Below are 144,179 nucleotides of genomic sequence, written 5' to 3'. Positions count from 1 at the left end.
ATAATCTGCTCAATCTGTTCTCTTCTCTGTGGTTAACAGATCTTGGGAGCTGAGGGAGTTCCAGATGTCCAACACCTGCAGAAGCTACTTGCAGAGCAGGAGAGAACTTTCCTCATTATCCCTCTCAGTCATGACTGAGGAATTCAGGTTTATTTAACTTGTGGTCACTTAGCAGCACTCCCTAGTAGCAGATGAGTCAGATGCTATGCCACCTATCCCAAGAGAATACCCTGCAACTGGGTTCAGAAAAATAATGTCATCCACCCTGGCATACTAGGCTTTGAATGGTTTTTCCCATGTCAGTCAGGGAGAACTTAAGGTGCAGCATAATCCAAAGTGACTTTTCACTGTTAGCAGACAAGGAACTAGCAGGCCAAAACTGGTGCTGCTGTCCAGAACTTAAACCACAGTCCTCTGAATATCACCTTCCCCTTCAAATGGGCAGTTACAGAAGAGGCCTTCCATTGAAAACTGCAATTACCTGTGTGAACAGTTTGCCAGGACTCAGGTAGTCTGCTGCATTTCCCAGGAATCCTGTGACCAGGTCACAGTCAGGAAGTCTTTCCCCTGTTCTCCCTGCCTCTCCAATGTGCATCCAGCTCCTAGCAGCTGCATAACTTCCATGAAGTGTTGGGGTCAGAGAGGAGGAGGATGGGACTTGCATCTGCCTTTCCATGGCTTTCGGAGGAACAGAGCTAAAATAGTGTCACCTTTATCTATGCTTCTTCAAGAAGCTCCTCTCTGTTCTACTCATGGTTCTTGGACCAATAAGCACTTGGTTTATTTTTCCTGGCTTCCCCCACCCCCACTTTATTACGATCAGGTTTTAATTACCAGCTGGCTCTGGGCAAATGTGCTGCACTTGGCCATGGCAGTGGGGCTTGCTGGCAGGGAGTTTGTGCACATGAAGGGACCTCTTCATGCTGCTGGGATACCACTTTGATGTACTCACTCAGGAGGAGGCTGGGTGAGTGTCAGGTGATGGTCAAGACTAACTCACATCATCATTGGGGTGGACTTGAGTGCACTTTACATTAAGTAACGAATTGCATCATTGAGGTGTTTCTCAGTGTTACTTGATACAGTAGAGTTAGAAGGCAAATTGCCCTTTCCCTAGAATTCATTCTACAGGAACACAGAAAATATGATTTCAATCTGATAAATGGCTATCCTGGTCTGACTCAGAACAGAACTAATTCTGTCCAGTGATTTTTAGTCTCTTTTCTAAGTCTCTCCTCACTGACTGCACTTTCTGAATTTAACAGCGTATTTTCACAGACAGTATCTGCTTCCAGCAGTGATAACACTCCGTGTTTATAGTTAGTACCAAGGACTGGAATGCAGAAAGCCTCTTGTTATACTTGCTCCTACAGAGGCCAAGGTCACTGCTAGATCTTGTGTACCCTGTTGGGGGTACAGTAAGTAAAAGGCTGCACTAGCAGGAAGGAGCGGACAAGACAGGTGACCCTGAACTGACCAAAAAGGGATTACATCTCATGGATGCATGGATGTCATACTCATCATAAAGCTGAGGGATCACAAGGGTCAAGTTTCTTCTTCAATGGTCAGTGTGCAAGGGGGACTCTGCCCATTCTGTCTTCAGTCTCAGTTTGCACATTTCTGAATCCAGTTCCAGAATCCAGCTCCTAAATTTGGGTTGTATCTGCTTCTGAGTCTTCCCCAGTGCCTGCCCACAGCATTAGTGGTGATGGTGATTTTGTGTATATTTGTATATACTTCATATTACTATTACAATTATTATTATTATTATTATTAGTAGTAGTAGTATCATCATCCTCATCCTCATCCTCATCATTAAGGTACTTTTTAGTTTTTCCCCCTAATCTGTAAATCTCTCTCTCTTCCTCCTCATTCTCTTTCTCTTCCCTTTCTGGGAAGTGAGAGCATCTTTCACTTTTCTAGTGGCTGGCCCAGCCCCAACGCTTGACAATGGCCCACACACCCTTGCACCAGAAGAGGTTTACCACGTACCTTCTTACTTCTCTGCCCTTCCAACTTTGGTAAGGACTCCTCTGCTGAGAGACTTATTCCTGATATGGAGAAGTGTAAAAAAATGCTGCCTGCAGACAGACAGAGGGAGAAGTGTGGGTTTGGTACAGAGCCTGGGCTCTGCAGTGAAGTGTTTGTAAGGGGAGTCAGCAGCATTTTCAAGCCAGTCGCTTCCAATGACTCACCTTCAGGGGACAGAGGAGTGTAGCGGAGATTGCAAGAATAAAGACTGGCTATAGGTTACTCATAAAAAGAATTTAGTAAAAGAATTGAAATGCTAGCTGACAAATTGTTTGCCAAGTTTTAGTCCAGTAGAGTTGCAATGGCCAAGTTTTAATGCCAACAATTGAGGTTTGTAAAGGAAATACCAAACCAACCTTGGCGGCGGCGGTGGCGGAGGACATCAAATTACAGAGCAAAGACTGCCTTTGCTTTGTAGCTGGAGCAACAGACAAATTAAGAAAAGAAAGAAAAAGAAAGAAAGAAAGAAAGAAAGAAAGAAAGAAAGAAAGAAAGAAAGAAAGAAAGAAAGAAAGAAAGAAAGAAAGAAAGAAAGAAAGAAAGAAAGAAAGAAAGAAAGAAAGAAAGAAAGAAAGACAGAAAGAAAGACAGAGAAAGAAAGAAAGAAAGAAAGAAAGAAAGAAAGAAAGAAAGAAAGAAGAAGAAAGAAAGAAAGAAAGAAAGAAAGAAAAGAAAGAAAGAAAGAAAGAAAGAAAGAAAGAGAAAGACAGAAAGACAGAAAGAAAGAAAGAAAGAAAAGAAAGAAAGAAAGAAAGAAAGAAAGAAAGAAAGAAAGAAAGAAAGAAAGAAAGAAAGAAAGAAAGAAAGGAAAGAAAGAAAGAAAGAAAGAAAGAAGAAGAAAGAAAGAAAGAAAGAAAGAAAGAAAGAAAGAAAGAAAGAAAGAAAGAAAGAAAGAAAGAAGGAAAGAAAGAAAATCTGGTTTGAGTTTTTCAGTTTGATTCCTCTGCCTAAGCAGAACAGTGTAAGATTTACCAGTAATGACTGAGCTCAAGCCCAGCAAGCTGTAGAGGATTGTTGGCGAAGGGAGCAGGGAAGGAGACTGACTGGTCCAGGGAAATGCTGCAAAAATGCTCAGAAACTGTGGCTCACTCTCATCACATAAAGACTTAAAAAGAGCTCAGACCACAAATTCTTAACTGTTCTTATTTCAGCAAGTGCCAAAAAGACACATTCTTTAATGTATAGGATGGTTTTTCTTGGATTCACGTCGACAATATCCACTTGTCACTGGACATGTGCGTGGTTTTTCCTGTGTAGCGTGCAAAAGCGTGCCCCTGAATTCCTGCAGCAGCAGCAGGCCAGCTAAATTCACCATGAGCCCTATCTTCCATCCAAGAGGCATTCCGATGAAGTTGGAGAAACTATTCACCGCCTGGAGACTGCCAAGGCACACTGGAGCACGGATAGCAAAATCTTCTCCTGAAATATTATTTCAGTCATTTCAGTTTTATAAAGGGCAAAAGAAAACATTACACACTGCATGGGTAGACTTATTTGTCTACTCCAGAAGGCAGAACATGTTTCACCCAGAAGTGCCAGTGGTGCCTGAAAAACCCCTTCCCAGAATTAGAAAGTTTGTTTTGTAATGCAGCTTGCCAAGCCCAGGTTTCCAGACCCAGTAATGGACATCAGAGAGGTCACAGTATAGAAACTCCAAAGTGGAGGCACTGGTTCTTGCACAGCAAATTCTACAGCATGGACATCCCCAACAGATGTGCTGCATGTGTAGTTAGTGGCAGAGACTGGCAGTCACTGGCCATAGTGTCCAGACTGGGTAATCTTCAGCAACGAGGTTGGTGAGAGGCCTCGAGCATAATTATGCCCTACAAGGAGAGACTGAGGGAGCTGGGATTGTTTAGCCTGGAGAAGAGGAGGCTCAGGGGAGACATCATTGCTCTCTACAACTACCTGAAGGGAGGTTGTAGCCAGGAGGGGGTTGGTCTCTTCTCCCAGGCAACCAGCACCAGAATAAGAGGACACAGTCTCAAGCTGTGCCAGGGGAAGTTTAGGCTTGAGGTGAGGAGAAAGTTCTTCACAGAGAGAGTTGTTAGCTGTTGGAATGTGCTGCCCAGGGAGGTGGTGGAGTTGCCATCCCTGGAGGTGTTCAAGAGGGGATTGGACGTGGCACTTGGTGCCATAGTTTAGTAGTCATGAGGTCTTGGGTGACAGGTTGGACTTGATGATCTTTGATGTCATGCTACAGCAAAGTATTTCTGGGGTTTCTGCTGTAAATGATTAATGTCTGGGGGGGATGCAGCTAACATTTGGGTACTCAGTCACATACAGCAGTCACCTATAGGTTCCTTTTATAACAGCTGTAGTCATTGGCAATAAGCTGCTGTGGTTTTGCTTACTCCGTGCTATGGTTTTCTGGTCTTTCTCAGTTGTCGGTTCCTGCAAAATAGTGTTTAATAAATTTTGAGTAAATATGGCAGTGCTTCATCATTGCAAATATGTAAATCTTGTGATGCACAGTAATATACAGACCAGTGCTACTCTTTCTGGATCAATGCACCAACTTTGTCGTTCAAACCTCCCAAATCAAATAAAAAATTACTGATTAAATGATGTGCAGCAGCAGGGATACATTATTGAGTTTTCCTTACATGCTCCTTGCTAAAGGTAAATAAGATATCATTGCAATACCATTCACTGCTACAGCTCTGCCGGTGTCAGCACTTAGGTTACAAACCTCTTCTTCCAGAGGTTTATAACTCAGCCATAAAATGCACTCCAGTCTGAAACCTGGCACACAGTCTCGGTCTGGCAATGAATTTGCTTTACAAAAAGGGAGAACAATGCAATATCTGTTTGGCCGTATCCAAGTTCTAATTGTTTAGGTTCCTAGCGACAGACTGAGCCTACACAGAGAAGCTCACAAAGTATCCACCTGCCAGGCACATTCCTCCAGACTCTCCCTTTCCAGGTCACCATAAAATCCAAGTGTGTCAAAGCCTAAAATGTTTCATGAAGATTTGCACGCTGCAGTGAGTTTAATCTGGATGGTGAAGTTTGAGAATGTTGTGCATTGCACTTTTCCAGGTAGCACTCCCACCGCTCCTCCTGGGAGCAGAGTCCAGATTGAGATCCTGGGCAGCTTATCATGGTTATGTGGCTCAGTTGGTAGCACATAAGACCCTTAATGGAAAGGTCGTGAGTTCAAGCCTGCAGTGGGCTGTAGTGTCCTCCCTACTCTAGTCATGAGGTCTGTGGTGACAGGTTGGACTCGATGATCTTTGAGGTCTCTTCCAACCTTAGTGATACTGAATACTGAATACTGAATGTTCATAATCAAGCCCCAGATCTGCTCTGAAGGTGGGGAATGATGTCAGTTTCACTTACACTTTGGACCTTTATTTCACAGAGTTGTGAGCATTGTCTCTTATAGCCCCTGCTCTTCTTTCCCCTTTGCTCCTAACTCTTCAGCAGGAGCTGGGGCATTCCTTTTGACTCCATCCCTTGCAGCTCAGGGGTGTGCAGAGCTGGGCTGCTTCCACTTGGGGGGCCTTATAGCCACGGCCAGCCTTTGATTTCCTATCAGTCACCTAGGAAAAGGTCCCATAAACAGTGGAGCTGCTAAAGTCATCAGGTTTCGTGTTTGGAGATTGAATTTACCCTTGGGCCTGTTGGCAGTGTATAATGTTACAGTCCCGAGGCCAGGTGTCCTTCCTCAGCTGCAGGCAATGGGGAAGCAGTGCCTCTACCACACACCCACAAAACTCCTCCTCTGCAGCATTTACCTACACAAAGTCCCCACTCAAAGTTTCCAAGAGATCTCCTGGCACTGTCATGGGACTTTCTCCTCTTACTAGTACTGGAGCACAACTTGGACAAGTCTACATCCTTGGATTTATCACGAAATTGCCATTTCCAAAGGCATTAGTGTGTCAGAAGGTGGATACTATCAGAAGAGCAGGCAAACCACTGCTTTGTGAAGCACATCTACTCCCTTCTCTTGCTTCAGGCCACACCTCAAGTTTTCTCCTCCAGTTTCAAGAACATGTTTTGACTCTGTTTTCATTCCCAGCCAAACTGAAGAGCTGAGTGAGCATTGTCTGAGTGAGCTAGGTTTGCTCTGTACTCGTCAACTGGTAATGACAAAAAAAAACATTTAGAGTATAGAACATATAATAATATATAGATTCTGAGTGATATTGTTATTAAGCACTGAAGTACATGCTTTATTTAAATAAAACCAGAAAAGGTGATGAGATTGTATCTAGAATCCATCTTTAAGACAAAGATAGGAGCTATAGTTTCCAGTGTAGCTCCAAACTTTCATCTCATGATATTTCCTTTTGGAAAGCCTCAGCCCTCAAGGTTGTCTCTGTTTCTGCACTGCAGATGGTGGAGAACCATGATATTGATTGCATGTGTTCAGAACTGAGCTGTTTGCTTCTGTATCTTTCATCCAAGTAATACAAGATAATGCTGGGGGGGGGAGGAGAGGGAGGGAATAAAAATCATGAAAGTGGTTTTGAGCACATGCATGCAGAAGCATTATATTAATAATGCCATAATCTTGAAGTATAACTCAAACAGACACTTAGTATTCTATAAAAATCAATTTAAAGAAAAACAGACACAGTGTTCTGACTCGTTTAAGCCAAAGTTTGCATTGGATGTACATTCAGCTCATATTTTGCCTGTATTGTTCAACTATTTATGTCATTTGGAAGGAGATTATTTCCAGCCTCCCGCCATGTAACCGATCTTCCAAGCTCACTGGCAATTTGTATCACAGAAATAGAATCCCAGAAATTAGGTGATTAAGTCACTGACATGAGACCAATTCAATTAAATAGTTGGACTCCATTTTAGAATTTGTGTTAACTGTAGTCAAGCTGTTTTGCTGTCTCTGGGGAACATTAGGAAATAGGAAGGAAATAAGTCTTAAAGTATGCAAGCTGTCGTAACAAGGATTTGAGGAGAAAAATAGGCAAATAAAATGAAGTGAATCACATGCTTAAAAACTAAGCCCACACTGTGCACTGCACACTCACAGAACTCCATAGAATTACAGCAATGTGTGCAATCATGAAGGTGAGGGCTTCACTTCAGGCTTTTTCTTTTCCTGGCCAGAGAAGGCACTGGCATTTTGTAAGCATTCTAAAGGCACGCATTAAACAAGTATATTCTCCCTCACACTGGGAAAGCAGGACACATTCAAAAGGCAAAGATAGATAAAGTGCTTACTGCCATCAGCTTCCATTCCTGGAGGAAAAAGATAGCAGAAACATCCACCTAGCAGAGTGTCTGGAGAGCAACATTAGCAACAGGCTGAAGGAGTTGGGGCTGTTCAGTCTGCAGAAGAGAAGGCTCCGAGGGGACCTAATTGTGGCCTTCCAGTATCTGAAGGGGGCTACAGGAAGGCTGGGGAAGGACTTCTCAGGATCTCAGGTAGTGATAGGACTAGGGGGAATGGAATGAAGCTGGAGGTGGGGAGATTCAGGCTAGATGTGAGGAGGAGGTTCTTCACCATGAGAGTGATGAAACCCTGGAATGGGTTGTCCAGGGAGGTGGTCGAGGCCCCGTCCCTGGGGGTGTTTAAGCCCAGGCTGGATGAGGCTCTGGCCAGCCTGATCTAGTGTGGGGTGTCCCTGCCCATGGCAGGGGGGTTGGAACTAGATGATCCTTGTGGTCCCTTCCAACCCTGAATGAAACTATGAAACTATGAAATATTGAACCTATGAATCGGAGTAAGAAAAGACTTCTGAGGCACCAAACTCAAATAATTCAGACATCTTATAGAAGATTTGCTCTGATAAATCATTAGACTGAATCTGAAATCGGAAGAGGGATCTGCTTTGTTGTGATGTTGTTTGTTTGTGGTTATGGAGACAAGGTATTTGTCTGGGTGCTGAAACCCTCGACATGACTGGCAAAACTCAAAGAATGAAAAGATAGGTCTCAAGTGACAAACTGCATGAAAAAATCTCATCACCTTTCTTGGAAGTTTTTCTTGGAATATACATCATACAAGAATATACAATATACAAGAAATACCGAGGCATTTTGAAGAAAACAAAAAGGACAATATTTCTTTATCTCCCTAAGGCTTTCCCTCATTGGACTTAGTGGCCATGTAAAGCTGAGCTGGAAAGAGCATGCTAAGGGGAAGATTTTTTTTTGCCTGCCCACTGAGCAGCTGCAGTGGGGGACCAGCCTTTTCTTCCCCATCCCACAAGCAGTGCATCAGCACCATTCCAAAGAATCAGTATCATCAGCCTCGTGTCTTTTGTGGCCTAATAAACCCTGGGGTTTATCCTGACACCCAAAGGAAAGCCATCTGGGCTACGCCGGTTGCAATTTCCGTGTACCTTCAAATGAGTTTGGCCATCAGCTGAGGAACAGCCTTTGAGTGCCACCAGTCCTCAATACATGAAAGGTTTCCTCTTTCCTTAATGGTTCCCAGAGTCATTCAATTCTTCTACTTTGTCTTTGGCCTTATTTAGGGGCAGGTGTATGTAAACTAGATAAATTTCTCTTGCAGAGGCTGGCTTTCCCCTTGTCATCTGCAGACCCAGATTTACACCTTGGAAATCACGTTGGCTAACCATTGAGTGCCTCTACTGGGATCGAAAGCTTTCACCATTTGGTTACACACTTTCATTCATCACTTATGAATGATCTCTCATTTGCTTTCTGGTCCATGATTTCTGAGAGGTTTATTTGTCACAGAGCTGCAGTCTGAACTGTGGTTTGACCTGACAGAAAGGCAGCACTGGTTTACGGATTATTTTATGCAGCAAAACCAAACAGGAGGCAGAGAAGGGAAAAGAGCTTCCAATTACTCTTTTGAAAGTTGACAAACAGCTTTGAAGTGTAAGTGGGCATTCTTTTGTGTTTTTGAAGGCACTCTCAGCTAAAGACTGCCCTGTGACAATCCTCAGTGAAACAAACTTAACAGATGCTTTGGGATATGAATCATGCAAATCATTGGCATGTTCTTTGAAACAGCTGGGGTCATCAGCTGGGTGAAGGTAGTAAGTATCTACTGAAAATATACCATCATCACAGTTCAGACAAGTGTAAACTAGGTTGTCTTCTCATCCCCAGCAACTGGGTCTGGTGCTGTAGTCTTCTTCTACACCCTCTGCTTCCAACTCCAAGCTCATGATGACTGTAGTCTGTGTACTCACATATCTGCCATGATGATGTTCTGGTGATTGCATACTGAGCACCCACCTGCCCATGACCATCTTAAGAATATCAAAACCCTGCTACTGTCCCTAGTGTGTTTAAGCCATGATAGAGCCCCATGGAGAAAGGGGGAACCACAAAATGAGCCATAGACTCCCATCTGATAACAACCAGCATTCTAAGGAATTTTACAGTAGGAAGTCCAGCCTGGAGCATGGGGCTCATCACCTGCTGGTGGTCATATCCTCTATGATTGTGTTTAACTACAAAGCACAACTCATTTTTGTTTTTTTGCACTCAGCTATGCCTTCAGCTATATCCTGTGACAACAGATTTCAGACTAATTATGAACTGCAAGAAAAAGAATTTATATTTGACTGCTTTAAACCTGCTGTTGGATAAGCACATTGGCAGCCTCTGGTTCTGTTGTGACAGTATCTAATTGCTCCTTTTCCCTTTTCTTTCCCCCCCTATTTTTCCCCCCACAAACCACTCATCATTTCATAGCTTCCCACAACAGGCCTATAAAAGAGGAATCACCTCATTTCTGAAATTGAGACCACTCACAACTGCAGGTCCCCTGTGCAAATGCTGTTCCAGATCTCTGATCCTCGTCACACATCTTTCATTCTTTGCAGTTCTACTGTGTACTGTCTGAAATGAGACAGCTGGACCCATACGCAGCATCTAAGAAACAGGAGCACTGAGGACCCTGCTTACTGTTTGTCTCCAAATAACTCTTACAGGCTGCTTGTCTTTGCAGCATCACATTGGTGTGCTCAGATTCAGAGCTCTCAGAAACATCTCTGGTTTTGAGTGGCGCAGGCTGTTTTTAAATGATTAGTCTTGACAGTGGAGAGCTTTCTGCTTTTAGAGCTGCCCTTAAACTTGCTATGATTTCAACCTAAAAACCACAAGGGCCAATGCATGGCTGCAGATACAGCTTTTCACTGTCATATTGAGAGTAGAGCAGGCTTCTTGCTAATGCAGTCATAGGTGAAACCTACAGCTGTCACAGTTAATCCCTTTGCACTAGTGGGTAGCTCTGACCTCCTGGCTGGGACAGAAAGAACAGTGCCAAAGATTTGAAGGAACAGTCCTATGTAAATGTTTTATTTCAGTTTGCACTGTAAAGCAAGTGCATTCCTCCTTGCATTAATGAGTCAATATGTGTTTTCTGGGAGAAATGGCTTCAGATTACAATGAGAATTTGATCTAATGAAAATATTTAATTGACTTTATATAGAATAGAATAGAATAGAATAGAATAGAATAGAATAGAATAGAATAGAATAGAATAGAATAGAATAGAATAGAATAGAAACCCACTAGTTAAAATTCTTGCTCTCTAGTGTTCTGTACATTGTATATGCAGTTTAAAAGGGTTTGTGCTGCAAGAGTGAAAAATTCCTTTAAGGTGCACAGCTTTCAATCTGACTTCTCAGAGATGCAGGAATTAATGAATGTCCAAATCTGCAAAATCTTAGCAAAGCCCGGAATAGAATGGAAAGGAATAGAATAGAATAGAATAGAATAGAATAGAATAGAATAGAATAGAATAGAATAGAATAGAATAGAATAGAATTAATCAGGTTGGAAGAGACCTTTGAGATCATCGAGTCCAACCTATCATCCAACACTATCTAATCAACTAAACCATGGCACCAAGCACCCCATCCAGTCTCTTCCTAAACACCTCCAGTGATGGTGACTCCACCACCTCCCTGGGCAGCACATTCCAATGGCCAGTCACTCTCCCTATGAAGAATTTCTTCCTAACATTCAGCCTAAACCTCCCCTGGCACAGCTTGAGACTGTGTCCTCTTGTTCTGGTGCTGGTTGGCTGGGAGAAGAGACCAACCAGCCCCCACCTGGCTACAACTTCCCTTCAGGTAGTTGTAGACAGCAATAAGGTCTGCCCTCCTCTTCTCCAGGCTAAGCAACCCCAGCTCCCTCAGCCTCTCCTCCTAGGGCTTGTGCTCCAAACCCCTCACCAGCTTTGCTGCCCTCCTTCTTTGTTCAGAGAGCTTTCAAAAGGTGATGGAACCCATATTCTTGACCAAATCAGCCTATTGCTAATGACATTTAACCTTTCACCCCAGTGAAAAAAAGAAAGGGTAACATAAATATTGCTTAGTCTCATTTTCCATATTCCCAGTGTTATTATTTCAGTGTCACATGGGCCCTCCACATACATTTAAAGCACATATGCTGAGAGGAGCCCTTTGACTCTGCCCTTTTTGTTATTTCAATGTCCAGGAATGAAATACACTGTTTATGTGACTCTGGGCTTTGCACTTGTTCATATGCTGTGTGTGCTGCTCATAAGCTGGGTTTATTAAATGGAATTACCTCAGCCACATCGTTTTCAAGCCCCAGGTCCAGATGTTGACACAAATCCTACAGTCTCAAGCTCATTTCTTTATGTTATTGACAGTTTCAATTCTGTATGGTTTTGCTTGCTAATTAGAAAAATGCATAATTAAAATTGTTAAATTAAGTCACAGTATTAAGCCTTCTCCTTCACTGAAACTCTAAAACTCCCTTAGAGGCCACAGTTCCTTCCACCTTTATTTGCTTTACCAAAATACGCTTTTGAGAAGCTGTGGCCTCATCTCTTTGCATAAGACAGAGAGGACAAGGTCCTAGCCAGGTTCTGTCCTAACAGGAGACTTGCAGTACTTTTACAGTGGGACCTGCAAGCACCTGTGTTGCTTAGACAGGGCGAACAGGAAAGCACAGTGAAGGTAACTTTTACTCTATAAAATGCTTTATATTTACACAGTCCACTCTTCATGATTTCCTAGAATTCCTCTCCTACCCCACTTTAAAGAAGGAAATGCTGTTATCCTTCTTTGTAGTAAAACAATTATACTATGATACTTGCTCTCTGCTTGGAATGAACTGGAAACATCTGATTTCCTAATCTATCATGCACCAGGCCATGTCAAACTTTCTCTTCTCTGTTCTTACATCTTTATAGGAGTAAAATTATTAATTTTTCCCTCCCTCTTTCTTACCATTTTTATTAAAATATATTTTTTTTCCCTCTCCTAAGGCAAGAGTTGCACTTCTGGACTGTGGTTCCCTATTTGTGAAATAGAGCCAGACTACCTTGGAGGAATGTTTTAATAAGATGAGTGATTTCAAGGTAGGAGGTCATGCTGGTAGGAGGTCTCAAGCTTAGACTGGATATATGAACCTGCTTGGAAGCTGGGGGAAGAAAACAGCCTGCACAGTAGACTAGTTTGGAGTAAGCAGCAAAAGGTCAATCTGTGTGCAGATGGCTCAGTGGGTGCTAAAGGTGCAACACCTTTGTGTGTCATCCCCTTTGCTTTCCCAGCTTTGGTCCCCAACACTTCAGATGTGCACTCAGCAGGTTGTGGGATTAACAAATGAACTCTAAAGCAGGTAGAGAGCTGGGATATACCAGTGCTGAATTCCCAGGCAAAAGATAATTTGAGCAGGGGACCAGTGGGAGGAAAACCTGAATGCCATGGCCATAGTCCTGAAAAGAAGAAGTTGATGGTAAAGCATTTTTGTTTACTTACTTTCTATTACTCTCAACACTCAGTGGGCATGTCTGGGAATCTAACAAAGCATTGAGGAATTCTGGGTTCTACAGCAAGGCAGCTCATGGCCACTTTTAAAGGGATAATGCCAAAGAAACTACTCCTGCTGCTTGGTAAGAGACCATCTGTAGTCACAGCAATAGTGAGAGCAGGAGTCCCAGCAGATTGTCATCAGGAGATAGTCATGCAGGCAAGCCAGGGAGTATCTCTGCCAACCAGATTGGGATGCTCAGCTGAGGTATATCAAATAGAAAGATCATTGAGTGATCAGGCCAGGAAAATACCAGCACTAAAATAGAGTCAGAGCTGACTTTTTCAATTTTAAAGACAGGAACTACATGGCCATTCTAAACTGCTACTTCTCTTTCTAAAAAGTGGGCTATGTGGAGGGTGCTCAGGCAAGAACTAAGATCATGAAGCACTAGGTACATTTTCTCAGACAGCAGGTTGTAATGTACTGCAGCAAAATTCAAAGTATTCAGCACCATGGGAATCTGAGCACAAGACCTCTTCCCTTGGGTACCTTACAAAACAAGTGAAAAGAAGGAGTGACAGTAAAGGGCCAGGAGCAAAACCTGCACAGACAAGAAGAGAAGTCTACCTGGAAATGCTGTGCTCTTGCAGCAACTCTCCCAGGGACTGAACACCAGCAAAGCAAGAGACTGGAGATAGGAAAAGCAAGACCCCAGGGTAAGCTGACAGACAGGCTGTCAGCAGCCACAGGCACAGTGACACTGGGATCAGCCAGAGCTCACAACAACAAAGGGAGCCCAGGATAAAGACACTACAGGACAGCGACCAAGTGGAAGAACAACTATCAGGCAACAGGCATCAGTGTGATCTGCAGTGACACAGGGGCACAGATGGTACTCAGGGCAGCAGTAGAGATAGAACTGAAGATCAGGATAAGGAGGCTGGCAAGCACAGAGGAGAACAAGGAAGACATAGCAAGATCTAAGGAATGGACTGTTTTGACACAGAAGTGCTGGGAACATGAATGTCCCAGGAAGCCAGAGGAGCAGCATGGCACCATCCAGAAGGACTCAGGCAACCAGAGAGTCTTGTTAAGCCCCATCAGTAGCAATAACACAAACAAGATGTGGAAGGCTGAAGCGGAGCAGACTTGAAAGTCAAGAAAGTTGAAGGTAATGCTGGGCAGTAGCAGTAAAAGTCAGAGCCCGGTTCAGGCTATGCAGTGGTAACTAAGTGCTCAGCAATAGCTGCCAACATAGTGACAATAAACAGCTAAGAGGACAGATTAATGACCTTCATGGACCCTGGAAAGAGCATGCGTGGCCATGGCGAGTGGCTTGGAGGGGGCTCCAGGAATTGCATCTGCGTTTGCTTGGCTGGAATGGCTGCGGCAGCTCAGGTTTTACTGGTGTGGAGTCCTTTCATGTTGTTGTCCAGTACCCAGAACATGAAACACTTGAGGTGAAAACCTGCCCCCGCTGAAGTTAATGGGAATTTTGCCTCGAGTCTGGTTTCTCTCTGCTCACACTATCTGCTATTAGGAAAGACAGATCCCACCTCAAGAGAGAGGGTGGGGAGAAAAAAGGAGGCTAAGAAAAGCATTAGTGCAACTTTGCTGGTGAGTGTGTGCCAAGGGCAGTGGGACAGGGCTGGTGACCCTTACTGCCAGGAACTGAAGCAGACCCAGGGCTTGCTAAGCTGAGCAGAGAGGCAGAGAGAAGGGTTGAAAGAGCAGGAAACCCCCTCAACACAGAGGGAAGGTAATGAAGAGGGGAGCTGGCAGGGTAACAAAAGAGCAAACAATTAAAAGCTGCAGCAAGAAGCTCCTAAATGGCAAGAGTGGACCCTTCCCACAGGACATGAGGGAAGTCAGGACCAGGCCACCAGAAAGGGACCCCAGCAGCACTAGCAAAGACATAGAAGAGTTGGGAACATCATGGGGACAAGTTTCTCTCAGTGCCTTCATGGTGTCTTAGTTTCTCTACTGTTGCCAGCAAGGCAGAACACACTCCTGCTGTACTGGGTGGGTTGTGTAGGGGCTTGGAAAAATGAGAAATGGGTGAGTTCATTTACAGTCATCATGGGGACAAGGGAACAACACTGCTGTCAGTTCTCTGTGTATCTCAGCACGAGACCTGAATCCTGTGGGTTAGTAAAAAGCAAGTGAAGAAGCAAGGAGATAGAAAGATCACATGCAAAAGGTAGTTCAGTATCAGGAAGTTATGTAAGGTGCTGCTAGAGGGAAAGTAGCAGCTGCATGCATCTGAGCTGAGCCAATTCCTTTGTCTGAAGCAAGTAGCTTTCATTGTATCTTTGGAAAAGATACTATAGAAGACACAATGAAAGACTTTGCAGAAGAGGTCCTTTCCTTTAGCTGAAAGCTGCAATTGTGATACATACAATTCCTGATTGTCACAGTGCTGAAAGTGCAACAGAAAAATCAGAGAGAAAGGAAATTCCCACAGCAGAGCTGCCAGTGACAGATGACAGCAGTGCTGAGGAAGGTAGAAAAAGAGCCAGAGCGAGAGGAGCTGCGAGCAAACCTGCATAGGACTGGTTTTTGCCCATTGGCTACAAGGTTGTATGATGGGAAATGCTCACTTGGCTATACTGACATTTCCTGTTTTCATTTTGTTCAAGAATGTACCTCTGAAGCTGGTTGCTTGCCTAGAAGCCTCTTGTTCCTCTCTGGTCAAAATGGACATGAATTCCTCAGGAGGCTGTGATGACTGAGTCCCATGTCTTTGCCCCATGGGACCTGGCAGTGGTGCCAAGGTCCCCATCCCACCACCAGTGCTGCAGCAAGGGGCTGCACTGGGCCACCATGAACTCTTGGCAGAGGGAGTGGGAAGGCACTGAGGAAGCAGGAATTTCACTCATTCATGTGGAAAGGAACTTCTGTGAAAAAGACTGTGATTTCTATGCTCTTTCCTGCTGTACATAAAGGAAACCATCCTTGGTGCAGACCCAGCTCTTAGCACCTTGTGGCTGCTGGGCTGTTGCATGCCTCGCTGGTAGCCTGAACCTCGCCTGTCTCCATGCAGCCCCAGCTCATCCCTCTGCACCACAGCAAAGAGTTGTTCCCAGGCCTAATTACTGAGTGTTTATGAAGAACCTCATTCATTAGAGGAGCTTGAGCTATATAAGTGCATATTATCATTTAGGATACTTCAAGATGAAAGGCACTTAAGTGCTTGACAAACTGAGAAAGCAAATGTATACAGGAACCACGCCGCTCCCTCTGAAACGAAGCATCTGGGCTGAGACGTAACAACTGCCTCGGGCAGCGGCACAAGGCGAGGACGGCAATCCCCCGAGGTTCAGCTAAACGTCCTGAAGCAGCAGCAGTGACACTGCCTGGGCAGGTAGGGGGCTGCGGGAGGGAACCCTGGCACTTCGAGTGATGTCTGAGCACAGAGTCTGAACCAAGTCTGAGCCGGAGGTTTGGACATCTCGAAGTACACGGGCAGCAAGCTGGCTGCTCAGAACTTCCTCTCATGGTTCTTTACCCAGGAGAAGAGGAGAAGGGAAAGCAGGGATGGGACAGGTTGTGTGCAACGGCTCTGCACCACAGCAGGTCATCTAGAAGGAGCAGTGCAAGTTCAGGGCAGGAAAGATTCACTGAGCCATCCTTTTTATGGCTGTTTTGCATGCATAACTTCAAGCTGAAATAAATACCAGGGGATGATTTAAGCCCCCTCCAACAAGCCCTGTAGCCTTGCAGAGGTATTAGCAGTGTGGCTCCAATAAGGAGTGCTCTGTTTTTCCGTGATAAATCCGTGCTACACCATGCCTCCCACGTACTCAAGTACTTGATTTCTGCAGCAAGTAGAGACAGAAATGAAGAGGCCTGGAAGGAAACCAGAAAGTAGATTACTGAGTACTACAGACCATTTAAAACACACGCTGTAGCGAGAATGAAGCTTTGTGGAGTGTCTTCGTGAGCTACATCCTTGGTCTTGCTTTGCCCAAGCTAAGAGTCTTGAAAATCATATATTCAACAGTATTTTTGCCAAGCTTAAACCACAGAGGGTTAGTATGTATTGCTACAGCTCCCTTGTTCTGTTTCTTAAACTGTGCATAATATCATGATGTCAAAGTACTGCATGAAAAATAAACATGGACTACATTTTGAAGACTCATTAGGGACCAAAAAAACCCGACCAAAACCTTTAGGTAGACTTAGGTACTTTCTAAGTCACTTAGCCCTGAAGTTTTGTGTGGCAGTACACAAAGGGTGAACCAAAGAACACCACTCATCTGAATTGTACATTATTTCTTTGGGTATGGGACAAACTGTTTCATATTTACCACCTAATAATCATGGAGGGGCTCTATTTCCCAAGTGTCAGTGCTCCAATGCATGTTTTAATTCTGAGCTCATCCATTTTTCTCTGACTAATTGTGCTCTCAGAGGAGATCTGACCATTAGCAACTGCCCACCTGTGCACCATTGCTCATTTCTTGCATCCTTTGCTCTGCTCTCCTCTCCCCTCCTATCGACCTCTTGGCCTGAGTTGTTTTGTTACCATAACTTCTGAGGATGTGTATGGTCAAATTCCCAAACCTTCCCTGACCGTTTTACCTGGGCTGTCATGTATTTTGTGTCTCTACTTCACATTTTTCACTAAATCTTTTCTCTCACAACAAGAGCAGCTATGAGTTATTTTAAAACTCTGGCAGGGTTTAGACAATTCTTTTTGGTTTGGGAATCATAAGGAATCAAATCCTGATGACAACACCTTGTAAGTCAGTGGAGCTTCATGATCTTGAAAAGCATCAGAAGAACTTTCCTCTTTTAACAATCCCAAGCTGTGTGAGCTGAATGCCACAGGGCACAACCCTTGCTGAGCTGAGTGTGGGGCTAAGGAGGGGGAGAGTGCAGGGATCATACCCCAGTGTGGAGGGCAGCTGGGGGTCTGCTCCCAGCTCCTGGCATGCACTGAAGGGCTTTGGCTTTTGGCTGTAGTGTGCCAAATGTTATCATTCCTGTGGCATCCTTTCCTGCCCCTGACATGCTCTCCCCAGCCGTGCCTGCTATCTTCCCCTGTAGATGCAGCACAGAGGGGCTCTGTTTCTGCTTTGTGCACACAGGGGCTGGGGCCGTTGGTTATCTGCAGGACCATACGTGAGCAAGACAGCAACTATCAGCCTTGCAGCTCACCAGCCAAACAGAACTTAAGCCTAGAGCAATAGTTAACATTCACTGGCATCTATAGTCTACTTACAGTCTACTTACATCCATCTGTCTTGACAGAGACCCTCAACTGGGAGTCGGGAATCTCCCAAAGCTCTCTGAGTCGTTGCATTGCTGGATATCTTCACTCTGGGTGACTCCCAGGAGAGGCATTTTGCTCTCTGCACCTCTGAAAGCAAAACTGTTTCTACACATATTGCTGCATTTGGAACCAAAAGTGTTCACTCATGCTGATAAAGACACACTGAGCTGTTCTGATACTGACACAACAATATATATAACAGTAAGGAGTCATTATTACTGAATGCCACTTTTGCCTGAATTTAAGGCTGCAGAAAGAGTAAATCAATTTCATGCTGTGTTGTGTAAACCCAGACAGTTATTTTGCTGTGAAAGAGTATAGCACAACACAAGGAGGCAGAGTATCATTTAACTCACGTGAGCTTATGGATGTATCTTTCATATTTCCGTATGAAAAGTCAGTGATTTAGAGGCTATATAATAGAAAGGGTCCTGTGATGCAATCAGTACTTTCAGCTCACTGGGGAGGAACTGCAGCACCTCTTCCAGCCCTACATGGGCAGGGACTTGCTCTGAAGAAGGCTGAGCTCCCTTCAACATCATTGACATGGAGCTTAACACATCAGGGTTCTCAAAGTTAAATCTCACAGGTTCATAGATTCATAGAATGGTTTATGATGGAAGGGACCTTAAAGATCACCTAGATCCAGCCAACCTGCCATGGGTAGGGACACCTTCCACATCAGAAAACCTGTGAAAACATTCAGTGAAAACAGAATCTAGAATCTAGCCTCCCTTTAACCTTCCACTAGTCCAGGTTGTTCAAGACCTCATCCAACCTGGCCTTGAACACCTCAGAGAGGGCATTCACAACCTCCCTGGCAAACTGTCCCAGTGTCTCACCACCCTCACTGCAAAGAATTTCTTCCTAATCTCCAGTCCAAATCTCCCCTCCTCAAAATTAAAGCCATTGTGTCTCACCCTATCGTTATAAGCCCTTGTAAAAATATCACTACAGGGTCTCCTCAGAGCCACCTTTTCACTAGGCTGAACAGCCCCAACTGTCCCAGCCTGTCCCCATAGGGGAGGTTTTCTAGTCCTCTGATCATCTTCGTGGCCCTCCTCTTTGTGGCTCCAGCAACATCATGTTATGCTGGGGGACCAGAACTGGACACAGAGTTCCAGGTGGGGTCTCACTAGAGCAGAGTACAGGGGCAGAATCACCTCCCCTGTCCTGCTAGTCAAAATGGTTAGCAAGGCAGGATTTCTTGCAGCCCAGGGACAAGGCTTTTGAGAACTTCAGCATCATGTGGAACAGCTCCTTAATATGTACCAGGTAGACATAGAGGAAATATGATGTCCCACTCAAATATGTAGATATTAACAAGCAGGTGTCTCTGAACAAAGAAGGAAAGTGTAGGAAGAGAGGATGGGGGTGGGGGGCAGGGGGGTGGAAACAAACCCACAACAAAACCAGACAAAGGGCAAAGCTCAGGCAATATAATATGGCCAAGGCAAACTCAGAGTTGGTGCATGATGCAGTACTGAACCCCTAAAGCTCTATAAAGCTCTGAAAGTCTGAAAACATACAGCTGAAGGCACAGACCGACTCTTGCTAGCACTGCTGAAGCTGGAAGATATCTAACTCAGCCTTTAAATGTTGACTAATCTGGATGGAGCTATGAGAAACACAATTTATCTAACACAGAGCTTGATCTGGTGTGCCAGCTTCAAAAGAACAGCTGCTGCAAGTGTGTTTCCCAAGGGTTGATTAAACATTGCAGGGAAATTTCCAGAGTCAGAATTTACATTGTAGAGCAGTAACTTTAAATATAAAACACAGCCTAAGTTTAACAGAATGTTTCTGTCCCAGCTGCTTCTGGAAACAGTTGCTCCAATGCAGAAAATACTTCTTAATAATGTATTGTGCTGTTGTATAAGAACAGGAGAGGGATGTTAGTAGGGAGAAAGTTGAAGTGTTTAGAATAAACCTTTATTAGAATAAACCAAACCAGGTTGGAAGAGACCTTCAAGATCATCGTGTCCAACCCATCAACCAATCCAACCCACCCAAACAGCTAACCCATGGCACCAAAGTACCCCATCAAGTCTCCTCCTGAACACCTCCAATGACGGCGACTCCACCACCTCCCTGGGCTTCATCTCTCTGGCTTCACCCAGCTGCACAGATACAGAGGAGGCAAACAAGCACCAAAAAGTCTTTGAAAGTTGTTCTTCAGCTATAATAAAAGGAATGTTATTTTTGTGCTTTCCATAGGGGTAGGAGAAAGGAAGGATGAAGGAGGAAGTCAAGTGGCAATAGGGTTACATCCGCTAGAGAGAGATAGGGTGGTGTCATGGTGAGGGAAGGGATAGAGAAGGGCCTTTACTCTGCTCTGAAGCCAAGTCTGAGACTAGTAGGGCAAATTCATGTATCCTTTTTGTGTTTCCTTCAATCCACCTTCATTTACTTTATTTTACATGGATTTAAATTGTGTATATGTCCTATATGTCAAGAGGCTGAGAGATGGTACGAGCCAAAGCAGCATGTAAATCACAGCAATTCATTTTCTTTATGTCAGGTGTGCCTAAGAAGTAAAGAGGAGTCTAATTTAATTTAATGGAGAGTCTAATTTAATTTAATGGGATCTAAGCTATGCTGCTATTATACAGACACAGTCTAATCCACTGTTCTTCCAATCAGTGCTAGTAAAAGCACTCCTTGGGCACCTCTCTTCAGCATGACCAAGGCTGATAGGTCTTAAAAGTAACAGAAAGAGACACTTTTCACAAAAGGATGTTCAAGCTTTACTGCAAAGTCTTTTCTAGTGAAAACATTCACTGAAAACAGAAGCTAGAATCTAGCCTCCCTTTAACCTGAATGAAACCTTGTGATAGATTGACAGAGGAGTTTACCTTTCCATCTCAGGATCAGAGTTTGTCAACTCATTTATAGAGTGACTCCAGCAAAGCAGACCTTCCTGCCAAACACACACAGAGATTTGGAGAGGGAAGGTGGGGATCAAAAAGGGGGAAAGTTAGAAAAGAAGAAATCTTTGTCAGGCTGTGCTTAAGGGCTGGCCATTCTGTGAGTCACAGGTTCCTTCTGTGCTGAGAGCATGTGGATGGTTCAGTCACAGCAGAGAAGAGTCAGAGGCTCTTGATGGCAGGAGAGGGGCTGGCAGGGCTTGCTCTTCCTTCCAGAGATAAGCCATCCCTGCTTGCTGGAAAGTCAACACTGCATTTCCACTTGAGGCTGCAGGCAGCCAGTGTGGGCTGTACATGGGAGGTGGAAGTGTTTTAGCAGCTGCTCCTGAGGCAGGCAGCAAGTTTTAATTGTCTGGAGTCTACCAGCAGAGCCCCCTTCCACAGCGTGTGAGGAACAGTGTGAGGAAAGGGTTTCCAAAGCCCAGTTTGCAGGTAAGGGTGTTCATCCTTGCTTTGTGCAGCTGGGAGAAGCTCACTCATAGCAGGTGGCAAACCATGCTGGGATGTTTCCCAACTTTTCTTAAAACATACACAGCAAATAAAGCCATTGTGGTGATGGAAAGGGGTTTAGTCACACAGAAAGCACTCCTTCAGCAAAGCACTGGGAGTTTTCCTATATGTTTGTAGGAAGAACTTCAGGGCCTGTCTTGAGGCCCTCACATATCAAGTCCATCCCTTTGGTTTTATGATGCAAAGTCTCTCACAGTCAAAGGGTACTCAGAATCTTTACCACACAGAAGACACCCTTAGCATCACAAGTGATAAGGTTCAAACGCTGCAAACCTTTCAAAGATTAAGAAAAAGTTTTTGCACTCTTACTCTTTTCAGACTTATTTTGAGTGTGAATAAAAATAACTTCATTGAAGTCGGTGAATGGCAACAGTTACCAGCATGGGAGAGGAACAGGCTCCCCGGATAGACTCCAAGGTTTCATTGCACTGGTTTGCAGGCTGTTTTCTCACCATGATCCCTTCTTTTCTTTCTTTCTTTCTCTTTCTTTCTTTCTCTTTCTTTCTTTCTCTTTCTTCCTCTTTCTTTCTCTCTCTTTTTCTTTCTTTCTTTCTTTCTTTCTTTCTTTCTTTCTTTCTTTCTTTCTTTCTTTCTTCCTTTCTTCCTTTCTTCCTTTCTTCCTTCCTTTCTTCCTTTCTTCCTTTCTTCCTTCCTTCCTTCCTTCCTTCCTTCCTTCCTTCCTTCCTTCCTTCCTTCCTTCCTTCCTTCCTTCCTTCCTTCCTTCCTTCCTTCCTTCCTTCCTTCCTTCCTTCCTTCCTTCCTTCCTTCCTTCCTTCCTTCCTTCCTTCCTTCCTTCCTTCCTTCCTTCCTTCCTTCCTTCCTTCCTTCTTTCTTTCTTTCTTTCTTTCTTTCTTTCTTTCTTTCTTTCTTTCTTTCTTTCTTTTCTTTCTTTCTTTCTTTCTTTCTTTCTTTCTTTCTTTCTTTCTTTCTTTCTTTCTTTCTTTCTTTCTTTCTTTCTTTCTTTCTTTCTTTCTTTCTTTCTTTCTTTCTTTTCTTTATTTGTTATTTTGTCAAGTCATGCCGAAAGATATTAAATCTCAGCTCCAATAACTGTTCAATAGTTTAAGGTCTATAAAATATTTATGCACTCAGCAGTTTGCTTCTGCATAATAACTTTCAAAGATTGATAATGCTCCATCTCTGAGGTTTTCGGCTGATGGCATTAACTTTTAACATGAACTTATTTACTGCCCCTAATGCTTTCCCTTCTCCTTGGCTGCCTCCAGCCTGGCAGAGCCTGTGCCACTGGCACATTGCAAGGACAGGCACAAAGCGTGATGAAGAAAGGGCTACGTGCAGCTGAAGGTAGCCTTCCCTGCTGCTGTCATTTGGCTCACTAATAATCCAGAATCCCGGGACTGACCTCACCCAAAACACCCTGGATGTGAGGTCTTCTCCCAGGAGGTGGTGATGCACCTGCTGCCAGAGGCAGCTGTCAGCCTCAATGAGGCTGGGAAAGCAGGCGTAAGATTTTCCTTTCACTTGACAAGCCTCCGGCCCCCAACTCTTTCAGAGGCCATCCCCCCACCCCACCCCCTGGGTCTCCTTTCACATTTGGGAACAAATCAGGATCACATTCTGGTACAAAACATGGTCAGGAATAGAAGAGAACCCCTATTTTCAGGGAAACAAACCAACAATGGGCTCAGCAAGTCATTTGTGGTCTGCTTGGCAGGACCCAGATCGCTTTTCTTCCTCAGCTCTGTGCAGCAACAGAAGCAAGGCTGCAGCACTTAAGGCCTTGGCACTGTCATCTAAGTTGAGATTTGGAGTTGCTCCAGGAGGCTCAAGAAACCTTCACCTCAAGCCAAAAACTGGAGGCTGAGAGTACACGAGGCTGTTCTGGAGGCTGGATGATTTAAGGTAGATAGGAGCAATTAGAAAGTGCCTATTGCCTGGCTGCTCCTTCAGCCTATGAAAATGTTTGTGGATGGTTGCAGGGTTTCAGCTGCTGCAACAACGTGGTTACTTCTCTTTAGGAGCCTGTTTTCCCCAGGAAACATTTCCACCTGCAGAAAGCTCAAAGGAAAGAATTGGTAAAGTCAAAGCAACATCTGCAGAGGCATTTGACCCTCTCAGTTAAGAAGGAGCATGAAAGCTCCTCATTCAGATAATTTCTTCTGAGAAATTAATTGTGTTGGTTATTTCCCAGTTTCATGTTGGGATAATGACAAGATCAATAAAAGACAGGAATGTCTTTGACCCATCTCCAGGAACAATATGTGTAAAACTCAGCTATGTCCTTGGGCTCACACGGTATCATCTATCATTTGCAATGGTGGTTTCACGGGCATGACTGGGTTCTCTGGATGAGGTTGGAGCAAAGTATTTAACCTCAGGTAGCTACAAGCAAAACTGCTGTGCTTAAGGTATTTGCCATTCTGATTATGCAGTCTTGGGTTGCTTATTCCCAGAAAACCATGAATTATTATGGGTCACTGCATTCTACACATTGACTTTTAGAAGAGACTACTCGTTTTTGAAGGGTAGGGGTGTAGAGCAGCATCCTCTTAGCAGGTTCTGCGGAAGGACAACTGCACTAACAGATGTGTTCCTCGAGCAGTAAGCAAACTCACCTGCCTAAATGACATTTCTCCCCACAAAATTCCCACTGCTGCTGTAATATTCAAATAATCATCAGCAGTTGTAAGACTACAGGAAAATCTTTGGGATTAAGGGAGTCATTACTCTGCATGTGAAGCTGAAACTCTGAAAAGTGCAGAGTTCTGCTTGCAAGTCACAGTGTCTTGGATCTACACCGTTCCCATAGCTATGGGAAATGCAGTGCATGTGACTCAAGAGATTCCCTGCCTCATTCTGACACATTCTGCTAGTGCTGATCCTGAAAAGCTCAAATCTGATGCCTACCATATACATAAATTTGTCCTACACAAAATTCTTAATCAAAATCATTATGGAGAAATGTATTGGTATTCCCCTGATGGAAAAGGGAGGACTTACAAGGACAATTTAAACACTCCCCTACACCCCCACACCTCCCCATACTGTGTTGATGTTTGTAGATGGAAATGGAGAGGTAATGAAAGCAAGACATGGTGCAAAGGAAAAATGTGGGACAAAGTGGGAGCTATGACATGGAGGGGGCTGTTCTGTCATGCTTAGAGAGAAGATCTTGGCATTTGGATCTGCCTGCCTAGTCCCCAGCATTTACTGTTGGCTCTTCTGCTTGCAGTCCTTCATTCCAGGTAAATGTCAGATTTCCGGTCCTCTGAAAATATGACACTGAGAGGTTAACTTTGAGATAAAAGTGATCTTCTTCAGACAGAAAACTGTCATTATACTAATGGGGTTGCCTAGAGGGGAAAGAGTTAAGTGTGATAGCTGGTAGCACTGACACTGTCAATGTGCAGAAGCCCAGCTCTGGTACTAGGAGGAGGAGATCTGTGTCTCAGCACAAATGGCTATGGGGATATGTGTTATCTGGGATATTTTCAGTTACAGTCACTAAAGAGACTCAGAGTCAGTGCTCAGCAAATAAGAAGCTCTTCTTGCCTGTTTTCAGCCCAGCATTTTTAGAATTTTGGGCAACAGCTAAACTCTTAGTTACAGTGCTGTAATTTCCTTGACATTCACTACAAATGAGTGTGCATGAGAGAGAACTGAAAAGAGAACAGGCAATAGTTCTCTTCTGGCAACCTGCTACGCCACTCCCTTTACAAAAAAGGGGAAAGATGTGATGTGTGTAAGTCATGGCTGTTGTAAATGTCCTATTTTATGCACTGTGTAAAAAAAATATATATTAATTTATATGATTTCAGTAATAACATTCCTACTAAATTCAAAGGTACAGGCTCCTGCCCTAAACTGGCAAATCTCTTGCAGGATTTGTGGATAAATGAAAAGAAAAGCAGCATTCAGGATAACACTAACAGGTATTGGGGGGAGGAAATAATAGTCTTTAGAGAATTGCTTCAATAACTTCAGGATTAGCATTTGGCCAAGCTGTTGGTGTTGAGAAAATCCCTCTTTAGAACAATGACACTGCGTTGGTGGGGAACGTGCTCCATCCACTCCTACAGGGGCAAGGCAAGCATATGTTCATCCAGAGCAATGACTCTGCCCACTTCAGAAAGGTTTGCTTCAAGTGACTCTCATGACTGTCAGTAAATTGTGCTTTTCAAATCCTCCCAGACTCTTCTGCTGGTTTTAATTTCAGCCACAGCTTCTGTAAGGATATCATCAAATACTTGAGGAGAAAGCAGACTTCGGCAAATGGCTGTTTTCAGGAGATCTGCACAGTAACAACACCACTGGGCTCCAGAAAGTCTCCTGGAAGGATGGCTACAGTAAAGAGTATCAGCATCTCTGTATGTGACCCTCACAGTCAAGAGAGCATTAACTGAATCCCAAGGAAGAGATACATGCTTGTCCACAAAAGTTGATTATCTTGAACACAAACCAGACACTGCAGTAAGAGATGCCTGTAGCTGCAGCTAAAGAGCATAGCTCTGGTTCAAATACTCCATGAGAGCAGGTAGAGGAGCTGAGTTCAGCTCTTACAAGGCAGATGAAACAGTGAGAGACATGAAAGCATCAGTGATGCATTACGGTGCTCTCCAGAAAGCCATCTTAGGTGCCTCCAATTCAGGCAATACTTTAAAGGTAGTTGGGATTAGGAATAGGGTGCAGAAGTAAAGGTAGGTCTAGCCTGCTTACAGGCCAGGGAGTGTGGGGGTGTGTTAGGTCCTCCCTAAACCCCAGTTGCTTCTGAGGGAGGTGCCTAGAACAAGGCTATAGAAAACAGCAGAGGTGCTACTGCACTCTGGGAGTTAGAGCTGGCTCAGAATTTCACTGCCCAGGCACAGCGCAGAGGTGGGAGCCTTCTCCTGAGGCTCAGTACCCAGCTGGGCAGGGCTTAGAGAACCAGGTGGTTGTGTTGCCCAGTGACACCTGGTGCTTTAGTGGTGGAAGAACCTTCCAGAAAGGAGCAATCTTTGTTTTCAGATGTTATCATTGCCTGAGAGGGCTCTGGGCATCACCTCCTGCTTTGAAGTGTACCTAGCTGACTAACTTAGGGTGATAAGTGACAAGAAGTATCAAGGGAGGCTGCAGGGTAGAAGTCAGGTGCTAGAGCATTGTAAGGACTATCTGCAGTGTAGATTTACCCCTCAGCCTTGGTTTGGGGAAGGTTATTGAAAAATGTTTGTCTCCCAAACCTACCAGAAGTTAGCAGAATTATTCCTTTAGCTGTAGGTTTGAACAACATGGGAATCTGGCCTTGTAGCAGTGAGAGATTGTTCCCTGCAGGATATGTTCTGGAACTAATGCAATTTTCTTGCAAGTTTGAATGAGATGCTATAAATATGTATCGACTGCTCACTTAGCAATAATTGTATCTACTTCATTACTAGTGACAGTAATGTTGCTGCTCAGAAGTCTTATACAAAATTTGCACCTGAAAGGGCATCCTGGTTACAACACTGGATTCCTGCTTCACAGAGCTTAGATCAGAGGCAGCCTCTTTAGTGGTCCTTGAATGCAACGGAGAAGGTTGTACACTCGCAAATCATTAACATCCAAAAGTCCCATCTGAGCTGCTCCAATGATTGATCCACCCAGCAATTAAAAGAGCTAGAGTGAAGGTGAAACTCCTTCTACCCGTGTGCATCGGTTTTGCTGCTCCAATGAGGTCTACCTAAGCTACAGGATCAAGGGCGCTTCCCACTTCTCACATCTAGCTGCACAGACCTGTTGAAATCCTAAAACCACACAGGGGTGAGATGCACTTTTTGCCTGCAGTGGTTTCCAAAGGAAGTCTGGAGAAGAGAAGACTGAGAGGGGGTTTAATAAATGTTTATAAATATCTGAGGGCGGGGTGTCAAGAAGGAGGGGACAGGCTCTTCTCTGTTGCACCCTGGGATATGACCTACAGCACGGGAGGTTCCACCTCAACACAAGCAGGAACTTCTTCACTGCAAGGGTCACAGAGCACTGGAACAGGCTGCCCAGAGAGGTTGTGGAGTCTCCTTCTCTGAGGACTTTCAAGACCCATCTGGATGTGTTCCTGTGCTACCTGTGCTAGATCTATCGTCCTGCTCTGACAGGGGGGTTGGAGTTGATGATCTTCGGTGGTTCCTTCCAACCCTTAACATCCTGTGTGATCCTGTGTGGAAAGAAAACTGGATGTCAGTGCTCTGAATGGTGGATCCTCAGTGCCTGCTTAAGTCTAGATGTAGTTAGCCAATGCTCCAGCTGATGAACTCTTGAGATGTGTGTCCAACCTCATGAGATCAAACTGCTGGCCTGCTCCTCCTCAGATTTGTCCAGAAAATATGTGTCTTGCACATGTGAAGCAGGACACACACCTCTTGCACAGGACGTAAAACACCTCCAACCTTGCTAGAATTAGATATGGAGATACCATCTCTTACCTGGTTTTGCTACAGGGTTCATTGACCAAAGCAGCAGGAAGGCCCTGCCCACTGTCTGCATGACCCTTCTCACAAAAGGTAGCCAGTCTCACCTCAAGTTCTGTAGCCTCCACCCTTCAAACAGCATCTGTGCTCCTGCTAATAATAGCCTTCCTCTAGCTGACAGAGCCTTACAATGTGCTCTGAAATTTTAACCAACATCTCACATGCCTATTAATCTCTTGACAAATCAAATAAATTAATGGTGAAATGAAATCTTGTGCCATAAGTGGATGGCCTTGTAAGGCTTAACTCAGCAAAAATACATTGAGATGTCACTCAGGCAGGCCTTGCCAGGATAATAGGGGACTTTCTAATAGGATTTCTCTCCCTCTTCAGAGTTTTCTCCAGCAGTGGAGTAAGCATTTTATTGGTCTTGCTGACTCACACCTTTAATTAGGAAAGAGCAATGTTTTCTGTTCTCTGAATAAGATGCTTAAATAAAACTGTTGCAGGTACTCAAATGTATTAAAATATTTAACAAAATATTCCTTAATTTAATGCCATATATATATATATATATTTATATATTTCTTGGCAGCAGGGAACTCCGAGAGCCTGAAGCTGTAATTGAACAATAAATTCAAGCCGTGATTTCAGCCCATGTATTATAGATGTGTTTGGGGTCTTTACTAAGCTCCTTGCTGATACCCTGTCATCAGGATTCCTGTTCCTCAGACAAACTCTTTGTGTGCATTTTTTATAGACAGGACCTGGGGTTGCAGCAGTAATACCTGTAAAGTCACATTGGACTGTAATTTTGAGGTCTTGACGTGTGGAAAGTGGATCAAGCTATAACCTTCTTTCCTTCAAAGCTGAAAAATGGCCACTAGAGTTATTTGACTGACCTGAGAGATTTTGGGGTAGGGGTTTTCTTTTGGGTTTTTACAAATGCCTGGACAGCTTAACCACATACAGAACCAGTCCTCTTCAACTTGCTAGAACTTGCTATTTAGAATATTTACCTTTTAAATCCTTCAGAGATACTTATCAAGTGCTTATAGAATCAGATTTAATAGTTACAAATTATTACATCTTTAGAGGTTATTGAAAATTATTGAGAATGCTGTCCAGTAGCTATCAAGCAGGCTAAGTGCAGGGTCTTTATGCCCTTGTCTACTGTGTGTGAAGACCCAAATTCTGGCTCTGTGCTGAATCTATAGGCAAGTTAACCCAAACTGGCTCCATTCAGTTTATGCAAAGTATCTGCAGCTTTGGGAAATGCGCTTATTTTGCGAACACATATGCTGAGGTCTAGATTCAATTGCTTGTCTCTGTGGTGGCAGAGCAATATTGCAATGGAACAAATTCAGTGTGTGCTTCTGCTTGTGTTTTGGCTAGTGCTTCTCCATGAGGCTTTGCAGGGCCTCCAGAGAAACTGCTCTGCAAAAAGTCATCTGTGCCCATGGCACCTGAAAACTGACGAAGAAGTGCCAAGCAGCGAAGGCTGCCATGTCCACATTAGGGGAAAACAATAGCTACTGCTATTTCTTACTGAGGGATTTGGGAGTGCTCTGCTCCAAAACCTGTCCCTTGAGGTTGACCATCTGCTGTTACTGAACCTTTTCCAAACCTCCTGTTCCCGGGCATGACTGTCAAGAAACTTGCGGTAAGACAATCTTTGCGGTCTGGACACCCTCACATCTTCTGTGACCCCACGCTGCCTGGTGCCCTGGTCTGGTTTGGGTAGTCAGTAGATAGTAAGAGGGTACTCACCAGCACAGGGAGCTCCAGTGGCCATCCTGGTGCTGTGTTTGAGGCTCTGCCTCACAGCAGGTTTTTATGAGGGTGTTGCTGAGGAGGCATCCATTCACCCCAGAGCAGAGTGCCAAATGTTAACTCTTCCTGATTTGCCCAAGCAATGTAAATTTTGCCCAAGGAAAGGACTGGTATTTGATGCCTATCTACTTTATGTTCCACAACTTAAGGGTGTTTTGGAGACTCCTTCCCACCCCAATCAATAAGAATTAGATAACTCTTGTGTAAGGCTGGCATGACTGAGCAAATTCCTTAGTTTGAAGCTAGCTCTGGGTCTGCATGAAGACCTTTTGTTCCCAAGTGCATGAGCTCATTGTTGGTACTACAGGATTTTGTCCCTTTCCTTTACTCTAGCCCCAAGGGCCTTTTACTATTTTTTTCCCCCTTTTTTTTAATGGTATTCAGCTATTCCTTGGTATTCATAATGTTCCTTAACATTAGGTCACCAGCTAATTTATCAGCACAGTTCTAATGGTTTTGACAAGGTCATTATCAAAATATTAAGACTCTGGAGTCTCGCCTGGTAACTTCCCTCCAGCCACGAACTTCTTGCAGGATTACTCATTGCCTCCTTTTCCTTTCACGCTCCTATCTCTAAGCCAGCTTCTTACTCACCTTTCTCTGTCCCAACTAAACCCATCTTTTCCAGCTTAAAGAAAGGCTTTCCACATGACCTATAGCAAAATATCCCACTAAAATCCAGGGAGTGTGGCTGGAACATTTTCCTTGTTAGATTAATTCAATGTCTTATCAAAGGCAATCTGGCAGAAGCTACCTTAAACATCACTCCTGTTGTGTTTTATCACATTTTCTCTTCACATTCATGTCTTTAATTATGATTTTCTTCAGAATCTGTTTTAAACCCTGAATACCTCAAGAGACAGACTAATGAGTCTAGACTTGATCTGAGTACTTTGTTTTCCTTTTGAAGCACCCGTCTTGCCATTTTTTTGTGTGCCAGTTCTTTTTCAGAGCGCAGGGATGAGATCATCCGGTTTCTCTGAACCCAGTGCATTGAACTCCTTGAGTTTTGTTTCCACCATGATTTCCAGCTCTTGTTCCCATCATCTGTCTTTTTCTCTCACGACTGAGCTCATCACCCTTGTGGGAAACTGAGGCAAAGTCTGGATCCATAGTACCTCACTTCTATTTTCCTCATGTTTTATTCTGCTGAAGAACTTCTGCAGCGAGCTTTGTGAGATCAATCTCAATTTTCCTTTGGCAGTACTTTTTGCATATCAGTCCTCCTCCCAATCTTTGTACAGATTTATTCTTTTTTCTTAAGGCTCTCCCTCAAGTCTAGTCTGGAGTGGAAATCTATCTTTCTGCCTTTTGCCCTGTCTAGGATGTAGATTTCTGATCCAATTTTGATGCGCTTGTCCTGAAACTATTTCCTTCATCTGCGTGTTCAGGACTCAGACTTGAAGCCCAGCCCACTGGACTGCTGGAGGATGTGGGATGCAGCTGCAGCAGCCAATAGTGTGTCTCAGCTCTGCTAAGCACATAGATTTCTCTGTTGGGGTTGCAAGCTGCAGGCTGGAGGATTGTGGACCATTGCCGGAGAACAAGGCAACTGCTTCAGGTGCCTCCTGGAGGAATTAGCCCTATCTGTGATCCTGCTGTTCTCTCAGGTGCATCCACACTATCCCAGTCAGTCCTTTGCTTTGAAATGAAGCCAGAAGCCCTGGCAGAATTTTCTCAGCCATTGGTGCTCTGTGCTTGGATGTGACAGAAAGTGAGAACTGGGCACAGAACACAAAGTTCACACAGCTGTGGGATGGGCATGAGACATAAAATAGTCATGCACCAGGCTTTTAACCCACACTGTCTGCAAGGATTATTGAGGATAATCATCTCAAACTTCCTGACAGGGAAAACAGCAGGAGTTCTTGCTGAACCAGCACTTCATAGGCTGCAGGCCAAATGTTAACAATGGCCAAGGTGCATCCAGTGTAGCTCAGGATAAGGAGGAAAATAATGGACATACATTCTTGATGTATGTAAAAGTAATCCCAAGATTGTCTTGCTGTTCCTTTGAATGTCTAAAGACCTGTGGCAGGGGCAGGACACTGGAGAGATTATAAATGCATTCTTAAGATCTTTTTTCCTTAACCACCTTCCCTGCTTTGGGAGTGGGAGCAGAGGTGGTAAAGATGCAGCTTTTCCTAATAAATAACTCCCCTGCTGAAAGGAGTCCTGGGAAAACTGAAGGGTTCCCCCACTAAAGCAGCATAGAGTGTCCCATCAGTGTGATGGAGCTGATCCTTTCCTTGATTTTTGTTCCAGCATTTGAGTCATTTATGACACAGCTGAGTGTTGGGATGACTTCAGACCTAGGGTTTTGTCCTGTCTGGATGTCTAGCAGTGCATGGTGAATGAACAGAGGCAGGAGGCACGCTGTGCTGCAGCAGTGGCAGGCAGCCGGCGCGGCGCTGGGATGAGGCTGCAGCCAGCACCTGCCGGTCCCTCAATGCAGCCCTTGTTGGCTTAGAAATGAAAAATAGCTTCCCACTGAAGGAGTGACACTGGAGCACTCTGGAGCTTCTGCAGAATTGCTGGTTGTGTCACTTGGTATAAGCATAGCTTTACTCAGTCTGTGTTGTCAGGTCATCCTTGTGCTACAGACAGAGCTGCTGTAGGTGCCGGTTCATGTGCCCCGGTCCCAGCTGGTGTGCTCTGGTCCTGCCTAGACACAGAATAAATACACCTGGGTGGGCATGGGGGGAAATGCATACATAGGCAACACCTATTGCCCTGAGAATGAAGCTTTGATACTCTCAGTCAAGTGAGTCTTGAGTGAGCAAAACTGCTATGCCCATGCAGCCCTGCAGTGGTCTTTCTGTCAGGGCTCACCACAAGCGGTAGAAGGGAAACATCTGTTCTGTAGAGGACATATTTGTGTTTCAACAACAGGCACTGGAAACATTCACATACTCAACAAAACTGGAAGTATTTCTACTCTGTAACCGACTGTACAGTACAGAGACTTCATTAAAGTCATGGAAGCTGAAGTCTCAACTGATATGAACTGGCACAGAAATCAGTGGAGCCACGTTGACCTATACCAAGTGAGGGGCTGACCCTAAAGCCTTTAAAAAATGCAGTAGGATCCATGCAGCACTGAGGACTTCTGTCTTTGTATCTATTTTTTTTTCTGGGGGGGGAAAGGCACCAGGAAAATCTTCCTCTGAGTCCTTAAAATATTTCCACATCTTCTATGATCTTTCAATTCCTATTTACTGATAGAGTAATTCCTAGACCATGGCTCTTCTGATGGAAAGTGGGGTTTTGGTTTGGGTTTTGTTTGTTTGTTTGTGTTTTTGTTGGTTTGCTTTTGTGTTTGGGTTTTGGGTTTGTTTGTTTGTTTGTGTGGGTTTCCCCCCCCCTTTTTTAGGGGAAGTTTAGGCTCGAGGTGAGGAGAAAGTTCTTCACAGAGAGAGTTGTTAGCCATTGGAATGTGCTGCCCAGGGAGGTGGTGGAGTCACCATCCCTGGAGGTGTTCAAGAGGGGATTGGACATGGTGCTTGGTGCCATGGTTTAGCCATGAGGTCTGTGGTGACAGGTTGGACTCGATGATCTTCGAGGTCTCTTGCACCCTTGGTGATTCTGTGATTCAAGCATCTGTGTTGTTATTTCAGTGAATCAAACTTCACATGTGTTATTGCTATGTTTTGGCCACAGGATCAGTTTTGTAATGCAGTGGAAAGTCTGAGATTTTCTAATGTGGAAAAAAAAAACCTAAACAATCCCAAGGAAGAAGGAATGATAAAAATGCTTTCTTAAAAAGTACCTTATTTAAGTGAGAAAACATAAACACCACAGCAGTGTCTTATTGTGACAGTTCATCGCCTTTCATCCTCTTTTCCATTTTGCTTCTCCGACTGAGTTAGCTGTGGTTTGTGTGTGTGTGTGTGAGAACTGAACTTCTCTCACTGCCACACATATAAAGTAGCATCAGGAATTTGCAGGATAGCTTCCCTGGGAGGGAGCAGTGAAAAAAAAAAATAGCCAGTTGCACAAAACTGTTTTGCTGTTTGTTTGATACTGAGAACAGAAGAATGAGAGGAAATAGGGATTGAGCACAGGCGGTTGGCTAAAAAGCCCCAAAGAAGAGAAAAGGTCATATTCAGAGAGGAGATGTTTCTGTAACTGCTGGTTCAGGTATAGTCTGAACCAGTGCAGGGAGATACTGAAATGAAAAGTTTACAGTTTACTTTACAAATTACTGTACAATGACAATCCACTTTGATCTCTGCCCTTTTCTTCCCAGCATTTTCTCCCTCCTAAAACCTGGCTTGTCATATTTGCAGTGCTAGTTTGGCTCATAAGACCTCCCTCCTTCTCTGCTAGCTCACCTGCCACCCCAGTCAGCTTTCATAGTAGCCACGAATAGTCCACTGCTCTTGCCTCTTGCTGACAGCACGTTCTGATATTATGATACCATTTGTTTATTATTTCTTTGTCTAGTGCAACACCAGGGTGGGCTTGATAACTCACCCGGACCGAGCTGTGGAGATGACGGTTTACATTGCTCTGAACTAAAATCCAAATAAAATTATTTTGCTATTCAGAGCCATTGGACTAGAACATCACAGTGCAGAATATTACATTCTATCACTGTGTACCTACCTTTTAAGCAAATTTATTGTTCTGCTTATAAAAAAAAACCTCCCAGGTTCTCTCCTTGTCATATTCGATCACGCACCGAATTCTTTAACGCCAGGCGCATTGCTGTGAGTGCCTGTAATTTGCCATCATCCCCGAAGATGTTCTTGAAAATGAGATGTTTCAGCTCAGTGGTCATACCCTGCTGACATTTTTAAAATAAATAAATGATCAGTTCTGTAGTGCTGTTGTCAGGGCTTAAGAGGAATTTACATAGAATGCTGCGCTTCTGTGGGAATTGTCAAATCTTAATCTCCCAGTAAGCTACAAAACTATTATTACCATATCTCTAGATAACATTGTTTAGTGTTAATACTCGGTGGAATATACTTTTCATTAAAATATGAGAGCAGTCCAAGTATGTTTTACCCTCAGGCATAATATTAGCTATGCTGTTTCTTGGAGTGACTGCAATAGAGGAATTAATTTGGTCTAACTTCAGATGGCTTTCGTGTCACTGTACGAATTCTGGAGTCTTTTCTGAGTGGCGAGAGTAGCTGAGACAAGAGAAGAAAACCCTGGCAAGCAAAGCCAGTAAAGATGTGTTTCAAAGCCAGAAGTTTCATATCAATGAGGTCTTCCCAGTGATGTGCATCGTGGCTCCTCTGCTGTCTATAGCACATTCTATCTGATCTAGAATTACTTTCTAGCACATCCTGTTTGGTGAAGGTTTATCTCATCTTTATCACACGAATGAGCTGTGAGAGTATAAATATGAAGCTGAAGTTGGCTCTGGGATGTGGCAGGGTGCTTCCAGCTGTAAGAAGAGCAGGCACCGTATCTGGCAGAGCATGAGCATGCAGTCCAGGGCTGGGTCCCTACAGCTACCTCTGCCAGATGGCTAAGCAGAAAGATTGAACAGGTAACCTGTTGGAGCCATACAGGTATCCTTTACAAATAGAAATCCTTCTTTTATGTATCCATAAGAAGAAATATAAACAATCTCATAGTAAAAATGCAGAAGTATGTAATGATTGTAGAGTGAGTTTGCAGCAAAAGGAGCCCTAGAAAGAAGAATAATTTAATAGACATAGAAAAAAAATCAAAGATTGGGGTTTTTTCCTCCAGTACGTTGGCAAGGGAGCTAGAGAAAAAGCTGCCCAATGTGTGATTACTCTGAAGAAAGTGCAGCCAGGAGTGGCTGGACCTGGCCTGGGAGGAGTACCAGAGGCTCAGGTCAGGATATTCCTGGGCCTTCTCTACAAATTTTCTGTGCCCAGAGTCAGATGGGGCACTGCAGTACTGTTGGTCATCCTTCTAAGGTGGGGTCAGGATTGCACAGCATTGCCTTGGCACTGCCTGACTGAGGCATTCCTGAAGTTTGATTAAAAAATAGCTTTGTGTTGTATGGGATACAAGTGAGGGAGTGGGATATAAGTGAGGGAGTGGGATGAGGGTCCATTTCTGCAGGGAAGTAAAAATCAGGAGTTTTGTGTCTGAGGCCAAATTTATATTGTAGAGGAGCCATTTCTCAGGTGGACTGCTTTTCATCCTAGTCCTTGGGAAGAAGATGACTGTCTTCAGATGTTGATCAATACCTGTCCAAAACTAACCTGAACAACAAATCAAACATTTGCCAAAAGAAAATGCCAGATTTCCTTTTTCCTCTTTTTTTTTTTCCTCCACTGCTCTGAGTGAACACTTTCAGTTTTCTTTTCAAATCTGACAGCCTACAGCATGCAGTAATAGCTCATTCATTATTCAAGTAACTGTTTCTGTAACTGGGTTAATAGTCCTCCTAGCTAAGTACAGTAGTCTAGCTGGTATGGTTAAAGTTCCCACAGAGCTTTTGTTTTCCTCAGTTTGCAATAACATTCCAAATGCAGACAATCACAGAAACCACTGTGCCACAGTGGTTTGTGCACAGCTCCCAGTGAATTATTACAACAAGATTTGTTAAAACTGTGGAGGACATTTGTAGTGAGATAGTTATCTGTAAATGATCTCCTTAAAAAAAACCCAAACCAATCCTTGAAAGCTCTCATTTCAAGCTATGCTGCTTGCTCTGCCACAGTCGGTTCCAAGAGCTGACCAGGTTACTGCAATATCTGAAAGCAGTTTGTGGTGAAAAAGCTCAGAGAATGTTCCCTCTCATGAAGCAGCAGCTGAGGCACAAATACAGTATCACAGTATCACAGTACAACTTAGGTTGGAAAGGACCATCCAGGATCATTGAGTCCAACCTATCAACACAGACCCCACGACTAGACCATGGCACCAAGTGCCACGTCCAATCTCCCCTTGAACGCCTCCAGGGTCGATGACTCAACCACCTCCCTGGGCAACCCGTTCCAATGCCGAATGACTCGCTCGGTGAAAAACTTCCTCCTCACCTCGAGTCTAAACCTCCCCTGGCGCAGCTTGAGACTGTGTCCTCTTGTTCTGGTGCTGGTTGCCTGGGAGAAGAGACCAACCCCTTCCCAGCCACAACCACCCCTCAGGTAGTTGTAGAGGGCAATGAGGTCACCCCTGAGCCTCCTCTTCTCCAGGCTAAACAATCCCAGCTCCCTCAGCCTCTCCTCATAGGGCTTGTGTTCAAGGCCTCTCCCCAGCCTTGTTGCCCTTCTCTGGGCACGTTCAAGTGTTTCGATGTCCTTCTTAAACTGAGGGGCCCAGAACTGGACACAGTACTCAAGGTGCGGCCTAACCAAAGTAGAAGCACTCGGTGTGGAGCCCACATTTAAAAGAGGAGCTAAGGATAATTTTTGAGTCAAATACTTCAGTACAAAGAAAACTGAGAAAAATCATTAGAGCAATAAGGAGCAAGGATCTTTACAATTTTATGAGGACATATTGGCATGACATGCCAATAGAAGTAAATTGTGCTCCTCCTAAACTCCTAGAATTCTCTGAGTTAAAAAAAAGAGAAAAAAGAAAGGTAGTACATTAAGGCAAGATGATGAATATAATTTATTTAGAGTGTTGAAAAGCTTTCAATAGGATTCCGCCCATGAGACTACGAAAGAAGTCCCGAAACAAGAAGGTGAGGTTAAGTCTTGTCCTGGATTAACAACTGCTGAAGAGACAAGCTGGCAGTGAGAATAAATGTCTGAAGCCTGAGGCTGGAAAATATCAAGAGTGAAGTGCCCTAAGGATGTCTATAAGGACTATTTTTTATCTGCCTATGTGCAGGTGACTGTGTGGTATGTATATTAGGCTGATTTCCTTCCATTCCTATAAGGATCTGTTTACAGCAGGTAGAAGACAAATATGGACTTGCAGATAAGGAATGTACCCACTAAGGTTTTTTAGAGATGTTTAGAATTATTTCCTATGTCTTAAGGCTGTGATCACGGTTTCAGTGGATTTGCTAAGTACTGCATTTCCTAATAACACTAAGAATTGGGTGAACAATGAAATGTCAAAATATGCTGCTGATAAAAGCTTGATCAGCAAGGAAAAGCTGCAAGGGATTGTTTGAGGCACCAGACAACTCTAATGCCACCAGTGGTTGTGCTAACATGAAGGCAGATGAACTTGAACTAAAAGGTAATGCATTTGAAAGAAATAATTTAAACTACTCTGACACACTGATGGCTTCTGAATTAACTGTAATCTCTGAGGAAAAGAGCTGAGCATTATTGTGAGCAGCTCAGTGAAGATTCTAAGACACAGAAGCCTGAGATGCTGAAGTAGGGGGATGCATTAAGAATAGAATAAGAACATACCTACCCTGGTGTGCAGATGTGGCTGCACATGTAGCCACATGTGCACACAGAGGGGTGGCTCATCAGCCTCATTACTGCATGTGACTTCAGAAGCCACATGTATAATGTGAGCTCAGTACAGGAATATCTGAATAATTCACATTTCCCAAGTGAGTAGATGGGATGAGGATGATGCAGTTGGTCACTTGTGTCTCGGAGCAAGCCAGTCTCTCTGGCAGTGCACCAAAAGTTGGGAGCCTGGAAAGATTTGGGTTGACATTAAGGGTGTCTGAGCATTCAGACTCCTCATTAGCATTGGTCATGCTACTCCTTTTCAAGATATTTCCAATTACTTCTGCCAATGTTTACCCCCTTCTGTCATTTTCCAACCAGGATCATGGTCTATCTTGCCTCTCTTGTTTATTGTTTTCGTATTTATGGTCTGGGTTCATAAATTCATATGGAAAACTGAAATGGTATCAGTCAGATGTCATGAAGGAACCATGCAAGGAAGGGTTGAGGGATGATGCTGGAGGAAAGCAACACCAGTAAGCAACAAGGAATGGAAAGGAGGCAGGAGATGGTAGAACTGCACAGGAACCCCCACCTCCAGGCTGAATTAGTCTCTCAGATGCTCTCTCTTCAGGAAAGTTTTCTTCTGCTTCCAGGTCTGTGCTGCACCAGCACCCCTTGTGCATGGTTTTACAGTTATCTCCTCCATGATGAATAAAGGAAGCTCCTAACTCAGTGGTTTAGTTGCAGTTTCTTTGGCTTTGACGCAATGAGATAACCTCTGCAAAATGCAAACTGAAGCATGGTTATCTTTGCAACCAGAAGGGCTGAACACTTCATTAGCTTTTTAAATGAAAGCTTAGGTTCTGAACAACGCAGTCAAATCTGCAGGAAGGACCTAATTCCTCCCACATCTTCCTGAGCGCAGAGGATCAACATCTTTGCCAGTCAGATGCTCTTGTTCTGCCTGTCCCAGAAAACAAGGAAAAGGGGACGCTTGCATTTACAAGGCAACACATTTTAAGCAGATAAAGAGAACTATGGATAAGTAGGGTAGAGCAAACCTGTAGAATTCACCAATGAAAGTTCTGACTGGATTCAGCAGGATTAGAGATGCTCCAGCCTTTCACACAAGTAGCTCACTAGTTACAGTGGCTCAGATGATAATGTTCAGAGCAAAACATTTTCCCTTGCAGCCAGAAGTCTGGCCTGGCATACTGGGTTGGGTTCAGCTCAATCAGGGAGAGCACTGGATGGTCTTACTCTTTTATGTGACTGCCCCTAATTATAGTGAAGCTCATCCCAATGTTGCTTGTTGTGGCTCTTACCAGAGGTGGTAATACAGTGTGCAAAGCAAAGTTTCCACTGAAAGAAGGAAGTGAACTGTTTGCTCCATACCTGTAGAAACAAACTGGAAAATCCTATTCCTGAAGTTTAAAAGAAGCAAAAAGGGAAAAAATCAAAAACTAATGAAATCTGCAAGTGCTGGGTTTGATAGGTCATGATATGCGAGTGGTTGGTGTCAGCAATACTGAGGTTAGCTCCTGGATATGATGAGTTATGAGGAGTGTTTCAACAGGCAGGAGAAGGTATGAACAGCCACTCACACCAAGGAGAGAATGAAAAAAGAGAAACTAGGTTTGCATCTCCTTATTCTAAAATTCTTGAAGAAGGCAGGGAAAAGGCTCTGCAAGAAGCTCAATTAACCCAGCAAACAAGGGGCCTGGATTTCAAAAGATTGCTAAGAAAGAAGGAGGGCAGAAGAGCAGGTGAAGGCTCCACCATGCTGCATTATTCAATGTTTTGAATGTCTGTTCACTTGGAGGGCATGGAGTTTCTGTTTTAGTGGGACAAACTGGTTATTGACCAAGTTACCATGATAAGAACATTCTTGTGTAAAGGTTATGAGCTCCTGTCTTCCAGAAATGCTACACAGGAACCGGAAATATGCCGTTTCAGTGCTGGTCTAGGTGACAGAAGAACTCTGGAGATTTCAATCAGGGGGGATCCTCATCCCAGTAGTTTGTCAATGAAGATATCTGAGACCTCTGAAATCTGAAACCTCACCTCCCAACTTGAGAGGTGGATGTGTCCTTTCCTATTAAAAGGCCAAAGGGAAAATGTTTGCTTTCTCTTTTAAGTTCTTCAGCAAAAAGCTAACGAGGAATTGACATAGGACTTCATTTTGAAGGGGTCTGTAACTGAAGCTGAGTCAATGGGAAATGCCATGCTGGCTTTCATAAAACAAGCTATGCACCTGTCTCTGTAATGCCATACCCCCTTGGAAGATGCACTAGTGGAGTCTGATAATAAGCCAACATCACACAGCCACATTGCTGCTGGATGCCCTGCACAAGGTGCCAGCATCCTGCCAGAGCTATTCCCTGAATAGGCACGGCTGATGTTTCCAGGAGCTGTAAGACAGCTAGGAGAATCGCCAGTGGGGCACAACTCCAGTGCTGCCAGTAGCAGGATGGGATAGTGCCAAATCAGTACAGAGGTGGCTGTATGTGCCAAATAGCTTTCTAATTACATTGCGATCAGCAAGACAAAACTGTGTCTCTTTAAAAACATATGTCTGTGTTCACAGCGGGTCTGTGATGCAGAGGGGCAGTTTAGGAGCAAAATGGCAGATAAGAAAGGCTTGTTTGTTTTCAGATGAGTCTGTCTGGCTTCCAGGATCCCAGTCTGTAGGACTGACCCCCTCTATTCCAGAGAGAGGAAATGAGAGGACAAAGAGGAGATGGGATCTAGTAGATTAGAGGGTAGCAGGACTGATTCAGTGTATGGGCACACACTGAAACATACCCGACTCTGGCAAGTACTTAACAGCAAACAAAACCATTTAGGGGTCTGTTGGGCTGCTTTTAGATTGAGCAGCATCTCATTCCAAGCACAGCACTGGACCACTGGGGCCAGTTCTTTTTGTGGGTTTGAGTTCTGTGTCCTTTTCTTCCCAAACGAACGTAGAATGTATTTCTAAGAGTTGGGTCGCAGCAGCCCAAACTTGAATAAGCTGGTCCAAATTAAAAGGATGCATCTGACACTCATTATAAAGAGGATACAACAGCTTTTGGAACAGATAGTGGACTCCTAGGAGTACATTATGGAGGAATTTACACAGAATGAAAAGTGAATCATGTCGCTCTAGAAATAATTATTCAAATGTGTGCAAGCAAAACTTCATCTGGATCCTTTGCACTCTCTCAGACCTTCCTTGAGCTCCTCTGACTGGTTACTGTAGCCACCATGCAAGAGAGTGATGAGGGGGTTGATATCCACATGAATTTAAGCATCTGCCTCTTTTCCAGGCCATTACCCTTGGAGGCCAAGTACACTTTGAATGTAGCACACAAAACCCCAAAACCCAATCAACAAACAAAACCAAAATACCCCAAACCAACCAGGAGCACATGTGAAAATACTGACTGCATTGTTGATTTGATGGGTGGTTATACTGCTTTTGGCTCAAGGAGGCTAAGGCATAGTGAGCTTTGTTGTGCTGAAGTAGCTACACTAGCTCCCTTCCCAGGCTCTTGGAAGTCACACTAAGGGAGAACATTCTCCACAAAATTACATTGGACAGGCCTAACCAGAGTGGTGACATGGTCAGGGATGCATGGCTGGAACGCTGCTCCTGCCCCACATACCTTCATGGGTTTTAGGGCAGTGCTTCCCAGCTGGGTTACAGCGTATGGACACCCCTCTGAGATGCTCCTGTAGGCTCACTCTGTAAATATGAACCTGAGAATCAGCAGGGCCTAACTGCTGGAGCTTTAGACTTTTCCACTTCTCCCCACACCCTTGGTTGAAGTGGCCTGTTGCCCTTTACCATGTGAAATGACTACACTATTGCTCCTCCAAAATCTCATTCAGAGCAGAGCTGTTTGCCCTGAAGTATAGAGACAGATGTTGTGGTCAGAGGTATCAAACACCCAAGCCTGGAATGCACAACAGTGGGTTTTGTTAAAACAGCAATTGTGCATTTAGAAATCACAATAATCTATGTATTCACTATGGCCATTGCTGCCTGTGGGCACATCCTGCAAGAGCTCCATGCCAGCAAAGCAGCAGACAGTTTACATGACTCACTTTTGGGGAGTTTTGCTGAATTTATCCCTAACAGTATGAACCTGCAGTACAAAGTTCTGGGTCCTGCATGATTAAGGTGGGCTGATTCAGCAAGCTGCCATTGCATGTTGGCATGCAGTGCTCTGACAACCTGTTTTCTTTGAGATTTCAGACATTCCAATATTTCAGGCCATCTATTGTAGAAGTCTCCTGGCTTCTGTTCTAGAATAAAACACCCAGCAATTTACTTCTACAGGAGGTAGTCCCTTATGAGACACATCCAGCTGGCCACAGCAGGGCCCAGCCATGTCTTCTTTACAAGCAGGATTTGTCCACATGCCAAAGTCACCAGAAACAAAAGAGATGACACATCCAGTCTGAAGGTTTGTATTCCCCACAAACCCAAGCAGAAATAAGACAGGATGGGGAGCCAGGTCTAAATCAAGCATGAAGTTCAAACCTTTACATGCCTGAGATCAAACTCTTGGATTATGGATGAAATCCACAAAACGTGCAGGAAGGATGGAGCTGCCTGTGAATTGTCTCTTAGACATGTCTGGGGACGTTTTGTGGCATCTGTTGTGCAAGCACAGGTTTGTAAAACCCACATGCAAAACAGTGGGCTTAGACCAAGCTGCTGATGTCTGAAATTTTCACTCTGCTTGATACAAGACGCTGCCAAATCTCCAGCAGTATCCGTGTCTGAGGCTCTTTTTCCTCTCATCCTACACACCTTGAGCTGATTGTTACTTGTGCAATCTCTTACTCTTGGTACTTTGGGAGTCATATATCAAAGACAGTCCTGTTTGGGAGGAGACAGCAGGGATTCTGACTGTTCTGTGATCCTTAATGCAGTTTGCAGCTTGAGGTGATTTAAGTCTTTCTGTTCAAAAAGATGTGCCATCAATCGTGCACTCTCAGCCAGGTGAGGTGATTCAAGATTTACAGCTTGCTGTTTGTCTGACTATTCAGTCTGAAACAGTTTTGATAGGACGGTGGTTGCTGTCGTGATGTGGGGACATTTTTGTTCTTAGGACTTGGTGTCCCCACATCACCCCACTCAGAAAACAGAGGGGCAGTGTGGCTCAATAACATTGTGCAGAACATGTTCCCAGGACGTGCTGGTGAAATTGCTGCGCAGCACCATACCGTAGTCTCTATCTTCTCCTTGCATTTTTGACCAGGAATGTGCTCTTCACAGGTTATTCCAGAACTTCTGAAGTTCCTTTCAACGTTGTGGAGTGAAGCCTGGAGCACTTATCAGAGAAAGCCTTCATGAGGATCACAACTACTGATGGGTGCTTGACCATAGGGCATGTCCCATCCCTTCCTCTGCCCCTCACACAGCTCTAGAGTGGTAGTACTGAGGGTACAAAACTGCAGAGTGCTGAAAGGAGAGAGCTGCTTTTAGTGGCACCCAGGAATAGGTGGAGGAGTGGTTCAATGTCTGTCTAGGGCCATGAGAGCAGGCAGCATCCTCCCTCAGGCAGGATGAAGCTGGCTGGTGCCCACAGGGAGGTACAGATCTGCAATACCTCCCTTGTGCCTTGGGGCTCACAAGCACCACAAAGAATTTGCATCTAAGAGATCTTTCCATTCCAGTTTAAAACCTGCAGCCAACAGTGGAGTGAGGGGTGAATTCTCAATGTACACATTTCACATCTAACAGGTTTTCAAAGACTTCTAACTGTTCCCAGCCCTGTTCTTACTTCCTGTCACCCTCCTTTCCCCCTTTCCAGTCCTCTGAAAGTTTCTCCCCACTTCTGAGCATATGGAAGCAGCCAGATCCAGATTTGGCTCCATGGCCACGCAGAGGTGTGTGGGGTTGGGGCTGGTCTGAGGGCCCTGGCTCAGCTGAGCTGCAAGGAGCCAAGTCAGCTGGCTCAGGCAGAAGTGCAGCTTATCTACTAAGGGAGAAGCCACCCATGGATAATGGAAAGTGACTGTAGCAATGGAACATGTTACAAAACATCATTGGAGCTGGATGGCAGAAATCGCTGTGTACTTACACTAGAGAAGTAATCTGGGACAGTAAATTAATCTCAGCAGTCCTAGCTTCAGGGGTTCTTGAAGCTATTTTATGCAAGTTTGGTTTGCACAGATTTGTTCTCTATTAAATTCGTAAGGGTAGAGCCAAACTTCTCTCAAACTGCTGAGCTGTGCTTTGCTTTGGGATTTTCAGAAAAACAGACAAAAGCCAGAGTTTTGTCTAACTCCCACCTGGAAGGAAAAATTGGTCTGTGTCTGCTTCTAGGCTTGTGACTCTTTGCAAACCTGAGTCAACCTTGGCCTGGAATCTAAATCTGTGTCCACCTGGCTTCGTGTCTCATTACAGAAGATTCACCCAGCTGTAGCTCAGGGGTAGAAAAAGCTGAGTCTTGTGTATAAGCTGGACCACCCGCGATACTGGCTGAGTCAAATTGCAATAATAATAGCCACAATCACAGCAAGCAGGGGAAATTCTGTTTTCCCCTTTAGAAATAGATGTGTGAAAGCCTGGGACATAAAAAGTACGTGTCTACGTGGTGCAGAGAACACCAACTTACTTCTTTTCCTTTTTGCAGTTAAAAATGGGCCCAGCCCAAGCATCTCCAGGGAAGATCAGACATCTGTCCAGACTCAAGTTGGTATTCCATTTCTGAGTATCAGTGGAAGAGAAAGTGTTTTCCTTTTAAAGCTGAATTTCCAGCTGTGGTGCTGTGAGGAGCAACTCTGTGGTTAGTGAGAGAAGAGAGAGGAAATCTCTTGAGTTGCTGTGGATTATCATGCAGTGCAGGGAGGAAGTGGATGAATGCTGTCTTTATAGAGGTGCCTGGGCACAGGGGAAAGAGCTTCCACTCCATGGGTGCAGGGGCTGTCTCAACTGCAGCAGTAGCTAGGCTGCTTCTTAAAAGCTGCCCTCACCTCCTTACTGCCTACTCATACAGCACTCTCACCTGGGGTGACCTCTAGCCCAACAGGGAATGTGGGCTGCTCTCCCTCTACCCTGCCTGCTTCACAGCCCCTCATAGCACAGGGACCAGTAGGAGATACTCCTAGAAACTGGTGGCACAGGTGAGCAGCCCAACCACAGCAGGGACATCATCACTGAGGTGTGACACTGCTGGAGCAGCCTCAAGTCACCAGAGATATTCCTGCTCTGGAGCAGCAGCTTGGTGGACACAAACCTATCTGCAAGTCCCACCAAAGGCAGCAGCACCACCATGAAGAGCTGCATCATCGTTGCCACTTGTGCAAGAAATCGAGAATCAAGCCTATGCAGTCTTTCTTCCTCTTGTTCCAGTTCACCTCACTCTGTGCTTCCAGGCTGGAGACCACCCAGCTCCCTCGGGGTTGCCAAGATCCCTCCAGCTTTCAGGAGTGCAGCTGTTGAGAGACCTGACACAGAAACAACAAATTTGTTACACCTGTTTTGTATTTTTATTGGCACTAGAACTTCTGTAGCAGGAGAACGAGGAGGTCATAGTTTCTAAGAGACTGAGAAGTGAAGGACCTACTCATGTATCGTCACCAGTAATGATGGAAGATGGTTAGAAGAGAGGTTCTCACTCACTATACAGCAGCCCATAACTTGCAGAGGAAACAAAATGCACTCTGCTGAAAACTCCTCTTTGTTTTCACCTGAGAACTAGCAGCAAGGCAAACATCCCAGTCTGGCAGGCCTGCTTTTGCCTCAGCAAAAGCTTTATTGCTTCTAGAATTAAATATAGATTTCAGATTGCTTTTCTGAGAGTAGTTTTTTCCCCTTCATACTTTCTCAGCTGCTCTTAGAATGGAGCTGTTGGTCAGATGTGCACATTGCAACAAGCATTAAGCTTTGCAACCTCCTGTGAACTGAGAGACTTTCTTTTCCCTTCAGAGGTTCCCACAGTTGATGCTCAGTGGCTTCCTCTCTGTATTCCTGCACCGGTGAGTCATTTCCCTGTCTACCTTCTGCCTACACAGTCCAGGTGCTAACGGCTTCCAGGGGATGTCTAGCATGAAACCAAAATGATTTGCTGAATCCAGACTACATTAAAGTATTTTCTTCTTGATGATTTTTTCAAAGATTTCCCATCTCATCTTATTTTTTTTAACTTTAAATTGTTTTTCTTCCCTTCTCTTTTATTGTAATGCTTCATCACATCTACAGCTTATCTTGGGGTACAGACTACATTCAGTTTTGCATTGATAGTCAGGCCAAAGAGAGGTGGTTTTGAGTAGATTCCCCTTCCCTCCCCCTTCCCTCCCCCCCTTTCTGCAGTGGGAAAACCTGATGTTAGCTGGGGATCAGGAGGAGTGTATATAAATTGCTGTGGGGAAGACAGGGGAGAAACTCATTTAATCAGGGCTATGAAGAGGCTACAAAAAGGTGAAATTTTGAAACACTTGTGTGAACTCTTTGCACTTAAATAGGGGATCTAAAGGAACCATGACAGCAGGGGCCAAATTTGAACACTTGGTGCATCTACCCCAGCATCTTAGTTGGAACCAGGAGCTAAATCTGCCAGCTGTACCTACTGATGGGCTTCCTTTTGACTTGTGGAGCAGATCTGAAAGAGATGAACCCACACTTGAAAACATGCTCTAGGAGCTCACCTGCTGCATATTCTGTCCATGCCACAGTTCAGGTAGCACATCATTCCCATGGGATGGTTGCTGAGGGGCCTGAATTTTAAGCTTAGAATAATGAACAAAATCAAACCTTCAGCATGAACAAAGGAACAGTGGTGAAGGCTCCACTGTACATCATACACAGAAAACCTGTTTGGGACTGGGCTGATCTATGTTCAATAGCTGAACTGTGTTTAAAAACTGTTTGTGAAGGGAGATACCACTCATGAGAGAGTATAGTCTAAAAGACCCTAAGTAGATTCCATAGGAAGCTCTTCTACACCTTTTGGAACCCTTTCTGTCTCCCTCAAAAACAGACATATTAATATTTATGTAATATGGAGAGAATAAGTATTTAGGTATTTATATATATTGTATATACACATCACAGTATCACAGTATCACTAAGGTTGGAAGAGACCTCGAGGATCATCGAGTCCAACCTGTCACCACAGACCTCATGACTAGACCATGGCACCAAGTGCCACATCCAATCCCCTCTTGAACACCTCCAGGGATGGTGACCCCACCACCTCCCTGGGCAGCACATTCCAATGACGAATGACTCTCTTTGTGAAGAACTTTCTCCTCACCTCGAGCCTAAACTTCCCCTGGTGCAGCTTGAGACTGTGTCCTCTTGTTCTGGTGCTGGTTGCCAGAGAGAAGAGACCAACCCCTTCCTGGCTACAACCACCTTTCAGGTAGTTGTAGAGAGCAATGAGGTCTCCCCTGAGCCTCCTCTTCTCCAGGCTAAACAATCCCAGCTCCCTCAGCCTCTCCTCATAGGGCTTGTGTTCAAGGCCTCTCCCCAGCCTTGTTGCCCTTCTCTGGACACTTTCAAGTGTCTCGATGTCCTTCTTAAATTGAGGGGCCCAGAACATAAACCAGTCTCTCTGCATATGCTGTGGTTTTCTTCACTCATGCTAATCACTGTTGGGCAGTACACAAGACTTTTAGCAACTTTTTTTGTCCCATTGCTTCCTTTGTATACAGAAACTCTGTAGGTCACTGATGTATAACCAGAAAGTAACAAAATCTTAATATATGAAACATAAACTTTGCTGCTGCTGCTGTTTCTTGCTCTACAGGATACAAGGATCATGAAAAGCAGTTATAGTAGTGAAAGCTAAATTATTCTTTACTAATTACTGGGGGGGGGGGGGGGGGAACAAATTAAAAGCCAGGGGCACCTCTAGTAAAAATGACATCATGTATGATATAATTAAATACACAAAACGTTGTTTAAATAGCTGTAAGTGTCTGGCTAAACCAAATCAACCAAAAATTCTGAAGACAATATTGACCAAGACCCTTACTTCACGCTGCTGTGAATAAAAGTTTATCACAGACATCATGTTAGCCTTAATTATGAAGTTAGTGGTAGGCTGAGGTTTATTTGGTATTTTTGTGATCATTCATTTTTATTTCTGTAGTAATAAAAGCCAGCTAGAATATTAATATTGAACTGTTGGCATACTTGGGGGTGTGTGGGGTATAAAAACATGTTCAGCACTGTATAACATAATCTTGTTATATAAATGTTGCCTACAGGCTCTGGGAAGAGATATCTAAATCTGTAATGTGACTGCTACCAAATTTTGTGCCTTCAGCAATTCTGACCTCATGTGATCACAGCACAATGTCTTAAACTGGTTGTATTTTATGGCAGTGTGACTTGAAACATTCATACAGTCTGACCAAAACAGACGCAAGCTCACAGCAAAGCAGGAATTTGAGGTGGCTCCAGGGGTGAGTTTGATGATCAGCTGGAACTTCTCCCTTCCTGCAGCTCGTGAGAATCTCAGTGTTGCTCTTGCTGACAAATTTTATCCTAGATTTCAGGATGAAGCAGATATTCCCAACCTTAAAAGAGGAACTTGGAAGGTGCAAATGCTGACAGAGACCAAAGAAGAGTAGCACAAGCAGTTACTGCAACGAAAATCCTTAAAAGAAGTGTCATAACTCCACTTTATTTAATACCACAAACTTAATTAACTTACACTACCCACTGACATATTCAATTTTTACTGTCAGGTGATTTCTGCTGATTTGAGAGGAGGAAGCTCAGTCATCCCAGCTCTTTGGCTGAGGTTGCCGTGGCAGAAAGGCAGCAGTGCCGGAGCGTCTGGCAGCGCTCGAGTAGCAGGCTGGCTGATGGTGATCTTTGTTCCTTTGTTCCCCCCCAGCACTGCTTCCCTGTGCAGACCAACCTCCATGCAGCCTGGTCGTGGCTTTGGGTTGTTTTCCCCTCCTTGCTCACCTGCAGTCTCTGTTCATATTGTTTTATGGTACTTTAGACAGCAAGTTTTAACAGCTAAACATAAAAGCCACTGAGAGCATAAACAGGAAACTTGTGTTTAGGTGGGAGTGCCTAGGAATTTTATACTGCTGACCACAGAGGCCATGGGAGAAAGGAAATAGGAAAAACACTGTAAATACCTGGGTGACTAATGACTTGTGCTGCTCATCTGGCTTTCCAGAACACGAACAGTTCAGCCTCTTCCAGGCAAAGCAAGCGCCGGGCAGGCACAATTGCTGGGGTCGATACTCTCCGTACCCCTCCACTGTCTGTGTCCCCACTCCACTCCCCCCACTGGCACCACCTCGCTCCCATAAAACCAAAGGCACCCGCAATAAGCTGCCCCCTGGGCCTGGAGGCTGCGCGCACCGGTGGCGGAGGGAGGGAGCGTGAGGTGCGAGGGCACGCGCCCGCTCTCCACGTTCACACCCCCTGAGAGGATTTAGACCAAAGAACCCACGTTTGCACCTCCCCGTTTTGTGCTGAGGCAGCAGCTGGAGTTTGGAGGCAGCGAGCGCCTTTGTCCGGCCCTCCATCGCCGGCTGCCGAAAGGCTGCCATTGTTCCGGGGGGCCTCCGCGGGGCCTCTCCCGAGCCCACTGCCTTTTGTCGCCAGCCGCATGGCTCTGCGAGAGGTTTTGTCTGTCGCTGATGGCAGCAGATTTGGCCGATCAGCAGCTCCCACGCCACGGCGCTGGGGTGGGATTTTCCAGGCTGGCCATCTGCGCGGGGGGCACCGGCAGAGCAGGCTGCGGCGCTGGCCTGACGAGCCCCTGCTCAGGGCTGGCGCTGCTGTGAAACCCTGACATCTGGTCACCTTCCTGCCAGCCCGGGGTCTGGTTTCACTTGAAAGCTGGGGCAGTTCCTCACACTGAGACGGTGACCCAGCAGAGATGGGATGACCCTCCCTGGCACGACCCTCCGCCTGGATGTGCTCCTGTGTGATCTGGCACAGGTGATCCTGCTCTGCAGGGCTGTGGGACTGGGTGATCTTTTGAGGTCCCTTCTGGCCCCTACCATTCTGTGATTCTGTGATTTTATGATTCTGTGAAAGCAGACCAGGACATTTCCTGAGTGCCACGTTTCTGTGGGGAAGCAGCAGCCCTGCAGAAAGGCATGGAGGCCAGCCCCTTCAGCTGGGGGGTGGGATATGAATACAGCCCAGGCCCTTCAGCTGGGGGGTGGGATATGAATACAGCCCAGGCCCTTCAGCTGGGGGGTGGGATATGAATACAGCCCAGGCCCTTCAGCTGGGGGGTGGGATATGAATACAGCCCTCCTGGGGACTGCAGAGCCCGCCTGTAGCTCTGGCTGACGCACACCATGGCTATCAAGGGAGTGCAGCCCCAAGGGTCAGCGCTGCAGGCAGGGGCTGCAGGCTCCAGCGGAAGATGGACTGAGCCCCTTTGGGGCCCATTATTCAGTCTTTGCTGCTTCTGTCTCCCAGGGCACAAAATCTGCCTCAGAATAACTAGTCCTCTGTTCATCAAACTCCCATAGAAGAAAAATAACCTGCAATACTGATGTGCCCAGCCTGCTTCAGGGAAGAACCAGCACGTCCAGGGATGGGAATCGTGGCTCAAGAGCTGGGTCTGGCCAAAAAACAAGTGTGTTACTACACAGAGGTGGAATTTCACTCATGGAAAGTTAAGCACATCTGTAGGCTTTTCTTGGAATCCAGGCTAGGGTTTTATCCATGATGAACTCATTTGATTGCTGAAGAGATACAATAAGCTACAGCAATGCATGGCAGGAAGCTGGGGAGGACAACTTTGTTCATATCCAGGCAAGATCACTTCCAGACTGTGCAAACACCAAAGTTCTATTGATGCAGATGTCTCTATACACTTGTATAGACATACAAATGATGTTACTTGTATGTATACCTGTATCTACAGGTTATCTAGATGCAGGTGTAGAAACAGATTGACCTAGTCTATAATAATGTAGTCACCTTTTCCTATACAGTGATAAAAATATATAGGGAAGGTTGTGATTACAGAAAAGGAAGCCAGACTTCTACGGTTATAATCCTTCATCTTTCCATGAATATTGTGGTTATGAAAGATGATGGGCTCTCTGACATCTCCTCTTTTCTAAGCACAAGCACAGAACAAGAATACAGCAATATGAGCTGTCCATATCCATGTTAAGGACCCACTCAGACACTATCTTCTCAGCAGGCAGCAGGCACACAACCTCACTGATGCTAAAGGGAACAGCAGAATGTTTGTCAGGCAGATGAAAAGAGACATTGCAAAGTGATGGCCCTAGGGTAAAAGTCACAGAGGGGCTTAGTGGCAGCATCAGTGCAGCAGTGAAGTTTTAGCTCCCCTCCACAGCCTGTGCAGTGTGGGTGCCTGGCTTTCCTTGCATGTTGCCTGGGGCTGGTTGCAGTGCTCAGGGGCCAGCGCAGAAAGCACATGGCACTGCCCACCCTGGCAGGGGGAGATGTGCTGTATGGTAATAGTGGGTGGAAAGGGCAGTGCTTCTTCCACTGAGCTGAGTGCCTGAGCCAGCTCTCACACACCGACCCTGAAGCTACCTTCAGTAGACTGTAGTGGTCAAAGCACTTCTCAGGGTTTTACTTCTAAATCCCTTCTGCACAATACTGAAAAGGGACTCTGACCCAGGGACTCTCCTCCATTAAATACTCGAGCTGCCAAGCTACAGATTTCAGGGATTCCTTTTGAAACTCTTCCACTTCGTACAAAGCAATTAAATATTCATTGGCACAGGGACTAGGAGTCGGCCTCCTGGATGAACACCCCCACCCCAAGCCACAGAGCGCTTTTCACTCCCATCCTCTGAATATTTAATCAGATGATACAAAGCAGAGCGGCTTCAGCAGGGGAGCCTGGGAGAGACCCAGGCAGTGGGACTCCCTGATCATGGTACACAGCAGAGCGACCCAACCCCAAGCAGGCAGACGAAGGATTTAAACGTTCAGCTCAGCATGGCTGTGAGCATGTTAGCTATTCACAACGGAGGATGTGACACTTCCTTTCTCTTCTCTCCCCCGTCTGTCTTTTATGCCAGTTAGATGTGGTTTAAGCACCTCAGAGTCCAGCAGGAAGACAGGATGAGGAATGCTTGGTTTGTGTTCTGAAAACTGTACTAAATGAACGGATGAAAATTTGATGAGAAGTTTTTCAGTCATTCAAACACCTCTCTTAATAATTCAGGTGTTTGATTTGCTCCTTCGGTATGCAGGAAGGATTAATGCACTTTGGAGATGATATAGAAACTTTAGTTTTCACAGAAGGGAAAAAAAGCCTCAGATTTAGAAAGAAAATCCCACAATAGTATGACACTATTATGCAGGCTTCTGTCCTCATTCTCGTAACTGGTGACTGGCATGGGCTTTGCAAGAGATATTTCAGCACAGAGAGATACTTTGCATCCAGCCTCTAGTAAATGAAGTTCACAGTGGAAATGCTGACAGGCTGTGATCAAAGCAGCACCCTCAGGTGTTGCTGTGATATGCTGCTTGCTTACTAAAACACAGCAGTTCAAACAGCCTGCCTGTATTTAATTAGAATATACAGTATTTCCAGATCCAAGAGCTCAACACCAAAGAGGGTTTCTCTCAGGTCCTTCACTCTGCATTGTTCTACTGCTTCCTCAGAAGAAAGACACTTAGGATACCAAGTTTTGGGGGTTCATCTGGAAAAAGGACTCTAGGACTATCCAAGGCATTGCCTTGAACTTTATAGGGCACTACCCTGTGAGCTCTCAAGCACTTACCTGCTGCTTCCACAGAGAAGACAATGCTCTCCTCTTCACAGCTGTGTGGAGCATCTCTTCCCCAGCGGTGACTGAACACTTTTACTTCAACTGCAACTGAACACTTTTACTTCAACTGCAACTGAACACTTTTACTTCAGTTGCACCAACTGTGTATGTGAAAAAGTGACACTAACAGTAGACCATCATGTACTTTTGGTGTCTTTAAAGTGTCACAACTATTCCAAAAATTCAGCCATAGGGATACACCTGGAATAGAAAATATCAACCTAAATGGTTAAAGCAGTTTGACAAAGCCCCCCAAACGTGGTTTTATAGCAGGAAATATTGGGCAAACTTCATCTCATGCACTATTAGCCCCGCCTATTAGAAATATTTCCTTATGTGTAGCAAAGAACTTCACACAAACCAGCACTTGCAGATGTAGTCACTATTTCCCAGTGTGCAGCAGCCCAGTGATTTTGACTTTTTCAAAATTACCCAGTGCAACAAGGCAACATTAATGGAATAATCCCTTGATAAATTTCTCCTTTTAAAGAAGAATAATAACGTTAAAAAGCTTGCTTTGGATTCCACCGAAGAAAAATGTGTCTTTAAATGGACTAATTTCCATTTAATTACATGGATATTAGTTAAAAACAGCTGAACAGGCTTTTTATTTTCTAATTGTGAAAAATTCTCTCCCGGGCTGAACTCTTCCATGCCAAGTTTCTGCGCTGAGCACATTTTTACGGTCTAGTTATAAACCCTAGAAAAACAACGTTTATAGGAAATGTTGACACAACCTTAACTAAAGTGGTGCTAGCTGACACCTCTATATTTTCAATTTGGAGATCTCTACTGGGAAAATATAAACGCTAATGCAGTAAAGGAAGCCAACTATAATAAAACCCTCATAGTCTTCCTGTTCACCCCATGAAGACCTACTTCAAAAAGCACCAACTCAAGCTGGAGATGAGTTGAAGTTAACTGCGTTCCTCTGAGGGTACTAAAAATTACCTGAAGGGAGTTCGGCCCTCTGGTTACTTGCAAGACTTCAGGCTGGTCAGAGCCACATGAATATCCCTTAAAAATATATATATATCTGAAAAGAAAATGAGAATGTGCACAAGCTTAAAAAAAAAGAGAAAAGGGTGCTAGGCCATTTATATCCTTCCTAGCAAAAGATAAAACAAGGAAAATAGATGTTATGGATTGTAGTGAAACAAGTACACCCAGGGGAAGGACAAAAAGATGGCAAGGGAAAAGTGACATTAGCTTTCCTACCTCTATCTTTTAAGTTTACCTCACCTAAAATCAGTTAATAAAGGAAGGGTAGAGGCCACTGCTTGCCTTCTTTTTAAAGGTGTTCTCACAGATTCATGAGCCAAGTAAGATTAGGATGATTGTTGGGCTCTGGGCAGCCTGATCTAGTTGAGGGTGCCCCTGCTTGCTGCAGAGGGGGTTGGACTAGATGGTCTTCAGAGGTCCCTTCCAACCCAGACCATTCTGTGATTCTGTGATTCTGTGACAGCTTCAAAGCCTTGGTGAGAGATCTAAAAGTAGCAGATCCTGCCACAAGAATGAAAACTGATCACGCTGGTGATATACAAGAAGTGATACATAGCGAGATAATTTTGGAAGGGGGGTGTAGGGAAGAGTGGTAATCTCAGAACTTAAATTTGAAATTCAGAATGAAACAGAAATGTCATTGCTTAAGGGCAAATTGTGCTGCCCCATCCTGACTGCCTTTGGTGATGAGATGACTGCCTCTGTATGTGAGGGGAGTACAATGGTTGTCATTTATCTTGGTTTTACCAAGACTCTGAAGACTATTTCCCCATAGCATCCTTGTAGCCAAGCTGAGGAGATATGTGCTGGATGAACTGGGGAGATAGGGACTGGGTGGATGGACTCAAAGGTATGTGGTAAATTGGATGAATCATCAGTCTCAGAGGGTAGCAGCCAATGGTTCACAGTCTAATTGGTAACCAGTTTGGCTATTTTGTGGATTTGCCAGTGATGCTGATACTGTTCAATATCTTCCTCAGTTACTTGGACAATAATCTATAATGCACACTTGGGAAAATTTGCAGATGATGTCAAACTGGGGAGAGTAGTCAATAGGCTGGTGGGCATTCAGCAGGGTCTTCACAAGTTGGAGAAATGGGCCATGAGGAAAACTCTAGAAGTTCAACAAAGGGAATCAACAGGTTGGATGTTAGGAAGAAGTTCTATACAGAAAGAGTGATTGCCCATTGGAATGGGCTGCCCAGGGAGGTGGTGGAGTCACCGTCATTGGAGGTGTTCAGGAGGAGACTTGATGGGGTCCTTGGTGCCATGGGTTAGCTGTTTGGGTGGGTTGGATTGGTTGATGGGTTGGACGCGATGATCTTGAAGGTCTCTTCCAACCTGGTTTGGTTTATTCTAAATAAAGGTTTATTCTAAATAAAGGAAACACAAGTCCTGCATCTGGGCTCAATTAACCTCATGCAATTAAACACACTGGAGGCAACTGGCTTCCTGGTGTCTCACCAGGAATGGAGTGAGCAGTTCTGGTGAATAACATGTTGAGCATGTCAGCAGTGTGCCCTGTGGCAACAGAGGTCCATCTGCATACTAGGCTGTGTTAGGAAAGTCAAAGGAAGTGACTTCTCCTCCCCTTGACACTCATGAGACTTTGCATAAAATAATGTGTTCATTTTGGGGTCCCCTAGTACAAGACAGACACTGATGAAATGGTAGAGTCCAGGTGGTCAGCAGGAGCTGAAGCACAAGGCACAGAAGGTGAGATTGAGACAACTGGCTTTGCTGAGCCTGAGGAAGAGAAGGAAAAGGAGAAACCTTGCTGTTGGCATCAATTGCCTAAGGAGCGGCTGTGAAGAAGATGGGGACAAACTCTTGTGAAGCTGCACAGCAGAAAGATAAGAGGTAAGACAAACATCAGAATGGGAAATTCCAATTGGACATAAGGGAGAAAAATTCCCAGTGAGAATAGCTCAACAATGGCCAGGTTGTCCAGATAGGTTGTGACAATTTTGGTCCTAGAGATACTCAAAGCTCAGCTGGACAAGTTCACCCTACTTTGAGAAGCAGTCGGCAAGGTGATGTCCAGAAAACCTTTTCAATCTGAATTGGTTCTGTTTCTTTCTGTTATTTAGAAGCCACCCTGACTCATCAGCTCAAGAGAGGGGTGGGGAAACCAAGAGTTTCCAGTGTCGCTTCTGGTATTTACTTGCTCAGCAGTAAAGGAGCAAGTGGGATGGTAGCACTCTGAGCAGCAGCCTGCTGGATTTCAGATGCCGTTCAGATTCCTCCTTCAGACAAAGTGGCTGCTGATGAAGCTGGCTACTTGCCTGCTCCTAAGAGCCCAGCCCTCTCTGTTTTTAAAGAAAGGCATGCTGAACTCTCTAGCAATGTCAGAAAGCACGGGCTTGACTTTTCTTTAGTTGATATCGTACCTAACCTTCACCTCTTCAGAGGCAAACGCTAGAAAAGTTAAGTGAAAAGCCAAACTGAATCACCCTGGATTAAAAAATGCAAAACATATTGTCTTAGACCTGTAATGACCTACCCTTCTACAGCTGTGACCCCCTCTATTTCATGCATGTAACAAACTGTAGTCCTTGGATTCCGTGAGACACTTATGCTTTTACCATTACTTTTGTGTTAAGTCTAATTGTCTATTAAGAAGATAATTTGGGCTACACCCCAATTAAACTCAGACATACCTAACCTTCTGCAGCTCCCAGGAGACCTCTCACTAAGGTATCTGTAAGCAGAAGAGCTTTGGATGGTATTTTTTGTTTTAACCTTGCTAATATTTCAGCACTTTATATAGTTTCTGCCCACTGCCTCCTCCTGTTTTGGTTGTGTTGTGTTTTGTTTTGTTTTCCCCAAAAGGTTTCACAAGATCTCACAGTAACCTTGACAAAAAGGGGAAAAAAGTCAACTTTAAGGTTAAAGCTGAACTTCTGTAGTACATTATATTAAGGTTTAAAAGAAAGATAGTAAGTTCCAGTATGTACCTGTCAGTGCTAAATGATCATTCATTTCCTGTGAATTGGGAATAAAGTAATAACATACATCTGGTGAGCTAAGACATGTTGCTTATTTCTTTTTCTTCTCTGAGCCATATCCTTTACCAGCTGTGAGACATCACCAGTGCAGAACCTCCAAATACCTTTGAGGAAAATTGAAACAAAGGAACAGAGGATTGTAAGGGACCCCCCTGTGTCTCCAAGCCTGGTCCCCCACTAGCCCCAGGCCACATCACACGATGCCTTTCATCAGCTGTTCACACTCCATTTTATAACCTCTCTTGTACCCTTACACTTGCGCTGGGACTCTGCTGTCTCCAGCCCTGATTGCTCAACTGGCTAGAAAATGTTTTCCAGTTTCCAGCTAAAATGTATTCATGGGCAGTTTATGCCCATTTATTCTTGTGCCAATGTTGTACTTTTATCTTCAAAAGATCTTTTCCTTCCTTAATGTTTGACCTCCTGGTGTATTTATAGAGAGCAATAGCATTCCATATCAGCTTTTGGTTTGCTGCACTAAATAAGCCAAGCTCTTCTGGCCTTCCCATGCAAAGTGGGTTTCCCTTCCCTATCATCACACTACCTCCTTGATGCCCTTGTTCCCAGGTCATCTTTGGCTCACTGTGCTGTTGCTGGACATGGTGTCCCAGATAAGGTCTCACCCACTCATTTTATTAGTTGCTAACCACATTCTTGTGTAAATCATTCCAGAAGATGATGTGCTAAAAGGGTATGCACCGCCAAATGTACTACATACATTGAGGACAATCCAATTATGAACACACTTCTCTTCTTTAATGGAGTATTTGTAAATGTTAGGTGGTTGTGGGCTTTGCAAGACAATGGGGTGCTGATGATAGATCCTGTAACACACATTAAAGCCTAGAAAAGCAGGTGGAGGTATGAAAACAACAGCCATGGAAACAGTCACCATATAGAAAACAGTCCAAGGGAGAGGTGAAGTAGGATTTATTACTGCACTGCAATGGATGATAAAGGAGGTGATTAGAAATTAACTGTCAAATTCAATTCTTAGACTCTCCTGGCATGAAAAACCCTTGAAACATAACGATACATATTTACATGAATAAAAATCCCAGCCTGTGGCATTTCCACAACATCTCCCATTTGAAAGCGTGAGGGATGGGAAGTGAAATTTACTTTATGCTATAAATACTGTTTGCTTCCTGCATGTCTCCAAGTCAGAACAAAAGAAAAATGTAAGCAGAATGATTAAGTGGAGAAAAGAAGACCCTTTGCATCTTCCTCCACCCTCAGTCTGCTCAGCTTTTGAGTAACGTAATGTAAAAGTTTAAATTTTATGTTCTCATTGTTCATTTCCAAGGCATGACCTGAATAAAATCCTTGGCAAGGGCGGGGGGGGGGGAAAACCAACCACCCAAAAGGTCTCATTGATTGAATGTTAGTATATAGCTGTTTATAGAATAGAATTTAAATAGATGTATCATTTATTATTGTACTAAACCAACAAATTTCTTCAGTCCTTCACAGCAGCTCCAGAAATTGAGAGCCTTTCATGATTCCTGCCAGCACTGAGCTGTGCCCCAGTAGAGTCATTTTCTTTAGTATCATACACCACATAAATATCATCGTTTTATCTGATGGTAATGAATCTTAGAGGCAAATAGGTTTTGTTGTTTGGTTCCCCCTCCACCAGTGCTTTCATATTATATTCATAAAGGTATGAGGGCAGCTTGAATCATGAGACATTAAGCTGAAGGCAGCATTTGAGAGAGACCTGAATGAGGACCTTCCTGCTAGATTAAATGTAATGCTCTCCTTGCAGAAAATGGCTAACTTGGCTGCACGCAGGAGGTTAGCTCAAGTGCTCTGTTAGCTCCCAGAGAGAAGAAATTGTGGTTTGTGCAATTTTGCTTTATGTAAGAAGCAGCTTCCCAGGCATTGTTCAGATGCAGTTGCATTAGGCAAAGTCTTTGTACCTCCTCTGCCCTTTGTGGTTCTCCAGACGCACAAGCGTTGCCTTTCTGCATGTAAATCTCTGTGTTCTGAAGATATTTTCCCTCTGTGACCTGTCTATTGGGCTGGCTAAGGCTCAGATTACAGTGGGTTTCAATGGACATTAAGCACACGCTGGTACTTTTTCAAGGAGGAATGACCTCTTGAATTCGGAGCTGTAAAATGCAGCTACTGTGTTTACTCAGTTGAGGGACAAATCGTGCTCCACAGGTCTCATATTCTCAGGTTCGTTGTAAAGCTTTTTGTTTTGCTTATACTATGTTCTGGGATTCAAATTTCTCACCCTCCTGGGGTCACTGCCTGCGTGAGACTCTCTTGAAAAATACACCAGATTCAGTCCTAGTCCTGCGCTGGTCACACATCCAAGTCCCTGGTAACGGACAAAACTCAGCTGCACTGAGACAAAGCTGCTGCACGAGATCATCTTTTTAACTCCAATACCTTCAAATGAGGCTATTTCAGGAATTGAGAATAATTCTCTTGGAGCACCAAAGTTTATATAGCCAACATAAACAGACCTATGCCTGCTTCATGCCAGGGGAGGAGAGGGGGTGTGTGTGTGGATATTTCTTTTGCTACCAACATAGGCTTTTACTTGAATAGTATTTTTGGCAGCCGCTGCCATATTTAACTTCCCACAATGGCACTGTTTACTTAAGGCCAATATAAAACATCCCTGGCCCTTCTCTAGGATTTTTCAGTCCCTTGGTTGACTTTCACGTATCCTTTTAAGCACATTTTTTGCGGTGCCTTTGGAATCACTACTCAGTGCCTTTAGATGAAATGCTTCCAAACAACGAGAACTCCACCTTAGCAAGGCAAGGAAATAAGCTGTGCCAGCTACACCTCTGCACATGGATTTCGCTACTTTCTGCACACTCTGTTCTCACAAGTAGCTCAGGGGAACAAAATACCTGCCAGACCAGAGGTCTACCTAGCCAAGCACCTTCTCGCTGACAGAGATCAGCTGTGATTCCTTAGAGTGTACAACAGTGTGGTGGTGCCCTGCCTAATACATACTTGAGCTTCCACTGATCATTTTGACCATTGTTTTCTTTTAAAAGACTGCCCAGGTCTGATTTTTGCTCTCTGCATTTTTGTGGTATAGAAAATGTATTTGCAGCAATAAATCTTTCCCAGCTTTGCATGTGATTTTACATCAGATCTCTGTAGCTGTAAAAATGAGTTTCAAGTCCTTATAGGAAGTTTACTAGGTCCTTAGAGATAACAGCTTATGGCCAGAAAATATGGTCTCAGCTTTCTGCAAAATACGGTTATTTTTCACCCATGACTTCAGGCTGAAGCCTCCTTCTCTCTGTGAGTGCAGTGAAACCATTTCTACTTGTACCCGAAATGTGTCAGTTGCTGGTCTTTGCATATGCTGGAGTAGAATTGTGTTACAACCACGCCAGTGCCTAATAAAATCCAGCTGCTCTGCAGCCGCCATGGCTTCTGATAAGCCAGCACAGGCTGCCCTTCATAGATCTCTGTGGCCATAGCCATAGAATATCTCATTCACAGAATATCAGATACATTCAGGTTAGAAAAGACCCTCAGGATCACCATGTCCAACCAATAACCCTACTCTACAAAGTTCATCCCCCTAAACCCTACCCCCAAGCACCACATCCCAACAACCTTTAAACACATCCAGGGTTGGTGACTCAGCCTCCTCCCTGGGCAGCACATTCCAATGCCTGACCACACTTTCTGTGAAAATTTTTTTCCTAATGCCCAGTCTAAACCTACCCAGTCATAGTGTGAGGCCATTCCCATTCAGAGCACCCTGGGCACTTGGGGTTGGATGGCTCAAGCAGGCAATGCTTCTCCTGCCTCCCAGGGACAGCTGGGGAATTCAGTCCTTATTTTTCTTGCCTGTTGAAGCAAATATGATGGAGATGGCCTTATAGAGGCCTGTCTGCATCCTGCCTAATGTTTCTCCCAGATGTGCTGTTTCTGCCTAACAGTATTTGATGTTGGTGCTTAGGTAAAGCTCTGGCTCTGAATGCTCAGAGCTCCTGGTCATGTTCTTCTACCATTTTCCCCAGGTGAAAATATCACCTATTACCCTAGTACCCTCACCATCACCATTGCTTCTTTCCTGTATTTTCCTATGAAACACCATGGGTGCCAAACACAACCCAAAGAGCCATCTGCAGAAACAGTGTCTCCCAGAGGAGGTGCAGAATGTGCACAAACATGCACTCTGTTTTCCTAAGGACACCTGCCAGAATCCTGCTGATGCATCCAGCATAGGAAAATATTTGGCACAAGCCACATCTCCAAAGATTTATCTCTCTGTAAGTAGTGGAAAAATATTCATTTTAAAACATACTTATTTCGTCTTTTTGGGTTCTCCCTAAAGAGGTGAAGGCTTCCGTCATTCCCTGCTGCAGCGTCCAAAAGGCACAGCCACTCATGGCTCCTCAGCACTTACTGAGTCCCATTTTACTCCTGCCTCAAGGTGAGTGATGTGAACTGTTGTCATGCTGCACTCTCTCTGCTCTGATCTGCGCTTCACAGAGTTTCATTTTCCCCAGAAGACTTCTCCTAATTCTTTTTCAGATTGTTTAAGTCCTTGGACTTCTCAACAAACACATCTTCTTAATGGCACTAAGAATTTTTTTAACCCACTACCTGGTGCTGCTTTCACCAGTGCACTCACAAATTGTGCTGAAGTGGTGACATGGCTAGGATATTAATAAACAAAGCATTAGTTTGCTCAGGAAGGACAGGCAAGATTGGACAGAATGAGATATGCTGCTCTGCAAAGGTACAGATGTGTGTTGGGAGATCTAGAATCTTGAGGAAGTTGCAATCACTAAGAAATAAGTAGGGGAAGAGAATATAAGGGCTTTGATTGTAAGGATGCAAAATATCCAAAAAGCAGACTCAAGCAAAGGACATGATTTAATATTAATGGGGAATTCAGAAAAGAAGTTATTCATTAGTGAAAGAATGCTGTCCAGTGAGTTCCTGACAATTGATGTCCAATGAGTTCCTGACAGCGTTTGAAACAAGTGGAGGAAGGAGTCAGAAAATGGACTTTTCCAGACTTGATGCTAAGCAGTAAAGAATTATGTGACAGTATGAAGGTGAAGGATAGCATGTGTAAGATTAACCTTGGATTCACGGGGTATATGATCCTTGAAAAGGAAATGAAGATGAGCAAAAAAGGTGATGGGCTAGAAGTGCAGAGGCTTCAATAAACTACAAGGTAGCTGATAGCTAAGTGAACATAAGCATTAAAGACAGCTGTAAATTCCTCAAAGGGATGTTTCTAAGGACAATAGTATACGTTATTCCACATCAGAGAAACTACAGACAGTGTAAAAAGGAGACCAACTGGTTAAGCTATGATAATTCATAATACGTGCCCAAAGGAAGTAAAATGAAACCAGGTTACTGAGGGCATTGAAATAAAGAAGCCTGATCATGTAGGACCAAAATCTGTTCTTTGTCTTTTCTGATTATTCTGGGGTTTTTTTCTGATCCAAAATCAGATGCAAAGAGCAAGACCAACAAGTTCAGCAGTAATGAGGGTGAATCCAAGGAAAGTGATGGTTTCTACTTACAAAAAGATGCAAAACTATAAAGTCAAGAAGACTGAAGCAGATAATTTTGCATCAGCTTTCACTCAAACGATCAGCTCTACCCAGTTGCACCAGCACAATGATTGCAGGGCTTAGAACAAAGTGTAGGTTAAGGATAGGTGCTCTGCGATCAGTTGCACCTGCTCAGAAAACTCCACATGTGGGTGGAACAAAAGCTTGGTTAGAGAACTGCATCCAGAGCACAGCCTAAACAGAGAGAAGACAGGGGGGAAAGGAGGCAAAAAAAACCCAGTTTGGTTTAGCTTAGAGCAAAATTGTTAATTTCAGCATCACATAAAACTTCCTAGTGGTAAATTAGTAGAGAGCTGAATTAGATTGTTTGTGAGTAGGAAACTAAGAGAATTTCCATCCCTGGAGGCTTTTAGGGACAGCTGAGACAGACAACTGTCAAAATTCACCTAGAAATATATTTGACTATTAGTGGGTAAAGTGGTGGGCTGCCTGATCTCTTGATTATCCTCCTAGCCATATATTCAATTTTCTGGAAGTGTGCTCCATTTATCATTCAATTTTGCAATTTGTTCACATGCTCCCTTTGGGGAAGTTCATTACTTAGGAGCCTAAACTGTAGTTGTTTATCACTTCCTTTCTGTGGATTTTTAGTGTTAAAATTCACGATGGTCCTGCTTTGGCTGGTATACCTCTGTCCTCCTCAACATCTGTTCCACTTGCTTTCAACTTTATTCTCCGTGCATTTTCGATCAAAACAATTTCCACTGATCCTACACAAAAATAAATAAATAATAATTAAAAAAATCCTCTGAACTGGCAGTTCTGTTCTTGCCCTTTTCATTCCTGCTGGGCACACTTCCTGCCACTTGGAAACCCTTACACACTCTTATTCAGCATTATTGTTTTTCTCCTATGTTGCCTGCACAGAATGCAGCTCCACAAGCTGTTTGGAGAGACAGTAATTCTTAGCATCTGTCTAGATTAACTCCTTTTACATGGTCAAACCTCTCCTAAGTGTGGTAAATAAAATTAGGAAGGAAGAACTGGATGGCTGTTTCTATCCTTAACTCTGCTGTTGTTCCTAGGTAGGTGATACTGAACAGGTACTTGCAAAAAACAAACAAACAAACAATAGTATTTTGAGACCATGCTGATGGTAAGCACATTTAAAATCTGAAGCTGATGGGTGTCTGCCCTTCCAAATACAAAGAGGAGGATGTTTAGAGGAATGAAGGGTGGCAGCAGAAGCACAGAATGTAAATTCGTGGCATAGGGGCAGATTTTGATCAAGGTAACAAGGTAAGAAAGAGAACCAGGAGGACTTGGTGACTGAGGCCAGTTCCTCTTCTCCTTAACCCTTCTTAGTGATTCATTCTTAGGGATTATGACTTGTGTTCAATCTCCCCAGCAGCAGAGTTCATATGTACTTGATTACTCACACAGGAGACAATTTAACCATGAAACCTTCACATGTGAGGGATTAGCTGAGGGCAAAGTAGGGCTCTTGAACCCTTAATGTACATATAGTCATGACAGCAGAGTTTGATTCAATTGAAACATTTCACTTAGCAAAGTACAGACCTAATGCTAACAATTTTAAAGGTGTCATAAAGGAAGGGGTGCTCCTTACACTCAGCACATAGTGTCCCTGAGGGGCACAGTGAACAAACCCTGCACGGACCAAACCTAAGCCATTGCCTTTCCTACACACCAGTCACCTTCTGGTACTTGCAATTGCTATGGACACATCTTCAAATTCTATTACACCTCACACAGAGAAATGAGGTTAGTGATGCAAAGCTGTATTTCAGAGGCAGAACACGCTGTTTGTCTGCATTAAGGTCAAATCTAAGCAACACAAGTTCTCCCTTTTGCAACCTGCAGAGATGAAAAATAACCTCTTTGTAATGTCATGCAAATGCTCTTTGAGATACTAGAGGCACTTTTTGCACGCTGTAACAGTTTCTCCACTGACCATGGTTTTCAGGCTTAATTTTTATGTTTACTATCGGCCACACAATTCCAGCTGACAGATGATTTCACTTTTTTTTTGCTACACAAACCAATTTTACATCAGTGTAGTTCCAGTAACTGGGGCTACTTGTGCCACAAGCAAAGCACCAAGACCTTTTTCTATTTCCTTTAGCTTTATTTTCCTAATCTTCCTGGGCCAGCTTCTTTGCTCATTTAATTTTTCTCTGTCATCTTCAGTGGTGACTTAGTGCATTGGCAAAATTTGCCCTTTCTCATTACAAGTTAACTTCGAAATGAGTCAGTGACAACTTCTGCTCTTGTTTTATGGAATCTTTCCTCTGGGTTGAACATTTTGAGCTCTTTTCCCCATGGGTAGCCATGTGATTTGCTAAAATAATTTGTGTGAAATTGCAGGCCCAACTTGCCAGACAACTGCCTACAAATAACTGCCTTGAAATCAATGGCTGGTGTTAAGAAACCCGGTTGATACATTTTATGTGATGTGATAAATTACTGCTGCGCTGCTTTCAGGGTTTATACTGAGAGTGACTCAGGTGGATGGTATGAGCTGCTTTATCCACCAGCTAAAAATTTGTTCCCTTCTGCCTTACTTCAGCCTTGTAGAGAGGAGGAAGCAGCAAAGCAGATTCCTGACTGGCTCTGTCTTCAGTATCACAGAAAGCAGCGCCGCAGGTGTGTGCAGAGCCTGAGAAAGTGTGCTGCCATCACCCTTTTACAATGGCTCACAATCTAAAAGCCAGCCAGCAGCAGGAACAGGAAGCGAAAAGGTCACAAGAGGACAGCGTCCATGGCCAGCATCAGGTTTCAGACTAGGGACCATAAAGGAGAAAATGAAAAACATTTGGACTTAATTAAGGCACTAATCTGGAAAAATGAAGAACAGTTGAAAACTGCAGAGTTGGGGCATTGTACAAACTTCTTTTCTTGACTGCAAAGTCACCTTGCAGTAGCTTCTGCTACTGAGAATAAGGAAGGAAGAGGTCAGTACAAACTGGCTCCAAGGTCTACCCTACAGCACTGGGTTTGGGTTTTGGTTTGTTTTTTATTTTACAGTAGCATCAATAAAGGCAGAGGAGGAAGCACAATAGGAAAGGGGTCTGGGGAAATGACACAGACTGCTTAGAGCTTTGCTCCTCAACAGATTGTGCTTTCACATCTTTCAAAAGATGTCTCTCTCGTGGAAGGAGCTTTTCAGTTGTCATCTTAAATTTTCTGCTAGAAAATTCTTCTTGTGCTTAGATGCAGTATATAAATAGCAGGTAAATCTTGAGTTACATAAAACAAAATTGTGGATAATATGCACATATATTTGCTTGCATTTATCTCAAAAGGAAAAAAAGAAAATAGATGATGAGGACAGCTGCACAAAATTATGAAAGAAGACAAAATGCTGGGGAAGGATTTGGGCTCTTCAGCTTGGAGAAGAGAAGGCTCTGGGGGAGACCTTAGAGCTGCTTTTCAGTATCTGAAAGGGTTCTATGGAAAGGCTGGGGAGGGACTGTTATAAGGGCTTGTAGCAATAGGGTGAGGGGAAATGGTTTGAACCTGGAGCAGGGTAAATTTAGGTTGGACATAAGGAGGAAGTTCCTTACAATGAGAGCAGTGAAATACTGGAACAGGGTGCCCAGGGATGTGATTGAGTCCCCATCTCTGTAGACATTTGAGATCAGAATTGATGTGGCCCTGGGCAGTCTGCTCTAGTTAGAGGTGTACCTGCTGACTGAAGCAGGGTTGGACAAGATGACTTATAAGGGCTCCTTCCAACCAGATGCAACCTATGAATCTGTCACTTCTACCCCTTTGCAAGGCTTACTTACACTAGAGTTTTAATTAGAATAAGGCAGGGGTATCCAGCTTAATTCCAGTCCTCCATGTTCTGTCACTAGTGTGGATACAATAGTGCTGAAGAACAAAAGGAAGGGACTTTCCTACACTTAGTGTCCTGTCCATACTTCAACATGAAAAGCACATGAGAAAAACTATAGCTGTGGGCATCCCAGACAGGCAGACACTGCAAATGCTTGACCTCAAAGGCTGTCCTTTAAACTGCTGTACACTGGCACAGCTATTCATCCGAGTAATGCAGTGCTGCTTACCACGGCAGCAGTATAAATTTACCCATTAGGACCTGTATGCACATGCATGAGGTTATTGAATATGCAGGGGTTCCAGTTAGATGAGGGTCAAAAGGGATGGTGTGTGTCTAAATGAATAATTCCTCCTTTTTCTTTATGGCCAAAACAAAGACTAAGAAGTATATCCTGTCTATGTGCAGAAATTATGGCAGATTTGCAACAAGACTGGGCAGGCATCTTTGATGTCAAACTTTCTAGGGAAAGCCAGACTTCTAGCCTAGGATTAAGGACAGAGGGATGCTCACGAGTAGGAAACAAAAGGGACAAAGCAATTATTGTTTTACAGCAGTTTTCTCCTACTTTTTAGAACCACATCTAGTGGAAACCATTAATTTTCAGTATAATCAAAGGAGAAGTTGGACATTAAACTCTTTTTCCTATTCTAATTTCCATCTGCAATTCCTCAGCATTGCCAGTTTGAGTACCCTCATTGTCAGATCCTTATATACAGAAAACTGGCTCCATTAAGAACAGAATGATGTTGTGTCTCCATCAGATCTGGGGCCAGAGTTGCGCACACAGCCCTGTCTGGAGCAGGAAGGTTGTGTCCCAGCCTCCCTCTGCCCCACTAGATGGGTTTGCTGCTGTCCTCAGAGCTCCTCAGGTCTCTTGGAGAAGCTGCCACTTCCTTCTGTCCATGAAGACCCTGCCCTTGGTGGGGTGAGAGCCTCCAAGGAGCTCAGCAAACAGCTAGGGACTAGATTAAGTGCTGTTGATGTGGGAGATAGTTAGGAGGAAGGTCACAAGCTGTCAACCCTATAGTAAAGAGTGAAAAGCACCATTTATCCTTTTCTTCTTAATTTAACTAAATCAGTGCTAAACTTTAAGCTATGCATGAGGTCTTCAAAAGTACCTGCAAGTCTTAAGAACTGCTGTGGCTTCACTGCTGGAGAAGACAAAGAATTGATGTGATTTAGTGGTCATGGAGGTGTTGGGTGAAAGGTTGGACTTGATGACCTTGGAGGTCTTTTCCAGCCTTAATGATTCTGTGATACAGGAATATGACCCTCAGTCCAGATCTGCTTTCAGCTGAGTGGGAGGCCCTGATACTCCTATGCACTGCTTTGCATGCAGCTGTCTGGGCAAACCAGTTGCAAACTGTACACAGAGAGCTGCTCAAGTACCTGATCATAGCCTGCATCTATTTTGCATGGTAACTATAATACATAAAGACAAGGTAGTGTAGAATCAAAGCGACCTCTGGTTCCCTCCCACAACAGCCAGCGAAAGGACACAGCATTGCTGTCTACTGTGGTAAAGAATCATGTAATAACTTGAGATTATTACTGGAGAAAAATTATTTGATTTCCTTAGATTTCAGCACATTTTTTTGACAGAAATATATACTATTTGGTAAGGAGACCTTGAAGTTTGTGGGTCTCACGTTCAAGTTCCTTCTAAAATTGGCTGTGGCGTGCAGTAAGTAGCATAGTTGTTCCTTTGCAAAAGTCAGTGCCTGCAGTGGTATGAAAATAAAATCCCACTTCAAAGAGTACAGTACAAGTTAGCCCTGACCCACAGACAAAGGAGATTTGTGCCAGGATGTGTGGGGCTTTTTTTCTAAGCACTGCTTTTCCATTTTGTTCTCTCTTAATTGCAAATATTTCTCTCTTCTCTTGCTTCCCCATCACCGGTGAAATGTGTTCCCTTTCAGCCATGGCAGAGATGTAATGAAAACCCCCAAAACTGCAATTGAAGAGATGCTTGCATGGTTCACTGGAAGCTGGTAGAGGTTGTTCTGGTATCATTTAAGCCAGATTTATGCTGATGGAACACCTCTGGGTGAAATCCAGGTCTTTTTGAACTCACAGCAAAGACTGGCTCCAAGGACAGCCAAATGAAATCACCTTACAGAGAAAGCATTGGAAATACCTTTGTTATTTACACATTTAAGTTAAGCCAAGTGATCTAACTGTTTATGAATTTCAGTAACATTAAGTCCCAACAGATGCCATGAAAGTCAACTGAGTTAACCTTGTTTTACATATGCAGGGCTGGAATTGGGACTTTTGCACTTATTTAAGTGGAAGAAGTGAAACCAAAGGTTCTTATTTACAGCTAAATAAGGATGTAAAACCCAGAGCAGACAGTGGGGGAAAGGAGGATTACAGTGAAGTTCTCTGAGGTGTCCAGCCTACTAGGGAGCAGCTTCTGTTGCCACTGCCTCTGCCGGCCTGTGTAGTTACATGCCATCCTTTTATTTCTTTTCCAAAATCCTCATCAGGGAAGTTTCTGGCTTTTCTTATCTTACCTTGCTCACCCAGAATATCACCAAGAAGGTTTTCTATACCTTTTTAGCCCGACAAAGGGCTGACAGCACTTTAATGTTTGTAAGTGGCACCTGAATAAGAGAGCTAGTTGAGAACTCAGGGGTTTTTCTTAACCTATACTGCTGTCTGAGGCATAGGCAGTATGGCATTGGCCATAGGTCCCAGGCAGTAATCATGAATGCTCTGCCATGAGTGCGTGGACTGCTGCAGAGATCCTGGGCTCAGCCCTGTCCTTCAGGAGTGGTATGTTTAGTTCCATCTAGGAGGCACTAAACCCGAACATCCAGAAGGCACCATCAGAGCAAATGAAGCAGAAAAGGTGCTCCCAAAAATCAGTGGACACAAATATCTCCCCTCTGCTTTCTGAAGAGATGCCAGTTCCTCCTGTGCATACACCTGGTAGAGCAGCACTGCACAAAGAAACATCTCAATCTTCCATGGCAACAAGCCCAGAAGCTGGTCTGCTAGCCCCAGCCTGGTTAACTCCTAGCAGGCAGTAAGTGGGGGTAAGTTACTCCTCCCAGAGAGTAAGAACAAGGTATTTCTTCTGCCTTGTGGACAACTCTGACATTGCTGCTCTGCTGCTGCCTTTTAGGACAGAGAATTCTAGGAAATGTCTGTGTCTTTCTGACAATCTTCTATGACCTCCAGTCATCCGAATTTTGCTTCACCACCTATCCCAGGAGCCTTGATAGCTGTCTGAGTCCACAAGTATGTCTCATATCATCTGCAGTGATTCCAGATTCCAGTGATTCTTGAGTCTTCACCTTCTTGCTCTTTCTCCATTAAGCTTATTCTCATGTCCTCAGAAGGCCTTTGAAACCACAGTGCCAAATGTGTCTGTCTGCATGCCAGCCAATGCATGTGTACTCTGACAGGCATGCTCACTGCACTCAGCAGCCTCCTCCTACACTGCCTCTTAGCAGGTCAAAAGCAGCAAAATCATTAGATGCTAGAGGAAAAATCATGGAAGTTGTATGGAAGTCCAGTTAGTAAAATGGAAGTCCAATCAGTAAATTCCTGTATTTTCCAGTAGGCATCCTAGAAGTCACCATTAAAAAAACCCTAATGAAATAGCTTAATGGAATACTGAAGGTTTTGTTCATATGGATGCAGAGCTCTAAAGACTGTATGAATGACAAGGAAAGCATCTTGACAGTGGGGAAAAAAAAAGTGGTATGGGTGCACTTCTGTTTAATAGAGTTAATTACTGCACTTCTAATAAGTGGATAAACTTAATCCAATGGAACAAGCTCAAGTAGACATATCCAGGAACTTCCCACTGATGTCCCCCATGGCATGCTGGCTCTTTGCATCTTTCCTGTCCATTGTTTAGTAAAAAGAACTTCTGGTTTTGTATACTTCAGCTTGTTCCAGTTAGGAGTACCCCTACAATAGCTTTGTTTCATTTTCTCATCTGTAGAGAGAAAGGCTTGTATGCCAAAAATAAAAGCAACTCTTCTCCCATATTCTGGTTTTGTACTGTGTGCTCTCTGACAGGCTGGAGAGTTGGGTGGGGAGAAATTGAATGAAATCCAGTAAGGATAAGTGTAAAGTCTTGCATTTGGGGAAAAAAAAACAGCCCCATGGACCAGTATAGGCTGGGGACTGACCTGTTGGAGAGCAGCATAGTGAAAAGGGACCTGGAGGTCCTGGTGGACAACAGATGACCATGAGTCAGCAATGTGCTTTGTGGCCAAGAAGGCAAATCCTGGGGTGAATTAGAAGGTTGGTCAATAGGTCAGAGAGGTTCTCCTCTCCTTCTACTCTGCCCTGGTGAGACCCCATCTGGAATATTGTGTCCAGTTCTGGGCCCCTCAGTTCAAGAATGACCTCAGGGAACTTCCTGAAAGAGTCTAGTACAGAGTGACAAAGATGCTGAAGGCAGTGGAACATCTTGCTTCTGAGGAAAGGCTGAGGGAGCTGGGGCTCTTTAGCTTGTAGACGAGGACCCTGAAGGGTGACCTCATTCATGTTGATAAAGATGTGCAAGGCAGTGTTGGGAGGACAGAGCCAGGCTCTGCTCAGTGATGTCCAATGATAGGACAAGGGGCAAGCTGGAGCAGAGGAGGCTGCATGTGAATGCAAGGAAAAACTTTTTCACTGTGAAGGGGACAGAGCCCTGGAACAGGCTGCCCAGCGAGGTTGTGGAGTCTCCTTCTCTGGAGACATTCAAAGCCCAGCTGGATGTGTTCCTGTGTCACCTGCCCTAGCTGATCCTGCTCTGGCAGGGGGACTGGACTCCATAATCTCTCAAGGTCCCTTCCAACTCCTAACATTCTGTAATTCTGTGATCTTGAATTTCACCAATGCAAACTCTGAGACACGATCTCTCTGCATGGGGGAAAGAAGCAGTTATTTATACATAACACAGAACACGATTTTGTATGTGTTCCTAGCTAAATATATGTACCCAAAAAAAAAAAGACAACTACCAACTCAGCATCTCCTGAAAAATTAACACTCAATGCAGTGACATTTTTCCTTGTGCACCTTCATTTGGATTAGTATGCCATGCATGACAGCATCAGATCTGGAGTCATTAGTGACAGTTATTAAAGTTTCTGCTTTTATGCTTGGTTTTGGCTTTTTTCTTTAATTATTATTGATTTGCACATAATTCTGACTACATTTTCAAGCCTAAAGCATAGAATTCATAAAAATAGTAAGGCATCCACACACACTGAACCTTTGTTTTCTTCTCAGATTCAACCATTTAATCTGCCCAGGGCTACACTTATGTCTTAAAAGCCTGAAAATTTTGTGCTGAGTGTCAATATCAGTTAAACAGTAATGCTTTAAATAACCTTTTTGTGTGACATTTGGGAAAAACCTGGCAATAAAACTTCCTCCTTCCAGGTGTAAATCAAACTCTGACTGCCTCATTCTCAGCCTCCCTTTCAGATGTGTAACACATCCATCACGTTTTACCAACAGATGTGATGCTCTGATTCTCAGTTTGATGTAACATAAAAGATGGAATATGCATGCTTATGAATTAAAAGACAGTTGTTGCCTTTTTACAGGGAAGAAGCTGCAGGGTATATGTTATCATTGTTAGCAAAGACAGCTTTATTGGATTATTCCCTTGACTGCAGTAGGAAACATTCAACTTTAAATATCAGTAACTTCAGTGTGAACAAATGAACTACTAAAATACTTTTCTGACCACAGTTTCATCTATTCCAGTGTCTTATCTCCTAGCAGATACACAGGGAAGAGTATTATAAGAAAAGAGTATTTCAGGACTGATTTGGAATACTCTCTCACCTCCTGTAATTTGCAGCCTTGGGGCTACCTAATCCAGAGTTCATTTCCTTGCATGTACTGCACTTCTTCCTCACACACTAACTAAAATTAAATTACTAAATTAACACCTTTCTTTGGCTTTGCTCCATGAGGTAGAAATTCCAGCTAGATTGCTTGTGCCTAACAAAAGTGGCCTCTTCACTTCTTTTCCAACTGGCTCTGCTGCTCTGGAACCTGGCATGGGGGGAAGCAGCCATGGGAGACTTCATGTTCCAACAAGACCTTGACAAGGAACAATCCCAGTATTTTTCAGAGAGGATCCTTCTCACACCTTGGGTGCATCTTCCACATCTTGTTATCCTTTGTGCCAGAGATATCACAAGTGTTCTGACACCAGTGTTCCACATCTTGCTATTCTTTGTGCCAGAGACATCACAAGTGTTCTGAGACCAGCATCTCCTTCCTTCTCACTTACATCTCCTAAGAAATTCAGTGTGTACATTAAATCTCCTTTCATTTATGATCTCATTACTATGTGGACTATAATTGGTAGGAATTCCCTAGGATATCCTGCATCCTTCTTGTGACATATTTTTGCTCTTAACCCAGGAGACAAATTGAAAATGGTTCTATTTCTTTCTATTCAGGACACAGATGTCTTGGCACAGGATTTGCACTGGAGAAGCACAGCTCAGTATTTCCAGCCTTTTCCTTCCTCTCGCTGCTAGTCTGCTCATGGCCAAGAGCTGGACTGCCACAGGCCTTATAAGCTTCTTTTCTTAACCTGGCTGCTTAAGGAAATGAGATATTTGCAATACTGCTTTTCAGCTGGGTTTTCATTCTGCCTGTCAATGCCCTGACAGAAACACAAGAATCCACCAAGAAGCTCCATCTACATCTGAAAGATGCAGAGTTTGAAAGAAAATAACCTTTTTTACTGGGTAGGGGAGAACAGTGAGCTAAAACAAGGCCAGTGCAGGGGATTATTGGACATGAATTGTGACATATTTTAGGTGGCAGCTGCTGTCTGATGAGCCCACTTGGAGCATGCTACCTGTGGTACTGATGCCCCACAAAGCCATGAGCATCAGGATGGTCCTGAATGAGACAGAGGTGGACAAATGTTTAGGGAATCAAGGCTCAGGAGTTTTAAGACTATTGGAATAACTTCTGTTACTGCCTTATGCTATCCTTTTATGAACATACTGTTTTATGATGCTAAAGCTAAAGTCAGGTTTTGTGTTTGTGTAACTTTTCTATCTGAGGAGCTGATTGGAGGGCTGGAAACCTCTGCTACAAGGACAGGCTGAGGGAGCTGGGGTTGTTCAGCTTGGAGAAGAGAAGGCTCCAGGGAGACCTTCCAGTGTGTGAAGGGGGCTAAAAGAAGGCTGCAGGGGGACTGTTTACAAAGGTCTGTAGTGACAGGATGAGGGACAATGGTTGAAAACTGGAGAAGAGGAGATTTAGATTGGATGTTATGACCAAGTTCTTCAGCATGAGGGTGGTGGAACACAGGAAAAATGCCGTGGGTTTGAGAGGAAGGCCCGGCCTTCTCCCCCCCACAAAAGGAGGACACTGCTGCCCATTGCAGGATTAGGAAAGGAGCAGTTGTTAATTAAAAGTTCTTGCCCAGGGAGGTAGTTGAGGCCCCATCCCTGGAGATACTCAAGGCCAGGCTCACCAAGGTTCTGAGAAACCTGATCTAGTGGAGGATGTCCCTGCTCACTGCAAGAGGGTTGGACTAGATGACCTTTGGAGGTCCCTTCCAACCCAAACCATTCTATGATTCTATGTGAGCATTGGATTATGTTCATACATATCTTCTGAAATTAGTTATTTAATAAGTAAAACAAGTAAACCAGCTTTGCTCACTTGAAGTACAGCTCAAGTTTTATCTTGGTGGATGTGGTTCACTGGCACCTTTTTACTATAACTACGTACAAATAACACATGTAAAAAAACCCAACAGTAAATATGTCAGTTATGCAAAATAGTCAAATAAACTAAGAAAATTATTAGGCTTCTGCAACACTGATTATAAATGATACCAGCTGATTTCATGATATTAATCCTCAAAAGAGCAAGTACAAAGGATAATAATACATTTGGAATGCTCTCAAACATACTGATTTTCTTAGGGTTTCAGAGGACAGCCTTTGGTTTAATCATATTTTTGGGCTGTTGCCAGGCTGTCACTACTCCCTAGGGCTGAATCTCTGGATGTCAGAGGTTCTCCCCTGGAGCTGCATCTCTAGACATTAAAGATTCAGAGTTGTTACATACCTTAAGCTAGGAGAGACAGGGGACCTGGGTATAATTACAGCTTATGCCCATTAAAGGTTCTTTAAGCTGAATGTGGAAGCCTTAATGAAAATCAGGTCTTCAGTCACTTCAAATGTACTCACAAAAAAAAACAAAAAAAGAAGGTTAAAATTCTGTTTAACTTCTTATCCAGGTCTTGGAAAAAGAGAGGCTTTTCACAACCACTGTGGCACTGCACGTTTCATCTGAAGTCTGCCGTTCGAAAACGGTGATTGATTTTTCCACATTAAGGGCACAATAGCAGAAGATCTGTGCCTCACTAAGCCTTACAGACACACCTGCTAGCAACAAGAAGCTGACTATTCAAATCAAATGGGATTGCTGGGTTTTTAACTGTAGGACTTGCAGGCCTCAATTCCTTTGGCCTTGTCTTTATTTAAGAGCCAGAAATTATTTCCCCATGAGACTCCAAGGTAGATCTTTGCCAAGGCCATGGGTCACTTGATTGCATACAGAAGTTTACTCTAAACTTAGCTGGTGATGTGTCAATGTGATGAGGTTTCAGCATGAGATACTTGATAGTGACTGAAGTTGTTTCCCATGACTTTTTAATTCAGCTGGGGGCAGGAGTATATAAAATCCAAATATAATTTTCAGGTTTTTATTCCACGCAGCATTTTCCCAGAAATGCAAGCATGTTGATTTCTCACTTCTATCTGCAGGCCACAGGGTTCCTCATGGAAACAAACAAAAACAAAAAAAACCCAACCCTGCCATGTGGATGCACTGCTGTGAAAAAAATAAATGAATTGCTAATTAAATGTGGAATAAGTGACTATGATAAAACCTCCTGGTAATGTGCCTGGCCACTGTGGGACAAGAGGTCACACTTCACCTGCCAAGAATGACAGCGTGGTTCTACAGGGGTTTGAGAACCAGTCAGAGAGTCAGATCTCTAGTTCAGTGACCTTACTGTAGTGGGAACTGTATAAACACAGAAGTCAACCAAATAGCTTTAGATGTATTTATAACTCGCTTGTGTAGTGAAGTACACTGAAGACGAGGGATGTAGAAATTACAGATTGCCAGTAATGGTAAAAGAAAATGACAACAAACACAACTTTAAATACATATTATATAGAGTAGACAAGAAAAAGCCCTCAAACTTTCCAGGGAAGACTGCCAAGAGCTTGGTGACACTAGCTTTTTTCCATACCAGGATCCATTTCCAATCTGGTTTGCCTCTATGAGGAGCCTCCATCTTATTTAAGTCTGGGCAGAACAGGTTGGGGTGGGGTCCTCTGAGAAACCTTGCAAGAACTTTAAAGCTTCCTCACCTCAGTGCTTAACCAGAAAAGGAGAATATAGTTTTGTTTTTCACTGGGTGCCATATGGAGAAAGTATTTGAATTCTTTCATTACGATGAAAGAAATAAAATACTAAGAGCTGCCTTACGAAGAAAGTTCTTCATAGTGCAGTCTCCCACACATTCCACTCCCATATATTTTGCAGAGACCTATAGGATGATGTAAAACAAGTCCAGAAGCAACACTGCAGGCTGCAATCTTCACTAGAATGAATGGTCTCTCTTGGGATTCCAGAGTAGTTCTCTCACCCTCAACTCCACAGCTCTGCCAGATGTTGCTGCACGTATGCCACCTTTGCACTGCCATCACAGCCTGCACAAACCATACCCTGGGACAACCATCTGCAAGAAGTGAAGACCCAAAAAGCAAGTCCTCTGCTTTATTACACTGAAACACAGAGTTAGTTCCTTGTGTTACAGAACAGACATCTTTCAAAAAGACACACAAATGAAGATTTTAATGAGAACATGTAATAAACCACCCAGAAAGCTGGTACTGTGTCCTTGCCATACATCATGGTCTGTACTGATAGGATGAGGGGCAACAGTTTGAAGTTAGAGGAGATTTACACTGGATGTTGGGAACAAGTTCTTTACCATGAAGGTGGTGGAACACTGAACAAGTTGCAAAGGGAGGTATTTGAGGACCCATCCCTGGAGATATTCAAGTTGAGGTTGGACAAAGCTCTGAGCAACCTGATCTGGTGGAGGATGTCCCTGCTGACTGCAGGGGGCTTGGACTAGATGACCTTTGGAGATCCCTTCCAGCCCAAACCATTCTATGATTCTATGATCACCTGGTGTTAAAAGGAGCGCTGTGTATGCAGGGTCCCTGCTCCAGTCACCCCCTTGAAAGATCTCTCTGTGAGCTGCAAATTTCATTCAAAGATTTATTTTTATGAAGAATCTCTTCATAGTTAGTCTAATGACTTCATGAGCTGTGGCAAAACTCTAAGCAAAACCAATGTCATCCTTCAGTCTCAGAAGCACAGCATCCTCTCTGGCTAGACAGCATTTCTACAGTAAGATATATAGTGATAAAGTATTGTCTCCTGGATTGCAGTTAAAAGGGGCATTCTATGCTTTCTGTAGAAAAAAGGTCATAGTTGATTTGTTTCAGTCATCCAGGTTTTGTCCCTGTTTCCAGGCTCCATTGACAGTGCTACAGGAAGTTTCGTAGCAGATTCCTTTTCTCCCCTAGGATGCGGAGCAGCTGGGCTGGCTGACGGACTCACAACTCTGCACATTTTTTGAATGCTTCCTTAACTGCTTTTTAGGAACAGCTATTTTTATAAACCTTTTGTTACTTCTACGTTGCCCAACCTTTTTGGAAATTTCTTTCCCAATGAACACTAAGCAGACTCCCCACTACTTCTGTATCATTCATCTCTGTCCTTCCCATGCACTCTTGTGCTTATTTTGTTTCCTCTTCCTCTTTGTTTGCAAAGGGCTGTTTCCCCCCATATTTTTAAGCATTACTTCATTACTTTCTCTCCTCCCACTTGGAAAATACCTTTATTTATGTACCCATCTCTCTCATCTTTCCATTTCCAAAACATACTGCCTTTCCTTAATTATTATTATTGTGCTTCCCATTGCCATGGTTCCTTGTACAGATTTCTTAATCTACAGCAGTAGTAAAAAACAAATCTTTGTGATGCTGAGAGCAGTGAGTTTGCTTCTTCCTGCCTGCAAGCCTGCAGGTTTCCTCTCGGTTGTGTGGGTTTCCTTGGCTTCTCATTAAGAAAAACACACACACACACACAAAAGAGACAAGAACTATGTGTTCTCAGCTTGTCAGAGTATTTTATTACCTCAAAGGACAGAGATCAACTTGTTGGGCATAAAATAAAAACTTTAGACCAAACAGATTGTGGGTTTTTCAGGGAATAATTTTTATTTGGCATCAGCAGTCAAGCGTCTCACGTTGCTGAAATCTATTGCTGTCTTTGAAAAATCAGTCATCCTAAGCTGGTACAAGATCAGTTCAAAAGAGAGATTTTTCTTACTTTATGATTTCTTAGAAGCTTTTGAAAGTGTCACCTCAAAAGAAGGGTAATAAATACTTAAAATATGTTTCTACCCTCTTCCATGAAGCAATAATAATGGATATAAATTCTGGCCTTCCACATACCACAACACAAAAGCTAGGATGAAAGAGTATTAGGAGGTTGAGAAATCACATCCTGAGAAGTCAGGAAACGCCAACCAGCACTATTTTGTCTTTTGTGCACTTATGCTATGGTGACGCAGTCCTTAGTTACGTGTGTCTACCTTTAAACAAAACAAAAGGTTCACAAGTGAGTGGTTACTCTGTATTTGCTTTCTCCTTAGGGTTCAGGTGGTGATCTGCCATACAGACCTCTACTGTTCTGGCTGACCACTAGCAGCAATGGATTCTCATCTTCTGTGCAAATGAAGTTGTACATTTTAGACTTTTAGTCTGCAAATATTTGTTATTGTTAGGTGAAATATAAAAGTTAAGCATCTCAGATCCACTCCAGGATTTGGATTGGGATGCATTCTTGTGTGCAAGACTGCAAGTCCATCTTCTCTCAGTTTGGCAGATCAAAGCCTATCACCTACTTCACTTATGGCCCTCTGCCCAGTCTCGGTCTTCTTGTGCAGTCAGTTTCAAGACTAAGATCAAAAATGTTACCTGAAAACCTCCATTCGGCCATCCCCTGACACTGGAGGTGCCTGAATCCCAAAGAGCTGGGATTCATCTATTTGAGCTACTTGCTGTAAGCTTCACTTACAGTCAGAGAAGAAACAAGAACTCACAAGGCACCACTGATCCATCTGAGGCTTCAGTAGATAAATTGCTGCCCAGACTTCTCTAACACATTGTCTTAACACCCATTTGCTCTGAATGTTATGCTAAGGTGTTTCCTAGTAACACACTGACTGTCCTTTCAATTGCTGGCAGCATTTGTTTCAGAATGTATTTTAATATTTTTCTGAGCTCTATCTTTTTTTTTTTTTAGATCTGCTCTGTTCCTTAATTTTTTCCTCCCCTCATATTTATTTTACTTTCCTGTCCTGCTTAGTTGATCTGCATCTTGGCTTCTTTATTATCTTAACTGGCATTTTTGCTCTTCTTTTCCAAGAGCAGTGTTTCAGCAGTTAAAGGTTTGACAGGTTAATGATGACAAAAAGGAATATACTTAAACCTCATTATAGTTTTTAACTTCAAAGAGTTTTCCTCATATTTATTAATGTATCCTCACAATATTTAAGTCAGAATTATCACTGCTGTTTCAAAGCTTGGGGAACTGAGGTGCAGACATTAAAGCCTAGCTGTCTTCTATATTTAACAGGTACGAATAGCCAGCAGGAGGCCTAATCTGTGGGAAGCAAAGGAAGTCTGGTACTTAGAGGTTTTTCACAGCTTGTGTTTGGTATTGTCCAAGTTCCTCAAACTCTTTGAGTCGGTGCTCTGGTGCAGTGAATTTAAATACTTTGATCATCTTTCAAACACCATTGCATTCTCAAGAGCTGCTGTAGTACTCCAAACGTAATTATAAACCAGAACTTACCAAAACCATTCTTCTGCCTGGCCAAAACCAAACTTTACCACACAGTGACACCTTATCATGTGGGGGTGGATTTTCTCTAAATGTGATATAAAACTCTTCCACACACACCAAAGTGCAAGAGAGCAGCTGACTAACAAGCAATGCTCTAAAACCTCAGGGATTATGTGAAGGAGGGAAGTATTACAGCTGTGTGTCCAAGATGCTCTTCTCACAAAGGCTTCAGCTCGAAGCACCACAGAGGACAGTGGTTCACTACTTTATTACCATGTATTGGCATTTCCACTTGTGCTGATACATGGCTAAAGCATTACTGTGCAAACATCTCTATTGATTTAACTCTGAAAATATACTACGTTGCTAAACATGAAAAAAATACTGTGGGCTTTAATACTATCAAATATTTTTAGCCAGTTTGTGCCTCTCAACTACTAATACTGAAGTAGTGCACATTAACACATTGTGAAATTGTTAATCATGAAGGCAAACTCTTCAGTTTATTCCATGTGATAGTCCAATACCACTCTCAGAATTTACAGATGCTCAAGAATGATCTCCACATATTTAATCTATAAATACCTGAGGGGCAGGTGTCAAGCAGAGGGGGCCAATCCCTTTTGGGTAGTGCACAGTAATAAGACAAGGAACAATGGATACAAACTTGAACACAGAAGGTTTCACCTCAACATGAGGAGAAACTTCTTGACAGTGAGAGTGAGAGAGTGCTGGAACAGGCTGCCCAGAGAGGTTGTGGAGTTTCCTTCTCTAGAGACTTTCAATACCTATCTGGAAGCATTCCTGTGCGAACTACCCTGAGTGATCCTGCTTTTGACAGGGGGATGGGACTCAGTATCTCTGGAGGTCCCTTCCAACCTCTAACATTCTGTGATTCTGTAATCCTTACCAATGCAATCTTGAAAACAAGATCTCTTTGGCTACTGAAGGTTGTAAAAAGAGAAAGTAGTATCTTTGTCAGGTACCACAGCCTTTATTTTATTCTTTTGTATTGATTGCTCTCTTGTTACTAAGTTGAGTTTGCTTTCAGTCCCAGGTACAAGCTCACACAATCACTTTGGTTTTAAGAAAACAATCATTCCCCAAAGCCTGTAAAACAGAATTCAGATCACTGACACACTGTCCCACAAAATATTCAACAAACAGTACTTCAGGATGCTGAGGTGCTACTCCACACAAAATACCATCTCCAACAAGTTACAGTGAATCGCTTTTCCCCCCCACAGTGTTTTAAAACCTGATATTCCAGCCTGACATTAATGACCGCAGCTACAAAGCTTTTATTGTTTACTGTGAATGATGTTTGAGGAAAAGTCATATACTCTGTTACAAATAACTGATCTTTCCTGAGAATACTGAAAACAAGATTATATTATCATCAAATTTCTTTTCTTTTCTACCAGCAACTGATAAACCCAGTGCAGCATTTTACTTTAAATGAAAACTAATAGCTGGTGAGGCACAAACACATTTGCACATCAGAATTAATATTTTGTGTCTCTCCAAGTGGCATGTAATGTATCAAGAACCACTGCATGCTAACTGTGCCTCATCTGTGGCTCCAAAACACAGTACACATACTGAATATAGCAATGGTTTTGCCTAAGCAACAGTTAAGGAATTATAATTATTCAAGGCCACTTGAAGGATTCACCTTTGAATTAATTGTGTTTTACTGGTTCTGCAACTGCAAAACACTTCAGCTTTAGTGGGCACAAAAGGGTGAATGATAAGTATGTTTATTTTCAAACTTCAGTTCCTGCTGAAATTTGAAATGACTTTTAAATGAGGTATTGAGCACAGGAACACTGGAACTGGAGGGCCAGACTACAGAAGAAGTGAGGCTGATCTTGGCCTCTTCTCCCAGGCAACCAGCAATAGGACAAGAGGAAATGGGTGTAAGTTGTGCCAGGCGAGGCTTAGATTGGACATTAGGAAAAACTTCTTTACTGAGAGAGTGGTGAAGTGTTGGAACAGGCTGTCCAGGGAAGTGATGGAGTCGCCATTCCTGGAGGTGTTCAAGAAGCAAGTAGATGTGGTGCTTCAGGATATAGCTTAGTGGTCATGGTAGCCCAGTCACTGTTGGACTCGATCGTAAAGGTCTTTTCAACATGAATGAATCTCTGACTGTATTCTACTTTGGTTCTGAAATGACTTTGGCCCATCTTGCCTTTTTATCACATTTCTTTTGCCAAGAGGAAGTGCCTGTATTCATACATGGTGGCTCCATCACTTCCCTAGGGGGAAGGGATGGACTCCCACCTTGCTACAATCTCCTTTCAGGTAATAGTAAAGAGCAAGAAGGTCTCCCTCCAGTCTCCTTATCCCCAGGGTAAACAACCTCCATTCCCTTAGCTGCTCTTCCTATGACTTTTCTCCAGACCCTTCACCGGCATTGTTGACCTCTGGACCTACTCCAGCACATCACTGTCCTTCTTGCAGTGAGAGGCCCAAAACTCAACTCAATATTCTAGATGCAGCTTCACAAGTGCCAAGAACGTGGGGATAATCACTTCCCTACTCGTGCTGGCCACACTACTCCTGATCCAGGCCAGGGTGCAGCTGACTGAGCACACTGCTGGCTCATGTTCATCCGGCTGTGCCTGCCTTCGATGCTTGCAGGTCCCTCTCAGCAACTGCCCAGAACAAGTCCTGCATTTTCCAGAGCCTCCTTTCGCTAAGCTGCCTCCCTGACCCCGCAGAATGGCTGCGGTCTGTGTCAAGGCCGGCTGAGAGTCCATCCGCCCCCACATCGACGGCTGGCTGGGCAGGGGAGGTCTCATTGAAGCATAGCGGCTTGTGGGGAGTCAACAACCTAACCCTGCGTACCAGGGACAGAGGGTCAGAGGCCCAAGGCCAGCAGCAGCTCTTCTCGCACCACCCCCCGGCAATCCCGCAGCATCGACCGCAGCCCCGACCACGGCCTCGCCGCCGGCAGCCCCGGCCGGCACCTCTGCGCCTGCGCCGCGGGCGGTGCGGACCAGGCTGCCCCACGCACACGACCACCGCGGGCGTGACGCTACGCGGCGCCGGCGCCGTGACGTGGCAGAGGCGTGACGCGAGCACGCAGAGGGGCGCGTTTGTAAGTTCCCTTCCCCCCGCGGCGTGGGGGCTGCGGCCCCGGGCGGGCGCGGCTGGTCTCGCTCCTTCCCTGCCTCCGGGCGGCGGAGCGGGGTTGGGGAGGCTGCCCCGCTAGCGGCCGCGAAAGAGGGGACAGTAGGGCGGCGGCTCCTGGCGGCAGCGCCGGGAGGAAGTGGGCTCCGACCCCGGCGAGCCCGAGGGAACCCTTACCAGGCCGTGCGTCTAGGGCTCTGAGGCCCTTGATTCGCCCAGTCACAAGACGGCTCTTGAGCCCCGCGGTTCAGCCGTGCTTATGGTCGGCGGAGGGAGGACTCGGCCCCTGCAGCGGGGCTGGCTGGCAGCGCGCCCGCTGGCCGCCGAGTTGCATGCAGGGCCCGATCCCTTCCCACCGCCGGAGCCCGGGAGCGGCGGGGCGCGGCCTGCTGGGCGTCTGCAGCGCCGGGCCTGGGGGGGACCGCTGGGGCTGCGGCCCGGACCTGTGTGTGCACAGTGCTGACACAGCCACCCGGGACCCCCGCTTCGCCTGGTGACAGCCCCCTGCAAACGCAGAAGAGGCGAGCGGGTGTGACGGGGGCTATCGAATGTTGTGCTAATAATAAAGATATGCAGAAGGGCTGCGTGTTGCTGCAGGTCATGAAAGTTAGTTACACAGTGCACTTTTCCAGTACACGTGGCCATAAGACGTTGCGTGTTGGGGGGGGTGGCAGCCGTCAGGTTTTGTGGAGACGCTGAAGCACTTGGCTGATGTGAAATGCCCCTGCCAGCATGAGTCAGAGCTGTGTGTGGAGCCCTTTGACTCTTGAGACCGGAGCGTTGTTTCATAAACCTTGATTCTGCTTCCATAAAAGTACAAATAGTAGGCACAGTCCTCTCAGGCTCCTTAGGTTTTGGAAGGAACCTGAGAGCTGAAGGTTTTAATTTGTTCTATCTGCAGAAATAAATGCAGTACACAGGTTTGATGTTTGTGCTGAAGTGGCACGGAGGCCTGCAGGCTTCTGAATCCATTAGAACTTTGAGTTGGTAATAAAGAACATACTTCAAGTTCTCAGGGATCTGATGTGGCTGGCATTGGCAGAATTAGGGGTGAAGTGTTTGAAAGCAGTGCAAGAGTTTGGAGAAGACTTCAGTAATGTCTGCAGCACGGCAGATTACAACGTCAGAGATGGGCTTTAAGTTTCTTTTGCCCAGAAGTCATGCTTTATTAAATTACCTAGGTCTGTGCCTGGCTTAAAATAGCTGTGGTGCCTCTTACCTTTTATTGGCTGTCTTTTGCTCTTCATACTGCCTTGTGCTGACTCCCTTTTTCTCCATGTTAACTGTACAGCACTTAACTGCACAACACGTACTTTTTTAGTGCACATGTCGAAGCCTCGGTCAACAGCCTGGTCTTTAAATGCTGCAGAGTTTAGCTAGCTTGGTTTAGAAATCATTGTCTTGAATTTACTTGTAGTGATTGATTGATTGGAACTTGCAATATACCATTAAGATGGTCTTTCATATTATTATTCCATAATAAAAAGGAAAGAAGAGAATAAGGTAAATACACAGCTCCCTTGGATCGCAGCAGTTTCTGTGTGCCAGCATTAATTTCTTTTCACAGAGCCATCCTGCAACTGAAATACTGAATTGCTGCTTTTCTTTCTTTTATTGTAGGTAGTTATTTTTAGTACTGATTCAAGTTAAAAAATTTTCAAAAGTCTGCAGCTGGAAGAATAGGTGTAGGGGTTTTTTGGTCAAAAATGAGGAGAAAGAAGGAAATGAGCTTATTGCAGTTTGTGTTTAAATTTTGTGGTGATCTGTTACACTGGCTTTAGAGATTAATAAATGTTGGGTAACTGTAAGTAGGATCAAAGAAAAACTCTATGGTATGGTTCAAATGTTCTTTAACTTTTGGGCAGGCTATTGAAATAGTAGATTGTGGGCTAAGTAAAATTTTGTCATTAAAATGTTTTTCCAAGCATTCATAAAGGAAGTACTACTTTCCTAGGTATCTTTTACATCTCATTTGTGAGACTATCAGATCTAGCAATGACAGTGACAGCATATGATGAGGTATTTCTGACATGGAAGTTTAGGTACATGTAGTGATTGCCATACATGGTTTTTTTGATGTACAGGTTCAATGGCTGTGCTGTCCTAGACGCAAGGAGTGGGCTTCATCTGTGGCATGGAACGTTTTGTGGCTCGCTGTTTGCAGAGGTAATGTGTTGCTTATGGCAGCGATTGTGTTTTGAATGTCTTTGTGAAACGGGTGATGCTTTCATGTATTTGTTTTCACCTAATTGGTAGGTGTCAGATCAGAGTGAAATGGTGGAAGTTCACCTTTGTTCTGAAGTTGGCTGTCAATATTACTGCAGTTACAATTATAGCAGCTTGAAGAGTTTTAGAAGCACATGGTAAAACCAGGAATGTGTGACCTTTATCAATCATTTTAACAATATTTATTCAGATGTGATTGCTATTTCTGATCTGAAGTGCTGTTAATGTATGGTAAGCCTCAGAGGAGACACCTTTGTACCGAGGATAAACATGTTTCTGCAGACTTCTCTTTTTATTTACCACTTTCTAAAATGCATGCCTCCAATTTTATTTAGTGTTCTGTCCTTTGCTACAGAGCATTTCCTGACATATGGGGACTTTGAAAAGTTTTATTTAATTTTCATTGAACTAGGAACTAAGATGGACAGAGCATTTTCATGGCCATATCAGCAGCAGGATGTTTAAGGTGGGTATGTTGGACTCGATGATCCTCGAGGTCTCTCCCAACCTTGGCTATACTGTGATGTTGAAAGAATGTGGTTAATATCATTGCTGAATATTTTCATTTTTGGTTCTGTGCCTGAACACAAAGAAATGGTAAGCTAAGGTTTTTTGCCATGGTAGATGTAGGTGACTTGCTGTTGGCTGTGGCAAGCTTCTATATGTTTAGCCCAGGTTACATGAGTAGATGCAGACAGTCTTAGGTAGCTGATACATTTGAATGTTGCATTTTTTGATGGAGATTTCTCTGTGTCCCCTTTCCCTCAGGTTTGCAAGCTTACTATTTTGGAAAAAGGGGCTGAGAAATTACTACAGAGTGTTTTGGAATCTTGTTTTCTGTGTTCTGATTAAATGTGATCAGGGAAGGAGAAGATTCAGTTGCCATCTATGTACTTCGCTTCATACTTACTTTTTATCTCTGTGTTTGCAGTGCTGTTGTTTGGGTTTTAGTTTTAAATTGCTTAACATCATTGAGGAGGTACTCCAGTGGGAGGGTACTCCAGTGGGAGTGTACTCCAGTGGGAGTGTACTCCAGTGAAACCAATTGTTTTTAGAATTTCCATTAAAGATATTAGCAGCAGTAAAAGATGTTTTGATGTTCATCCTCATCTGCAGACAAGAGTTTGTCTTTATTTTCTTGGACTTCATGTTATTGTTGTAGTTCACTTACAGAGATCCAGAAAGTTTCCACTTAAAAATAATTAACATTTAAACCAAGAAGATATATTTTTGCAAGACTAACATTGGCAAATAAGGGAACAGTGCTGCTTGGATAATAGCTGAGCACTTCCTCAGGGAGTGCATTGCACGTTGTTGTTATCTAAGGTGAATGAAATGCAAACTTCTTCACAACATCATGACTAGAAAGATTACATGTGGTATAGATATTTAATGATTTATATTTTAAAAGTTGAAAATAAAGTGAAAATGCTTTGATTTTTGATTCCATGCTTTCTTGTGCCGGTGTAAGAGAAAACTTCTTACTTTCCTCTGTATTACTATTGATCTTGTCACCTTTCAGGCAAACACAGCAACTGTGTGAAAACCATCCTATTCTTCTTGTGATATTTAGTAGTTAAGTGTGTCTTTGACTTATTATAGTGCTATATTTGCAGGTACGGGTTGGTCTTCAAGATGATTAAACCTAATAGAAGTAGTAGTCAAGAAGTAGTAGTCAAGTAGTCAAGTCCAAGTGCCGAGTGCTACACTTTGGCTATGGCAATCCCATGCAGAGCTACAGGCTGGGGTCGGAGTGGCTGGAGAGCTCCCAAGCAGAGAGGGACCTGGGTGTGCTGATCGACAGCCACCTGAATATGAGCCAGCAGTGTGCCCAGGTGGCCAGGAAGGCCAATGGCATCCTGGCCTGCATTAGGAATAGTGTGGCCAGCAGGAGCAGGGAGGTCATAGTGCCCCGGTACTATGCTTTGGTTAGGCCGCACCTTGAGTACTGTGTCCAGTTCTGGGCCCCTCAGTTTACGAAGGATATTGAGACACTTGAATGTGTCCAGAGAAGGGCAACAAGGCTGGTGAGAGGCCTTGAACACAAGCCCTATGAGGAGAGGCTGAGGGAGCTGGGATTGTTTAGCCTGGAGAAGAGGAGGCTCAGGGGTGACCTCATTGCCCTCTATAACTACCTGAGAGGTGGTTGTAGCCGGGAAGGGGTTGGTCTCTTCTCCCAGGCAACCAGCACCAGAACAAGGGGACACAGTCTCAAGCTGCACCAGGGGAGGTTTAGACTCAAGGTGAGGAGAAAGTTCTTCACTGAGCGAGTAATTCGTCATTGGAATGTGCTGCCCAGGGAGGTGGTTGAGTCATCGACCCTGGAGGTGTTCAAGAGGGGATTGGACATGGCACTTGGTGCCATGGTCTAGTCATGGGGTCTGTGTTGCTAGGTTGGACTCAATGATCCTCGAGGTCCTTTCCAACCTAAGTGATACTGTTTTCCACCATACTGTTTTTTTTTTTTTTCTTTAAGGACTGATTCCATGGGTATTTGTAGCATAGTTAAATGCTGTAATAAATGTTGTCGTGGCTTGCAGAGCAATATGTCTTCATCTGATCATTCTTCCTAATTATTACAAAAAATGCAATCAAAACACCATAAACCTAACTGTGATAGAACTGTAGTGTGCATTCAACAAGGATGAGAAAGTGCATAAATTAAAGAGAGATTATCTTTGGTTCGTCACTTCAGTCTTTATCTTAGCTAAGCTCTGAATTGTTCTTTCTGTTGGAGAACCTTTTTTGTATCTTTTTGAAGGGCATGCAGTACTGAAAGCCTTGTTTGAAGGGAGGCTTGACAGTGTCCTGGTGCCAGAACAGGCTTAGTATGCAGCTGTCAGGGTACTCTGAATGGTTGCACAAATGGAAATGTAAGAATCTAATGTGTAGCCTGATGCATCTTTCAGAGTTGTTAGGCATTGTTGGTCACTTCATTTCTGGTTAAGCTTTTTATTAAGCAGAATCATGAAGGGGTTTTTTTGTCATGGTTTTTTTCCAGTACAAGCTAGGCATCATGAGAGTGGTGAAGCACTGGAATGGGTTGTCCAGGGAGGTGGTTGAGGCCCCGTCCCTGGAGGTGTTTAAGCCCAGGCTGGATGAGGCTCTGGCCAGGCTGATTTAGTGTGGGGTGTCCCTGCCCATGGCAGGGGGGTTGGAACTAGATGATCCTTGTGGTCCCTTCCAACCCTAACTGATACTATGATCATCAATCTGTGGACTCCTCTTCAAGCATATAGTGCCTAGCAAGGTATACATTTTTTATGGCAAGTCACGAGCTTTACACTTCTTAGAAGACCAATGCAGTATAGTTAAGCCAAGTGTCAGTATAACTTACACATTTACTCAAATGGTTTCACTTAGGTAATGATGCAGGGAGTGAAATGATGCAGTATTGAGCAATGAACATATTTTTTTTTAAAGAGGGATTTTTACTTTCAGAGGCTGCTATAGAATATTAATTTCTGAAGTTTCATTTTGTGATTTAGGGGTGATGTGTGGAGCCAAGCTTTAGACCTAGACTATCCCAGCTCCACTGAAATGCCTTGGTCACAGCAAGTCACTGAAGAGGCAGAGAGGTGGGAGTACTCTTGTGACTTGGGTATTTGCCAGGAGCAGCAGGTGCAAAAGAGATAGAAAGGCACCTTGGAAAGTTTGTTTGATAGGCATAGTAGCTGTGGGGGAAAGAAACCACTCCTGACAAGCTTATTAGGACCTATCAGTGAAATTGGTTTGAGCTGTTAGGTAGCTGCTATGTTCTGATTTTATGGAGAATTCTTGCTGCTTGTTTGAGTCCGTCTGGCAGAAGAGTTAAAGCTAGATTTCTATACAGCCTAATGCATGAAGCCCTGTGTTATGAGGAGCTGAATGTATGAAATGTCTGTAGGAACTGTTCAATGGTTTTACCTGACCCAAGAGTGGAAAGCAAACCCTAAAGGTGTGGTGTCTTTCTGTGCTTTATTCCTCTGTTGTAAGGGGCAATTGCAAGGGACTCTTTCTTCTCTTCTGAGGAGCTTTCTGTGGGAACATGATCCTTGAGGTCCCTTCCAACCTGGTATTCTATGAATGACAGCTGCCTAAACATGAGCCAGCAGTGTGCCCAGGTGGCCAGGAAGGCCAATGGCATCCTGGCCCCCATTAGGAATAGTGTGGCCAGCAGGAGCAGGGAAGTCATTGTGCCCCTGTACTCTGCATTGGTTAGGCCACACCTTGAGTACTGTGTGCAGTTCTGGGCCCCTCAGTTTACGAAGGACATGGAAACACTTGAACGTGTCCAGAGAAGGGCAATGAGGCTGATGAGAGGCCTTGAGCACAAGCCCTATGAGGAGAGGCTGAGGGAGCTGGGATTGTTTAACCTGGAGAAGAGGAGGCTCAGGGGTGACCTCATTGCTCTCTACAACTACCTGAAAGGTGGTTGTAGCCAGGAAGGGGTTGGTCTCTTCTCTCTAGCAACCAGCACCAGAACAAGAGGACACAGTCTCAAGCTGTGCCAGGGGAGGTTTAGGCTCGAGGTGAGGAGAAAGTTCTTCACTGAGCGAGTAATTCGTCATTGGAATGTGCTGCCCAGGGAGGTGGTGGACTCACCATCCCTGGAGGTGTTCAAGAGGGGGTTGGATGTGGCACTTGGTGCCATGGTCTAGTCATGAGGTCTGTGGTGACAGGTTGGACTTGATGATCTTTGAGGTCTCTTCCAACCTTGGTGATACTGTGAAAAGCACTTTGGATTTATCAGTCTGATAGTAAAATGTCCAAAATTAGTAATACAGATCTGCAGTGGGTTTTACCCCATTTGTCATCAGCACATTTTGAGGCTTTACTGAAGAAGGAAAACAAATTGGTGTTGGATTTGGGAAGAAGGGACTGTTCTGTATTACAGGACTGAAACTGAGACCACCCAAATGTCTTCAGCTGGTTTTTGTTATTTTCACAAATAGTTTGTTCTTTAGCAGAGTGTTAAAGAGCAGGGAGTTGGGTCAATTGCTCTGGCATGTTTTTCCCTACATGGCAATATTAAACTAACCATGCAGTACTGTTTGGGGTTAAGACAAAAAGAAATCTTAGATTTTGGATTCTCTTGGGATTTTTTTAAGCTTCCAGGGAAAAGTAACCATAAGCAGTTGTGATTCAGATCTTCAAATTCACTTTTTTCTAGGAAACTTTAGCCTACTTATGGCTGAGTGTTAATCCCTTAAATGTCAATATAGTATTTCCAGTACCTGAAAGGGGCCTACAAGAAAGCCAGGAAGGGACTTTTTTGCAAGGGTGATAGGATGAGGGGCAATGGCTTTAAGCTTGAGAAAGGCAGACTTAGACTAAATATTAGGAAGAAATTATTTACAGTGAGGGTGGTGAGACACTGGAACAGGCTACCCTGGAAGGTTGTGGATGCCCACTCCCTGCAGGTGTTCAAGGTCAGGTTGGATGGGACCTTGGGCAGCCTGGTATAGTGGAAGGTGTCACTGCCTATGGCCAGGAGGTTGGAACTAGATGATCTTTAAGGTACCTTCCAATCTCAACCATTCTATGATTCTATAAGTCTGTCATGTTCACAATGTTTTAGTGAGGTAATTCAGGAATGTTACAGGTTTTCTGTAGTCCTTGCAGGATAAGTGGGATGTAGAATGTTCTTCCATATGTAAATGTATTATGTTTAGTGACGCTTTAGTTTTACAAAGGGCAGATCTGCTGTATGTTGTCACAGACTTGTTCTGCTGGAGCATACTTGGCACCTCATTGAAGATGAGAAGTCCCCATATCTGCAGGTTAGGACAGTTACCTTTGCTTATTGTAAACCAGTGATTTTATTTTTTTTCTAGGAAAATCCCCTGATGTGCATATGACAAAGACTTGGAGACTGTAGAGGGTGAGATACAAGAAGGAAACTATGCTCAAGTACCAAAAAGCAAAGACTACCTGGCCTGAAATGGTAAGTATTCACATATTCAAAGTAGGAGGGGTATGGGTTTTGAATCTTGATTCTGATAGCTCTGTTAACTTCTGATACCTGTGTCTGTACTTACAGTCAGAGTAAGCAAAGTGTGGTGAAGAACAGCATGGGAAATAAAAGGCTATGGGAAAAGTCAGTGCCATCCATATGGTGTAGTGCTGGATGCCTTCTCTATAGAGGAAGCTGCAGAGGAGAGGAGGTCCAGGGAAAAGGCTAAAAGAGTGATCTAAGGAGTTGGAGTTGTGAAATGAGAATGGCAAACTGAGAATGGATGTGTTTTGTAGTTGCTAACACAGTGAGCTCTGCTCCCCAAGTCTAGAAATCATTTAGGAAAATTTGAATGGATATTTAGAGTGCAAGAATGTTTACACAGCCTTGGGTTACCTTTTTTCCTGAGAGAATATAATCCCTCAATTTTTGGGTCATTTTTATTTATTTAAAAATCATGATTTTTAATAAAGTTCAACTGAAAAAAATATATTGATGATAGGAGTAAAGAAATTAGAGTTTGTAAAGAAATTAGAGTTTGTTCCTAGTTTGTTTACAAGCAAATTGGACTCATTGATTTGTTTGCTGTCTGTCCCTGTATTAGGTTAAATCTAGGTGAAATACCCAGTGAATACTATATCTAGTTCTTTTGGGAATATCCTCTGATTCTACTTTTCTTGGGAACATTGAGGGAGACATTTTGGTGTTACATTGGGGGAGTAACATCAGGGCCCTCATCAGCTTGGAAAGAAATTCTGTAGGGTGGTTGATTTTTATGATTTGCTGCCAGTAAGACACTTCAGCTTTGATTTTTGTTGCCTGGGCTCATACTGGATGTTACTGCATTAATTTAATCCAAGTCAGTGTACAAATTTCTCCTGTACCCAGAGTGATGGAATATTTAGGGAGGGTGAGATGAGCTAACATTGACTATTTGTGTCATCCATCCAGCTTCCAGCAAATGCATGCAAAGTCATAAAACAGCAGTGGGGGGATATTAATTAAATGAGCACGCTTGTCACTCTGCCAGCCTGTCCTCTTGGCACAGTAAAAGTCTTAGAAACCATGTTTGCTTTCAGTCTCTATCAAACTGAAATAGACAACTCTGTGATAAAAGCCTCAAAAGCAGTGTTCAGCAGGAAGAAGACTACAGAACCCGCTTTTGCCCGTTCCCACTCAAATGGCCTTTTCACTCCAGTTAATGGAGGCTGCAGTTTTTACTTTTGCTGTGTTTAGCAACAGATTGACTTAAATTTGTTGTATTTGGCTCTAGAGCAGATGTCAGGGAGGTGCTGTGACAGGAATAAAAGATTCAGAAGCCTTGTGGGAATTGGGGAGTGAGGGGGAAATCTTCCCTTCCATTTTTCCCCTGCTAGAATAGAAACTACAACGTTTAGAGTTGGCATTCAGCTCAAACCTTGCCGTGTTGCAAGGCTTGGTGCATTGACGCAGGCATTCTTTCCCACAGCTCAAATTGTGGCACCAGAGTGTATTTATAAAATAGAATATGCCTGTGAAATTATAATTGATACCTTCATTATGGAGAGAACTTGCCTGAAAGATGGTAGCTTGGTGACCTGCGGGACATTTTCCTCGCTTTCTGGTTTGTACCCAAGCATTTCCTCTGTGTGAATTTCAAGAATGGAATTCCTCTGTCAAGGCAGAAGAACTGCAGTGAGATGTTGCTCTGTCAGGGATGATAAACCTAAAATAATGGTCAACTTTTAAATGTCATTTAGGGTTGGAACACGTAAAAAGTAAGCTTTGCTATTTGGGGATTGTCCCTATTTGGAAAACACGCATTTTAAAAGCCACCGCTACGTGTTGCCAGCCTTTGCATAAGCAGGTGGGTGCCAGATGTATGTGGGATCCTGGAGAAGTTTCTTACTTTGCTTGCTTTCTTTTCACTTTTGTAATGAACAGAATGCTTCAAGTCTGTGTGGATTTTTAATTTACTTTTTTTCTTTTAAGGCTAGAAATATTTTATCTGTGCCTTGAGGTGTTTAGGAGGAGACTTGATAGGGTGCTTGGTTGCATGGTTTAGTTGATTAGGTGGTGTTGGATGATAGGTTGGATGCAATGATCTTGAAGGTGTCTTCCATTCTATTCCATTCCATTCTATTCCATTCCATTCTATTCCATTCCATTCTATTCCATTCCATTCTACTCCATTCCATTCCACTCCATTCCATTCTACTCCATTCCATTCTATTCCATTCCATTCTATTCCATTCCATTCTATTCCATTCCATTCTATTCCATTCCATTCTACTCCATTCCATTCTACTCCATTCCATTCTACTCCATTCCATTCTACTCCATTCCATTCTACTCCATTCCATTCTACTCCATTCCATTCTACTCCATTCCATTCTACTCCATTCCATTCTACTCCATTCCATTCTACTCCATTCCATTCTACTCCATTCCATTCTACTCCATTCCATTCTACTCCATTCCATTCTACTCCATTCCATTCTACTCCATTCCATTCTACTCCATTCCATTCTACTCCATTCCATTCTACTCCATTCCATTCTACTCCATTCCATTCTACTCCATTCCATTCTACTCCATTCCATTCTACTCCATTCCATTCTACTCCATTCCATTCTACTCCATTCCATTCTACTCCATTCCATTCTACTCCATTCCATTCTACTCCATTCCATTCTACTCCATTCCATTCTACTCCATTCCATTCTACTCCATTCCATTCTACTCCATTCCATTCTACTCCATTCCATTCTACTCCATTCCATTCTACTCCATTCCATTCTACTCCATTCCATTCTACTCCATTCCATTCTACTCCATTCCATTCTACTCCATTCCATTCTACTCCATTCCATTCTACTCCATTCCATTCTACTCCATTCCATTCTACTCCATTCCATTCTACTCCATTCCATTCTACTCCATTCCATTCTACTCCATTCCATTCTACTCCATTCCATTCTACTCCATTCCATTCTACTCCATTCCATTCTACTCCATTCCATTCTACTCCATTCCATTCTACTCCATTCCATTCTACTCCATTCCATTCTACTCCATTCCATTCTACTCCATTCCATTCTACTCCATTCCATTCTACTCCATTCCATTCTACTCCATTCCATTCTACTCCATTCCATTCTACTCCATTCCATTCTACTCCATTCCATTCTACTCCATTCCATTCTACTCCATTCCATTCTACTCCATTCCATTCTACTCCATTCCATTCTACTCCATTCCATTCTACTCCATTCCATTCTACTCCATTCCATTCTACTCCATTCCATTCTACTCCATTCCATTCTACTCCATTCCATTCTATTCCATTCCATTCTATTCCATTCCATTCTATTCCATTCCATTCTATTCCATTCCATTCTATTCCATTCCATTCTATTCCATTCCATTCTATTCCATTCCATTCTATTCCATTCCATTCTATTCCATTCCATTCTATTCCATTCCATTCTATTCCATTCCATTCTATTCCATTCCATTCTATTCCATTCCATTCTATTCCATTCCATTCTATTCCATTCCATTCTATTCCATTCCATTCTATTCCATTCCATTCTATTCCATTCCATTCTATTCCATTCCATTCTATTCCATTCCATTCTATTCCATTCCATTCTATTCCATTCCATTCTATTCCATTCCATTCTATTCCATTCCATTCCATTCCATTCCATTCCATTCCATTCCATTCCATTCCATTCCATTCCATTCCATTCCATTCCATTCCATTCCATTCCATTCCATTCCATTCCATTCCATTCCATTCCATTCCATTCCATTCCATTCCATTCCATTCCATTCCATTCCATTCCATTCCATTCCATTCCATTCCATCCCATCCCATCCCATCCCATCCCATCCCATCCCATCCCATCCCCATTTCTGAAAACACCTTGTGTAATTTGTTAGGTGTTGGAATGATTGTTTATCTTCCTCATATCTCTTTTTTTTCCCCACCCATCATCTACCTGCACTTCAAGAATATATATTGCCACAGTATAGTTTATAAATTTGATTGCAGGTTGCTGGATTTGAAAGTTGTGCCTGTTCTCCATTGTCTTTTATGTATGGATAATATATAACATGTATAATACTTTGTTAGGCCTGAGGAATTTTTTTTTCCTGTGATTTCCCACCCCCCTCTACTCTGCTCTGGTGAGACCTTACCTGGAGTATTCTGGGGCCCCCAACACAAGAGAGACATGGACCTGCTGGAGTGGGCCCAGAGGAGGGCCACCAGCCCTGCAAGGAGAGGCTAAGGGAGCTGGGATTGTTTAGCCTGCAGAAGAGGAGGCTCAGGGGAGACCTTATTGCTGTCTACAACTACCTGAAGGCAGGTTGTAGCCAGGAGGGTGTCTCTTCTCCCAGGCAATCAGCACCAGAACATGAGGGTGCAGTCTCAAACTGTGTCTGCGGAAGTTTAGGCTGAAGCAGAGCAGATTTAGGTTGGGCTTAAGGAAGAAGTTCTTCACAGTGTGAGTGGTGGCCCCCCTGGGCAACCTGTTCCAGTATGTATTTGGGACCCTGTCCTGGAGATACTCGAGACTGGATGTGGCCCTGGGCATCCTGCTCTAGTTGGAGGTGACCCTGCTGACTGCAGGGGGCTTGGACAAGATGGCCTTTGAGGGTCTCTTTCAACCCAATACAATCTGTGAACGAAAAAGTGCTACTTACACAGTAATCTGGAGGGAAGGATAATAATAGATCCTCTGCTTTTCCTTGAGATGATGCTCCATAATCTTGTACAGGAGAAAATAGAACTTTCCCTTTGTCTCCAGAATGAGGTCATGGTGCTTGTCTGTTTTCAGCCTCCATCTCAGTAAAATAATAGAAAATATAATTGTTCCATATTTCATTTTGTCTCCTGAAGAATGTGAGTTACAGTGACTTGTTCAGGCCGTTCCACCAAGCAGGCAGCTGAGTAGACTTCAGTCATGTAGAGTTGGTGTGCATGCATCATGAGTGATGCAAAGGCCTGCCTTAGACAGAAAAGCAAGGAAAAGGAAACAAAAGAATCTAACAAAACAGATGAGAAATGGGAGACTTTGGTAGCAAGGGAAGGTAGAGGGGAACACCTGAGTGACAGCGTGGAAGATGTGAAGCTAAATTGCTGGTGTGGAGATGCACTGCAAATGCAGAGTGTGATGACACTGCTCTGATGTGTAAGTTTAAAAACAATGGAAGAAGATTGTTGTTTAAATAAATGTGATAATTTATTGAATTGTTTTTATCATGAAAGTATCTTTCTCATTTTTGCTTAGAGATACATGAATATTTTAGGGGAGCTTATTCTTGTTTGCTATAATGAGAACTTACTCATAACTTTGTTGATCAAGAAATTAATGAAAACAATGGTGTGTGCTTGATTGCTCATCTCTTCTCTGTTCAGGGGTTTGTGCTAACAATTTGCTGTGTTAACTGTTGGTAGATGCAAAGGGATATAATTTTCCTTAGTGGGGGAGCTGAAAAGATGTCTCTTGCTTCATTAAAATGGTTGCCAGGTCTCTGAGAAGAACATGCATGTGTGAGCAGTGAGAAGAGCGTGCATGTGTGAGTACTGCCCTTTTCCCAAAGTGGCACTGGAAGGCTTTGTAACTAGGTTGAACTGCAGTCAGATTACTCAAATTCCCTCCTGTCCCTACAGAACCAAAATTACTTCACCAACAAGTACACGGGGTAGCTTGAGCCCACTCCGTTGAGCTGTGGGGCTTATGTCAGAACTGGGGAGATTCATTTTTATGGAAGAGATAACTGAGAGAGTTAGCATTCTTGCTGGGATAATCTGCTATTTATTTTGGAAGGAGGCTTCCCGGGCCTAAATAAGAACAAGATGTTTGACCACCTTCTAGGGAGGAGACCGTTTGGTCAGCGTCAAATGAAAAGAGGAAAACTCCGAAGAGACGAGTGACCATTCTAACCTGGTGTTTGAAATGTTTTCATGTTTCTTCTGGGCTTTAATTATGCTGCAAGGAAAAAAAAAGACCAGAGGTTTTGTTCTTTTCTTGGAAGTACAGCTTTATCACATCGGTGGGAATTTATAGCCTAGTAATATATAGTGTTTTTTCCAGTCCTGCCTTCTGCCATTGGTTTGTACAACCTCATAGCTTGGCAGCTGAGAGCTCTCTTTTATTTTTTTTCATGATTTTTTTTGGCATGAAAGGGTTACTGTTCACATTTCCTGTGTAATTCCTTCTGATCTTGCTGGGCTGTAATTACTTTCTTGATGTTAAACATTCCCAGGCTCCTATAACCTTCTAGCCTGCTTGCACTGGCCAAGTTTGTCCCAGGTGATCATGTGGGCGAGCCTCCTGTTTCTAAGGATAAAAATCTCTCCTTCCTGTGTAAGATAGGCTGCATACTCATTCCTTTGCTGTGCAATCCCCAAAGAAATCTTTTAAAAAATAATAATAAGGTAACACATCACTCTTTCAGAGTCAGGTTTAGCAGCCAAACAGATGACAAATCAAGTGTGTGGGGTTAGAATTTGCTGAATCTTAGTTGAATGACTGTGAGTTCACATTAAAGATTGGCTTTCCTTAATACCTTTGGAAAAATGGGTTATGATACAAAAAAAAAAAAAGCAAGACAGATCTCTGACTGTAGCTTCTTACTTTTGACTGTATGATTGGCAAATCATTTTAAGCTTGCTTGAATGTAGAACTACTTAAGTTGAGCCTTCAGGATTTTTGCTTGTGAATTATTTTCAGTAGCTGCGTATCGTACAAAAACCAAGAGGATGTTGCTCAATTTTGTCCTTCCCACGGAGTTCACTTATCCTGTATTTCTTCTGATTTTCAGTTTGTGGTATATAAGCAGTAAACACAAGGTATTATTTGGTTTCTAAATAGAAGTGGCTGCATACTGCTGAAAAATGTTGGCTTCAGAGGTGTGGGAACTGAAGTGTTGTGTTCTGCAGGGACACTGAAAGGTCCTACGTGCAACCACTCAGCTGCTCTTCACCTTTAATCTGGAGGAGCCACCTGTAAGAATGCAAGTGAAGTTTGCTTTCCATGATCTTTATGCTGTTTTGTCACAGTGCCAGGACAGATGTAAGGTGATGATGGTAGGGGCTTTTTTAGGGTGTGAAGAGTTGTAATGTGCTGATAAATTGACATTGTTGCATGGCTTTTTTTTTTGTTACTGACAATACCAAAGTAGCTGGAAGTTCTCTGTACCACTGGTTCAAGCAGTAGCCCAGATTTTGATCCTTCATTCAGGAGTGATCTTGTTACCTTATTATCCTGTTACAGATAATACTTACCACTTTGTGCATTTAATTGGCTGCTTTGTGAAATTCTCAGGTTGCAAGTAATTCTCTTTTGTTTAACTGCCATAGTGTGCTTGCAACTCAGATACTTAGAAGTCTTCCCAGTAATTGACTGACTGAAGTCTTGTGAATGTATGACTGTCTTTGAGCTCAGTGGGATTATACTTGGAAGAAAATATTGTGTAGGTAATAAATTGAGTTTGAGCTCCTCTCTTAGTTTAATTCTCATGCATACCAGTGCTTGTGCTTTACTGTATAAATAGAAGTTAGAGCAGTTAGAGTGTGTGTTGGGGAGAATATGTTTTAATGAAAATATCTTTCCAGTTTTTATCAGGAAGTCTTGAATCTGATGGTTTAGTTGTAATTGGAATGCACTCAGTATGCTGCCCAGTTCTTAATTGCATACTCTGTTATATAACTGGGAACGTGGCTGCTGTCAGATATGCCTATTTTTGTTGTAGAACTCAGAGGTTCTTACTAGGATATTATTCCACACACAAAAATCTGGTCCTGGCATAAAATATGTATCTAGCAGTCATGAAAAAAGCCATGAAGCACCAAGTGAGTATAACTGAAGAAGACACTGCTGATACATTGAAATGAGACTGTTCCTTTGCCTTTTTATCATGGCCTGCATGTGATCTCCAGGTACTCAAAATTTTGTAGGGCGCTTACCTAAACACATCCACCTGGGTCTGCATGAAACTCACTGCAAGCATTCCAGGTTTCCCATGCAACGTAGCGTGCAGCATGGTAGTGATTTGCTTAAAGCTCTCTTCAAAAGAGCTTTCTTTTGACTTTAGATTATGAAAACACTGAAGAATTTTGAATTAGAAAGTGAGCACGACTGTATTGCAGCCTGCTTTGTGGCTAATGAGACGTAGAGATCGTCTTTCCTTTTCTGTTTCCTGTTTAATTTTGCCCCTGCTCAGATGAAGAGAGTGAGGAATTGCACGTTAGATTGTAATGAAAAGTAGCCTGGTTTGAATTTATTTTATAAAGTGCTTAAGAGTGTAGCTGACCTGACTCTCCATTATACCTTTCACCTTTGCAGTGGAAAATACCCTAAGTGGTAATGAATTTTCTTCTGTGAAAAATCTGTGGTTTCAGAGCCCTCTGCAAATTACCTCCTGTTTTTGTGCAGAAGGCATGTTACAGGATGTGTGCTGGTGATCTTGTGTGTGTGTTTGTGTGCATGTTGATCTTCTAGTGGTTCAACTTAAAACTGTTTGGGATTTAGATGTCTCTAATATCTGATTATATGGTCCTGATCTGGCAGGGGGTTGGGACTCAAAGATCTTCAGAGGTCCTTTCCAAACCCTAACATCCTGTGATCCTGTAATACACTGGAGGCAAGATGATGTGTGTAGCTGTGATGCAGGGAAGAAAAGGACCTAATCTTAAGTGTATGTGCTGCAGAGAAAGAAGCTGTTTTGTTTTAACAAGCTACTATAAAATTAGGGAGTAATTGGCACTAGGCAAGCTTTTAAGCTTTCAGACAATACAGTCAACTGTATTTTTATGCTCAGAGTTCTACAAGTTCTCTCTTCTTTGAGAAGACATGTAAATTACTGTTATGACAAAATGCATAAATATGTCTAGGGTTTGATAGTAATTAATTCATTTCACTTACCTAAAGCAAGATTAAGTGCCTCAGTTTGAAACCAGCTATAAAAAGTAACACATAAACAAATCTAACACACATCAGGTGTAATAGCAGGTTTTGTGGAACTTCAGACACTTTGTTTTTAAATGCAGTGGTTTCACACTTTCAGCTTTCCCAAACTGAAGTTTAGTCACACAGTGCCTCTTGACTAGATTTTTAAGGGCGTTGTTTTATGTTGCTGGCTTTCTTGAGTACTTTGAGCTATATACAACAGAGAATTAAGTACCACTAAGAAGTTGATCAGCACTGTTACAGAATTATGTTGTTTACTAATGGTATGCAAAACGAACGGTTGCCTCTGAGATTTTTTTTTTGATTGCTCCCATCAGGAGATGGCTTGTAGCCCCTGATGGGACAATCTCAGAACACATGCTCTTTGTGCTACTGGTTTTTGGGATCTTTTTTCTCGATACTGGATTTGGTGGACTGCTTACCTGAATCCCACAGCACTGACTTCAAGTACATTTGTACTGAATAGCAGCTTTTTTTGTGGGCTAGGTTTCACCTTTGATTCTTTATTTGCACACATAGTACATACATATTTGTGTATATGTATAGTAACACATATTTTTACAGGAAATTTTTACAGGAATTAGCTATGGTCTTCATTCTGAGATAAGCATTAAGCATGCATAAGATCCTTAAATTATGGCAGTCCTTTGTACACCAGCTCTGCATGTACTGCATTGTAATTCCATCTGCTTCCTGGGTGTTTAGTAATGCTTACTGACTTGCTGCATGTTGTTTTACTATTATTTATTCTGTAATTTATTTACTTATTTACATTCCTGGAGTTCTGTAGTGATGCTCTGGGGAGAAAGAGAGGTGAAACAGAGCAGAGATACCAAAGAGGGAGAAGGTGTGAAGGTACTGTGGTAGCACAGGAAGAGGTTTTAGAAAGCAGTAATATTAAAGTTAATTTGAATCATCATTTACTTTGAAAGATTTCTTATTTCACAACACATATGTTGGAAAACAAAATGATTAAGCTTTTGAGGATGTGCCAAAAGTAAGGTGTTGTTGTGAATGTACATTATGGAAGCATAGAAAGATGATTTTGGAAAAGACCACTCAAGGTCATCTGCTCAATTGCCCAGCTCACACAAGGCTGCTTTCATAGTTCATTGAGGTTGTCCAAGGTTTGGTTTAGTTAGATCTTGATTATCTCAGACATGGATACAACACAGCCTCTGGACACCCCTTTCCAGTGTTTCACCACTTTTACTGTGATTTGGTTTTGGGTTTTTTTCTAATATCTGGATTTCCCACATGACAGCTTCTCTATAGACTCCTGACCTTCTCTTGTGCAGGCTGAGGGAGCTTCAGCCCTCATCTTCAACATACTCTCCTATTTTAAGTAGGTGAAGTTGGCAGTAAGATTCCCACCTTAGCTTTCTCTTCCTACAACTGAATTTAGGTATGTCTGTGGAGAACCCAGATGTGCACAGCCCTGTAGGTGCAGCATACACAGGAGTATTCAGTTCCCTCAGATGACTCTTGTGTCTCTATGGAAGCCTTTCTTGGCCTCTCACATCCCTTGCTAGTTGAAATTCTGAATGATCTTTGGTTTATTAATTCTATGTATGTGCCCCAAGGTAGTGTTTCTTTATTCTTCCAGTTACTGCTGCTGCTTCTACCTTATGTATGCTGCTTTTGTCTTGAAGCTCAGTTAGGAGTACTCTGTTATCTGTGCTGGCATCTGTGAGCAAGCAGCTCCTGGAGGATTTAAGGGGGAAGAGGAGGCTGTATCACCTTTGGAAGGAGGGGAAGGCTTCTCGAGGTATGTTCAAGGAAGCTGTTAGATTATGTAGGAATAAAATTAGGGAGGCTAAGGCCCAGCTGGAACTGAAGCTGGCCACCTCAGTCAAAGATAATAAAAAGCATTTTTATAAATATATTAACAGTAAGAAGAAGGGCAGGAAGAACCTGAACTCCCTAGTGGACCTGGAGGGGAACACAGTTACTGAGGATGAGGATAAAGCTGAGGTCCTGAACACCTTCTTTACCTCAATGTTTAACAGCAAGGCAGCAGGAGTTCAGGACGAGTGGTCTCCGGAGCTGGGCGTTGGGGTCGGGGAGCAGAGTAATACCCTGGAAATCCATGAGGAGTTAGTTCGGGACCTGCTGAGCCACTTGGATATCCACAAGTCCATGGGACCAGATGGGATCCATCCTAGGGTGCTGAGAGAGCTGGCGGATGTGCTAGCTAGGCCACTCTCCATCATTTTCCTCCAGTCCTGGCTCACTGGTGAGGTCCCAGATGACTGGAAACTGGCCAACGTGGTCCCCATCCACAAGAAGGGTCGGATGGAGGAACCTGGAAACTACAGGCCAGTCAGCCTGACCTCAGTGCCAGGGAAAGTGATGGAGCAGATTATCCTGGCAGCAATAACTGCGCACCTGAAGGATGGCCAAGGGCTCAGGTCCAGCCAACATGGATTCAGGAAGGGCAGATCCTGCCTCTCCAACCTGATCTCTTTCTATGATCAGGTGACCCGCCTGGTGGATGTGGGGAGGCCTGTGGATGTGGTCTACCTAGACTTCAGCAAGGCCTTTGACACCGTCCCCCACAGCAAACTGCTGACTAAGCTGTCAGCCTGTGGATTGGACCACTACACTCTGTGCTGGGTTAGGAACTGGCTGGAGGGCCGGGCCCAGAGAGTGGTCGTGAACGGTGCCGCATCCAGCTGGAGGCCAGTCACCAGTGGTGTCCCCCAGGGATCAGTGCTGGGCCCTGTCCTCTTCAACATATTCGTTGATGATCTGGATGAAGGGGTAGAGTCAGTCATCAGCAAGTTTGCAGATGACACAAAGTTAGGGGCAGATGTTAGTCAATTAGAGGGTAGAAAGGCTCTGCAGAGGGACCTCGACCGACTGGAAAGATGGGCAGAGTCCAATGGGATGGCATTCAACAAGTCCAAGTGCCGAGTGCTGCACTTTGGCTATGGCAATCCCATGCAGAGCTATAGGCTGGGGTCGGAGTGGCTGGAGAGCTCCCAGACAGAGAGGGACCTGGGTGTGCTGATCGACAGCCACCTGAATATGAGCCAGCAGTGTGCTCAGGTGGCCAGGAGGGCCAATAGCATTCTGGCCTGCATTAGGAATAGTGTGGCCAGCAGGAGCAGGGAGGTCATAGTGCCCCTGTACTCTGCTCTGGTTAGGCCGCACCTTGAGTACTGTGTCCAGTTCTGGGCTCCTCAGTTTAAGAAGGACATTGAGACACTTGAGCGTGTCCAGAGAAGGGCAACAAGGCTGGTGAGAGGCCTTGAACACAAGCCCTATGAGGAGAGGCTGAGGGAGCTGGGATTGTTTAGCCTGGAGAAGAGGAGGCTCAGGGGTGACCTTATTGCCCTCTACAACTACCTGAAGGGTGGTTGTAGCCAGGAGGGAGTTGGCCTCTTCTCCCAGGCAACCAGCACCAGAACAAGGGGACACAGTCTCAAGCTGCGCCAGGGGAGGTTCAGACTCGAGGTGAGGAGGAAGTTCTTCACCGAGCGAGTCATTCGGCATTGGAATGGGTTGCCCAGGGAGGTGGTTGAGTCATCGACCCTGGAGGCGTTCAAGAGGAGATTGGACGTGGCACTTGGTGCCATGGTCTAGTCATGGGGTCTGCGGTGTCAGGTTGGACTCGCTGATCCTCGAGGTCCTTTCCAACCTAAGTGATACTGTGATACTGTGATACTGTGATCTTCCACACCTGCTTCATGTCAAAATGCTGGATTATTCTTGCACTTTGAAGAGGTTGACCTTGAATATCAACCAGTTCTCCAGGGCTCCCTTACGTTTCAGGGTGGTCTCTTCAAAGAGGTCACATTAACTAAGCTTTCTCAAGAAACAGAAATGTATTCTGAAGTCCAGGAGTGCAATTTTGCTATTACTCTTGTTGCTTTCCTGATCTGAAGAGGCACCATCTCCTGCCATTTACTTTCACATTCCTGACTAGTTCTTTCTTTAGCTTTCCCCTTGTTCACTTTGGAAGGTTGTGTTAAATCATCACCTTATTTTTCCTCTCAAAAGGTTTAAGCCTTGCAATAAAATACTGGCAATGTATAGAAGGATAGAATGTTGAAAAGTGAGGCAATGCAGCTACGTTTTCCTGCTCGTGATGGGAAAATAAGATTTTTTTATGACCCAAATGTTAGAAGGATTAAATACTCTGCTGCCTCTCCTTGTTTGAAAATGAAAATGTTTGGCACAAAATCTTTAAAATGTTAATAGGAATGAATTTCCTAGTTTGATAAGGTGTGAGAGGAAGAAGAAAGGAACAGATCAGCTTGTCAGACAGTATAGTCGCTACTTGAGGCAGAAATCTCTCTTCGCTTACACTGCCCACTCAGAATTCCTCGGTTTGAGCACTGCTTGTCAGGAGAAAAACCAGGTACCCTGGATGAAACTGCCATCTCTCGTTTGGAGACTGAAATGGGCCTGATTTCTGTAACTTAAAATGAGGTAATGCTCAGCTGACAAGAGCAAGTGTGCATTAAAGACTTGGCAGTGAAAATTTCAGATTAGATGAGGTTCTCTAGAGCTTTTAAGTTAGTTGGTAGACTGTTGTCCTGGGCTTGATCTGCATGACCTCTTCTGCTTCTGAATGATACCTACTGTGGAAAAAAAGCAATTGGTTGTTTATCTAAAATAACAAACTAATGGGCATGTTCATAGTTGTGGATGAATTTCAGGTTCTGGAATGGGAAACAAAGATCTGAGTTATCAAAGTGATCATTTTCCCACTTACAGCTAATACTTAACAGCTCCAATTTTGTTGCTGGGACCACCATTCATCTATTTTTGCACGTATCTCTCTTCAAAGGCTACAAAATACACATCCAGCTCACACTTGTTCACTGGATTTTCACTAAATAGAGCAGGCAGTGGTTTTCTTAAGGGGAAAAAAAACCACCCTGTAAACACCCTTGCTTTCTGTTATTTATTGATGTTCACAAAAGTGTAATAAGCAAGATGCCAGGCATCTGTTACTCTGACCATTTACAGAGAGCATGCAAGGTCAGTGATGGCAATAGCTCTTACTGACTAGTCAAACATTTTCTGTGCCACGTAGGAGCAACAGATGCCCAACAGGCTTAACTAACGTTAAGTTTTACTGCCCAGTTTTCCCTGTTTAGAGACTACAATTAGGCAAATGAAGAAACATGGATGAAGAATAGTGGTGTACACGCTGGCTTTTTTTTTCCCCCTGTGCCAAGAGAAGATGAAGCATCATAACATTTTTAACATTTCAGTTTAAGTACTCCCCAGAATTCTTTGAAGTTCTATATATTTAAGGCTTTTTGATTGTATGGTTTCAGATTAACAGTCATGAAAATAGATAACTTTAAAAGATACTTTATAATGTGGAAAGATTGAGGAATCAGGAATACACTGCATCTTTTCTATACAGGTGTTCCTCCTCTGTTGAAAGAGTTCTGTTCTTGCCATCTTGCTCAAAGTAGTCTTATGCTTTCTCTGTGACCGCCTGGGTGTATGTGTGTTGTGCAATGTTACTTTTGGGGGGCTTCCTTTAAAAATCTTACCACAGATGTCAATTTTCAGACACTTAAAGCTCACTCTTCTACCTCCATAAAATGACTTTGGTTTCCAGTCTGTGGATTTTCATAATCTTTAAACACAGTAGGTGTTACAGCTAGTGAAGTGGACAGTTTTCCAGATCCTTAGAAGTTATGTATATATGTAGCCTGAAGTACTGAAACCCCCCCACTTACCTATTTGTCTTAAAAGGTATAGAAATACTTGGGGTTTAGATTAATCAGAGGACTGTGATTTTGAATGGAACTCTTTGTCATTGCCAGTTGGTGTTTCTTTGTTAAGGTTAATTCAGTTCAAACTTGTAGCATGATCAGTGACATTTACATGCTATGGATCACGAGGCCTGCATACAGTAAATGAATTCACACAGATTGGAAATACCTGTAGAAGAAAAATGGGAAATGTGTTGGACACTTAATATCATCATTTGTTTTCTCTCTCTTTCTGACTCCCAGTGCTCTAAAAAAATGTAACTGGGCTGGATGCATGAATGTTGGATGCAGAGGAAGACGCAGGTTGTTGGCACATGCTCAGTGTGTGTGTAAAAAGTATAACATTTACAACAGATGAGAAGTTATTTCACTTCCACTAAAAGGCCTTTGCAGAGAGAAGGTGAATGTGATCGAAATAATAGGCAGAGTTTTCTGCTTTGCTGCAGGGTCAGCACTGACTTTTAGTTCTACAAAATGTATTTGCTAATGTTCTTTCCATATTAAAACTCTTACATAAATTTCATGCTAGATCATGTTCTTTCTCCAGGCTCACATATTTCTGCTATGTAGTGCAAGGTTTTTGAGATAAAGCAAAATGATAAATTAAGAAAAAAATCACAGCTTTGCAGTGAAAATTGTAGTGGACTCACACAATTTGTATATTCAAACCTGCTGGAGAACCTCTGTGAAAATGAAAATGGCACAAGAAAACCCTACAGACTTCGCTGTGGTCTTGTATGTTAAACATTTAATTGCCTACTTTAACAGTTCTCTAAGTTCAGAGTAATCTATGGCAGTGTTCTGGCTGACAAAATGTATTGGAGCCTTTTTCTCCAATCTGTCAGATTCTAGGAACCTGGAGAGTTCCTTAAGATTTGTCCTGTATTAAGTAAATGAAAGTTAGGAGAATTCAGCCTGTTGCATGTACAAGGAGTTTGTGCTGGTAAGTGGCCACTGATAATTTCTGAAGCTTCTAAAATGTATGTGTCTGTGTGTATACATAGAATAGAATAAACCAGGTTGGAAGAGACCTTCAAGATCATGTCCAACCTATCATCCAACACCACCTAATCAACTGAACCATGCAACCAAGCACCCTGTCAAGTCTCCTCCTGAACACCTCCAATGATGGTGACTCCACCACCTCCCCGGGCAGCCCATTCCAATGGGCAATCACTCTCTCTGTGTAAAACTTCCTCCTGACCTCCAGCCTGAACCTGCCCTGGTGCAGCCTGAGGCTGTGTCCTCTTGTTCTGGTGCTGGCTGCCTGGGAGAAGAGACCAACCTCTGCCTGTCTACAACCCCCCTTCAGGTAGTTGTAGACAGCAATAAGGTCACCCCTGAGTTTCCTCTTCTCCAGGCTAAGCAGCCCCAGCTCCCTCAGCCTCTCCTCATAGGGCTTGCGTTCCAAGGCCCTGACCAACTTCGTTGCCCTTCTCTGGACTCGTTCCAGCAAGTCAACATCCTTCCTAAACTGAGGGGCCCAGAACTGGACACAGTACTCAAGGTGTGGCCTAACCAGTGCAGTGTACAGGGGCAGAATGATTTCCCTGCTCCTGCTGGCCACTTTCAAGCCTAGAAAACCCACATTATTCTGCTGAATTCTCTACAGGCTTTCTTCATGATCCATGTGGAGTAGTGTAGATATGTTAGGAACTGTGACCTAACTTTGCACATAAGGAGCCAAGAACAAGTTCTGCATACACACATCTCCTACTTCAGTCTTTAAAAGAGTAAACTTTAAAAGCAAGTAATACTTGAGCATAAGAATCTAACTTCACAGAGTCAGAGACTTGGCAATTGCTTGCTCATTTAGATACTCCCAGGGCAACTCTTCTCCTCCTGCCTTGGGAAATGTGTTTGGTTAGAACAAGGTAAGAAGGGGAGTGGAGTTAGCAATACAGTTTAGAGAATGAAGAGCAGGTGATGGCCAGCACCACATGGCTTGGAGACAGTTGGTTAAGGAGGCAAAGATATTAATAAAAATCTGTGGGCAGTAGAGTACAATGGAGTTCTTTAAATATAGAGGGTGTTCTTTAAGGGTACAAAAGCTGAGTTAATGATAGAAGTCCAATAGCAGGCAAGGATGATAAATTTCTACCATGCAGAAGAAGGCATAAATATTCAATAAATATTATGTTCTGTATTCAGAAAGAGGCTGGATTATGCTTTTACATCTCACCTCCTCCATCATTAATGATGGAAAGAATGTATTATCACTGTACCAGCAACTATTAACATTAAATGTTTTTAAATCTGCTGTACTGACACCTACAGATACTGAAAAAAAGGGAAAAAAGCAGAGAAGCTGTATGAAATATTAATTTTGAGTTTTAACAAATCTTGGAACAGTGGAGAAATTCAAGAAGGCTGGAGAGGAAGGAGAATTAATGTGCCCAAATTTAGAAAGTATAATATGAGCACCTTGAGAAGGCAGATAGTAGTATGCCTTCAGTGAAGATTTAAAGGAGAATTACCTAATTAACACTTACCAGAATGGACAAGGCAGACCCTGCCTGACACTGCTGCATGGGGTGACACCATAGGAAGGTGATGGTTTTTGTTTTTACCCTTGAGTTTCACAGATTCTTGATAGCTCTTTCCTCTAGCCTGTCAGGTCCTTCTGAACAGAGGTCCTGCCCTCTAGATCCCAATTTCATCTCAGTGGCAGCCAGGCTAGAAGTGCACTCTATTGCATGATCCCAGTCATTAATGCAGGTGTTAAATAGTGTTGGCCCCAGGGTCAATCCCAAAGTAGTACCACTGGTAACTGGCTGCCAGTTGAACTTTATACCATTGATTACCACCTTTAGCCTGACACTGCAGCCAGATTTCCATGCACTTTATCATCCACTTTCCATACATATATTACCATGGGTATGAGGATGCTGTGGGAGGCTATGTCAAAGATCTTCACAAAGTCAAGATGAACAGCAAATGCAGACTGCCCTCACAGTATCCACAGGACTAGTCACCTCATCACAAGAAAGTAGTTGGGTTAGTTGAGTATGACAGACCCTTGATAAATCTCTGCTGGCTGTTCCCAGCCTCCTACCTGTCCTTCACATAGTTGGAAATGTCTTTGAGGAGGTTTTGCTCCACAACCTTTCTGTGGACTGAGATTAGGCTGACTGGCCTGTAGTTCCTCAGATCCTCTTTCTTGCCTGCTTTGAAGATAGGTGTGCCGTGTGCTGTTTTCCAGTCTTTGGGAATCTCCCTTGATGCAATGACTGAAAATACATTAGAGTGCATCCTTGCAGTGACAGTAGCCATCTCCCTCAGTTCTCTGAGATGCATCCTTCTGATCCTGTGTGTTTGTAAGTATCCAGTTGTGTTCTGTTACTGATCTGCATCTTCAGCTGCTGTTGGTAATGCTGTAACCTCAGCCTTTTCCATGCTATTACCTGGTTCCCCTCCCCATTAAGCACTGGGACCGTGTGTTCCTTGGTCTATTTTCGTTGCCAGTGTATGTGCAGATGTCTTGTCACCTTTCCTATGCCTTGCTAATTGCACTTGCAGGTGAGCTTTGCCTTTATAGGTGTTTGCGTAGTGTCTGAACAGTTAAAAGTCTGCTGACATTCAGAGACACTGAATATAGCTACCAAAGCTTGAATTTGGCCATTGTGGAGGAATTAGTGCTTTATTCAAAATCATAGATGGAAAGTTGTTTAATTAACCTAAGTGAGAAGAACTTCAGTGTTAGAATGTGAAGACTTACCAGGACTCAAGCAGTACAGGTGTCCCATGGCATAGGGTTTGTGGGAAACGAGTGAAAAGGTACTGTATGTCAAACCACAATAGCTTGGTTGCTTTAAAAGCTTAGTTATGCTTAATTGGTTTGGTCTTGAAGTACTAATTCAGTTTGGTCTTGGTTAGTTTGAGATGTAGCTGAATGAATTAGGAATACAAATATCCTTAGGAACAGAAGGCAAAGCCGGAGGCCCATAGAGAAAGAATGTTCCCAGGGTTAGCATAGTCTGTGCACCACAGCTGGTTGCTGGACAATGGCCAGGAATAATTTTGACATGTTTATTTCACATTTTTTCTCCATGAACATGTTTTGAGGACACTTCATTAAGTATGTCCTGTGGTCTTTGAAGCTCTGTGCCTTTAACATTTTTCAAAGAACAAACAGGGTGGTGGATGCAGAAATGAGGATTACATTGGCAAGGGCAGTTGGCACCATGAGAACAACCCAAGATCAGTGAGTGAAGGCAGCAAACTAGGACAGGCTAGACTTTGATGTATTCTTTTTTGTAAGTTTAAGTGTGTGAAGGTTTTTGTAATAAGAAGGTATGTTCCATCAGTAATGTTGTTCTGACAGTAATAAATACTGCAAAGAAGGTATCATTTAAGTAAATCATAGACACTTTGTCTTGCAAATGTCCTCTGCGCTGCATGGTGAATGGCAGACCAGTGGGAATCACTGCCACTCTCTTAGGCTGCCTCTGGGTGCTAATCAGTCAAGCAACGTCACCAAATACAGATTCATAGGACAGTTTAGGTTGGAAGGGTTTCAGTATCTCTGCTATGGGCAGGGACACCTCCCATTAGCCGAGGTTTCTCAAGGCCTCATCCATCCTGGCCTTGAACACCTCCAGGGAAGGGGCATTCGTGACCTCCCTGGGCAACCTGTTCCAGTGTCTCACCACCCTCACTGGAAAGAATTTCTTCCTAATCTCCAGTCTAAATCTCCCCTCCTCAAGCTCAAAGCCATTGACACTCATCCTATCACAACAAGCCCTTGTAAAAAGTTCCTTCCTGACTTTCCTGTAGCCCCCTTCAGGTACTGGAAGGCTGCTCTAAGGTTTCCCCAGAGCCTTCTTGTCTCCAGGCTGACCAGCCCCTACTCTCTCAGCCTGTCCTCATAGGGGAGGTTCTCCAGCCCTCTGATGATCTTGGTGGCCTTCCTCTGGAACTGCTCCAGCAGCTCCATGTCCCTCTTTGTCAAAATTGTACAATTGATATTAATAAATCTGTTTATACCAGACTGACTAGAAAATGCACTGGGTCAGACCTCTGGATGCTCCCAACCAGGAACTGGGGCATTCCATGCAGCACAATTCACTGAAGCGGTGACAGTCCTTTCCTAGAAAACGAGAGGGAGGAAAGAAGCTGAACTTCTCTGCTGGGGTCATATATGAAGTAGTTGGGGCACAGCAGCAGCAGGGAGGGAGGATGCTGCATCATCTGCATGTGCTCAGCACACAGCTGGACAATTGCTTCTGTAGTCCGCTTCTTGGGCTGTGGAATTTTAACTGCCCTCAGTTTTGCAAGATAATTTTGACTATGTTGTTTGAATGTTGGGAATTCCTTTTATCTGCAAGTATGGAATCTCTGATACTGCCATAAAATGTGACCTTTTAATTTTTGCACTAATCTTGGAACTGAGTTTTATGAGGATGTTTCAGTGAGATTAGGTTCTGACTTGTAAACTTGATGTTTGCTAATTCTTCAACTATAGAACAGTTTACCCTGTTTAGGAGGCAGTAAATGTGGAAGTCGTGTAGGGTTTAAGTTGCTTATGCTGGTCATCAGACATTTGTGGGTTTTTAAAGTGTGATCTATTAAGCATGTTTGGGAAACACAGGATATAATTCATAGCTGAGCAGTGTTTTTAATGTTCAGCATTGTTAAGACTGTGTTTACATCACTGGTATTTAGAATAGAATAAACCAGGTTGGAAGAGACCTCCAAGATTATCGTGTCCAACCCAGTCTCCATATTTATCTCCATATGGAGATATATTTAAAGTGTAGGTGGTGTTAAAGTGTGCTGGGCACTGAGCTATCCAGAAAAAGGGTCCTTAGCCCTGAAACACTGCCTGTGTTAGCCCTGTTAGAGCCAGAGTCTGGGGCTGAAGCAGTGCAGCACCAAACCCAGTGACAACAGTTCTTAGTTATCAAGGGTTGGGGCTGGGCTGGCCACGCCACTAGACAAATGATGGATGGCTTCCATTAACCCCTCCTCTTTCCCAAAGGGGAAGAGCAAGGGAAGAAAGGAGAGAGACTTGCAGATTGGAAAATAAAACTAAAACTACTTTAATGAAACAAACAAACAAAACAAAACACCAAACATGAAAATGAAATCTCTACAAATACACAAACCCAAGATCAGACCTGATGCACACCCCCCATGCATGGCAAGTGTGTCACCATCCTCACTGATGCTGAGGACTGGCACTGGGGAAGTCCCAGACTGAACTCAGTGACAGATAGGAAACAGATTCAGGAGCTGGATTCAGGAATGCAGACTGGAATCAAAAGCAGAACAGAGTCCACTGGCCATTGAAGAGAGCCTTGTGATCCCTCAGCTTTATACTGAATGCAATGTATATGGAATGGAATCCCTTGTTGGTCAATGTAGAGTCACCTGCCCTGTCTGCTCCTCCCTGCTGGTGCAGCCTTTTACTTACTGCACCCCTAATGTGGTACACAAGATCTGGCAGTGACCTTGGCCTCTGTAGGAGCAAGTATAACAAGAGGCTTTCTGCATACCAATCCTTGGTACTAACTATAAACATGGAGCATTATCAATGCTAGAAGCAGATATTGTTTGTGAAAATATGCAGTTTACTTCAGAAAGTGCAGTTAGTGAGGAGAGACTTAGAAAACAGCTGAAGACTAAAATCACTGAACAAAATTAGTTCTGTTCTAACTCAAAACAGGAAATAAGTAATCAGATATGTACTAATCTGGTATATTTTTCAGTACAGGGCAATCTGTAAGGGCCAACTGTGCCTCAGAGCAGTTACAGATTCTCAAGTGAATTCTTCTGTAGAATATTGAGGTTGTTTTTGAGCCCAGCTGAAGAAGACAGACCTTTTCCTTCAGCAAACAAAGTATTTCAGTGTACAGTACTAGTCCTATCTTTCTCTTTGTTTGTGTAACTTCTGCCTTAGAAATGTGTGTTACAGGTAACCCCTTTTGGGGGTGGTGTTTTTCTCTCAGAAGTCATTACTTGACAGGTAATTTGAATTTCAATGTACTAGTAATGCAGACCATCTTGTCCTAGGTCATTTCTTGTTTGTTTTAAGCCAAATGTTGAAATTGCCCTATGTTGTTTCATGAATAAGCTGTTATTATCAGCAGCACAGAACCTGTCCTGTAGGCACAGTTCCACTCTGACAGATGGGCACAATGTGGGCATGCCAGCCAACCGTTCTGCACATCACCTAACAGGGGATGAAGGGAAGAATTTTTACCCAGGGTTGCCACTGTGGCATTCAGTGCCTCTAAGGCTTGAAGATCAGGAAATGCACTCAGGCTGGTCTGAGTCTCACAGGAGGATGAAAAATTTAAAAATAGCCTGGGTTTTAGGTTCTGCTGGGTTTGTTCTGGGAAAAGTGACCGGCTGCAATGAAGCTTCTGTTTCTTTTTGGCTGTCTGCTGGAGTCACCTAATGGGCACAGTCAAAAAGGATTCTGCCTTGGACACACATTCCTCCCTGATTAATTACCTGAGCATGGAAGCATAAGGAGTGTGTAATTTCCCTTGTAAGAAAGCTGCTGTTTGTGACTCCATGCTGCTGTTTGTGACTCCATGCATATCTCTTTGGATGTAGAACATGAGGATGAGGATCTCCTGATGTAGGATGAAAGCCTACTATGAAAATACGATTAAAATAGAAAGTTTTGTAGAGAATAAATCTGACTTCAGTGACTGAAGATTTGGATAGTGAATTGCATAATATTTTTGCAGGTTTTCAGGCATGCAAATCAGCTGATGCTTGGTTATTGGGGCTTGGGGCTTTGAGGGATTCAAAATCTTTTTGAAACAAATTGGCTTAATATTTTGTGTTTGATTCTCTAAAGAAGCCAAGCACTGCAGGCTTCTGGCAACTGTACTTGCTTGAACAAATGCTTTTGTGTGTTATGCTAGTCAGCCTTTATGTCTGTCATTTTTTTGCCTTGCTCAGTGTTTTAGCTTAGCTTCAATGTTTTAATCATTTGTTTCAAGTCCAACTCTGCCCTTCAGTACCAGTGAATTGTGCTAACTTTCCTGGAAGTTGTTCTGGTACGATTCATTCATGCTTTGGGGGGAACTTGGTGTCTGTTGAAAAGTTTCTAAATAATGAGAAACAGTGGTTGCATGGCACTGTCATTTCCAAGAGAGGTTGTGAAAGAAGAGGTGTGAAAGAGAGTGACTAAAATTGCTTTTGAAATACAAATTGCCCTCTCATGGCTTTCTGGTAGGAGAATGTCTTTTATGACTGTACGAAGTAATTTTTCATTTGAGCTGTATGTTTTCCTTCTGAGCTGAAATTACATAATATTTAAGTAACACCTCTTTACATGCCTAGGTTTAAATTAAAATTTGTAATTAAGCTTAATGTGAAATTACAAGATTTGATTTAATGCCTCCCTTCAGTACCTGAACTAATGTTCGCTGCATTAGAAGGTGCAGTCATCACTGAGAAGCTTTGTTCTTACAACAAAAGGTACCAAAAATAAATTCACTTAGGGTCAGAGTGGTTTAGTTTAATACTGTTATGATAATGAGTACTATAATTACTTTCAGAGAGTTCTTCCTTCCCAGAGGATGAGGTTTGGGGTTTTTTGTTGTTTTGATGTCTGCTTAAAGCAAGAGGCTGGCAGTAAAATTAATGTCGCAACCTTTGGAGCCTATTTATCGTTTTCTCTGTAGTATCCTGAAGGATTTTGTGTAACATCTAAAATAAATGTCTTAGTAGGGACAAGCATCAAATTAGGTTAATTGGGTTCACCTGATATTCAGATGCAGTCTCTCCATCAGGACACCAGCTTCATATAAAAGACCTGTGGGTATCTTTTCATGCAAATTGCTTTTAAATTATTACACGTAGATGCTCCGCTTCCTCTGATTGTTAAAGACCAACTTTGAGGGTAGGTTTTTTCCTAGTTTATTTGATATTTTTGCTCCATCTGGTTGAAAATTCATCTAAAAATCCATTTATCCTTTCATTCTGTGGTAATATAATGAGTACTATAGGGGTGATAGAATTTATTTTCTGACATCAAGATAAATTTAACTTTATTTTTCTGTCTAACTTCAACTCCACTTCACATAAATTTCTTGTAATAGATTTCTTTTCATCTCTGACCAGCCAGCAGCAGAATATAGTATCATAGTATCATAGTATCATTCAGGGTTGGAAGGGACCACAAGGATCATCTAGTTACAACCCCCCTGCCGTGGGCAGGGACACCCCACACTAGATCAGGCTGGCCAGAGCCTCATCCAGCCTGGGCTTAAACACCCCCAGGGACGGGGCCTCAACCACCTCCCTGGACAACTCATTCCAGGGTTTCACCACTCTCATGGTGAAGAACCTCCTCCTCACATCTAGCCTGAATCTCCCCACCTCCAGCTTCATTCCATTCCCCCTAGTCCTGTCACTACCTGAGATCCTGAGAAGTCCTTTCCCAGCCTTCCTGTAGGCCCCCTTCAGATACTGGAAGGCCACAATTAGGTCACCTCGCAGCCTACTTTGAGCTCTGGAGTCCTCTGTCTTGAATGGTTTTATTTATTGTGCTATAGTAATGTTACAAACTGAAGAAAACAGATGTTAAGATTATGCAGAATATAACAGACTGCAGTTTGATGCATGTCCTAAACGTGAATATATGTAGATACTAAAGATCTGTTGAGCTGTTCAGCTTTTCCAAAGAAGAAAGGCTACTTAAGATCTGCAGAAAGGAAGGACAGTCAAAAGTTCTTCCATGTAACAATTGTAAAAAAAAAACCAAAAAACAACCAGACACAAATGATCAGAAGATAAAAAATTAATTTGAGGAATTGCATCTTTTTTCTTTCTTGCTGACAGTAGCTGATCAGTTTACCTGTCTGTCAGATAAGCCCTATGAAGAGAGGCTGAGGGAGCTGGGGTTGCTTAGCCTGGAGAAGAGGAGGCTCAGGGGAGACCTTATTGCTCTCTACAACTACCTGAAGGGAGATTGTAGACAGGTGGGGGTTGGTCTCTTCTCCCAGGCAGTCAGTGCCAGAACAAGAGGACACAGTCTCAAGCTGCACCAGGGGAGGTTCAGACTGGATGTTAGGAAGAAATTATTCACAGAGAGAGTGATTGCCCATTGGAATGTGCTGCCCAGGGAGGTGGTAGAGTCACCATCCCTGGGGAGGTGTTTAGGAGGAGACTTGACAGGGTGCTTGGTTGCATGGTTTAGTTGATTAGGTGGTGTTGGATGATGGGTTGGATATGATGATCTTGAAGGTCTCTTCCAACCTGGTTTATTCTATTCTAGTCTAATAAACACTGGATTTTCTAGATCAGGACTAGATCTGCACTTTTGTCTTTCTGCACATTCATCTTTCTCAAATCAGTGTTGTCTGTTCAGTGTTTGGTTTTGAATGGTCCCTTTTTCTGTCATAGCATTACTGTTTGTGAGTGACTAGAAGAAGATACGGAGCATGTCTTTCCACCTGGTGTCCTAACAATGACTGATCTTTATCCTGGAGTCTGGTTTGTTTTCTATAATTCTAAGAGGAAGTGGTCAGCATAAGTAGGGCACCATTTAAAATGATTTAATGCTCCTTACAACTGGGAGGAATCATGAAAACATGCAGAAATAAGATTTCACAGTAACGGTTTTGAGAACTTTCATTTGAACCTAATTTCTTTGTTTCTTACAAGAAGATGTGTTGCTTGAACTGCTTCAGGATGTTTCCAAGCTTTGGAAATCCTAAAGAAAAACTTCTGACTTTGGGAATAGCTCAGCTGAGCAGTATGGCCTGGAAGAAGGAGGATGTCTTACACTGTGGGTGGCAAGTTGAAAATCCACACTGGTTCCTAGAAGCATTTTACCCTTCTAAAATTACACTGGTGTGGCCTGATCCAGTTTTGTAGGTTAAGGGAGAGTTGTCTGTATGTCACCACAATGTGAAGCTACAGGTAGAGGATCTGGCACGTGTTTGTGTCCTGGGTCTGACAGATCAGAGGTGGACTGTTTAAGTACCACGGACAGAGGCTCTTGGAGGCAGCGTGGGATGTGCTGATAGGCATCAGCAAACCTGCCCTGAGAAGCGCTGATTGATGTACAAGAGCTTCTTACTACATATGGCTCAGTGCAGAAGACAGAGCTCCCAAAGAGCCTCACCTGTTTGCTGCTTCTCACAGCAGCCACACTCAGTTTTAGTTTATGCTTTGGTATCATACTTCTTGGAAATGGAATTGGCTTTGCCTCTTTTATACTTCACTGATGCCCGCAGAACCATCTTCCTGGAACCTGTCCATTGCTTTTTGAGAGTCAAATGTGTGATGGAGAAGAACCATAGTCAAGACTTATTTTTGTGCTTAATAATTGTGTCAGAATTTGTCCTGAATACTTTTTTTATTTATCCAAACCCTGTCTTTTGGTACTTCATGTGCTCAGAAGAGGCCTGTTGAGTCCAGAATGTTCTTTATGTAAGATTTTACCAGCTGTTAAATTGGCCAGGGAAGTAAGCAAGCTGCACATCTACACAGCTGGCTCTGCTCATGGGAAATGTCATAGATATCTACTGGTGTCAAAGTCTAGATCCAAGTAAAACCCCCAAGCACCTGGAGTTCCATGTGTTGGTCAGTGGACTCAACTGGTACTTTCCCAAAGTCTCCAACTGCATCAGGAGAGGACTTTAATACTCTGTGTGACTTCTAATGTGTTAGTAGTGGTCAGCTGAACCAAACTATTACACAGCCATTCCAAAAACTAGACCATTTTATGATAAAGAAAATCTGAGTGGGTAGAAAAACAACTTTATATTGTCTTTTTACTTGACTGTTGAACCACACTGGACCCCAAAGCTCAAGTAACATCATGACTGTGCTAGAAAGAAATAGCCAACTCTTGAGTCACTGGGTGGCCACTTGATGTGATGCTGCTTTATACCAAACATTATGAATCAAATCTTGCAGTAAGTTCCAAATTCAGGAGAGGTGGTAGTGTAATGTTGGCTTCACAAATGCAACCTAACATGTTTGTGGCATTCATGGAAGACTCTGCTTGTCAGTTATGTGGGATCCATGCAGTCAGATGTTTGAAGGAAAATGATTGCTTAATCCTGCATTGTCTGTGATTCTTTGGAATACATTAGAATCATAGAATTGATAAGGTTAGGAAAGACCTCAGAGATCATCAAGTCCAACCTGTCACCCAAGACCTCATGACTACTAAACCAAGGCTCCAAGTGCTACATCCAATCCCCTCTTGAACACCTCCAGGGACGGTGACTCCACCACCTCCCTGGGCAGCACATTCCAACAGCTAACAACTCTCTCTGTGAAGAACTTTCTCCTCACCTCGAGCGTAAATTTCCCCTGGTGCAGCTTGAGATTCTGTCCTCTTGTTCTGGTGCTGGTTGCCTGGGAGAAGGGACCAAACTCCCCCTGGCCACAACCTCCATTCAGGTAGTTGTAGAGAGCAATAAGGTCTCCCTTGAGCCTCCTCTTCTCCAGGCTAAACAATCTCAGCTCCCTCAGCCTCTCCTCATAGGACTTGTGACATTGTCACATGGTAATTCATAATGTCCTCTTTTTTGGCTATGTTGGGGGTTTGCAGTGACACAAAGCTGAAGCCAGTTGTACCCAGTGCTGGAGTAGGAGAGTGCATGTAAGGATGTGTGTGATCCAGAGAAACTCTAGGTATTTTGCACACAGTATGGGGATACTGGGAACCATTCTGAAACATATTTTTTTTTAGTATTATTTCCTTTTCTCTGCTTTTTTTTTTTAGTTTATGAAGAATTATCAGAACATCTAAGTGTCTGTATTTCTTCTTTGCAGGAACATTGTCGTGACTATTAAAAGGCATAATGCAGAATCCTTTAACTTTTTCTGCAGGTATAGTATACTTTCTGTACTTGTGCACTTGTTGTTTGTGATTTAAAATGTGGAAGAAATACCATCATTAATAAATCACTACATGACTCATGTCTGCTATTCTGTCCTGATATGGTTTTTAAAAGCCATTATACTGCAACATTTATCACTTTGAACAATTGCAATAGCCGAGATGATTTTCTTCTCTAGGACATTGCTAATTACTGTTACCACCTCTAGTTGAAACTTGAAACAGCTAAATCTTGCTGCTTGTTTGATTCTGCAGAATTCAGTGTTCTGGTCTTATGAAATGTATTTAATCCTCAGATATTGGAAATTCATTGTGGTATTTGACCTTCATGTCATCAGGGATCAAACTTTGCAAGTTACTTGGAAGTTATGCTACAAGGTTTTCTAAATATAAACTTAAATGCTTAGATTTGAAATGCCTTTTCTCCAGCATTCCTGTTCTTACTAACATTTTTCAGTCTTAACTATATTTCTCCTATAGTTTGTCTCTTTAGGAGTCATCTTTTTTGATGTCGTTTGCAGTGGGGTTAGCATCTAGAATTTCCCTCTCCATTATCAGTAAGGGTATTTGTGCTGCACCTGTGTATCCCCAAGCCTTAAAATGTGCAGCAGTAACTTTAATCTCCTTGTCATAATGCTGCTGTTTAAATATGATTTTTAACTTCAATGTCTTTTTTAATGATACTTTTAAATGTAAGTAAATGTTTGATGGCTATGACAATGGTCTAATGCACCTTTCAGAACCACTGCAGGCTGTCTCTTAAGGTTGCATTGTTAGTATTTATGTTAATCAGGAAAAGCACTATATGTTACTTAACTTGAAGCCTGGAGCTTTTACTGTCGTGTGAGTTTATGTGTTGCCTCCTTTGTGAAGAGTGTTTTTACGATGCTGATATAATTCTGAGGAAGCTGTACCAGACAGATGTCATGCAAATGGATCTTAGTTGATGAGTTTTGTGTCTAATGGGACTATTCTTTCTGTTATGCAAGGCTATCCTCCCTGCAGTGTGCTCTACAGCCACATGCTTGTGAGTGAAATACTTAAATTAAGGCTTATAAGTATTAGAATTAATTTTTCCTTTAACAGGAACTTGACCACTGTTGTAGTCAAATTGAATGTGTTATCTTCATGTTAAAGCCATTTCTGAGTAACAGGAGGAGAGCATAGACTGCAAAGCTGTTTGCAACGTTGAAATTGATTAATCATTTACTTTCAGACTTTTTTTGAATGCCCTTTTTTTTTTTTCCTTCTTAAACAAAAATCCATTCCAGTCACTGTTCCATCTGTTATCACACTGCACCCAAAGTGGATTATAGGAGCCATGCTATAAACCTTGGAAGTGAGGGTTCCTGCTAAAAATCATAACCAGATCCTGACCAAGAGCTTTATCATTGTGAAATCATGATACTCTGCAAACGTCCTAGTCTCGGCGTGGTACTTGTATTCTTTTACCATCATTCTTTTTTGTTTCTTCTTTTGTTTCTTAAATGTCTTAGGGCACTTTCAAAATATTGAAGCTATTAGCAATTTATAATGATTTACATACAAATGTAACGTTGGAGCAATTTCTTATCATTCACTTTCAAACCTTTCATTTGCATTGGAAGCAGAATGTATCCATCAGTTCCTTTCAACGTGGCACTTTTGTCAGTCTTTTCTGCACCTCTAAAGTGCTTGTTATTTTTCAGTTGAGTATGGAAGTAACAGCTAGTGCAAGTTCTTTTGAGTGACAACAAACTCTTCACTGCTACCATTTGTCATGTAATAGCAGGAGATCTGTCATTTGATTCGTACTCTCGTCAGGGCACCGGTGTTTTTCCTCAATTTAAAATGTTTTCTGAGAAAGGCAATTACCATTTGTATAACAAGCAGTTGTAACTCCATGTCCAAGTGGATGCACTCTTCTGAGTGATGGCCACTATTTCACACCTCAGATTTTAATTTTTCCCTAGGAATTACGAAATTATCATTGAAGCATCACATTCTTTCACACCCATGGTAATATTTGCTGTCAAGGAAGTGCTGGGGTTTTCTTTTTGGAGTGCTCCACAATGTCATGAAATACCAATGTACCCTACAGGACTGAAGCACCTTTGAGGATTATGAAATGTTGCTAAATGACTCTAACATGAAATACTTGTGCATCTTATACAGCGATTGTGCAAAATATAAGGCAGCCCTGGTTTATCTAGGAATTTAATACTTTTTAAAGTACACTTTTAAAAAGCCTATCACAGGCTGCAATCATAATTTTGTTTCTTGAGTATGTTTATTTTGAAGTCATTACACAGTCTAGTACATTTTGTGTCCGTGTTACTGTGGTCATTTGGTGCTGGGAGATCTCAAACTTCAATTAGCCATGCAAATAATGTTTCTTAGCATCAGCTCTCACTTTGCTGGAACCCCTGCTGCCTTTATATCATTAACATAAATGCAGGTGCAAATAGCATTTATGTACTTTGATAGAAAGCAGTTGGAGACATTTCACTGTGGGACACAACACTTTCAGATTGTGTACATCTGTTCAAATAATGTATCCAAGCCGGTGACATGAATGTGAGGATAAAAACATCTGCCCCTGAGACCATTTGCCATACAGCAGATGCTTACATCTTTATTTATGCAGATGGTTTGTGTGATGAGCTGAGCAGTGATGAAAGCAAGAAAGTTTGACAAAGAATTCAGGGTATTGCTCGGGATGGGAAAATATGTTGGTAACAGGGCTTCGTTTTCAGATGTCAACCAAAAGAACATCTGTTCTAAATACTGATGTTTTTAGTAGCGTGGACGTGTTATTTGGGACATAAACTGCATTAACTCAAAATCACTGAAGTTTGGGGTTGTTTTTAAATCTCTCACCAAAAAAAAGACAAAAAAGTATTGCAGTTACAGATAGTAGTTTAAAAGAAGTCATTTTTAACAAGAAGGGTCAGCAGCTTTGCTTCAAGGGTTGCTCAAGTTAGGCAAAAGCTTGAATTGACTCAGAAGTTTGCCAGGGTAGAATATTGTGAAGCAATAGCATAACTGGTCCTGAGGTTCCGAGGTTGTGTGCCGTGCTGGAGAAGATTTTGTGACTTTGGGGATTTTTCAGTGGAAACATTTATTGTTGCAGGATTATTAGACAAGTAGAGTTCAGCCTTTCGGTTGCTTGAAAATTGCTCTGGGGTAGTCGATGCAAGTCACGGATGTAAAGCGAGTTGACCTTTGAAAGAGGGAATAGAAGATAGGGCAGCGTGGCCTGCCCAGCCCCTCCGGGGCCTGCCCAGCCGCCCCGCGGCTCGCCCTGCGCGGCGGCGCCTGCCTGGCTCCGGCGCTGGCCAGCGGCGGCGGTGGCGGACACCCGACTCCCCCTGCTGGACTTTGCGCCCAGGGGCTCCTTTGTCTGCCAGTGCAGGCCCAGATACACGTGAATTTAATTAAAAATGCTGATATTTCGTCACGTGGCAGGTTAGGGATGTCATCTTTGGCCTGCGTTCCCACTGAGTGCATTCCTGCTTTAATTTCTCCTCTGCTGGCACCCAGGACAGCTGTTTGCTGATACATTATCACTCAGCAGCAGGGGAGTCAGGCAATGCCTTTACAGCGCATCCAGCACCTCTTTCTGAGAACCAGTCCTGCCTTTGCACAGTACAGTGGCCAGCATAGGCAAACTTAGTAATGCCAGTTAGCATTGCAAATAATCATAATTATACACAGAGGGAGGAAGAACGTTAAAATACTGTCATTTAAATTGTTTTCTGCCGTGTCCTACTGCCAGAAAGGCCTAGCTATGTTCAGGTTCAGCAGCAAGTGACAGTTTTATGTTCTGAAAACTAAAATCTCCCTAACCAATATCACAGCCTTCCTGAAGATGTTTTGGTTTCCCTGCGCTACAGGGCTATATCTGCCTTTGAATAAAATGTACATAGCAATTTGAAGTACTGTGGAGATGCTCTAATCTTTAGTTTTGTTTTAATCCCTAGTGAAATTGACTACAGGTGGCAATGTTTTGTGTAGAGCTCTTTTTCTGAAGGAATTTGGGTCGTGGAGAAAGGAAAGGGGATACAGAGCAAACAAAAGCCCTGGATAGAGACTTCCCATTTGAAAGTTTGATAGCTTTAGGCAATTTTTGAAAGAAATGAGCTATTTACAAAGTCCTTCCAAAAACACTCTCCAACTGCCATCAAAGTATAGCAGTAGGCTTCTGTGTTCTGCCTCTTTCTTTGGGGAGTGATAAAGGCTGTGGATAGTTCATATAGGAAGAGTCAAAATAGGCCAGATTAATACTGGCAGTCTTCTGATCCTTTTCTTCTCTTTAACAAGGGAGCCCTTTCCAAAGTTTGTACTACAGAAGTCATCATACAGATGCTTTTAATGCCTTTCTTAAAATGTATTTGTTATATTGAGCCAGAGTGGCGATGTGGTTGTTTCTCATACATACAGGCTTTTGTCAGGAAGATAGGCTCTCATTTTCAGCAAAAGAAGAGGAGACACTTCATAAAAGGCATAACAGTCTTGTTTGTTGTGCTGTTTGCATGTCAGTATTTGCAAAAATTAAATCTTTGGAGTGCAAGGCATCATTTCCTTACTGCAATCAGATGTACGTGTTTCTGGCTGAACTCGTGGTAAGATGAAGACAGATTCTGTTCTCAGCTTGTTTGAAAAGGGAACGAAAGTCTAGTCAGAAAGTATTTCATGATTTATTCATAGAATGGTTCTACTTGACCTTTTTGTGCTGCATAGTTCCTGAAGAATTCTGCCTTCGTTTCTGTAGCAGACCCAATCATTATTGTTTCCTGCACTTAAAGAAAAAATGAGTCTATTAATTACCATTTATATTAGGCATATCAAGATTTTGTCCAGGTTGATGTGATCCTGATAGACCTTCTAAAAAGGACGTTATGTTGACATTGACTTTACAGTGAATGAATTACTGTTTAGGACCATATCTTTCTTGAAGTTCGATAAAAGAAATGTCAACTGGCAGTTCTCCCAGAAAATAACTTTAAAAAATCCAATTACAACCTTTTCCTTTGAATCTTCTGTTTATCCCCACCTTCTAAGGTACCTAATTTATGTTTGTAATGCCGTTGAAGGTCTGTGAATTATGAGTGTATGACCAGTTCTTCCATCACCTTCCTTCATCTATTTTTTATTAGCTCTCCCAAGCAGCTGCGTCACTGCAGCTTTGCTTCTCAAATCTCCAGGGATGTGATCCTCTGTGGAAGAGAATCACTGGGCAAAACTGACAAAGATAAACTGCTGGATTTGCAGTGATACCAGAATAATTCCTGTTCTACTCAACTGAGTGCTGTCAGAGCAGTGCAGTTTCTAGATTAATGCCCACTTGCCGTGGTTGGTTCCTGAAACTCTTAGCTGTACAGAAGCTGAAACAGAGTCTTTGATGTATCTGACAGTCTCTCAGACAAGTTCCGTGCTTAAAACAGAAAAGAACCAGTGGTTTCATCTTTAATAGTGATTTGTGTGGTTGCAGAGGCCAGGCACCATCTGGAGCCCATCGATTTATCTGCATAAACCTTATTCCTGAATTCTCTTATTGCCATAGTGAATTTTTTTTTTCAGCTGTAAAGATGGGAAAAGATTAATAATTACAGATGCCTTATGTCTAGCTCTCTCTATGTCAGTTTTAATTTCTTGATATGAAAATATTTTGATCTCCTTAAAAACCTATTAATTATGTTGCCCTTAACGTGAAATTAGTAGCTTATAACTTGAAAGACTATGCCAAAGACTATGTTCACAAACACTGCATAAGAGTTGTTGAGAGAACATGTTGGTCTGCATTTTAAATTCATTACAAAAGAATGCTTTAAAATCTCTTCTGTATATATGTTCTGACTTTTAGGAAAGACTTCCAAGACTCTTCCTTTATAGACTAGCACAGAAATAGTTTAAGCCCTGCATTGCCCACGTTTTGTATAAGATGTTGCTTTTGAATATTGGTTTACCCACATGTGGCTAATATGTTTGATATGTAACACACAAAGATTACCTGAAAGCTGTTGGCCACTTGTTATTCCCTGTAGAAACAGAATTTCAAACACAATTTGAAGCTGATTGGGTAAGATAATGTATCATGAGTCAGTATGGTGTCTAGATACCCTAGAGTGATAGGGGTTCGAAGGGACCTCTGGAGATCATCTAATCCAATGCCCCTGCCTAAGCAGGTTCATGTAGACTGCAGAAGGCAGCATCCAGGCAGATTTTGAATGAATAGAATAGAATTAACCAGGTTGGAAAAGACCTTCAAGATCATCAAGTCCAACCTATCACCCAACACCATCTAATCAACTAAACCATGGCACCAAGTGCCTCATCCAGTCTCCTCTTAAACACCTCCAGTGAGGGCGACTCCACCGTCTCCCTGGGCAGCCCATTCCAATGGCTAATAACTCTTTCTGTGACTGCAGAGATGGAGACTCCACCACCTCTGTGGGCAGCCTCGATGCTCTGCCATCCTCAAATTAAAGAAGTTCCTCATGTTCCTTCCTGTATTCAAGGTTATGCCTACTACCTCTTGTCCTGTTCTGTGCAACACTGAATATATCCTAGTGTTTCTTCCACGTAGTCAGCTCAGCAGTTAAGAGGAGGCCATTTCCCTGTTCCAACTTGAATGTTTGGTCCTAAAGCTGTAGTTTTAGGAAAAATCCAGCCTTGCCAGCAGCAGGAGCATGCTCAACAGAATGTAAAATTACCTGCTTAAAGAACATATTGAACACATGCCAGTATCTTAAAAATGTGATCATGGTCTTCACAAAACACACAGATGTGTTACTAGCTTCTTTTTTGGTTGGTTGTCTTGAATGCAGAGATACCTGGGGGTGGCTGGTGTCTTCTGTTGAAAATAATGTTATTACCTGAGGCAAATACCCAAACAGTTGTTACTAGGCAGAGTTAGAAACAACTACAAATGAATTGCTGTAACACAGAAGAGTTGGGTATTCCTGATGCTTTATTCCTGAGCTTACTTCATACAGGTGTGTGGCCAAATTCTATTTTCTAGAGTATCTGCAGTTCCCTTGATTACAGGAAGTGCAAATCAGCATAGAATTTAGCCTCTGTAGTTGAAAGCCTCACCAAAGCTACTGTGAACCTACATTTTCCTGAGCTTTTCTCTTTGGTGCTGTTGTCTGTCTGCCATACACTGAAGCCAGAGCATCCCATCTGTTTACCACATTAACTAGCTTTACTCAGTTATTAAGCTATCACCTTTCATTTGGTGTGTAATATATTAGATTTTAAGACTGTTCTTGAGGAGAGAAAAATGGCAAAGAGCAAGCAGCAGCAGCTTTCTTGATGCACTAACTGGAAGTTAATGTTTTCTGTTGTCATTTTATATTGCCTTTTCCTGAGGTTTGTTGGTCTGGGGAGTTGTTTGGGATTTGGTTTTTGGGTTGTTTGGGTTTTTTTTGTCTTGGGATCTACTTATAACTGACCAAAGCACTTTTGCAGGTGGTGGTTTTTTTGCATGCTAATCCTGCAGAGAACCATTGTGTCCAACAAAGTATGCTGGGTCAGCAAAACCAAGCAAGTTGTGCTGGAAAGACAGTATCCACAGGTATTTAGTGTGTACAGAGATTTGGCAAAACAACTGATTAACTGTCACTGACAGAAATAAATCCAGTACTGGCTGCTAGAAAGCTGTGCATTTTCTTTCTTTCCCATCAAGCAGATACTCTTCCTTTCAAAGTCTCAGCAATGTAAGCATGCATTTACTAAAATAATTGATTAAGCTTTTTCATCTAGACTGTGCCTTTCCCTCCAAAACAAGATGGTCCTTTTTTTGTGGCTATTGTCCAGTCATGCACAAATTGGTTGCTTACTTACACAATTGAGGTGGCCCTACAAGGATTCTTTTTAAAAGTTAGCACTGTTACACAGTGGTTTGTGGTATTTTGGTGATTTATTTTAGTGTTCCAAATGGACCAGGTTAGTGGAGAAAATTCAATGGCTTCTGATGCTTTTGGCAGTGTCTGAGTACAGTAACGTTATGTGGTTTACATAGAGAACAAACTAACTGAAGGAGGTGCAAAAAGAGTGCAGAAAAGGCTGTAGTAGACCAGACTTGAATGATACAGGAAGAACAGGGAACCATGAATGAACAGGAGCACCATGCAAGGCTTTATTTCCTCCAGAGGACTCTCCCCACCAAGGCCATATCAGAGACTTTGATGTATCTGGTTTTTGTTTGTTTGCTTTTATTTATTGCTTTAGCTTTGTCCAGTTCTATATGATTTTAAGGTTATTTAGAAGGGGCAACAGCTTATGACATCCTGCAGATTTCTGAGTGATTTAATACTTGCTGGTACTAGCATGGTAACCATTAATCTTTTAGCAGAGACTTTTAAAGTAAATGGATTGAGTTGCATTTGATTTAACCTTGGCTTAATTATTTAGAAGTGTCTGCCTGTTGCCCCAGCTCCATGTGTATTTTAAAGACTGAGAACACAGTACTTAAAAGTGAGCTTCCTGTCATTCCAATATTAAATCTGTTTTCATTAATTTCCTTAATTCTTAATGAAAATCCTAGGTAAAGTATAAAAGTTGTTGCCTTCCAGTGAAGCATCTGTAATCTGACTTGTAGAAAGAATGCTGCCTGCACCCAAAGGCCATCCTCAAAAATGCCACTGCAGAGGCTTCCTTAATGGAAAATTCCCCTTCTTAGATCAGAGAATCATAGAATTGTTAGGGTTGGAAGGGATATCAAGGATCATCTAGTTCCAACTCCCCTGCCATAGGCAGGGACCCCTCATACTAGATCAGGTTGTTCAGAGCCATATCCAGTCTGGCCTTAAAAACCTTGCAAGACTTTATGAGTTTGCATGAAGGCTTTTTCTCAAGTGTGATGGTTTGGCCCACCAGCATTAACAAAAGCTTGTCTGTCTCAGTCAGAAATGCAAATGGAAGCTATATTTACAAGGAAAACTACACTCTGCAATGGAATGCAATGAATATGTACATATGTATAGCACTTACAACATTATACAGGTATTTACAGGCAGAAAACAGTACAGAAACCCCCTGGATGGGGGAAAACTGCCCTGCTTCCCCCCCTAACCCTCCCTCCCTGCTTTCCTCTGTTTAATTAGGAGAAAAGAGATGTTAGAGAGCTCTGTTAGTATGTTTATCTCAAGGTTGGCTGATAAGGTCCTCCAGCTGAGCAGAGCAGAAAGCAGCCTCAACAGCCAGAAGAGAGAGAGAGGAATGAAACGGGATGTGAGATATTGCTAGGGGTACACCTCACATCTGGCCAATGAAATTAGTTTAGAATAATCTTTTGTTTTCCTTTGCACCCAGCTGTGGATTTGTTTATACTTCTTCACTCTTCTGCTCAAAAATCTGCAGCTAACTTTAAAGGCATAGCTTAAACCTGCCACATCAAGTTACAACTGACAAGTCAAAATGAATCCTTTGAAATGGAGACAGAAATAATTTGGAAGAAGATGTGAAATAAGAGTTGACTGTCCCTGAAAGAAGCAGCTTAGTTTTCTAAGTGGCCTTCTGGTAGCCAGAGCATACTCAAGTCCATTAGTGTCAGGGGGGCAAGGGCATGAATTACTTGTAGTGATCTCTGTGTCCAAAGGGGATTGGTGAAACTTTTAGCCAAGTATAAATGAAAAACAGGAATGATTTGGTCACTGATAATACTTGCATATTCTGGATGGGGTCTGTGGGACTTCCAGCCTGTCAGTTGATTGGTTTCTTTTTCCTGATCCAAGATGCTAAAGAGTCTTCTACCAGTTCTTCCAATTAACTTCCCAGTCCATATGTAAAATCCTACCTGAGTCTGAAGGATGGTCAGACTAGTCTGCATCCAGCCCAACTCTATATTTAGACACTCCTAAGCTGCTTAACTGCAGCAGCTGTGTTGGCTGAGAGGTCAACAGCGAGCTGAGTATCCTTGGCTTACCAGTGGCATTGCAGTGAATATTTCTGCACTGAACCATCTAATGTAAACTTAAGGAAAGGAAGGAAGTAAGGAATTCAGAAGGAAGGAAAATGAAGGAGGGAAGGAAATACAGCTTGCCATTAAGACTTATTTCTGATAAAATTACACTAGTTGGGAAAAGTATATGAAAAGCTCTTCTCACACAGTTATACCAAGGTATTGTGCTAACTGCATAAGAATAATACTGATCTGAATGGACCTTGTTTCAAATAGTGTTTTGTGGTTGATGTTCATGAAAGTCTTGGCTTCTAGGATGATAGTTTCTTCTGGGATGTTAAGAAAATACATGGAGAGACTTTCTTTAAAGCAAAGCAATTTTACTGCCTAATTTTGCATTTGGCAAATCAATGTACATGAGAAGAATATGCTTACTTTTAAAGCTGATGTTGTGTATTATTGTACAGATATTTCCTCCTCACCTCAGATTAACCTGGATTTATGCTTGTGTATAGGGATCTCTCCTTCTATTTGTGTAGGATTTCCATATGTGCAGTAGTCTTGTCTGCTAGAAACTCTGGATATCTCTACAGACACTGAGCAGAAAGAAAGTTATTGTGGTGTCCAGTAGTTTCACTACTGAAACTACTGGATCTAAGGATCAAGAAGGTGCATAATAGCTTTGGGCATTGATTCGGTAGATGGCAATAAAAGGATCAGTAGTCTCTACCCTGCATAGCTGACACTCTGTGAACCTGCTGTAAGTCAGGTTTTGAGAAGCATCAAGTGTATGTATGAACTCTGCAGTTTATGTGTGATTGCTCTGTGAATCTAGCACGTCCTGAAGGCCCTGGATTTATTGCACATGTGCATACCATGAGTATGCCCAGGAGATCTGGTCATGAAAGATGATAGCTCTGTAATTTACAGTGCATGTTGGGAAGTGTGCAACATCTGAGAAGAACATCCAGGATTAAGATAAACTTCCTGGTGTTTCCAGGGTTGGTGGTAGTTCACAGTTACCTCTTGAAGTCCCCAGTGATGTATAAACGTGTTTGTAATGCACGGCTTTAGAAGGGCAAGGAACAGAAGCTTCCCTCTGGAATTGCTTTACTGCAGTATCTCAAGGTCCCAGCATTCACCTTTACATCTTCCAATGTGATTCTTCTCTCAATTTTTTCTTATGTTACTGGCTTTCCAAAATTGCATTTTGGTTTGGGATCTTTCAGCTTTCAGTGACTGAGATTATTGGGAAATTCGTCTGTTTGTTGTTGGTTTGTTGTTTTTCGAAACCTATCCCAGTTTTTGAGAACTGGAAGCATCTGTAGTTGTATTTTGGACTGGGTAGTGAGGCTGTTATGAAATGGTTGTGGTGCAATTAATATCAAATACTTTTTTATGGGGTGTTTAAGGTCATCATATACCTCTGCTCCTCAATGCAGGTCCTCTCTTATACATGTTGCCCTTTTCCTTTGATTTCACTTAATTACCCTCACATTCTTCTCTACTGAAAACATCTGCAGCGTTTGCCAACACAAGTAGAAGCAGGAAGGAACTGTGCTACAACTTTGATAAATTGCATCTTTCAAGAAACTATTTTCATAATTTACTGGGGTAGCTCTGTTGTGCATTAAAAGCACATAGGCAGTACGTGTGTCTGGCTAGTCAACTGTGGTACATCTTCTCTCAAGTTCTCTTTGATTTTGTTACACATTATTTGCATGTTTTGTAGCAGTAATTGAAGACTTTCATCAGGTAAGCTTTGGTCTGTATCAGATAAACCTCGCAGAGTCTAAGTGGTATAGAAACTCTGAAAGGTAGCATGACTCTGGTTGGGAGATGTGATCACAGCAGGTGCTCAGAAAAGTTTTGCATCATGGAGTTTAAATCATAGAATCATTCAGGTTGGGAAAGACCCTTGAGAACATCTGGTTCAACCGCTAACCCTTCTCTACCAAGTTCAACACTAACGTAGCACTAAGCACCACATCTAAATGACCTCTGAACAAATAGAATAGAATAGACCAGACCAGGTTGGAAGAGACCTTCAAGATCATCACATCCAACCCATCAACCAATCCAACCCACCTAAACAACTAAACCATGGCATCAAGCACCCCATCAAGTCTCCTCCTGAACACCTCCAATGATGGTGACTCCACCACCTCCCCAGGCAGCCCATTCCAATGGGCAATCACTCTCTCTGTATAGAACTTCTTCCTGACATCCAGCCAAAACCTTAAACCTCCCCTGGCGCAGCCTGAGACTGTGTCCTCTTGTTCTGGTACTGGGTGCCTGGGAGAAGAGGCTAACATCTGCCTGTCTACAACCTCCCTTCAGGTAGTTGTAGAGATCAATAAGGTCACCCCTGAGTCTCCTCTTCCCCAACTTTGTTGCCCTTCTCTGGACTCATTCCAGCAAGTCAACATCCTTCCTAAACTGAGGGGTCCAGATCTGGACACAGTCCAGGGATGGTGACTCAACCACCTCCCTGGGCAGCCTGCTCCAATGCTTGACCACTCTTTTGGTGAAAAAACTTTTCCTGACGTCTAGCCTAAACCTTCCATGGAGCAGCTTGAAGCCGTTCCCTCTTATTCTATCACTAATTAACCTGTGAGAAGAGACCAGCACCTGCCTCTCTATATTGTCCTTTCAGGTTCTTCCAGCTGAATATTGCCAGCATGCTAGTGCTGCTTTTCCAGGGCATTAGTGTATTTGTTCTGCAATGTTATATAGTTTCTACCTTAGAATGAAACATCCATTTAAGGTTAGATTGAGGGTTGGGTTTTTTTATTCTCATATCATTTTCATATGCAATTTTAAACTCAGTGGTCATTTAAATACCTAAATACTTCAAATCATTTTGTGTGTCATATTATCCTTTGTAAGCAGTTTTATTTTGGATACAGTAATTCAAAAAAAGGGGGGTGAAATAAATTACATTACATCTTTGTTTTGTTACTATTACAGATAAATCCCCTTCGGACATAATACAGAGTTTTCAGAAGAGAAGTCAGTTTAGGACCATTGCTCCAAAAATGGTGCCAAAACTTCTAACATCTGGAGTAGTCTCTTGTCTTCAGTCATCTTTGCCTGAGCAAAACCCACCAATTTCAGCTGCAAGTTCTAAGCCACTAGTGGTACCAGCCCAAAACTACGCTGTCATGCAGGTGGCTGGTCATGAGGGGACTTTTTCTTTGTTGGCCTTGCCATATGTTGCCCCTGCCCTAACGCAGCAAGTCCAGCAGTCAAGCGTGCCCCCTTCTGAAAACCTAAAGCTGCCTATCCCTAGGTACCAATCCATAAGAAGTAAATTGCTGAGTGACAAAAAGCCAGCACAAACCTCTATGTTGGGTGCACATAACAAGATTCCTGCCAAAGCTTCGATCTCATCACAGACTTCCCACATGATGACTTTAACTGAAGACTGTCCTGAAGCTTGTAGTTCAGATTCAACTGAGCAAGCAATGCTAACAGAGCATGACTCATCTAAAATTACAGTTACCACATCAGTAAATAAAAGCAATTGTGTGGAATCTGGGTCCCCTTTAGTGAAGAAAACTGAAACTGCCAACAGTAAGTCTTCTGGACCATCTGTGGTTAAAGACTCCTTATCCAAGCCTACAAATTCAGTTAATCCCACGAAACGAAGTCTGCGCTCAGCGAAGACAGCATCTGAAACCACAAGAGAGTCATGCATCGTGTCTGAGAAACTGAAGGAAACGCCCATGAATTCTGCAAATCCTGTTGCTGCCCTGTCACCAGCAGTTTTTGGCAGTACCATACACATGACTCCATCAACACCAAAAGGAAAACTTCCTATTTTGCCCTACTCAAGGATGAGAAAATCAGTGGTCTGTAAATCTAAACAGAATACTGATGTTACAGATGTGTCTGGTCCTTCACTGAGATCCGAGTGTGAGAAGATACCAGCTTTGACAAGAGCTGATCATGATCCTAGTGAAGCATCTCATATGCCATCAGCTGTACCTTCTACACAAGTCCCCAGGCAAACCACTGGAGAAGATAATTTCTCTCCATCCAATAAAGTAGATGCCGACAATCTTAAAAAATTGAACAGTGCAGCCTCTAAAAGAAGGAGCCGGAGAAGAAGAGCCCCAGATGATGTATTGGCTTTTCAGACCAAGCGAAGGAAATGTATCATTAATAAGTTCAGGGATGGAAGGGAGAGGGTGAAAGCTGATCTTCAGCCACTTGAAGACAAAAAAGCAGAGGCAGTGAAAAGATACCGCAGCATTAGACCCAAACCAGTGGTGGTTGTGCAGGCCTTTGCCCCGCTCGCCCCTGCAGCCATCGTAGAGGCACCATCTCCTGAGCACTTAGACCAAGATCGCTTTTTAAACGCTTCACTTCCCAACAAATATTTAAATTACAAACACAGTGATGCTGCATCAGTTAAATCAAGTGATCTAAGAAGTGCCACTTCAACCATACCGAAGCCATCCCATAAGTGTCACGTTTGTAACCACATCTTCCAGTTCAAACACCATCTTCAGGACCACATGAACACGCACACAAACCGACGGCCCTACAGCTGCCGCGTTTGCCGCAAGGCCTACATTCACTCTGGGAGCCTCAGCACCCACATGAAACTTCATCACAACGAGGGAAAACCCAGGAAGCTCGTGTGCTGTGAATTCTGTGCTAAAGTTTTTGGCCACGCAAAGGTGTATTTTGGCCACCTCAGAGAAGTGCATAGGGTTGTTATCAACACAGAGCCTTCTACTAGCGAGCAACAGCTACAAGATGCTTTGAAGAAGAGAGACACAAATATAAAAGAGACAGAAGAAGTAACAGAGAGGTGAGTGTTTCCATTAATGAACGTGGGATTTCAGGTTTTCAGTGGAAATCCATAACCATCCTCATTATGAAAATGGCTGAGATTCCTAATGGTTTAAATATTTCTATGAGAATGGCTGAGATTCCCAATGGTCTAAATATTTTGTTAAGAGATCTAGTCAACCTCTCAGCCCAGCTGCTCTATTTCAGGTGATTTACCAAATCTAAATTAATACTGGCACTTGGAATATCTGATGTAATTTTGCATATGTTCCAGTGATACCCAATATAGTGCCACTGGAGTTATTGTGGTCAGTTGATTCCTCACAGCTAACACTTTTCCTGTTTTAACCTGCACTGTCTTCTGTGCCCTACCCATGTTGGGGTTTTTCTTTGAAGATAAGCGAGCCAACAGCAGTAAGTGAAAAGCAATTCATATTTCAGTATTAGCTCGTACTTTGGTTCCCCTATTAAATATCATTGTCCCATTTCTTTCTCTGGAGTGCTGTGAGCTGATCTGTCTTGTGTGCTGATTGCTGCTGATTTTGTGATCACTTAGCCAAGCAGAAAAGGTAACATTTACCGTATTAAGATGGATAGAACATTCTTTTGTCTCTGCATTATGGTTTTTCAGGTGAAATTTCTTGACACAGCATAAATGTTGGCTTTTTTGTTTGTTCCACTGTGCATTTACTTCCATTGGAGTAAACTTTATTAAGCCCAGGGCATTAGCTTGATGCTTCACTTCACCGCTGCAGTTCCATTTTACACGGTTTGCTTTTTGTAACTCCGCTCCCCAGGGCATCAGTTAGAAATTTATGAGATATCAACCCTAAAAAGAAAACAGCAGCACTTTTTTTTCAGCCTTACTAGCTGTCACACAGTGGCTCACTCAGATTATCTGTTGTATTGGTTAATCCATCTAATGTATATAAATCCATAGTGTTGTGTGATCCTTTTCAGAGACATTTTGAGAAGGTTTCTGGGGAGCTCCTGTGATTGGCTTAACTTACACCTGGGACTTGGTAGCTCTGTGTGTGTTTCCCTTTCTACTGCAGAACTGTCTTAAGTCAATGAGAGTGGCTGTCCCATTGTAAATTAGGTATTTAAAGGTTTTATAACTGTGTTACAACTGCTAAGGGGAAAAAAACCAACAACCAAACATGTTTCAGTGTTTCCATCTTGGAGTGGGAAATGGCTTTGCCTTAAATTGACCTTAGATCACTCAGTGTAAACAGGTTTGTGTCTTTCAGTAGTATGCCACAGGTTATAGTCCATTTCACTTTTGTAGCACAGAGCTAGGGGTGTTTGGACTTGCCTCACTAAATCAGGAACAAATCTTTAGCAGTTTTGTTAAAAGTTTGTTTCTACCCAGGCTAATTTTGGAGGCAATTCCTAAACTCAGCAGTGTTGAATAACATTTGGGTTCAGTTGTTTCCTAATCAGCCTTACTATTATTGTTCTATTTCTCTCTTTTTTTTAATCCCCATTCCAAATAGTGCCTGGTTTTAATTAAAAGAATGTTTCATGACTGTCCTCTCTTCTTGCAACTTAAAAGGAGAGCAATTGGCATCTCTGTTCTGTGCATGGCCAACACTGAAATGGTTTATATTTCCTTTCTCTTTAACAGGGGAAATAAGTGCAATTTGGAGGACCTGTTCCATAACCCAGGAGAAGTGAAACTGCAGATAAAATGTGGTCGATGCCAGTTCATTGCACAGTCTTTTGGTGAAATGAAGTTTCATTTATTGTGCTCTCATGGAGGAGAGATCCAGGGCCGAGTGAAGGAAGGGAGTTTGCAAGGAAGCAGAGGAGCTAAGGGGGAGCTGATCAAACACACAGCCCACTTCTGGAAACAGCGCGGTGAGAGGAGGCATTCAGCCAAGGGCAGTGCCCATGAGGAAGAATTCTATGCTTTCCCAAAACTGAAAAGACAGATATACTTTCACCATCAAAACAATGCCAATATGTTATCTAAAAGCGAACTGACTCAGTCAGAAAGCAGCGAAGCAGCCAAAGAGATGCAAAATGTAGCTTTAGGTACACCAAGCAAAAAGCCAGAGGTGCGGTCTAGAGCAGGCTATAACTGCATTTTGTGCAAACACTGGTGTGGAAGAAAAGAGGATCTTTGTCACCACTGGCAGAGTCATCATAACTGTGAAGACCCTTCCACTTTATGGACAATCTTTAGTTTGTTATCCAAACAAGGAGTGATTGACTTTTCTAACACTAGTGAATGCTGAAGCTCAGCTCTGCAACGCTACCAAAACCACCGAGGAAACGGTTACCAAATTGTCACTACTTTGTTTTACTGGTGGGTTTGGGGTTTTTTCTGTTGCTGAACAAGAGGTGTGTCACTTCAGAGGTTTGTTTGGTGGGTTTGTTGGGTTGGCTTTTGGTTTTTTTTGAGTGATGCTAACCTTTATTTGTTAAATAGAAAATCTATTTACCCAGTGTGGTTTCAGCTGGGTTCAGCAAGCTGATCACGAAACACTGCACTTAAAATTCATCCTTAAGGACCTAAGCAAATAGTACCGATGGTTAACAGAAAGGGAAAAGATTGCCAAGTTAAATTATACTATACACACACAATTAAATCAGTTGATAGGAGTGAAATGACAAACCAGACTGGATGTGTGATTTCAGTGCCTGTGCCTCCAGATCTCACAGTAAACAGTTAGATGCCATTCTCTGGATCATCTGAACATGCATACAGGCAGGCAGCATTCAGGAGCTTTACAATCTAGAATTTAAGAGCATAGAATTCTTGTTTTCAGTGTCTTCAACCATTGCCTGCAGGTTTGTTATTGGCAGGTTTTTCAGGTGTTGCATTCTGTCCTAGTAACAGCAAAGGGTCAAATTTTTCAGGTGAGTAAAACCTGCATACCTTTTTTTTTTTGCCTGTAGTTCTTGGGACTGAAGGCGAGTTCGTTGGCACCCATGAGGATGTGGAACACTCAAAGCTTGGCTGCTTTATGGGGAAAAAAAAATGAAAACAAGTTTGGTTTAAAAATAGTAATCTGAGTTGGTTACTCCTGGGAAGTTTGACATCCTGCAATAGACTGCATGTTTCATGGTGAACTTCTGGCATATTTCTTTCACCCCCTGTGACTGTAATGCTGCCAGCACCATTAGCACTCTGCCTTTAACACTCTTGGTATGCAAATTCTGTACCTTTGCAGTTGATCCAGTCTGGGGCTTTAAAGGGAGATTGTTCCTTCACTCCTCAGTCTATGGTACAGTTAATGCGGTTTTTACACTTGTGTTGTCACATTTGCTGTACTAGAGGAACTGCATGCAGCACCTTAACATTCCACTGTCAGTTACCTTACCAAGATGCAAAGCTGTAGCAGCCTGTAGAGCAGGAGCAGTGTGTTCTGTGTGCCCCTGCTGCAGAGCAGGTGTAGCAGGAGACCATTTCAGTTTATCTCCCAGGGCCTGTAAGGAGATGCAGTTCCAAAGCTCAGTTTTGATGGAAAGGTCACTGAAGCCATTGAGTCTAGTTTGAAACAGGTGTTTATAGTGCTGTTACTTAAAGCCTTATGAAAGTGTCATTCCTAAAATGTCTTGTGTGACCTCTTAGCATTTTGCAAAGACTGTGGTGATGAGAACATGAGAAAAGACCTAAAAGTATTGGGTTTTCTGGGTGAGATTCCTTGTTGCAATATTTTGTGTCTGTGTTTTGCTTTCAAATAGTAAAAGCAAAGTTTTGAATGTAGTTACTTGTTGTGTGGTGCCTTTGCCCTGGGGTTGAACTATGAGGGTGAAGCCAATTGAAGTAAAAGACAAAAGGAAAATGTTCCTAGAGCTGTACAGGTGCTTGATAGACTGGAAGAATTCCTGTGGATTTTCAGAGCTTCCTTCCTACTGTGTGTTGCTTCCTGTGTTGAGAGCTCAGGAGCTGGATGCAAGTACTCCAGGTGAGGTCTCAGCAGAGCAGAGGGGCAGGATCCCCTCTCTCCATCTGCTGGCCATGATGCTTTTGATGCAGCCCAGGATGCCACTGGCCTTTTGAGCTGCAAGCTCATGTCCAGCTTCTCACCCACCAGCCCCCCAAGTCCTGCAGACAGGCAGGACTGCTCTCAACTTTGTCATCCCCCAGCCTGTGTTGATGTCTCGGAGGGAGAGGCACAATGGTAAATCAGTGGAAGGAGGCTTGGGATGAGGGAGCAGGTTACTTTTTTTTTAAATGGAAGTTTTTATGTAGTCTTTTCTTCATATTTTTGTGCCTCTTTCTCTAGTCCAGGCCAACTGCTCAGTCTCAGCTTTCAGCAATGTAAAGCCTGAGAACACGTTTAAAGCATAGCTCCAGGTCACTTCTCAGTGTCCTCAATAAACATTAAAAATTAGAAGCCTTTTTTTCTGAGCCTGAAAGCATTCTTATGTTTCAGGCTGTTATGATTAGGGTAGACTATGAAAGACTGGGATTCTTGAAAGTAGCTCTGCATTGAATACAGATGTGTCCTTTGTTTAAAATGTGTTTGTTTTGCTAACATTTGTAGGTATGAAGTGAGCCTTATGTACAGCAACATTAAACAGCACGTGTTTGTTGTCCAGCAGAAGGGTTGGTAGGAATACAGTTTGCTGTTTACTTTGAAGCTGGACAAGTTAACATCTGGTTTTGCACATAAATTGTATTTAAAACTGGTTAAAATGGATGTTATTGTTTTTGTAGCTGTAGTTTTGTTCCCCTCTGAATGTTCATTAAATCTCTGGTTCAGCTTCCCCGTTCAACTTTAAAGCTGTTCCTCACATGGAAAGTTGTTCCTTCATCATCACACCATAAATAATCAAAGCTGGAGGAGTTCCATCACCCCTCTGGCTTGCAGAGCATTGCCCTTCTCCAGCTGCAGAGCTGCAGTTTCCTATGGCTAACCTGACATAGTTGCTGGCAGCGAATGCTTTACTTCATTTATTTATTGGAATTCAGATCTTTGCTGTTTAGCTCCATCAGAGTTGCTGTCATACCTCATTAGTTACTTATTTTATCTACTATTCACTGAGCTCTTTAGGGAAACTGTCATAAGAAGGATGAACAGGTACTTAAGAGAGCAGATTTCAACCCTAACTTTGTGCAGATGCTGCTGACGTTTGAGAATCTCCAGCTTATCTAGGCTCAGCCATGTAGTATATTATATTTCTACAACACAGCCACCTACATGTGCATCTATTTTGGAACCAAAAGTATGCTTCAGATTCAGCTGTCAGTTATTATTATCAAGCCTGTACAATGTGGGGTTGTGATTATTATGCATAAAGATTAAAATGCTATTAGCTGTAGTAGGTTTACTTGTCAAAGCCCTCAGAGCTCTGGAAAACGAAAATCTCTGCCTGCTGAGTATGACACAGGGAAAAAAATCTGGGCTCACAGAGAAAATTCTGAGGGCTTCAAAGTTTGTCCTCGTTTCAGTGTGTGCTTTTATAGCTGATCTGTCACAGTGTAGGATTTCCCCCCCCCTACCTTTTAGTAAATTGCCATCGTTTTTCTTGATAAGGAATGCTGGAGAAGACCTGGAGAATGCCTGAAGAAGACAGGCAGACGCATCCATGGAATCAGAACAGGCTTGGTGGCCTCACATATATAATGCACAGTGTGGGGCACCGTGCAAGATTTGGGCTTCAGTGTATGACTTTGTGTGACTGACAAACATTTGCACTGTGAGAGTGAGAGAGCCCTGGAGCAGGCTGCCCAGAGAGGTTGTGGAGTCTCCTTCTCTTGGAGACATTCCAAACCCACCTGGATGTGTTCCTCTGTGACCTGCCCTGTGTGATGCTGCTCTGGCAGGGAGGTTGGACTGGATGATCTTTCGAGGTCCCTTCCAGCCCCTAACATTCTGTGATACTCAGAAACATTACTCTGAAGTTATTCTGCAGAACATTGCAAATATTCCAGCTGCAAAATAACTTCAGAATGAGGTTGTCTGGAATAACAGGTTAAATCAGGGACAGGAAAACTTTGTTGGGAAGGGATACATAAGCAAGCTGTCGTGTATGGATTTCTCTGCACAGTTACACAAAATTTATGGCTGATAACAGGTACAAAACAGTTTGTGCTTGTTTAGAGTGAGCAAGGCAAGTAAGAATTACAAAAAACATCCATCCCATCTCTTTCTGCTGAGACCAGCTGCTGCCAGATTTGAAATGTGGTCCTTTCAGTTTTCTGAGGAAAGCATCTTTCAGCTTCAGTCCATAAAAGTGCAATCAAGTGCTGCATCTGTACTTAGCAAAGCAGGAGAACGGCTCACTCCATTTGTGCAGGTACAACACCCATCAGGAGGAAAAAAGGGAAGTTTTACCACAAGGCAAAGCAGCTGCTAAATGTGATTTTTGGGTCTTTATGTGCTGTTGTAAAAGACTAGAATGTCCCTTCTACTTAGAATCACAGAAGCTCCACTGAAGTGTCACACACATGGGATGGTATAAAGCAGCAATTCAAATACTGTGACTAAGATTCTCTTGCCCTTCCCTCTTGCCCTTCCCTCTTGCCCTTCCCTCTTGCCCTTCCCTCTTGCCCTTCCCTCTTGCCCTTCCCTCTTGCCCTTCCCTCTTGCCCTTCCCTCTTGCCCTTCCCTCTTGCCCTTCCCTCTTGCCCTTCCCTCTTGCCCTTCCCTCTTGCCCTTCCCTCTTGCCCTTCCCTCTTGCCCTTCCCTCTTGCCCCTCCCTCTTGCCCCTCCCTCTTGCCCCTCCCTCTTGCCCCTCCCTCTTGCCCCTCCCTCTTGCCCCTCCCTCTTGCCCTCCTTTTCCACTCTTCTCTTTCTCCTCTTTCTTGATTTACTTTTGCTATTCCATCTTCCTAGCCACTCCACCTTTTCAGCATCCTCTGTGAGCTGTTCTGGCTGATTGCAATTTATAAATGTCTTGATTCAACCAAGTCAGCCTTGTGTCTGCCACCTTAGCTAGGAGCCAAAAGCTGGGGCTTCAGACCACGTGAGTGCTATTTTGCAGAACATTTCACTAAAAGGTTGGTTGCAGGGGACACTGTAGGTCAGCCAGGCCAGCCTCCTGCCCAAAGCAGGGCTTAGCACCAGCCTGGGAGCAGAGCAATGTTTGGCTTCATGGAAGCCGTTCCTCTTGCTGTTCCTACTGGTCTATCGCCAGTGGTGGAGTTGGAAGTGTAAGCACAGCTTCAGTGTGGTAGCTGATGCTTTAAGCACTGCCATGAGGAATTTTATGACATTTGTAAAGCAAGCACAAAACTCAGCCATAAAAAGTCCACCCTCCCCCCCCCCAAAACCCAAATGAAGTTTACAGCTTCAGCTGGTGGTTCCTCAGTAGTAAGAACGTAGGGCACAAAACATTGTCATTTTTGTGGCTGCAAACCATGGCCAAGCCTCCTGCCTGCCTGTGGGAAGCAGCTTAACCCTCCTTTGCTCTGCTTTGTGCAGGGCTTCAGGCTCTGGGCCTTTCCTGTGCAATGCTGCTTTGTATCTGCAGTTGATACAGGACAAAAATAAAGCATTTTATTTCCTCTCTGCTAAGTAATTTTGTGCAGCTTCAGGTTTAATCTGACTTTTGACCATGCACCTGATCAAGGAGATCAATTTACCTTCCTATTGCTAGAGGCAACAACTGCCAGGGTGAGGGAGGCAAGCAGTAAATATTCCTGTGCCTGCACCTGTGAAGCAATGCAGTTGCTTTCCACATGAAGTTTAATTTCTTCATGTTTTTAGCTAAGAGCTTTTCTTAATTTTAACTGAAGTGACTACACTGCTAGACTTTGCTATTCAAATAAATCCTTTTTCAGCTCTGGAGTCCTTGGAGTTTGAATCCTGTCCAGCCATTTTCTGCTATCTGCCAATTCCTCGCTAAGTGCAAACCTGGCACCCTTGCCAATAAATCCACCTTTGTGCCATTAAAAGTCATCTGCTGTCTTTTCTCTGCAGCTAATCAAAGTTTGCAAGAGGCCTTTATTTTAAAGGGAACCAGGCTGTTTGAATTTTGCAAGTTCATTACAAGAATTGGTAGCAAACTGTGAAGCAGAGAAGTGTTGCAAGTTGCTTGAAAGCTCGCTGATTTTTATTCTTTTCTGTGAGTAATTGGAGAGGAATTTTTTTTTTCCAGGGAAGAATTTGGTGGTTTAGGCTGGTTCATGTGCTACTCTCCTCATCCATTTTGTAGATGGTCCTGAGTGCAGCACAGCAGAGCCTGGCCATGATTCCCTGCCCATGGCAGGGGGGTTGGAGTAGATGATCTCTAAAGTCCCTTCCAACTTAAGCCATTCTATGATTCTGTGATGCCTAAGCTGACTGCAGGCTGTCACACACTAAGCACCATTTTAGTTTTACCTTGGTGAGACAGCTGGGCTGGTCAATGGATGGGACACCAGCACTCCAGGAGACAACCAGGATGCCTGCGCAGGTTAAGTCTTGTGTCTTTCATGAGCAGCATCTCCAGTGTCTTTATACATGTATGACACACATGGGATTCATGGATCATAGAATGGTTTAGGTTGGAAGGGACCTTAGAGATCATCAAAGCTCCAACCACCCTGCCCTGAGCAGGGACACCTCCCACCAGACCAGGCTGCTCAAGGCTTCATCCAACCTGGCCTTGAACACCTCCAGGGGAAGGGCATCCACAACCTCCCTGGGCAACCTGTTCCAGGGTCACACACAAAGCAACAAATGGATGAAGCGGGTGGGATGTTTGGAACTTGTCTTTTAATGTCACACTGTGCAATGTACTCCAGAGAGTTTTGTTTTACTGAAGTGCAGTGTCACTGCGGCACTGCTAGCCTATCTGCGGCCGATGTGAACCCTGAGTGGCCACCTGAGCTCTTCCAGGAAATTGGATTATGAGTTGCTGGAGTTTCTTTTGCAGAATGTGCTACTCCTGCTGCTTAGCACCACGTGTAGGGTTTAAACGATATTTCCCAGAGTGATTTATTGGTCCAGCAGGAAAGTCTGGTGCTAAACCTTTCTGCTGGGATTGGCTTGCATTAGGAAGCAATGCAGGTGGCAGTCTGTTTCAGCATGGAATGGATTCCTCCCCCCCCCCTTTCTTTCTGATAAATGAAGTGCTTATGTAAGGTGAGAGATCGAAATAAAAAGGAAAAGAGAAGCGTGAAGGCCTTTGAGGATCCATCTGAAAGCTCCACAGGCGGGCAGAGGAATGCAGGGTAAATCCGAGGCAGTTTCTGTACCTGTTCACCCCAAGCATGGTGAGGGCCTCCCTGCTGTCCCTCCTGCAGCCATCCTGGGCACGCTGCTCAACAAAAGCTCCTCACCACAGCCAGGAGGTTGCACTGGAGCCAGGGTAGCATCACGTGCAGCACAAAGATGTTTTGACACCAAACTCATTTCATCTGTCATCGGATGATAATCCTCCCCATCTCTTCATGGTAGGCATCCTTAATTCTGGGAGCTTTTGTCTCGTGTCTTCATTTTGTGCATATTAGATAGGATCTGGGTTTGGATTAGTGCTCGAGGAATTGTCTCTTCTGAAGCTCTATTGTATGTGAGGCTGCTCCCTTCAGCTACCACCGCCACGTTATCCTCTTTCTCCCAAGTGATTCACTCAGTGTCATTTAATGACAAACATTTGATAGTTTTTACTGTCAGGCATTATATGTAAATCTCCTAACAGTGTCATCTTCTTAAATTATTGTAGCACTTGATTAAATTAGCCCTTCTATAAGAGATCCAGGTTCAGTAATAGTATTTCCTGCAATGTGCATCTCTGGAGAGAACTGAGATCTGACTTTTATAGTCAGAACCAATTAGGCTCATCCTTTATTCCCCCCCTTTCTCTCTGCAGCATTCAGATGAATCGCATTTTTTAGGCACAGTTCAAGCCGACTGTCAGGTCTCTGGGGCTCTCTGCCTCCTGGGCTCCACATTCCCACTGTCAGCTGTGAAAAATAATTCCCCTTTTTGCAGTTGTGTCCAAGGAAAGTAAGATGATAAATCCACAATTCAGATTTCAGCACGGGGGAAGCACATTGTTGTTTACTCAGCACTGAATCAGGTTTTATTCTAAGGGACAGGGCTGCTGAGGCGTCTTCTGGTTTAAAGCTTTCTAGTTCAGCAAGTTGTTAGGATTCATTCTCACTTAGAAGAAAATCTCGGGGATTGCTCTTAATGAAAATCTTTTGAGAGAACCTAAAGTACAGGGAAAAGAGAGTGAGCTGTAAACAGCATAATGAAGCCTTGAGAAAAAGTCAACAAAACCTCCCCACCGTGTGCAGGCTACCTGAGAGTAAACAGCTCCTCTCAGACAAAATTCATCATCAAGCAGACTTTCTGTTCCACTGCTCTGTTGGAACTGCAATGCAATTTAAAAAGACCTTTTGGACCTGAGGAAGACTTTAGATCTCCTGGCTTTGGCAGAGTGAAAGAAGTTCTCCCTGAGCTGGGGATAGGTGCAGGTATGAAGTTTGTCACTTGGAATCGTTGCTCATTTCTCTGTGCAGCATTTGTTTACAGTATTCTCTTCTTTGCCATCATGCCTTAGGAGTGCTTTGCTGTGGAGAACAGATACTAGAACTTTAATTACTGCTAAGGCTGCAAAGCCATCGAACCTTCAGTTTATAGTGGCAGAAAACTCCCCTTTGAAAACAAAATAAGGGGGAGAAAAAAGCCATTACAACGAAGCCTTAAGTCTATTGCCCTTCACCTTTTCACTTTTCAGGTTTCTTGACCCTCATTACATCACTGCTAGATTTAATACACATCAGTATCAATTCAGCACAGCCATCCAGCATCCTTGCTCTGTACAGGCACACCCTGTCACTATTCTAATAAACCTTTAAATGCATCCAAATCCTTCTCAGGGCTTTCAGACAGCACTGCAAGCAGTGCTTTGCTTGCTGTCAGAGGGAAGTGATTAGTTTATTTCTAAATGCCAAGCTACTGAGAAATAAAGCAGCAGAGTAAATGCAGCCACCTTCCTGTTTGACTTGGTTTTCATAGCTTGCTGTACTAATGGCCAGGGTTGTCACTGGGTGGGGGAACTTTGAGCTGCTGTACATTTCAACTGCTGGATTATTAATATTACATATTGGAAACATTTTCATAGACCACAAAGGGCTAATGTGTCTCAGGAGTGAGATTCCTTCAGGAGGGGCCAAGGACACAATGCATCTCAGCTTGCCTGCTCTCAGGTACACCAAACACAGAGCCAGGTGTGTTGAGACCTGTGCTCCATGTCCCCTGTTCCAGCCTCTGCAAATCCCCTGGAACAGGGTGCTGGAGCTGCACAGGGCTTGATGTGCTCAGCTGTGCACACAGTACCAGGGTACAGCATAGCGAGAGGCCACAGTGCTGCCTCCAACAGAGGGACCTCTGGAAGGAGATGCTGGAGAAGCAGGCACCCAGCAAGCAGAACAGGTCCTGCAAAGACTTAATTTTTTGACAGCTTGGGTATTTGCAGTTAATAGAATTCTTATGGCAAGCTTCTGCAGGACTGACACCCAAAATGTGACATATGTGACTCCCATCCTTTTCTGGCATGTGGTGGTGGCCTGTTAGCCAACATACTGTGATACTGTGATCTGTGGCACTGGGTGAGTGCACGATGAAATGGAAGAATTCATTTGCATTAGGGATCAGTGTATCTTACATCTAATTAATTAATGAGAAAATTACACATGTAACAAGAAAAATCCTGTTCCTTGTGCTGA

The 144,179-nt window shown here is 43.3% G+C and overlaps 1 protein-coding gene across 7 annotated transcripts; it reads left to right on the top strand.

The window, feature by feature from the left end:
* Positions 1–82,049: 82,049 nt before the first annotated feature.
* ZNF438 (zinc finger protein 438) lies at positions 82,050–137,300 on the top strand. Of its 7 annotated transcripts, XM_068146204.1 has the most exons (7): positions 82,050–82,150; positions 84,267–84,348; positions 84,821–84,874; positions 90,225–90,334; positions 117,807–117,863; positions 130,730–132,581; positions 134,190–137,300. In XM_068146204.1, exons 5-7 carry the CDS (start codon positions 117,836–117,838, stop codon positions 134,800–134,802), a joined length of 2,493 nt encoding a protein of 830 aa, XP_068002305.1. In that variant the 5' UTR covers positions 82,050–82,150; positions 84,267–84,348; positions 84,821–84,874; positions 90,225–90,334; positions 117,807–117,835; the 3' UTR covers positions 134,803–137,300. The 7 variants fall into 7 exon arrangements, with proteins under 7 accessions (XP_068002305.1, XP_068002303.1, XP_068002307.1 ...); XM_068146202.1 differs by lacking the exon at positions 84,821–84,874; XM_068146203.1 differs by lacking the exons at positions 82,050–82,150; positions 84,821–84,874 and adding an exon at positions 82,345–82,365.
* Positions 137,301–144,179: the final 6,879 nt, after the last annotated feature.

Source organism: Melanerpes formicivorus, unplaced genomic scaffold (genome assembly GCF_026170545.1).
Source record: "Melanerpes formicivorus ecotype bairdi unplaced genomic scaffold, bMelFor1.0.p_v2 SCAF_13, whole genome shotgun sequence".
Taxonomy (NCBI): domain Eukaryota; kingdom Metazoa; phylum Chordata; class Aves; order Piciformes; family Picidae; genus Melanerpes; species Melanerpes formicivorus.
This window is presented reverse-complemented; position numbering and strand designations above follow the sequence as displayed.

Excerpts from the sequence above, each read along its gene's own strand:
- ZNF438 (XM_068146206.1), top strand. The coding sequence starts at position 117,836 with ATGCAGAATCCTTTAACTTTTTCTGCAG. Across the intron at positions 117,864-130,729 it reads TCCTTTAACTTTTTCTGCAG|ATAAATCCCCTTCGGACATA; the intron begins GTATAGTATACT and ends TTACTATTACAG. Across the intron at positions 132,582-134,189 it reads ACAGAAGAAGTAACAGAGAG|GGGAAATAAGTGCAATTTGG; the intron begins GTGAGTGTTTCC and ends TCTCTTTAACAG.